General features: G+C 35.6%; 3 protein-coding genes and 1 long non-coding RNA gene across 4 annotated transcripts; 1 reads left to right on the top strand and 3 right to left on the bottom strand.

Annotated features, from left to right (window-relative positions):
* Positions 1-80,339: 80,339 nt before the first annotated feature.
* On the top strand, positions 80,340-101,873 carry LOC131165295 (peptidyl-prolyl cis-trans isomerase FKBP20-1). The gene is made up of 6 exons (XM_058122950.1): positions 80,340-80,541; positions 99,503-99,632; positions 100,394-100,527; positions 100,609-100,688; positions 101,305-101,397; positions 101,481-101,873. The coding sequence occupies exons 2-6, from the start codon at positions 99,524-99,526 to the stop codon at positions 101,629-101,631; spliced, it is 567 nt and encodes a 188-aa protein (XP_057978933.1). The 5' UTR covers positions 80,340-80,541; positions 99,503-99,523; the 3' UTR covers positions 101,632-101,873.
* Positions 87,493-91,465, bottom strand: LOC131165998 (uncharacterized). Its single transcript, XM_058124205.1, has 3 exons — positions 91,187-91,465; positions 90,117-90,235; positions 87,493-87,709 (listed from the first exon to the last, which is right to left on the bottom strand). Exons 1-3 carry the CDS (start codon positions 91,463-91,465, stop codon positions 87,493-87,495), a joined length of 615 nt encoding a protein of 204 aa, XP_057980188.1.
* Positions 101,874-103,230: 1,357 nt separating the features above from the next.
* Positions 103,231-139,438, bottom strand: LOC131165293 (E3 ubiquitin-protein ligase SDIR1-like). Its single transcript, XM_058122949.1, has 9 exons — positions 139,212-139,438; positions 138,509-138,655; positions 138,354-138,405; positions 138,190-138,242; positions 137,851-138,079; positions 137,569-137,683; positions 109,139-109,184; positions 107,577-107,705; positions 103,231-103,858 (listed from the first exon to the last, which is right to left on the bottom strand). Exons 2-9 carry the CDS (start codon positions 138,584-138,586, stop codon positions 103,721-103,723), a joined length of 840 nt encoding a protein of 279 aa, XP_057978932.1. The 5' UTR covers positions 138,587-138,655; positions 139,212-139,438; the 3' UTR covers positions 103,231-103,720.
* Positions 104,050-105,134, bottom strand: LOC131165294 (uncharacterized). Its single transcript, XR_009139530.1, has 2 exons — positions 105,089-105,134; positions 104,050-104,985 (listed from the first exon to the last, which is right to left on the bottom strand). It is a non-coding gene; the product is annotated as an uncharacterized LOC131165294 (long non-coding RNA).
* Positions 139,439-144,179: the final 4,741 nt, after the last annotated feature.

Below are 144,179 nucleotides of genomic sequence, written 5' to 3'. Positions count from 1 at the left end.
ATTTACTCTACTTACATCTATTCAAACTGGGAGTAGCTAACATCTACTCTCCATCTTGCGCCGGGGGGGGGGGGGGGGTTATCAGAGCAGTCCCATGTCCAACTCAGCTCCATCCTACATTAGCCGGGTACACCTCATGTGATTATAGTTTAGGAAATTTACAAAATAGCCCCATTTACAACTGAGGTGTCTTTGTATCATTATGTAATTGCACAGTTTGTTTAGCCAGTTGTTAGAATATTTTTTGGTTGTTACAATCTGTTTTTTACTTTTCCCTGTATAAATAAATAGTATCGTGTACAGTTCCCATACACAGAAAATTAATACAGTTCAGAGCATTTCTGCAACAGCTTCTCTCCCTTTTCTTTCTCTATTATTCTTACATAACTTGATGCATTAAATATAGCTACAAATAAAATCATAATTTAAGGTTTTTGCATTGTATTGTTGCTTGCAAAATAGTTCTTAATGAAACACAAACTTACGATATTGTCATATTATATTTCTTATTAATTAAATATATCAAATTACAAATATATATATTAAAGCTTCTTCCTTATAAGGTGGTCACAAGAAATATCTTACTAAAATTCCTTGTACTAATCACATTTCTTTAATATTTTATCATGGGCGGCTGAAAAAAAAATCAAGATTCATTGCAAATTTAGTTTACTTTAGTCTCCTGGTATGGTTGGGATAATAGCTTAATTAGTTGATATTTAAATCTAACTATCTCAAAATTGTTAGTATAGGGAAGACACTGGGTTCTTGGGATATTCTTAGGAAGACAAGTTTAAGATAATAAACTAAATTCTTTTACTTAAGTATGTTAAATAAATTTAGAATTATGTAAAATAAATTTAAGTTTTATCTATTACTACTTGCCTCTTGACCTATTTTAGTTCTCCTTGAACAAATGCCTAATATAATATTTTGGGGCCATAAAATTTCTATAAATTTTAATCCCAAAGAGAACAAGGTAAAATTACACTTCGTGAATCAAATTCATTATAATTACAGACTTTCTATGTTTCAACACATCAATAAAATAAAACAAACATATTCTTTTAGAATATTAAATTAAATTTCAAATAAATTTTTGTTAGATTTGGAAATAAAATCAAACATTTAAGAAAGTTTATCCAAGTTTGCCTAAACTTGGATATTTTTAAAGTTTGTTTAGTTGTGGAATTTCTTTATTTTAATTTTATATAATTCTCTCTTTATTTCATTTACAACACGTTATTAGTACGATCAAGTCTCTCATGGTATAGCTGAATCTTTTAAGTTTCGTTGGTATTATTCTAAGGTAAGAATTTTTTTTTTTTTTTAACATTTGTTATCTATATAACTTTAGTTTTTTTTTTTTTTTTGTCAAACTATATTTATGTGTTAATTATATCTCTTATCTTGAATACATGTCCTTAAATATTTTTATGTTGAAATATATGTGAGAATAACATTTTCATTTTAATATCTACCTAACTTTGAATTTTTATTTGTTTTTCAAAGTGACTTTATGATGTCAAACCTCACAAAATTTGAATTCGTTGCCCTTAACATTTATGAAAGAAATTATTTACCATTGGTACTTGATGTTGAGATTCACCTTAATGCTATGAATCTTGATAGTACAATTAAAGAAGGAAATCAAGCATCCCTAAAGGATTGGGCAAAGGTAATGATTTTCCTTCGACTAGACCTAGCAAAGCGGATCGGGTCGGATAATTTGTGACGGATAAAGCAGATTATCGGGTGAAGAAATCATAATCCATATTCGACTCGTTTAAATAGCGGATTAGGCGGTTTCGGGTCAGATAATTCATGGCGGATGGGCGGATAATCCACCATTCTCAAATATAATTTTATTAAAAATTTATTTTGTATCATAATAATTTAAGTTGTATATGATAACTTGTAATTAGTTTGTGTATTAACTTTTCTAGTAATTATATCATTCATTCAATCGTTTATACCAATTAACAATTCGTGATTCATGTAATATTTTCTTTTATGATATTTTGTCCATTGCTTAAACTATGCCTATTTCACTATATGAGGATTCCATGATATTTTATTTTCCTTTTTGTAATATTTTTTTTATGGTAGTTCCTAGGATTATAAAAATGTTAAAGTTTAATCCTTTCAATAGAGCGAACACATGCACAATCTTGGATCAAGAGTTGATCAACAACCACACACTAAAAATATCAAGTTCATTTTTTTTTTAATGTGAAAAACTCATGTTTAAACAGTTAAGAAATCATATAAAAAACACATGGAAAATTTTTCTTGCCTATTTTACTTTAATCATAGAGACACAATTTTACTTATAGACTATTTTTTATAATAATAATAATAATAACATCTAAGCAATCAAATTAATGCATACCATGCTAAATCGTCTTCAATGGCCTCAAACGAACTTTTAAGATGACGTTGGAAGTAACTAAATTAATACATACCAACAAAACCCCATGTGGGAAAAACTCAAAAAAAAAATAGGGTAAAATATAAGCCAAAAATCAATCGATTGATCATAAATCAATTTTTTAATTATATTTAATTTATTAAGAATATATATATATATATATATATGTGTGTGTGTGTGTGTGTGTGTGTGTGTGTGTGTGTATTTATGTATGTATAATACCTAATAGTCTCAAAAGATTCGAGTTGACTCAAATATGTGGGATGGGTAACTATAGTGCCCTCTAACTTCATGTTGGTTTTGTCGAATGTAATGGGAGTAGAAAGATACGGAATGAAAATTTGAATATAAAGAAGGATAAAATTAGATAATAAATTCAATTATATTCACCATCCCTAATATTTCATTCTATTTATATGTACCAAACATATAAACAAAAGTCTGTTGTTGTCTCCATGATCTTCTCAAGTCAAGCCCTTCTAAAAATTTGAGCACGAGTATTGCATCACAATTTAAATTATAAAAAATCAAATTAAATTACAATTTTTATTTTAAAAAAAATTAGGACTTTAATGATAATTTAGTTTCATTACTCTGAGGAACCAAACCTAGCAAACAAATAAATAAAATTTCTCCCAAAATTAAGAGCAAAGCCCATTGCCCCATAATTTGGTAAAAGAGGAGAGTGGTTTTAATAAAATACAATAATGTGATTATGTGTGTCAAAAATCAGTGTGCACAGCTATGGCGCTTCTCCTATCCCTTTATTTCCGATAGCATCTCCCGCGGCTACCCAAAAACCTACACCCCTCACTCTCACTCTCTCTCTCATTAATCTCCATCCCCTCCCCATTTCAACACCTTCACATTCCTCAAAAGCAGAAGGATTTGGGCTAACTGATTCGTCATCAACGCCATCAAAGGAGGAGGTCGCCAAGATAACAAGAAGGAGGAGGAGTCTTCCGAAACCACAACCACGCAACAACAAAATCCCCCAGAAGAAACTGAATCGCCTTTGGAGTTGGGATCGTAGATCAGAAAAGCCATGAGGGAGAGAGAAGAGAGCAAAGACAGAGATGGGCGTCCGACGAGGGCCGACTGGGCGAGTGACTGAGCAAGGGAATCGTGGCTCGTGGATAGTAGATGGCAACGACAGTGGGAGTGGGACTTTGAGATTTGGGATTGGGCTGGCCTGGGAGTGCGACTGACGGATTGTTGGCTGTGTAGGCTGTTTGTGTGGCGTGTGAGCCGTGTGGGCACTGCCGCATTGGGCTCTGAGCAGGGTAGTTGGGCTTTTATGGGTTAATTAGTAATAGGCTTTTAAGCAGGTTGGCGGACATCCGTCGGATAAACCTGACCCAACCGACTAAGGAAGCGGATATAGAAATGAAAAACCATATTCGACTTATTTAGCAAGCGGTTGATTATAAGTCGGTTAAAACAAGTCAGATGCGGGTCGGTTTAACGGTTTTTTATCCATTTTGCTAGGTCTACCTTCGACACTGTAAAGACTCAAACCCGAGTAGGTTCCTACATATAAATTTTTCAGCGGATGCAAATAAATCTAATTTTTTTTTATTTACTAGAGCATGAATTAGCTTTTACAAATATATGTCTCAACTATTAAAATACAAATTTCTAAAATTCTAAAATATACAAATATATTCTAAATTGTATTATGCTAAATTTTTATTCTACTTTACTCTTTCTATTCCCGCTAATGCACTTACTACATCAGATTTCTGGTACACTCTTCAAAATGATCTGAAATGTAAAATAATGATTGAGGGTGAGACGACGCTCAATAAGTAAATAAGATTATTATTAGTGTGTGGTCAAAATGAGCTTTCATAATATTTTAATTTCATAAAATAATATTTAATATTATAACTTTAAAACTGCTTCTAAAATAAATATAAATTTAAAATTTTCTGTATAAAACTTTTACTATCATTTATAGTAGTAAAATTTTTATAATCATATACTATAACTGTTAAACTAAATTTTTTAACTTTTAAAACTATAACTATAATAATCAATCATATATATATATACTTTTCTTATTGAATCATTATCTAGGCACAAAAATGTCCACATTCACATAAACATATACTTTTCCTTCAATTCATTAATAATTTTGTATACGTAATTAAATATGTATATACATGTACTGTAAAAATCAACCTTAGGTCTGTTAATCGTAAGTCATGTTTACCCCCATGATTGGGTTGTGCGGTCCGAAAACTAAACTTTGTTGGCTGATCGGTCAAACTAAATCAACGTACATCATCATTAAGTGAGATTTGCCTTATTAAGTTCAGATTCGGAACTAGGTGTGCACTTAGGAGAAATTCACTACCATACATAATCACTCTATAAACAGTGTGAGTGCATTCTGATCCGTTTAAACTTTAAGTTACAGTATCGAGCATTTGTAATTTCTGTATCGTTTGAGCCATAAGGGGTTTTGAAAATATTTTATTATGTAATTTATACAATTAAAATAATATCATGAAAGTCTCATTTTTATTCATATTTTTTGTGAAATACGCAACGTAAAAATAAACTCATGTCATCTTTACTCATATTTTCATAAAATATGCAACATAAAAATAAACTCATGCTACACGATTGTAGTGTTTAAAATATTTTTTTAAATAAAAATTAATGTTGTAAAATACCTAAGAGTTTAGAACATTTCTTAACTCAAAAATAAATACAAGTATATTAAAGATAAAACTGGTATAATTAAATATGCATAAAAATAAACTCAATAGAATTTTATGAAACTAACATAATCGAAATTTATTTACAAATAAACTTAGGTATAAATTTTAAATAAAAGTTTAATATAATGAAATTTATTTACAAATAAATTCGAGTAAAAACTTTAAATAAAAATTTAACATAATCAAATTTACTTACCTCTTACTTAGTCTTGTGCTAAAATCACAACGAATATCTTTAAAAAATGAGATCGAAAAGAGTGGGTGAGTGAGAATTTTAATTATAAAAAAAATTCTCCCTCTACTACTAATTCTTTCACTCACTAATCCTTCTGTTCCTTTGAAAAAAATTTTTTGTGAAAAGTGAATGTTGAAAGCTTCCTATTTATAGGAAAATTTTGGGAAAGAAAATTGAATTTGTAAAAGTGTTAGGAGAAATGTGAAATTATAATTTTTTAAAATTAAGAAATGGACATGGATGAGTTAGGTATGGGATAGAGGTGGGGATCATGTGGGAGAAATGAAAGTGCTAGCCGATACTCCCATTTGATTAATTTTTAATTAATTTACTTAATTAATTAAATTTTTTAAATCATTATTATTATCATTGTTATTATTTTTAAGTTATGTTTTAGCTTTTTTTTTTTTTATAAAAAATAATTAAATTTGAATTTCGAAAACACATGTGGACCCCATATGGTCTTGTGGGTTCCACACAAATTCGAGACTTAAGTGGGTTCTACGTAACTCCAATAATCTTCACACGATTTTTTGAGTCCTACATTGTTTTGAGACTCATGTGGACCCCACACAGTCTCGGGACTCATGTGGGCCCCACACGGTTTTGTGGCCCCACATAGAATACCTATATTATTATTATTATTTTATTATATATTTCTACAAATTATGTCAATCAAAAATATTATTTTATGTATATGCACTTATTTACGTGTACAAACCGTGTCTATTCAGTTTATTTTATAAAATTTCATTTTGATCAGGCTGACCTCCAGAGAGCGACTGAGCCACAATGGTCTCTGAGCACTCGCTAAGACAAGATATTTCTTAGACATCAAACATGGAATCAAGAATCCTACAGAAAAGCATTTCTTTATTGATATTAACTTAATGACAATTTTTATTATTATTATTCTTATGCTTTAATCGTATATATATTTTTGGATCATCATAAACACCATTTACACGAAGAACTAAAAATTAAGTACCTTACTATTAAAGACTCATTAGTCTTTTGGAACAACTTGAAGGAGAGACATGAATACCAAAAAATGGTAATTCTTTTAAAAGCTCGATATGGTTGGATACACTTGCGACTGTAAGATTTTAAAACTGTAAGTGAATATAATTCAACCTTGTTTAAAATTAGCTCTCAATTGAAGTTAGGTGGAAAAAAAAAATTACTGATGATGATATGTTAGATAAAACATATTCGACTTTTCGTGCCTCGAATGTGCTCCTACAACAGCAATATCGAAAGCGTAGATTTGTAAAATACTCTGAGCTAATTTTTTGTTTACTCATGGTTGAACAAAATAATGAGTTATTTTTGGAAAATTATCAATCTTGTCCAACTAGCTCAACACCATTCCCTGAAGTGAATGTGATTTTTTCTCAAGGTTGTGGACGAAGTCATGGTGGTAAAAGGCTTCGTGGTAGGAAAAATTATTGGACCCGTGATGATCATCCTTCAAAGTTTTAAAGCAAAGGTGCTAAAAAGATTCGAAGGAAATGGGTAAAGAATAAAGAAAGTTCTGAATAAAATAACAAAGTACAAAATAATGACAATATTTGCAATAAGTGTGGAACAAAAGGTCATTGGTCTTGAATATGTCGCACTCCTAAACACCTAATTGATCTTTACAAGGTATTGTTAAAAGGAAAAGAGAAAAATGCTAAAGTGAATTTGTCTGAACCCATTGATCCTAAGTATGAGTCTCCTTTGGATGTTAATTTTGATGTTTATAATTTTTTTGAGGATCCTAGTAGCAAAATTGATCATTTGATTGATGATGGAAATGTCTACTATTAAATTATCTTCATGTTTATGTTATTTTGAAAAAATTAATTTATGTAATTTTTAAAAGGTTTATATATGATATGCTTGGTAATATTTTGTTATCTTTCTTAATTCTTAAATTTTATTTTTCATTTACTAGATCATATGAAATAAACTTGATAAATGGAGGATGACATGTGTTTGGTGGATGGTGGCACGACTCACACAATTTGATTGTTCCTGAAGAACACCCAATGAGAATAGCATCTAAGGAATCTAAAATGCTCCAGAAGCATGGTAGACCAATTGGTGTAAAGGATACTATTCCTCGAAATAAAATGGAAATGAATAAAAGTGACACTCCAAAAGAGGTCATTAAACACTCGAGAAGAGGTTAAAAGAAATATAGATCAATAATCTTATATTTCCACAGAAGTAACACCAGAAGTGTTTTTGGTACTGGAAAATTATGAGATCTCATTAAAATTTGGAAATATGCGGAGAAGAAATAAAGTTGTTGTTGACAACGTGTTTGCATATGCGATTGTTTCAGAAATTATTAATGATAATGAGCCTAAACCTCAAACTATAGAAGAGTGCTGATATCAAAATGATTGGCCAAAATGGAAAGAAGCAATACAGGCTGAGTTAGACTCATTAGCGATACGTAAGGTATTTGGACTAGTAGTCTAAACACCTGAGAATGTCAAATTTGTTGGGTATAAATGAGTTTTTGTACGTAAAAGAAATGAAATGAATGAAATTGTGAGATAGAAGGCGCGTCTTGTAGCATAAGGTTTCTTACAAATGTCTGGTATAGATTATAATGAGACATATTCTCATGTTATGGATGCAGTTACTTTCAGATTTCTAATTAGTTTAACGGTTTCTGAAGGACTTGACATTCGCCTCATGGACGTAGTAACAACTTACTTGTATGTCTCATTGGATAATGACATATATATGAAAATCCCTAAAGGATTTAAAATGCCTGAAGCATATAATCCAAAACAACGACAAATATATTCTGTTAAATTACAAAGATCCTTGTATGGACTGAAGCAATCTAGATGAATGTGGTACAATCATCTAAGTAAATATTTGTTGAAAATTGGATATGAAAATAATTTTATCTGTCCTTGTGTTTTTATCAAGAAGATAAATCCTAGATTTGCTATAGTCGAAGTTTGTGTTGATGACATAAACATAGTAGGAACTCCAGAAGGGATCTCAACGACTGCTGACTACTTAATGAAAGAATTTGAAATGAAAGATCTTGGAAAGACAAATTTTTGTCTTGGTTTTCAAGTTGAACATTTAAAAAGTGAAATTTTTATTCATCAATCATCTTATGTAGAAAAAATCTTGAAATAATTTTATATGGATAAATCTTATCCATTAAACTCCCCAATGGTTGTTCATTCACTTGATGTAAAAAAAAATCTTTTTCGTCCTCGAGAATATGATAAAGAAATCCTTGGTCTTGAAGTACCCTATCTTAGTGCAATTGGAGCACTCTTGTATCTTGCAAATTGCACTAGACTAGATATAGCTTTTGCCGTAAATTTGCAGGCAAAGTTTAATTCTACACCAACTCAAAGACATTAGAATCGAGTAAAACATATTCTTTGTTATCTCCATGGCACATCTGATATGGGTTTGTTTTACCTAAAGGGAGTAAAGTCTGTGTTGAAAGGATATGCTGATGCTGGATATCTTTCTGATCCTCATAAAGTTCGATCATAAACAGGCTATATTTTTACATGTGATGATACTGCTATCTCATGGCGATCTGTAAAGCAAACGATCACTGCTATCTCTTCAAACCATTTAGAATATTGTCAATTCACGAAACAAGTCGTGAATGTGTATAGTTAAGAATTATAATCCAACACATTAAAAGGATAAGTGAATTATCACTGGAAAATGATAAGTCAACAATATTGTACGAAGACAATGCAGATGTATTACACAAATCAAAGGTGGGTATATAAAAGGTGATAGAACTAGACGTATTTCACAAAAGTTTTTTTACACTCGTGAACTTCTAAAAAAAGGAGATGTTGACATTTGTAAAATTCATTTAAGTGACAACTCAACGGATCTATTCACAAAAGCATTGCCAACTTCAATTTTCAAAAAACATGTACATAACCTTGGAATGCAACAATTTCAGGACATTTCTTAATTGATTGTATTTTTTAGGGGAAGTATGAATACTGTACTCTTTTTCCTTCGTTAAGGTTTTATCCCACAGGGTTTTCCTTAGCGAAGGTTTTAAGGAGACATATTCATAGTGTATAGTCATCCAAGAGGAAGTGTTGTAAAAGGTGTATATTATACATGTGGATGATTATCTTGAGAATAAGTTATAACTTTTGATATGCTCACATAATGGTTCATTATATAATTGATTTTTGGGATGTCAATATAATCTTTGCATATATAAGAACATGTTTTACAACCAAAATGAATATAAAAAAAATTATTGGCAACATCTAATTCCTGAAGAACTAGACTGCTGAATTTTTATAACTCTAAATTTCTTTACTTTAATTTTTCTATAGTTCTCTCTTTACTTCATTTACAACATTTTTAAATTTAAAAGTAATCATAAAAATGACATGTTTGTAATTTCTAAATTTTACGTAAGGTAATGTATTCAATCATAGATTTTGGAGTTATGCTGCGTTTCCAATTTCCAAATTTTAGGTAAGGTAATGTATTCAATCATAAATTTTGGAGTTTAAATTTGGAATTGGTCAATTTAGAATAAATTCTATGCATAATACATATAAATTAAAATTCAAGATTCGAATTTCATGCTTGCATATATAAAGTAAGAGTTAGAAATTTAGAAAAAATAAAATATTTTTTTTCAACTTTTCTATATAAATTTTAAAAATTGAAAAATAAAATGACATTTTTATTATTATTAAAAATTTAAAAATATTATTTTCACAAGAAAATAATATCAAAAGTATTTAATTGTTTATTTGTTTTAAATGAATGTTGAAAAAAAAATTAGCTAATTTTTTTATAGTTTTTCAAAAAATTTAAATAGAAAAGCATTTTCTAAAATTGCACGGATGGTTACTTTTTCTCTAAGATTGCTTTTTAAAAAAATTAATTATATTTTTAAAATTTTATAAAAATATAAAAATCGAAGATTTAAAATCAACATTCTTGAGCAACAAGTATAATTTACTCATCTAAAAAGAAGATTTTCTCATTACTTAATGCAAACTAGGCCGCCAACTCATATTCAAAAAATCCTAAATTTTTTTATAAACGACAACAATTTGTCAAAAACTAAACCGCTTTTACAAAATCTAATACCAAACTCTTTCTTTTATTTAAAGTAGAATGGCAAATGAACTAAACTATTCAAGAGCTCGACTCAATAAAGACTTTTTTAGGCTCATGTATTATCTAGATGAGCAAGTCTTGAGTCTAATTTTTAGGCTCAATTTACGAACAAGTCGAGTGTGAGCACAATCGGGTTAGACTCGTTTCGACTTTTGTGCAGTTTAATAACTTATTCGAATAGATTCATTTATTAAATTTATCAAGGAGCTCGATAATGAACTCATCAATAGGCTGGTTAAATTGATCTAATCCAAAAGTCTAATGCTAGCTCAATTGCCTGCAAAGGAAGATACAAATTTTGGCAAAGTAAAATAAAGAGATGAAACTATTTTTATTAGATCATTTATAAAATTTCAACCAGGTCCGAACCCGAGCCCATGCCCATGCCCAAATCCAAGCTTCCAAATAAGTTGAACCCAAACTCAAGTCTGAGTCAATATTTTTAATCTTGAGTCAAGATCGAGTCAAACTTTCTGAATTCAAACAGACATATGTCCAAGTCAAGCTCAAAATCTAATAAGTCGAGTTTAAGCATGCTGAAACTCAACTTGAATAATCTCGTTTATGATCCTTATTAAAAGGTTCATTCATTGAATTTAAATTACGCTACAAAGAAACCTCATTCATTTCCACTCTTATACTTCTATTTATCAAATCTTAAAATTATAATAGAAAAGGTTAATAGGTTTACCCTTAAAAAAAAAAAACAAAAAACATGGAAATAAAAAGTTTTGAAAAAAAAAAATAGAAAAATGAAATAAGGAGCTTTTAGGTCTGGATTGGTGGACGGTCACATCTAGGATACCCTAGCCTGCCCTATCTTACCCTACGCCGGGAATTGTACGGCGGTTTTTGGTCTTCCAGCGTGAGCCCGTATATAAACACAATACCACGTGGCAGTTTTTCATTTGGGAATCCCAAGCGACATTATCCGCGTCCTCCCATGGGGCCCACTATCACGCGGTTTTTCTCAATGTGGGCCCTGGGTCATCACCTTCTGATAATCACTCTGGATTTACTTTCAAATTTTTTTCGTTTGACCTATTGTAAATATTTAACCCCTAGATCGCTTTATGCTTTCTAGTATTATTTTTATGTTTTAATATATATATATATATATATATATATATATATATATATATCTATTTAATAAGAAAAATATTGATATTAAACTTAGTATATATAAACTTGGAAGAGATAATTACTCAAACTAGTGTCGCTTTAACGGTTTAACCCCTCCATGTAATTTTGTGCTTTTTTTTTTTTTTTAACTGTGTCTTAATTTATTATCGTGGAGAAATTTGTATGTCACATGTGACAACATGCAATATAATTAGAATATTATTATAATTAATGGTAAGGGTGCAGGTTTACAAAATTACTACTCAAGACGGTTATGCAAGACATCGATAGTAACTCTTGTAACCGCATCGGGAGTTATGGATAATCTGAGACAGTTATGCAAGACATCAAATGCTGTCAAATGTTTGTCTTACAACTATCCACCCCTATGGACATATCTATCAATTTTAGGTGTACTAATTTTGGGTGTATTAGTTCTCCCTCCCCCCCCTCCCCCTCTGAATACTCTCAAATATTTGAAAAAATTTCTCTTATTCACGAGTAGTAATTCGTCGGTCCCCAAGTGACTTAGAGAGTCGGCTATAGGGCTTCCTACCTAAGCCATGTTGGTTTGGAACTACTTGGTTGTCCAATTTATTAAACTTTAACTGAGCCAAATGCTATGCCATCCAACCCAATCTGAGGTGCCGTTCACATCGTTCATCTCAGCATGAGCCAACTTCTTCTTTCTTTGGCCTAATCTAAGCGAACAGGCCATGTGATGACCCAAAAATATATATATATATATATATATATATATATATATGATTAAAGTACAATAATAATAAAATAATAAAAATAGTCATTAAGTTAATATCAATACGGAAGTGTTTTTCTGTAGGATCCTTGATTCCATGTTTGATGCCTAAGAAAGACCTTGTCTTAGCGAGTGCTCAGAGACCATTGCGGCTCAGTCGCTCCCTGGAGGTCGGCCTGGTCAAAATGGAATTTCATAGGATAAACAGGATAGATACTGTTTGTATACGTAATAAGTATATATACATAAAATAGTGTTTGATAGACATAATTTGTAGAAATACATAATATGATTATAATAATTTAGGTATCATATGTGGGCCCACAAGACTATGTGGGGTCCACATGAGTCCCGGAGCCACAAGACACTGTTTATATACGTAAATGAGTACATAAAATAATGTTTTAACTGATATAATTTGAAGAAATATATGATAAAATAATAATAATATAGGTATCCTATGCGGGGCCTACAAGACTGTGTGGGGCCCACATGAGTCCCGAAACCGTATGAAGGTTTTCACAAGTCTCAAAACTATGCAGGATGCATAAAATCGTATAAGAGTTATTAGAATTACGTACGATCCATTTGGGTCTCGAAATTGTGTGGGGCCCACAAGACTACATGGGGCCCACAAGACCATGTGGGGCCCACATGAGTTTTTAAAATTTAAATTTAATTCTTGTTCAAAAATAAAATAAAATAAAATAAATACTAAATATAGTTTAAAAATAATAACAATGATAATAATAATGATAATAATGATTAAGAAAAATAATAAAATAATAAAATAATTAGTTAGGTAATGGATTAATTAATTAGGTAAGTAATTAATTAAAAATTTATTTAGTGGGAATGGTGGCAAGCACTCCCAAATAGCCTCCACTCAACCCATACCTTGCCCATCCCTTGCCCATTCTTTAATTTTTAAAATTATAATTTCACCCATCTCCCCACACTTTTATAAATTCTATTTCTTCCCCAAAATTTTCCTATAAATAGGGAGCTCTCAACCTTCATTTTTCACAACAAATTTTCAAGGAAGAGAAGAATTAGTGAGTGAAAGAATTTGTGGTGGAGAGAGAATTTTTGAATAAATTCTTAATCACCCACTTTTTCCGATTTCATTTCTTAAAGATAATTATTGTGTTCGTAGCACACGGTAAAAGAAGAAGGTAAGTAAATTTGATTATGTTAGTATTTTTATTCAAAATTTATACCCGAGTTATTTGTAAGTAAATTTTGATTATGTTAGTTTCTTTTTATTTTAAATTCATACCCGAGCTTATTTTGTACGTAAATTTTAATTATGTCAATTAGTTCCACAAAATTTTCATGAGTTTATTTTCACGCATATTTAATTATACCAGTTCTATCTTTAATATACTTGCATATATTTTTGGGTTAAGAAATGTTCTAATCCCCTCGGGTAAATTTTCAGCATTTCTTTCTATTCAAAAATAAAATTATATATATATTTTTAACACAAAAATTGTGTGGCATGAGTTTATTTCTACGTTACATTTTTATGTAAATATGAGTAAAGATAAGATTTTCACGATATTATTTTAAATTGCATAAATGATAATAAGATGATTTTCAAACCCCTTATGGCAACGAAAGTTCAAAGTTACAGATGCTCGGTACCGCAGCTTAAGTTTATACGGATCAGAGTGCACCCACACTGTTTACAGAGTGGTTATTTATGTTAGTGGATTTCTCCTGAGTGCACACCTGGTTTAAGTCCAGGACTTAATAAGGAAAATCTCACTTAAAGTTTACGTACGTTGATTTAGTTTGGTCGGCCAGCCAGCTAAGTCCAGTCTTCGGACCGCACAACCCAGTCATGGGGGTAAACATGACTTACGGCAAACAGGCCTAAGGGTGGTTTTTACAATATATGTTTATACATATTTAATTACGTGTACAAAGTTACTGATAATTTGAAGGAAAAGTGTAAGTTTACGTGAAAAGGATCATTTTGGTGCTTATATGACGATCTAAGGAAAACGTATAAGGAAAAGTATATGTATGTTTATCATTAAATATTTTTACAGTTTTAAAGTTAAAAGTTTAATTTAGCAGTTATAGTATATGATTTAAAAATTTACTGTTGAAATTGATGACAAAAGTTTTATGCAGAAATTGTTAAATTTATGTTTATTCTAAAAGCAATCTTGAAGATATATTATTCATTATTGTTTTACGAAATTCTTTAAAAACTCATTTTGGCCACACACTAATAATAATCTTATTTACTTACTGAGCGTCGTCTCACCCCAATCATATTTTATTTCAGATAACTCTGAAGGACATGTCAGAAATCAGGCTTAACAAGCATGCGGGTGGGGATTAGAAAAATAAAGATTGATTAGAAATATTAGTATGGTTTCAGATATTTATGTTTGTGTAATTTTCCTTCTTTTGAAATAAATGATTGTAATATGGAATATTAGTGCTCTGGTTTAATAAAAATTGAGTTTATTTGCTTCCGCTGTAAATCAGTAGTAAAAAGTTAATATCCCAGGCCCCTCGGGGTCGGGGTGTTACATTTGGTATCAGAGCAATAGGTTATAGGTTCTGTAGACTTTAAAGAAATAATTTTACCAAAGCATAGGATATAGGTTCTGCATAATCTAATATATAAATTTTATCAGAGCATAGGTATAAAATATGATTTGGGTAGGATTGGGTAGTTTAGAATATTTATTTTAGTTTGTTATATTATTATACGTTAATAATAGATTTATGATTTTAAAATAACATTTGATCATTATTTAAGAATGGATCCTCAAGATAGTAGCATTGGAGGAAATGAGATTTACGTGAAGGCTCCCAAGGACAAGTATAATTATAAATTCTCTAAGAAAAATAGTAGTATTATTGAAGACACGTTAATTAATTTAAATATGTTATTTATGTTTATAGAAACACGTACCCATATTGATGATTCATAATTAATTGTCAAATGCATTAATAATTTAAAATTTTTATATATATAAATATAATAATAATATCTGAGATTTAATTATTTTTACTGTTGTTATTTTCACTAAATATATAAGAAATAACTCATTAGATCTTACTGAATTTAGAAGTGCTACACATACAAATAGATATGAGCAAACGGTTTATTATGAAATCTGAATTTACCCAAAATTTCTTTGCATGTATAAGTTGGATATGAATATGTATTTTTTTTTTTACATCGCATATTCAGTTATCAATAGAACATTCAAGCTTAATTTAGGAAAATATATTTTTACAAAATCTTTAATTTTAATTTTGTATTAATTTATAAGGAATTAAATATAATTTAAATATTATATATATTTAAATTCAATATATATATAATCCCTTAGCATGTGCAGGTTAAATATATCTATTTTTTTTTTTTTTCATTACATATTCAATTTCCATCAAGTATCCAAGTTTAATTTAGGAGTACAAATTTTGATGAAACCTTTAATTTTGTATAAATTTATAAAAGTTAATACAACTTAAAATTTTCTATATAAATATATATATATATATATATTTTAATGAAAGCAATATAAAAATTTACTAATTTCTTTCAAATAACTAACCAATGTCAAATCATCAATTGGCTAAACATGCCCAACATATATTTGATCTAATAATAATAATAATAATACTAAATATTAATGGAATATATATATTTAAAAGGGGTACTCTTGTGGTTAAAAAAAAAAAAATGGGCCTCATGGGTGGAAATCATCGGCTATAGCTCACTTACCCCCGAAGCAAGGTCAGGGCATGAGACCACTTGGGCGTAGTGGGGATTCGAACCCGTGATCACATGGATGCACGGCCGGTTCCTTACCACTAGGCCACCCACCCAAGTAGTGACATAAGGATGAAATTAATTATAGTTAACACATTAATAAAGATGTAGAAATATAAAAAGAACCTTGAGTCCGCAAATTTTGCAATACATGTCGCTTGCTCGATTTCCGCGACACATATCGCTCTCCCTCGATTTTTGAAAAATGCATCACTCGAGGCACGCGTCGCACCCTCTCTCGGTTCTCGCGACACGGGTCGTTCTCCCTCAATTTGTGCAAAAAGCGTTAATTGATATCTGTGACACGTGTCACCCTCTCTCGGTTCTCACGACACACATCGTTTTCCCCTCGACTTATGCAAAACACGTTGCTCGATATCCGTGACTGTGATGACCCAAAAAAATATATATATATATATATATATATGATTAAAGTACAATAATAATAAAATAATAAAAATGGTCATTTAGTTAATATCAATATATAAGTATTTTTCTGTAGGATCCTTGATTCCATATTTGATGCCTAAGAAAGACCTTGTCTTAGCGAGTGCTCAGAGACCATTGCGGCTCAGTCGCTCCCTGGAGGTCGGCCTGGTCAAAATGGAATTTCATAGGATAAACAGGATAGACACTATTTGTACACGTAAATAAGTATATATACATAAAATAGTGTTTTGACAGACATAATTTGTCGAAATACATAATAAGATAATAATAATATAGGTATCATATGTGGGGCCCACAATACTATGTGGGGTCCACATGAGTCCCGGAGCCACAAGACACTGTTTATATAAGTAAATAAGTACATAAAATAATGTTTTAACTGATATAATTTGTAGAGATATATGATAAAATAATAATAATATAGGTATCCTATGCGGGGCCCACAAGACCATGTGGGGCCCACATGAGTCCCGAAGCCGTATGGAGGTTTACACGAGTCTCAAAGCTATGTAGGATGCATAAAATCGTATAAGAGTTATTCGAGTTACGTAGGATCCATTCGGGTTTCGAAGTTGTGTGGGGCCCACAAGACCATGTGGGGCCCACATGAGTTTTTAAAATTTAAATTTAATTCTTGTTCAAAAATAAATAATAAAATAAATAAATACTAAAAATAGTTTAAAAGTAATAACAATGATAATAATGATTAAGAAAAATAATAAAATAATAAAATAATTAATTAACTAATTGATTAATTAATTAGGTAAGTAATTAATTAAGAATTTATTTAATGGGAATGGTGGCAAGCACTCCCACATGGCCTCCATCCCCATCCCATACTCAACCCATACCTTGCCCATCCTTTGCCCATTCTTTAATTTTTAAAATTATAATTTCACCCATCTCCCCACACTTTTACAAATTCCATTTCTTCCCCAAAATTTTCCTATAAATAGGGAGCTCTCAACCTTCATTTTTCACAACAATTTCTAAGGAAGAGAAGGATTAGTGAGTGAAAGGATTTGTGGTGGAGTGAGAATTTTGAGTAAGTTCTCACTCACCCACTCTTTCCGATCTCATATCGTAAAGATAGTTATTGTGTTCGTAGCACACGGTAAAAGAAGAAGGTAAGTAAATTTTGATTATGTTAGTTTCTTTTTATTTTAAATTCATACCCGAGTTTATTTTGTACGTAAATTTTAATTATGTTACTTAGTTCCACAAAATTTCTATGAGTTTATTTTTACGCATATTTAATTATACCAGTTCTATCTTTAATATACTTGCATCTATTTTTGGGTTAAGAAATGTTCCAATCCCCTCGGGTAAATTTTCAGCATTTCGTTCTATTCAAAAATAAAATTATATATATTTTTAACACAAAAATTGTGTGGCATGAGTTTATTTTTACGTTGCATTTTTATGAAAATATGAGTAAAGATGAGATTTTCACGATATTATTTTAAATTGCATAAATGATAATAAGATGATTTTCAAACCCCTTATGGCAACGAAAGTTCAAAGTTACAGATGCTCGGTACCGCAGCTTAAAGTTTATACGGATCAGAGTGCACCCACACTGTTTACAGAGTGGTTATTTATGTTAGTGGATTTCTCCTGAGTGCACACCTGATTTAAGTCCAGGACTTAATAAGGAAAATCTCACTTAAAGTTTACGTACGTTGATTTAGTTTGGTCGGCCAGCCAGCTAAGTCCAGTCTTCGGACCGCACAACCCAGTTATGGGGGTAAACATGACTTACGGCAAACAGGCCTAAGGGTGGGTTTTTATAATATATGTTTATACACATTTAATTACGTGTACAAAGTTACTGATGATTTGAAGGAAAAGTGTAAGTTTACGTGAAAAGGATCATTTTGGTACTTAAATGACGATCTAAGGAACACGTATAAGGAAAAGTATATGTTTATCATTAAATATTTTTACAGTTTTAAAGTTAAAAGTTTAATTTAGCAGTTATAGTATATGATTGTAAAAATTTACTGTTGAAATTGATGACAAAAGTTTTATGCAGAAATCTTTAAAGTTATGTTTATTCTAAAAGCAGTCTTGAAATTATAGTATTAAATATTATTTTACGAAATTCTTTAAAAGCTCATTTTGACCACACACTAATAATAATCTTATTTACTTACTGAGCGTCGTCTCACCCCAATCATATTTTATTTCAGATAACTCTGAAGGACATGTCGGAAATCAGGCTTAGCAAGCAGGCTTAGCAAGCATGCGGGTGGGGATTAGAAAAAAATAAAGATTAATTAGAAATATAGTATGATTTCAGATATTTACGTTTGTGTAATTTTCTTCTTTTGAAATAAATGATTGTAACATGAATAATTAGCGCTCTGGTTTGAATAAAATTGAGTTTATTTTGCTTCCGCTGTAAATCAGTAGTAAAAAGTTAATATCCCAGGCCCCTCGGGGTCGGGGTGTTACATTTGGTATCAGAGCAATAGGTTATAGGTTCTGTAGACTTTAAAGAAATAATTTTACCAGAGCATAGGATATAGGTTCTGTATAATCTAATATATAAATTTTATCAGAGCATAGGTATAAAATATGATTTGGGTAGGATTGGGTAGTTTAGAATATTTATTGTAGTTTGTTATATTATTATACGTTAATAATAGATTTATGATTTTAAAATAACATTTGATTATTATTTAAGAATTGATCCTAAAGATAGTAGCATTGGAGGAAATGAGATTTACGTGAAGGCTCCCAAGGATAAGTAATAATTATAAATTCTCTGAGAAAAATAGTAGTATTATTGAAGACACGTTAATTAATTTAAATATATTATTTATGTTTGTAGAAACACGTACCCATATTGATAATTCATAATTAATTGTCAAATGCAATTAATAATTTAAAATTTTTTTTTTTATATAAATATAATAATAATATCTGAGATTTAATTATTTTTACTGTTGTTATTTTCACTAAATTTATAAGAAATAACCTATTAGACCCTACTGAATTTAGAAGTGCTACACATACAAATAGATATGAACAAACGGTTTATTATGAAATCTGAATTTACCCAAAATTTCTTTGCATGTATAAGTTGGATATGAATATGTATTTTTACATTACATATTCAGTTATCAACAAAACATTCAAGCTTAATTTAGGAATATATATTTTGACAAAATCTTTAATTTTTATTTTGTATTAGTATATAAGGAATTAAATATCATTTAAATATTACTTATTATATTTAAATTCAATATATATATAATCCCTTAGCATGTGCAAGTTAAATATGTATATCTATTTTTTTTTCCCGTTACATATTCAATTTCCATCAAGTATCCAAGTTTAATTTAGGAGTACAAATTTTGATGAAATTTTTAATTTTGTATAACTTTATAAAAGTTAATACAACTTAAAATTTTCTATATAAAAAAAATATATATATATATATTTTTAATGAAAGCAATATAAAAATTTACTAATTTCCTTCAAATAACTAACCAATGTCAAATCATCAATCGGCTAAACATGCCCAACATTTATTTGATCTAATAATAATAATAATAATAATACTAATGTTAATGGAATATATATATATATATATATATATATATAAGGGGTACTCTTGTAGTTATATAAAAAAAAAAAAAAAGGGGGCCTCATGGGTGGAAATCATCGGCTATAGCTCACTTACCCCCGAAGCAAAGTCAGGGCATGAGACCACTTGGGCGTAGTGGGGACTCGAACCCGCGATCACATGGATGCACGGCCGGTTCCTTACCACTAGGCCACCCACCCAAGTGGTGATCTAAGGATGAAATTAATTATAGTTAAAGCATTAATAAAGATGTAAAAACATAAAAAGAACCTAGAGTTTGCAAATTTTGCAATACGTGTCACTCGCTCAATTTCTGCGACACATGTCGCTATCTCTCGATTTGTGCAAAACGCGTTGCTCAATATCTGTGACACGCGTCGCTCTCTCTCGATTCTTGTGACACACGTCGTTCTCCCTCGATTTGTGCAAAACGCGTTAATCGATATCTGTGACACGCGTCACCCCCTCTCGGTTCTCACGACACACATCGTTATCCCTCGATTTGTGCAAAATGCGTTGATTGATATCCATGACACTTGTCGCCCTCTCTTGATTCTCGTGACACATATCGTTCTCTCTCGATTTGTGCAAAATGCGTTGCTCGATATCCGTGACACACGTCGCTCTCTCTCGATTTCCACAACACGCGGTCATCCCCTTATAAAAAGGGTACGCCCTCCTTGAACTCTAAGCATCACAGTTTTCTATCATCTTGAACAATCACATTTCGGTTTGTAGTGATTAGCTCTTCCCAACTTGTCTCTTAGTTGTCTCATTACTCGAAAATGTTGCCAAATCACCCAACTCCCGAAGTTGCTGAGAGCAGCACTAGATCGTTGATTCAAAGATGGAAACCCGGTAAGGCACAGCTGGAGATTCTAGAGGAGGTCTTCCACAACAGTCAAGGGGAACTCCCTTCAGTGGAGCAGACTATCTTGCTTGCAGCACAACTCCGACAGTATGGTCCAATCGAGCCGAAAAATATACGCTTTTGGTTTGAGAACCGTAGGCGTAGGCGGGGATCAGTTGGAGAAGCCACTATCTCAACTACTGCCCCAACAATTCTCCATATTACCTCTTCCGCCACTACCGACCCAAGTAGTGCCCCTGCCATTCTTCCAACCCTCTTCCCTATCGAGAATATTCCGGCTGTGAAACTTACAACTAATATCTCACCAATGAGCCATATCCCTTATAATGGCAATATCGCAGTCACCACACTAAGGGTTTCGGATAATGCTGGCCTACTTCACCATTTCAAGCAAACCCGATTCGCAATGAGACTCATATATGGGCCACCAATAACTCGGGAAGAGAGCAGCTCTTCCTCCTTCGCCGAACAAATGGGCGTCCTCTCCCTTTTTCCGACCCAAGCCGGCGACATTATAAGAGGTCAATTCTACCAAGAAAGAACCCAGGCGGTTAGCAGTGACACCACTAGTACTGCGATAGATGTTGACGTTGATCTAAGGCTCTAAAGGCCAGATCTCGTATATTATTATTATTTTTATTTATTTATAGGACATGTATGATATATATACATATATATAATTATCTTTTTCCACATCTTCTGAATTTCTTTTCCATTTCAACCTCTATTAGACCAACGATTCACATTTCAATTCCCAAAATAAAATACTTCATTAAATTGACCCTCAATCTATTCTAAGATTTAGTTAAATCGTTAATCAATTTACTCTTTCTAATAGTGTAACCCAATTATACAGTACTCATTTTAAATTAGCAAATTTCGAGGACGAAATTTTTATAAGGAGGGGAGATTGTGATGACCCAAAAAAATATATATATATATATATATATATATGATTAAAGTACAATAATAATAAAATAATAAAAATGGTCATTTAGTTAATATCAATATATAAGTATTTTTCTGTAGGATCCTTGATTCCATATTTGATGCCTAAGAAAGACCTTGTCTTAGCGAGTGCTCAGAGACCATTGCGGCTCAGTCGCTCCCTGGAGGTCGGCCTGGTCAAAATGGAATTTCATAGGATAAACAGGATAGACACTATTTGTACACGTAAATAAGTATATATACATAAAATAGTGTTGACAGACATAATTTGTCGAAATACATAATAAGATAATAATAATATAGGTATCATATGTGGGGCCCACAATACTATGTGGGGTCCACATGAGTCCCGGAGCCACAAGACACTGTTTATATAAGTAAATAAGTACATAAAATAATGTTTTAACTGATATAATTTGTAGAGATATATGATAAAATAATAATAATATAGGTATCCTATGCGGGGCCCACAAGACCATGTGGGGCCCACATGAGTCCCGAAGCCGTATGGAGGTTTACACGAGTCTCAAAGCTATGTAGGATGCATAAAATCGTATAAGAGTTATTCGAGTTACGTAGGATCCATTCGGGTTTCGAAGTTGTGTGGGCCCCACAAGACCATGTGGGGCCCACATGAGTTTTAAAATTTAAATTTAATTCTTGTTCAAAAATAAATAATAAAATAAATAAATACTAAAAATAGTTTTAAAAGTAATAACAATGATAATAATGATTAAGAAAAATAATAAAATAATAAAATAATTAATTAACTAATTGATTAATTAATTAGGTAAGTAATTAATTAAGAATTTATTTAATGGGAATGGTGGCAAGCACTCCCACATGGCCTCCATCCCCATCCCATACTCAACCCATACCTTGCCCATCCTTTGCCCATTCTTTAATTTTTAAAATTATAATTTCACCCATCTCCCCACACTTTTACAAATTCCATTTCTTCCCCAAAATTTTCCTATAAATAGGGAGCTCTCAACCTTCATTTTTCACAACAATTTTCTAAGGAAGAGAAGGATTAGTGAGTGAAAGGATTTGTGGTGGAGTGAGAATTTTGAGTAAGTTCTCACTCACCCACTCTTTCCGATCTCATATCGTAAGATAGTTATTGTGTTCGTAGCACACGGTAAAGAAGAAGGTAAGTAAATTTTGATTATGTTAGTTTCTTTTTATTTTAAATTCATACCCGAGTTTATTTTGTACGTAAATTTTAATTATGTTACTTAGTTCCACAAAATTTCTATGAGTTTATTTTTACTCATATTTAATTATCTCAGTTATATCTTTAATATACTTGCATCTATTTTGGGTTAAGAAATGTTCCAATCCCCTCGGGTAAATTTTCAGCATTTCGTTCTATTCAAAAATAAAATTATATATATTTTTAACACAAAAATTGTGTGGCATGAGTTTATTTTTACGTTGCATTTTTATGAAAATATGAGTAAAGATGAGATTTTCACGATATTATTTAAATTGCATAAATGATAATAAGATGATTTTCAAACCCCTTATGGCAACGAAAGTTCAAAGTTACAGATGCTCGGTACCGCAGCTTAAAGTTTATACGGATCAGAGTGCAACCCACACTGTTACAGAGTAGTTATTTATGTTAGTGGATTTCTCCTGAGTGCACACCTGGTTTAAGTCCAGGACTTAATAAGGAAAATCTCACTTAAAGTTTACGTACGTTGATTTAGTTTGGTCGGCCAGCCAGCTAAGTCCAGTCTTCGGACCGCACAACCCAGTTATGGGGGTAAACATGACTTACGGCAAACAGGCCTAAGGGTGGGTTTTTATAATATATGTTTATACACATTTAATTACGTGTACAAAGTTACTGATGATTTGAAGGAAAAGTGTAAGTTTACGTGAAAAGGATCATTTTGGTACTTAAATGACGATCTAAGGAACACGTATAAGGAAAAGTATATGTTTATCATTAAATATTTTTACAGTTTTAAAGTTAAAAGTTTAATTTAGCAGTTATAGTATATGATTGTAAAATTTACTGTTGAAATTGATGACAAAAGTTTTATGCAGAAATCTTTAAAGTTATGTTTATTCTAAAAGCAGTCTTGAAATTATAGTATTAAATATTATTTTAAGAAATTCTTTAAAAGCTCATTGACCACACATAAGAATATCTTATTACTTAATGAGGTGTTCTCACCCCAATATATTTATTTCAGATAACTCTGAAGGACATGGTCGGAAATCAGGCTTAGCAAGCCCGGCCTTAGAAGCATGCGGTGGGGATTAGAAAACATAAAGATTAATTAGAAATATAGTATGATTTCAGATATTTACGTTTGTGTTAATTTTCTTCTTTTGAAATAAATGATTGACATGAATAATTAGCGCTCGTGGTTTGAACTAAAAATTGAGTTTATTTGCTTCCGCTGTTGTAAGCCGTAGTAGTAAAAAGTTACCTACCAGGGCCCCCGGGGGTCGGGGTGTTACATTTTGGTTCTCAGAGCAATAGTGATACGGGTTCTGGAGACTTTAAAGAAATAATTTTACCAGAGCATAGGATATAGGTTCTGTATAATCTAATATATAACTTTTATCAGAGCATAGGTATACAAATATGATTTGGGTAGGCTTGGGTAGCTTTAGAATATTTATTGTAGTTTGTTATATGATTATACGTTTAATAATAGATTATGATTTTTTTAAAATAACATTTGATTATGATTTAAGAAATTGATCCTAAAGATAGTAGCATTGGAGGAAATGAGATTACGTGAAGGCTACCAAGGCTAAAGTAATAATATTAAATTCTCTGAGAAAAATGAGTAGTATTATTGAAGACACGTTAATTATTTAAATATATTATTTATGTTTGTAGAAGAAAACCACGTACCCATATTGATAATTCCATAATAATTGTCAAATGCAATTAATAATTTCAAGATTTTTGTTTTATATAATATTAATATAATATCTGAGATTTAATTATTTTTATGTTGTTTATTTTCACTAAATTTATAAGAAATAACTATTAGAACCCTACTGAATTTGAAGTGTACACCATACAAATAGCTATGAACAAAACGGCTTTATTATGAAATTGAATGAACCCCAAAAATTCTTTGCATGTATAAGTTGGATATGAATACGTATTTTACATTACATATTCAGTTTCAACAAACATTCAAGCTTAATTAGGAATATATATTGTGACAAAATCTTTAATTTTTATTTTGTATTAGTATATAAGGAATTAAAAATTCATTTAAATATACTTTATTTATTTAAATTAATATATATATAATCCTTAGCTGTGCAAGTTAAAATATGATATCTATTTTTTTTCGCCGTTAAATATTCAATGTTCCATCAAGTATCAAGTTTAATTTAGGAGTAACAAATTTTGATGTGAAATTTTTAATTTTGTATAACTTCATAAAAGTTATACAACTTCAAAATTTTCTATATAAAAAAAAAAACAAATATATATAATATTTTTAATGAAAGCAATATTAAAAATTTACTAAATTTCCTTCAAATAACTAACCAATGTCAGATCATCAATCGGCTTTATAAACATGCCCAACATTTATTTGATCTAATAATAATAATAATAATAATACTAATGTTAATGGAATATCTCTATATATATCTATAATATATATATAAGGGGTAATCTGGTAGTTATATAAAAAAAAAAAAAAAGGGGGGCCTCATGGGTGGAAATCATTCGGCTATTAGACCTTACCCACGAAAGCAAAGTCAGGCATGAGACCACTTGGGGTAGTGGGGACTCGAACCGCGATCACATGGATGCAGGCCGGTTCCTTACCACTAGGCCACCACCCAAGTGGGTATCAAGGATGAAATTAATTATAGTGAAAGCATTAATAAAGATGAAAAAACATAAAAAAGAACCTCGAGTTTGCAAATTTGCAATACGTTCACTCGAATCAATTTCTTGCGACACATGTCGCTATCTCCATTTGTTGCAAAAACGCCGTTGGCTCAATATCTGTGCCAGCGTCGCCTCTTTTTTTTTCCTCGATTCTTGTGGACACAACGTGTTCTCCTCGATTGTGCAAAACGCGTTAATCGATATATGTGACCACGCGTTCACCCCCTTCGGTTCTAGAATCAATCCAAGCCAGTGCCTATGGTTATTAGTTTTAATAACTAACTCCATCCAAGCTGATATCTACCGTAATAGGCTCCCTTTGAGTCGTTATCTATCGTTGTCGACTCAATCCAAGCCGATATGTTCACCATTCAACTCAATCGGAGCCGACCTCTTTATTACTCGGCTCAATCAAAGCCGACTAGTATGCAATTGATCGCCCCTCCTTGTTGACTCATAAGTTGGGCTCATCAAATGGTCCTCGTGGCCTCATAAGCTATGCACATCAAACAGGCCATTCAGGTGAGCCGTGCTCACTCCTCTACGCCTCATAAGTCGTGCTCATCAAGTGGGTAGGTCTACGGGGCCTCACAAGCTCTTCTCATCAGATGAGCCAATACAGGTGAGTCATGCTCACTCCTCTATCCCTCATGAGTTGTGCTTATCAAGTTGGTAAGTTTTCAGGGTCTATTGAGTTGTGATCATTAGATGGACCATTATGGGTTAGTCGTGCCCACTCATTTGTGCCTCATGAGTTGTGCTCATCACATGGGCCATTATGGCTATGTCGTGCTCACTCCTTTGTTGCCTCTTGAGCTATGCTCATTATATGAGCCATTATAGGTGAGTTGTGCTCACTCCTTTGTTGCCTCAAAAGCAGTGTTCATCAAGTGGGCAAGTCTTTAGCGCCTTATAAGCTGTGCTCATTAGATGGGCCATTATAGGTATAGGCATATTGACCAGCATTGTTCGAATTCACAGTGTTGGGATTTGCATCACTGGGATTCACGCCATTAGGGTTTGCGCCACTAGGGTTCGCATGTCGTGAGTTTATAAGTTACTTCTTATCCTTCCTTAGCTACTTCATGTAGGTCCCTCAAACTCATCCTTTTCAGATCACTCCTTCTTGTAATCATGACTTCTTCTAGATTGATGTATTTATAGGCTTATGTGACTAGTTCCCCCATATTGGTTGGGGATTTTTTCCCTCGAGAGTTTAAGCAGTCCCCCGGTTAAAAAGTTGTTGTCAGAGCTGCTACCGCTACTCCATGATCCAGGTTTCGAATCTATAAAATGGCATTGACAAAGTGGCGCATAAACTCCTTAAGTGTCTCCCCCCCCCCCCCCTCGACAAAACTCATCAAATGAGCTAAGGTTTTTGCCATTTTTTGGCTACTAACAAAGTGCCCAACAAACTACTACTCCATTTCATAAAAGGATCCAATTGAGCTAGACTTTAAGGTTCGATACCATGCCATAGCATTCCCCTTTAGGGTGGCTGCAAATGATCGACACATAATTACATTGGGCGTGCCTTGCAATTGCATCAACACCCTAAAGGTATCCAGGTGGCCCAAAGGATTGGTCAAACCATCATACCTTTCAACACTTGGCATTTTGAAATTACTTGGCAGAGGGATCTCCATTATCTCTTTAGTAAAAGAAGGGTTCGAATATTTAGTTAATGATTCCCCCACGGAGGGGAAGTTGCGTGCTTCCTTCACCAACTTTTCCATTTGGTCAATTTTTTCCTCTAGCTTGCGAGACCGTTGTTCATAGATGCCCACATAATTTGCATCTTCTAACTTCTTTATTGGGTTTGAGGCCTTCACAACAACTTCTTGTGGGGCAGCTACCTTCCCGTCAGACAATGCTTCTATCCAATTAGCCTGCGAACCATGCTCCCCATGACTTTTTTTTTTTTTTTAATGCAAGATCATAGTGAACATGTCTTCTACCCTTTTTTGAAAGGCTAGAGAGTCATTTAGTGGCACACTTGAGTTATCTATTGGAGTGGAATGAATTGAATGGGGTGATTGGTTTCCCTAGCGGGTTTTGGCTTGGAGCTATGTGATGTGGTCATGGTCAAGGATAAAAAGCCTCCCAAGGGTTCCCACAAAAGGTGTCAACTGTTGATGCCAAGAATTGAACTGTTTTTGCTATTCTGTCATTTAACTACGACCACCTGAGAAGAATCAAATAAGAATGATTTGGAGGACTTAAGGTATACTCCGAGGGATCACTCTGATGTCTAAGTTAGGGAATGAGATGTTCAGACTGCAACTGTAAGTGAAAAGTGAGTGAGAATGAGATGCTTACCTCCCCCTGAGATCCCTTTTTTATAGTGGTGAAGGCAAACTCCCCTTTAACTTGGCATTTATGAGCGTACCATAATGCTTAGGGGGTTATGGGTGACTTAAGGCGATTATGTACGACATCAATTGTAGCTTTTGTAACTGCATCGGGTGTTATAGATAGCCTGAACTATGGGCATATCTTTCAATTTTGGGTGTACCAAACTTATTATTTCACTCTCTCACTATATACATAGAGAATTAAATTAATTTAATATATATATATATATATATACATAGCAAGATTATATAAAATTGAGATCACATGCATTGTTACAACTCTTTTCAAACGTTTCATCTTTTCATCCAAACTAAAAATTTTAGAAGTTCAATCTAAAAATCTAACTTTAATGATAGGTATGATGTTTTCTAACAAATTTTTTAATTATTATTTTGTGTAAAAATAGACAAGTTAAAACTACTTTAAATCAACTTCTTAAGTTACACAACAACAACAAACCTTAAGTCCCACTAGCTAAGGTCGATTATATGAACTATTTTTCGTTAGCTCACTTGATCTAGAGCATTTTCCTCTATTAGATTAAGGATTATTAAATCCTTCCTCCATAACTAACTCACTTCTCCTCACAAGTGCTCTACTAGGCCTATGTTTCAAATGTTTTAACCATTTAAGTCGCCCTCCTTTATCTTATTTTCAACAGGTGCTATGCCTAAATTATTACATAAATGTTCATCTCTTACTTTATATTTTAAAGTTAAACTGTTCATCGACCTTAACATATGCATCTTAACAACTTTCATTTTCTATATATGTTGTTACATAGTTGCCGAGCATTCTTGTAACGACCTGAAATTTTTTTTTTTTTTTCCTTCTATATTAATATATAATTTCTGATACCTTGCATGAGCATAGTTGACATCATCACGGCTCGAAGTGGGACCGTGGTATCCTATACATTTCATATAACACCTAGGCAGCAGAAGTACATATATATCCAATATATTCCAAAATATAATACTAGAGTATTATATACCTACCTGTACACATACGCAAATATACATAACATTTTACAAAAAGTCCCAAAAACACTGTGGGCTCCGCGAATCAGCCTAAAACTCACCCCAAAAACTATGCCGACTCTACACCACCTCTACCTCTGAGTTGGCCCTGCTCGCCTCTTTGGATTACCTGAAATGTTTAATAATGTTGGGGTGAGACACCTCTCAGTAAGGAGAAATGTGTTATTACCAGTGTGTGACATATGAGTTAGTTGGAAACAAATCGTTTAATTAATATTGTATACAGTATACATTTAGAAAAACATTTGTATATTAATACATGCTTATGTCATATAGAATATGAAAATTTTTGAATTATCTATTCAAAAGTACTTCTATCTATAATACGTAATATTTGCTTCTTGTGTGTACTATACATAACCATATATATGTAAACTTCCCCTTGGATGACTATATGTCACGACTTACCCCCTCATGACCGGGTTGTGCGGTCTGTCGGCAGGGCTAAACACTAGTTGGCCCTCTAATGCTAGCCTAACTATATGCATATCTAGATGCCTATAGCATGAAAGGCCCACTCCACCTGGTCCGGACGCCATGGAGCTCACAACTCTACCTGAGGGCACAATCGGTTGTACCATACTCTATTTGAGACGTACAGTTGCATTGTCTATACTGTATCGCAATAGTACCGTACTCTGTAAACTGCGGTATTCCATTGGGGTCTAATACTGTATAATAATATTTCTATATAAGTCTAGATGTTTTACCATGATTATGTATTTCTGTAATAACCATGATCCTGTATAAACTGTATAGCCATGACGCTGTAATATCTGTATATTCTATAGCTGTAATTATGTATTCTATATGTCATGACTCTATGCTCTATATAAATTGTATTTCAATATATCATGGTTCTATAAAATTCTGTATAATCATGGTTCTATATATTTCTATATAATCATGGTAATAAAACACTGTATAATCAACTCTGTAAAACACTGTACAATCTTGTTCTGAAATATACTACGTAATCATAATTCTGTAATATACTATATAAGCATGATTTGTGAAATATTGTATATCATATAAATTGTATTTCTGTATAATTTTGTATAGTCATAGCTCTGTATATAAAATTATATAAGTTATGTTTCATAACTCTCTAGGCTATATAATCATGCTTCTATAAAACTGTATAATATATTCTATAATATTCCAATATTTCTTATGCCACACAATTCAATAAAATTCTATAAATATGTTTTCTAAAACTGTATAATTTTCATGCTCTAATTAAATACTATTTTATACTGAGAAAATGTCTAGTAAGGCTGGCATAACATGTATTCCCCTTACCTGACTATCTGGCTCTAAATACTACTCATAATTTCACGTTTGCGGTGTTTATAATTTTCAATACCTGAAATAACACACTAATCCTGAAAACATAATACCCTAATTTTACTCCACAAAACACCAGTATATTCCCACACAACACAGAATCTAAACTCAAATAAGCCCGGTAATACTGAAAATACCCAATTAATCAACTTACCCTGATTTTGGGATGGTGCTCAAGTTGGCCTAACCAACAATCTAATCCAGCAAACTTGAAGTTAATCTTCCCAGGAGTGGCGTGGCGGCTTCTGATCATCAAAATAGGGAGAAATGGAGCCAAAAATCTAGAGAGAAGGAGAGAGGGACGGGTTTTAGAGAAAGAGAGGAATCTTGCATGAATTTCTCGCTGGAAAACCTGAGTTAAGCATATTTATAAAATATGGATTCATCGACGAGACATGTCACCACGTCAACGAGTCCATGAAGGGAGTTCGTCAACAAACTCATAACCTTTGTCAACAAACTTCAAGCTCGGCTAAACCCCTTTCGGTAAGTTCTCGTCGACGAGACACGTGTCCAAGTCGATGTGCCCAAGAAGGATGCTCATCGACGAGCGCCCTACATTCGTCGACGAGACCCTGTGAGTCCCTTTTGAAATTTTATTTTTTCTCTCTTTTCTTTTATTATTTAATTACTATAATTCTTCAGGTCTCAACAATTCTGAACCATAAAGCATAGCTGACCTCATAACCGTCTTATAAAACTTTCCTTTTAATTTTAAGGGTATTCTATGATCACACGACACACCTGACATACTCCTTCATTTTTCCTAACTTGTCTTAATTCTATATACTACATCTTCTTTAATTTTCCCTACACCTTACATAATAGATCTAAGATATCTAAAAATATCAGTGTTATTAATCTATTGATTATCCAATTTAATCTTCTCTTTGTTACTACTCCTTTCATTATCAAAATTATATTTTAGATATTCTGTTGTATTCCTACTTATCCTAAACCCTTTAGACTCTAATGTAACTCTCCAAAGTTCTAGTTTAGATTCCACTTCACTCCTACTTTCATCAATCAACATGATATTATATGCAAACAACATACACCAAGGGGTCTCATTTTAGATATTCCTAGTGATTTCATCAATTACTAAAATAAAAAGATGGTGACTCAAAGCATAACCTTGATGTACACCTCTTGTGATTGGAAAGTCTATATAATCTCCTTCTATAGCTCTAACTTAATAATTGAATTATTTAGTAATCTATTATGTTGTAATAATGTCACAGAGAAGGGTCTAGAATGGTAAGGAATTATAATATTATAAGTTCGATGGAGTTGCCACTAACTTGTTATTTTCCTATGTTGTGATACCCCATGGATGAAAGACTTAAAAGATTAGATATTACTACCCATATCAACAAGGTGCACATTTCTTTTCGGGAGCTTTCTCATAAGAACTCCATGGTTAAGCGTGCTTGGCTTGGAGGAATCTTGGGATGGGTGACCACCTGGGAAGTTTTCTCAGGAAGTGTGTGAGTGAGGACAAAACACACTGAAAAGGACATGTATTGGTTTGTGGGGCTAGTCATTAGTCTGATAAGGTCCGTCCCTTGTTGTCTGGTCTAGGTGGAGGAGGAGAGACACAGTGCTCCCTGGCAGACCCAGGTTGGGGTGTTACAAATGGTATCAGAGCCAACACCCAACTGGAAGTGTAATGAGATTCACATCGCCCGGGTTTAGAAATGTGGGTTCGCAATGAGGACGTTGCGTTCTATAAGTGGGGGAGAATGTGATACCCCAGGGATGAAAAACTTAAAAGATTAGACGTTACTACCCATATCAATAAGGTGCACCTTTCTTTTCGGGAGCTTTCCCATAAGAACTCCACGGTTAAGCGTGCTTCGCTTGGAGGAATCTTGGGATGGATGACCATCTAGGAAGTTTTCTCAGGAAGTGTGTGAGTGAGGACAAAACACACTGAAAAGGACATGTGTTGGTTTGTGGGGCCAGTCATTAGTTTGATAAGGCCCGCCCCCTGTTGTCTGGTCCAAGTGGAGGAAGAGAGACGTAGTGCTCCCTGACAGACCCAGGTTGGGGCGTTACATATGTGCAGTAAGTTAACCTAATTTCTACTCGTTGATTGGTCTCTAGACTAATCTAAAGGCCAAGGAACCAGTAGTCTCTATCTGTATTTACCAGAGTTGGGATCAGAAGTTCAGTTATACGAGGGAAAGGTACTAGCACCCCCTACACACCCGTTCTACAAATGGTATCTAATTAACCATGAACTATCCCTAAATTGAATCTAATGGTCTTAATGTCACGCCTCGAACCCCGAAATGGGACCCAGGGGTGAAAATGTAACCTAACATGTCCCTGTATCATACAAATCATCCATAGATACAGTACAAAGGATGAGGGTTCAACCCCGTGGGGTTCCCAAGCATCTTAAACACATCCAAACACAATCATATACGCAGCGGAAAAAGGTCATTCTATATATACATATGCAATACCATACCAGAATCTATACAAGAGCAAAGACAGGATCTATCATACAATAAACAACTGGGTGCCCAACACATCCTAAAATGGCAACCCATCAAAACACAGTCCTAACACTTACCTAAGCGCTAACTGCAGTACACCGGCCACTACGCTCCCTACACTAGGACACTAGTTCCGGTTACTCGAAGGACTTGTAAAAATGTACGTACAGCAGGGGTGAGACACCTCTCAGTAAGGAAGAACACAAGTTATATCGGTGTATGACATTTGAGTGTTATCATGATACAACATACTCGCAGTTAAATGCAGTCAAGTACTAATTTACACAGTGTATACACGCACACATGCACATGATCAGCAATCCCGGTGTCGTCACACCCATCAGCCCTAAGCCGGCCCGTGACATACGGCGTTGGCCCGTAGCCAACCCGCGAACACTGCGCCATCGACACATGGCAAGTACCCGGCTCCCATGGCATCGTACCGGCCCTAACTAGTGGATCCACACCCTTTGGCCTGATCTGCCGGAATAGGCTCCCGGACCTCTGCCAATCTATGGCCAACGATTTTATACACCCTCGGATATAGAGCCGGACACTCTCAGTACATGAAACAATTTCGGAACCGTGTTCCTACTAGCATTTCAACATATCACACACACATGCATGCTCATATAACCAAACAACCCACACCCATTTGGTAATCTAAAATCATGGTTTTCCAAACACATACAGTTTAAACAAGTCAAAGCACGACCATCCCCATAACACAGTATAAATCAACATATACGCTCGGTTTCCAACAAAACTAGGGATGCAACCCGTTGCCCCCTTTTTTCCAAAACTGTAATCATGAAAAACCCATAGTTTTCCCCATTAGATCCCCCCAAATGAGTAGCCAAAACACAGACAGGACCATGGACCATAATTCCACAAAGTCTGATTTCGAAAATAACCGATATAAACACAATTCCCCTTACCTTTTCCCCGAATAGCAAATCCTAAACTTTAAAGCCCCTAAACAACGAACCAAGTTCCAAAACCTACAAATCACAGTACAGAATATACTCACAATACTATTCTCTACTAAACTATCAGATCAGAATTGAAAACCGAGCCTTACCTCGTTTTTTCGCCAAAACCCAAAAATCTCCGAAACGGGATTCCAATTCGTAGAACTTGTAGAGAATCCTTCCACAATCCTCGTGGTAACTTCAGATTCACGATTCTAACGATGATCGACGAAGAAAACTAGAGAGATAGAGAGTAGGGAGAGTTCTTGAGAGAGAAAGAGAGAGATATATTTGAAGTTTCCTAATGGTTAAGCAATGAAATTTCTATTTATAGTCCCTTTGACCCGGACAAACTCGTCGACGAGATGGTGTCCTCGTCGACGAGGCTCTATAGTCCTCTCGTCGACGAGACAGCGGATTCGTCGACGAATCCTAATATCCCTAGTTTCCCGAGACTCCTCGGCTTCTCTTCGTTGATGAGTCTCTGAATTTCGTCAACGAGACTTACATGGACTTCGTCGACGAAATCTGCCAAATTCCTAATTTGCCCCTCTCTTATTTATTTAAATCCATTTATCACGGTTCGGGTTCTTACACTTAAATTAACTCTTTAAAAAAGTAAATAAATATTTAAAATTTAAAAAATATGAAATAAAATGTGAGTTAGAAATATTTAATAAGACCTCCAAATAGGGGGATCTTATTAGACAAACCCCCCTTAAAACTAATATTGGTGAAGTCTGAAATACCTATTTGCCATTTGCTTAATCATCAAGATGCACACACACAAAAATAAAATATATACAAATAATAAATTTATCAAATTTGATTTAGAAAAAGTGTCTTAAAAAAATTCCCATATTTTTCCTTTTTTTTTTTTAGAATTTTATGAAAGTTTTCCAACATTTTCTCTAGTTTTTAGGGATTTTTAAAGACTTTTTTCCTTCATTTTTGACATTTTTATTTTCCATTTTTTTATCCAAGTCAAAATAGCTCAAATTGTTCCTAATTGGGAAAAATGGTAGGCCATAGCTCTTATTTTTAAATATTTCCTGTTTTTTTTAGTACTTTTTCCAATTTTAAAAAATTAAAAATACATTTTAAAATTAAATAAATCAATTTGTGGCTTGGAAAAGTTATACCGGTCCAACCATTCTGAGCCAAGTCAACGCCCAGTTGGGGAAAGATGGTCGACCATGTGTCAACCAATAATGGTGACATGTGACACTATTTTCATTTTTTTTTTAAATATTCTGCAATAAGGTGACGTTAGCATGACCATTGACCATGCACCTAGCCTGTAGCCCAACTAAGTCAGAGATAGTCTAAACAATTTATCCAACCCCATGGGCTCCATTGATTTCCAACCCCTTTTTAGCCTATTGGGTTCGGTCCAATTGGCTAAAGCCCATTTAATTTGGGGAAAAAAAAACACAATCCAATTGGCCAAAACCCATTTGGATCAAGCCCATTCAATTTAGATAGGCAAAGCCCAATTAAGCCCAGCTCATTTAAGCCCAACCAACTAGTTAGCTTACCTTGGGCTAGCTTTGTTTGGCTCATAAGAAAACTCGAGAGATTTTCTTAAGAAAATTTAGGCAAATAAAACAAAACAAAAATTAGAGAAAACTTATCTGATTCAGTTTTGGATCTGGAGCAAGAAAACTCAAAGTTCTTTGCTTATATTTCTTTTTCCTGGTTTAGATTTTCAAAATAAAAGGAGGAAATGGAATGAGTTGTAAGAAAAAAAATAAAGAGAAATATGAATGAGAGAATGAGAGAAAGAGAGAGTGTGAGATCTAAAATAAAATGAGGAAAAAATAGAAAGAGAAAAAAAGGGAGTAGAAAGATATTTGAGAGAAAGTGAGAGAGAGATCTACAAGAGGAGAAAAGAAAGAGAAAGAAAGAGAGAGAAACATAATCGATAAGAGAGAAAGAAGAACAGAGAAAAAGGAGGAGAAGGAAATCGAGAGAGAGGGAGTGAGGAGGAGATTCTGCGAGAGAACGCAGGGAGTAGGAGGAAGAAAAGTAAAGAGAGAAGAATAAAGAAGAAAGAGAAATGAAACGGAAGAAAGAAATATGAGAGAGGAAAAATGAGTTTATATATGGGTGTTAGTGGGACATGTGTCACCATCCGTACGGTGACACGTGGCACAAACAGGATTGTGCCTTCGGAAGGTGGCATGGCTTAATCCTAGCCATCCGGAATTGTTTTCTTTGGACAGTCGGATTTCTGCGATGTTAGCAATCCATGTCAAACATTCAGAGTGACGTCACCCCTGCTGCAGAAAATTAAAAAATAAATAAAATATAGATAGGTAGCCACATGGCGGGTGGTGTCATGATGATGTCACTCTACTATAGTAAATTCAAAAAAAAAGTAAAAATAGCCACATTTCTCCACTGTGGGCAAACATGTGGCCAACTTATCCCAACTGGGTTTGACCCAGTTCAGATTGGTTAAATCGGTTTGGTTTTTGAATTGCCGGTTTATTTGTTTTTTTAATTTAATTTTTAATTAATTTTTAAGATTAGAAAAATCAAAGAAAAATTAGAAAAAATAAATTAAAAAATTTCTGTTGTTTTGACTTGAATAAAAAAATTGAAAAAAAATGAAAATACCAACAAACTGAACAAAAATTTTTAAAAATCCCAAAAATTTTTGGAAAAACGTCTTAAATTTTTGAAAAATCAAGGAATATTTTAGGGACTTTTTATTTTATCAAATTTGATAAATTTTAATGTTTGTATTATTTGTATATGTTATTTTTGTGTGTGTGCGTCCCAATGATTTAACAATAGGTAAAAAGGTATTTCAGACCTCACCTATATTAGTTTTGAGGAGGGTTTATGTAACGCCCCGTAAATTCTACTATGAATTTTTTTTTCTTTCCACATAATAAAAATAATAATTCTGATACCATAAAACGTAAACAAAGTCAAGCCAGATTCAAAGGGATACTAGGGATATAACTGTCCATACATACACGTCAACTATGCAGTGGAAACCATGATATACCCAACCTTATGAACAATTCTAGAGTTTTACTGTATTCGTAAATTCACAACTACAACACCAAAAAGGACCATAAATATCCTAGGGATTACACAAAATCCATCGTGGTCTCAACTCAACCACTTACCCTGCAGCTAGGATAGTACTAAAACCTCCTCTATTTCAGAACTTACTCCGCTCGTCTGTTTAGGTTTCCTGAAATGTTTAAATTCTGGGGTGAGACACCTCTCAGTAAGCGGAATAAGTTAACATTAGTGTATGGTCATATGAGTGTTATTGTGTTATAACATATACTGTACATAATTAACTGCATTTGTCAAATCAGGTAAATTTGTTCTGTGTAAGTCTGAACAAGTCATATTTTGAACAAATCATATTTCAACATAACATATTGTATCATACTAAATTTCTGTATACATATAAATTGTAATGAACCGGCCCTTTACACGGACTCAGGTGGCTACCGAACATACGGAATACCTGTATCTGATAAACATGCACGAACAACCCGCCCTAAACAAGGACAAACGGGTGTAACACATACATAACTGAGATATAAATGTTGCGGAAAAACATAAACGTCCCTTGGGATTTATATCAGTCTTATACCAGAGTTTACTAATACATCCACAATTACATAAAACCGGATACAGAATAAATCTTATTATTACAACCCTCCAAAAAGGACTTTCATCTAGGTTTAATACAAGGTTCAAATGTTTACGTAAGCTAACCAAAAATAATCTTCCCAGTCCCTTTAGCTACTAGGACCGACGTACTGATGGACCTAAAAACAAAGGTTGTATGATAGGGTGAGACACCTCTCAGTAAGGAAGAAAGAGTTACAATAGTGTGTGACTGCATATATGCACATTTTCATAAGAACTCATACATTTGAAACATTTGTTTATAATATTGTATCATATAACTTTTATTTGCACATCAATATTTAAATCATGCAAATGATTATTAGAACAACTACCAGCTTGTCATACATGTATTGCCTATTTACCCCGTGGCACGGGTTGTGCACTGATATCTCCAACAATGCTCTGTTTGTGCAGGCATATGCCAAGTATCTACATATAGTCCGACTATCCCCATCTGGTTTATTATTTCACCAGTGATTTCATTACACCTGCTAGCCGACCATCTATGTACCCACACTGATTTTAAACATGAGTGGTTGCACTGTACCCTTCCAGCTGAGGAATATTCCCTGCCATTGGGGGTTATCTTTCAACCCCATAACTGAAGCTTTTTCAACTTCTAACTGGAGTATCTTTCAACTCTTATTACTAGAGTATCTTTCAACTCCTTTAGTAGCAAGCTGTGGTTCCATTTATCATATATACAATTTATAACAAAATATAGTAACTTGTGCAATTCCAATATTTTCACAAATTCAAATAATCACATCGGGTTCAAACCGGCGCCTATCCACTCGGTTTACCCCTTTTCAAAAATACAGCTTGGTGTATCACCGGCCTCTGTTTTTCACATACTCAGTATAACAAATTGGAACTCCGTTCTTATAATCTATATCAATAGTATAGAAAATTCATACATTTCCATTTCAACATATATCACACGAGTTTAGTCCAAAAATCCGCTAAATGATATAAATCCGGTAAACATCATTTGAAAGGAAAAGTAAAGGATTCAAGCATCTCCTATTACAATATAAACGCAAATAAGTGATTTTGATAAGATTTGGAGATCATACGCCAAAATCCTCGTTTTTATCAAAAATCGTAAAATATTAAAATCGACATTTCTACTCGGTAGAATTTAACAACTAAGCAGTTAAATCATACATATAAGTATAAACTAGTTTTTTAGCGGTTTAGTTTTTCCAAAAATTCTGTTGTAATCAAATTCCCCTTACCTTAAACTCGGAAATGAAGACACGAATGGTATGGTCCAAAACAACGACCTTGGATCCTCGAAACCTAAAAATCACAGAATATTACCTCACTGCAATCCCGACTACTATACAAATACCTAATTGAAATCAGAATCTGATCCTTACCTTGATTTTTGGGGAAAACCCGAAAATCTCCAAAATGATGATCCGATCCGCTAAAATTGTAGAGTTTCCTCTTTTGATCCACGTAGTACCCTCCGTTTTTGGAAATGGACGACGAACGACGAAGGATCTTAGAGAGAATGAGAGAATTTATAGAATAAAACCTAACTTATCCTTTAAGTAATCTAAATAAATATCTCCTCCAAGATATTTATATACAAATATCTCAAAATATCTAATTTAAAATATCTCCCCCAAAATATCTCTTCCAAAATATCTCTTTATTTATTTATTTATTTATTATTCATTAATTATTTATTATTATTATTATTATTATTATTATTTTGGTCAGGTTACTACATGAATCGTCTACTATATCTATATAATACTGAAATCACATCCTGGATGGATAGCTAACTGATGTCATCTATTACCCCCACATGACTAGGTTGTGGGGCCCGTAGGCTAGATCTAGCAATTGTTGGCTTACCACGCTAAGTCAAAACAAAATAGTTTGTTAGTACGATTGGCCTGCTCAGCCTAGTCCAGACTGTCAAGGGGCACACTACTTCACTAGCTCAATCGACTATCTGCTCCCACACTCTATCTGAGACGTGTGGTAGCACTATCTGACCTAATAGCTACAGTACCGTGCTCTGAAACTAAACTAGGCCATTAGGGTTCTACTATCATATAGTATATTTCATAAATGACTATAATATAATTGTTTTATGATTCTGTGTAAAATTTGTCATAATAATATTTCTAAATAAAATGTTATAAATATATCTAGTCACGACATCTAGGCCGACTGAAATATCACAGCATTTGGGCCGACTAAATAATCACTGCATGTGGGCCGACTAAATAATCACGACTTTTGGGCCAGCTGAATAATCATGGCATCTGGGCCGACTAAATTATCATGATATACTAAAAATATAATAATTTTCAATACTTTTTATGGCTTTCTAAAAATTTGTTATCAAATCATACTTGTTCTGTTTGACCATAAAATATTTTGACATGTTAAAATCTGCAATAAAATTATTTATACTCATGTCATACAAGTGAACGCTACATTATATTATTCTATTAGTCTGAAAAAGCGTATTTTTGTTGAAAAATAATATTAAATCTCTTTCTACGGTTTTCTCAAATCAACATCAGTATTCCAAAAAAAAAAAAAAATACATTAATTCATTTATATATATATATATATATATATAATTTCTAAATCAAATACTATATTTAAAACGGTACACTTTCTAAAAATATCTGACTTAACTTATCCCCTTACCTGTTTCTTAAGAGGTGTGCTAAAAATCCTAAATCCACACCCGCGGCGTTTGGAGCTCCAAACCTTGAAATCACATTTTCCCCAGTTTAATTAACTCAACCCCATAATATTTATCATTTAATACATTTCCTAGGCCCACATAATCCAAATAACTAGTTAAACCCTAAAATATCTTATTTACCCTGATTTTATAGTGGTACTCAGGACCCCAAATCAACAATCCGTTCCGATTAACTTGCAGAAAATCATCCAAAAATCTTTATGGTGGAGTCTGATCGTCGATTTGGGTTGAAATCGAGTTGAAATCAAAGAGAGAAGGGTGAGGGGCCGAACCCTAGAGAGAGAAAGCGAGGGAGTGATGAGTTTTTCTGAAATAAAATGACTTTCAACATATTTATAGGCTGTTGGTCCACGTGGACTCGTTGACGAGAACAGAAGATTCATCGAAGAAGACAATGGGTTCGTTGAGGAGTCATCAAACTTGAGATTTCCTAACTCTCAGGATCTCCTCGTCGATGAGCACAGGGCGCTCGTCGACGAGGCCCTGCTGTGTTCCCCCTTTACATTTTCCTCCTTCTACTTTTCTTTCTTTTTCTTTTCTTTTTCCTTTTCCTTTATTATTTTTATTGTTATTATTTTTTCGGGTCTCTACAGTTTATCTAACAAAAACTCCTCATTTGGAGGCCTTATTAGACATTCCTAAATTGCACTATAGTTTTTATTTTCCATTTAAATTTTTATTTATTTGTATTATGTATTTATTTATTTGTTTATTTTAAAGGAGTTAATTAAAGATCATTACATTCAATTTAGGGATAATTCATGATTAATTAGGTATCGTTCGTAGAACGGGTGTGTAGGTGGTGCTGATATCTTCCCCTCACATAACTAAACTCTCAATCCCAACTCTAGTAAAGGCAGACCGAGACTATTGGCTTCTTAGACTAAGTTTAATCTAGAAGACCAATCAACAAGTAGTAATTAGGTGATCTAACTGCACCTAGGTAAATAACAAGTTAGTGGCGAATCCTTTAAACTTTCAATATTATTATTTCTCATCATTCTAGACACTTCTTCGGGACGTTACGATAACTGCCACATATATTTGGGATAGCCAAAACAACTTGGATGCGATTACATGGATTTGGGAACTAATGCCACAAATATCTGAAGTAGATAAAACAACTTAGAAGTTACTACTCGCATTTGGAAACTAATGCCCCAAATATCCTAAGTAAAGTAAATAACTTAGAAGTGGCTACTTGGATTTGGGAACTAATGTCCCAAATATCCAAAGTAAACAAAACAACTTGGAAAAGGCTACTTAAAATTTAGGAACTAATGCCCAAAATGTCCGAAGTAGACAGAACAATTTGGAAATGACTACTCGTGTAACATCCCTCAATTTCTAAATATAAAATGTCACATTATAGAATAAAATGATCAACCTGAACCCATGGGTAGCGGGGATATCTGTCAAATACAGCGGAAAACCTAACAACATTAAACATAAATCTCAACCTCCAATTATAAAACATAATACCAGAGCTTTCTATTAACATCAATATACTGTTTATATGTACAATATCCAAAAAGTCAAAAACATCACTAGGACTATACAACAAAAATCTCCTAGTCCTAGTTCGACGCTTACCCTTCTAGTAGGGAAGCACCAATCACTCAACAGCGGCCCTAACCCGCCGGTCTCTCTGGGTTTCCTGAAAAGTTAATTAATGTTGGGGATGAGACACTTCTCAGTAAGGGAAAATAAACTAAATACAGCTGTGTGGCAACATGAACATTTAAAGTGCTTATACATATACAATACATATTATAACTCTGGAAATAATCATAATATCATACTGGATGATCATGTACTTTTATATTTGTTAATAAATCATAACATACATAAACATCTGTTATAACTCGTAATAACATACATAAAAACATCTGTTGTAACTGTAGTACTGAAAATATACCCAGGATGAATAGCTAGCTAATGTCATGTATTACCCCCCATGAGGGGTTGTGCAGCTCGAAGGCAGGACCCGACAATGGCTGGTTGACCACTGCCGAATCAAATATGCTTGCAAGTACGATGGGCCCGCCACACCCTGGTCCGGACTGCCAGGTGGACATCCACACTCTACTGAAAGCCACATCGACTATCCATCTCCCATCCCCTTGTGGGACGGTTAGTACTAATCTGAAGTAGATATCTGATCTACACATATAGCTATGGTATTGAGCCCTGAACTGAACTAAACTAACATCCTGGCTGTAATAACATATGATACATGAACATACATAATATCATCACGGCCTCGTGCCGAAAACATAGATATGGCCTCGTGCCGAAATAATACGTATGGCCTCGTGCCAAAATCATAATAAATACGGCCTCGCACCGATAACATAGTAAATACGGCCTCACGCCGATAACATAAATACATGGCCTCGCGCCAAAATCGTAAATACGGTCTCGTGCTGATAATATAAATATGGCCTTGCGCCAGATACGTTTCAGGTATTTACATTCTAAAAATAACTCATTTATCATATATTCGTCAAACTCAATATAGCATAACTCGTCTTACAAAATACCTGAAAATATGCTTTGATCGTAAAACCCTTCATATCATGATTCACTTCACATGAAAATAATGTTCATGCCACACATATGTCGTTTAAAGTTATGCTTCACATTCTAAAATCATTTTTTCTGGCATCTCATACATACATATACATTTTTCATCATAATAACAGTATTTTCCAAACATACATTTCATATGTAATATACAAAGATAGCATAGGCTTTTCTGAAAATAAATGTGCTCATAATTAATAATAACATGCGTGGAAAATTACTGCTTTAGTTTATTCCCTTACTTGGCTACTGAGAAAGTCCCTCAAATTTCCTAGCCCGACCCTCGTAGGATTTCCTATTCAATACCCTGAAACTCAAAACCCCCAGTACTAAACATCAGTATTTTCATGCGTACATCAATTTCTATAACTATCATAAAGTCTAATTTGGCTTAAAAAGCCTTACCTAAACTCTGGGATGATTTCCAACTTCGTTTCCCCAACGATCCGCTCCGGCAAACTTGTAGGGAACTTCACCAGGAGCATCATGGTAGCCTCAGATCTTCGATCCGGCGTAAAACCAGCCCAAAATCGAAGAGAGAGAGTGAGAGGGCCGAAGAGGAGAGAGAGAGTGAGAGAGAGGAAGCTTCATATGAAATAAAAATCGGATTTTTCATATATATAGACAGCGGAATTCATCGACGAGCCCAATCTTCGTCGATGAGTTCTTCATAAATTTCGTCGACGAGACCCTGTATTCGGTGACGAAATTCAGGCTGCCTCAGAACCCCTCTCGGTATTTTCTCATCAACAAAGCCCTGTGTTCGTCGACGAATTCAGGCAATATCTTAAAAAATTATTTTATTCCCCAGAATTGAGGCAATATCTTAAAAAATTATTTTATTCCCCAATTACAATGTCGTCGACGAACTCTTTATGTTTCTGTCTCTATTTTCCTCTCTCTTTATTACTCAAATTTCTATTTTAAATTCAGGTCGTTACAACTCGTATTTGGGAACTAATGCCTAAAACATCTGAAGTAGGAAGAGCAACTTGGAAGTGACTGCTCGAATGTGACATCCTGAAATTTTCATTCAATTTCCCTGATACCAACTATGACGCCTAGAACCCAAAGTTGGGGTCCAGAGTGTTATTCTCAACAAATATCTGATACCACATAAATACAAAGTGGAAGATATCCATAACAATTGCCAAAGTAACTAAAATATCTTAATATAACAATAAAACCATCCCAGTATCACAATGAAGTTCTTAACTTATCAAAACGTAAATAAAATATCAACAATATCTCCAACATCAATTTAATACATCCTCAGGAATTTCAAGATAAATCAGAATAACAATATCTCCCACCCACGCTTCCACTGCGCAACTTTGATTACTGTCATACTCCACAGGGCATCTGAAAAATGTTAGAATAATCATAGGGTGAGACACCTCCTAGTAAGACGAAATACATTATTATTAATATGTGGCATATGAGTTCTATTGTGACAATTATTTATATATGTCTCTTATATTACCCCTAAATATACTCAACATTAGTATAATCAATATGATGCAGTTATATTAGTTTACTAACGTAAATTTTACGACATTTCACACATAAGGTAAAACAGTTTATAATAAATCTATTAACGTAAGGTTTACGACATATCACAAACAATATAATTGGTTCAATTACATATACTAACGTAGGTTTTACAACACATCACAGATAATTAAATTTACACTTCTATAGCTCTTCCATATGCCACACAGGCCTTCTCCTTTGATTTATGCGCCACACAGGCCTTCGGCATCAGTATAAACTTCGCACAGAGTTTCTATACTGAGCATCACCACTTCAATTTATACGCCACACAGGCCTTTGACATCAGTATAGACTTCACATGTCACATAGTTTCTATACTGAGCATCACTACTTCAATTTATAAGCCACACAGGCCTTCGACATCAGTATAGATTTCACACAGAGTTTCTATACTAAGTATCACCACTTCATATTTATACACCACACAGGCCTTCGGCATTAGTATAGACTTCAGACAAAGTTTCTATACTGAGCATCACCACTTCAATTTATATGTCACACAGGCCTTCGACATTAGTATAGACTTCACATAGAGTTTCTATATTGAGCCTCACCACTTCATATTTATATGCCACATAGGCCTTCGGCATCAGTATAGACTTCACACAAAATTTCTATAACGCCCCAACCCCCTAGGTGGGCCCAGAGTGCTACTATACATACATAACTTACATATCTCTGATACCATACATATACAACCCGCCCAAATAAGGGAAATCGAGTGTTTACTGATCTTCATAATCATGCACAGTGGAAAAACATAAGCATACACCTTCTAATATTAACTTACCAGAGTTTCTAACTGTTTCCTCACATACATCCATACATACTAAAACATAATATGCTATTACAAACTCAAAAAGGTAACCTAGACAAAGCCCAGTACATATACAGGAACTTATATAAACTATCAAAACACCACACCCTAGAATCCCTCTAGCAATCTAGGACCGGTTTCCCGTAGGACCTGAAATAAGATTTGTATATTGGGGGTGAGACACTTCCCAGTAAGGTAGATAATATTACATCAGTATGTGACTTTATGAGTTTATTGCAGTAGAAAACAGTTATACATTTAAATCATTCTCAATCCTGTAATACAGAAGATATATATATAATTACTGCAAAATATAGTTCGGCGCATTAGAAGCGAGAGTTCCCCATACACTGTACAATCCCTCTGCTCGGTACTCATCACTGTGACTTTACCCATTTTAGTTTCTAAATTATGTATATGCATATTGAACTCATTCCAGCTGTGAAACATCATAACAACACCATTTACTTCCCCCATGGTAAGGGTTGTGCGGTCCGTAGACCCTGACTAGCCCTAGCGGTCATCACACTAGTCACATACTTTTTCTCCAATCCGACTTGGCCTTCACCATCCTGGTACGTAACCAGTGGTCCATCGCACCAATTGACTACACATAGATACCCACACACAAGAATAACGTGTGGTTGCATTGTATCTCTCTTTCTAGCAACGGTACCATGCTCTTTTAGTAACAAGCTTTCTAAGGCAGTTCATATATCATACATACAATTTATAACATAAGCAACGTAACTTGTTTTCATTCCATAAAGCATTTAAGAAATTCCAATATCTTTCACAATCTTATTTATTCATTCTTTCATTCTTTCATTTATTCATTCATTCTTTGGTATAAACCGGCACACATAGCTCTCGATTTAACCCTCTACATACATCTCTCTGTAATTAACGGACATCTCCTTTATACATTTCCTGATAGCAATTTGGAACTCCAGTTCCCATATCTCGTACTCATACTTCTCAGTTCAGTATACTTACATTTAATATCTCATGCTACACTCATTTGGTTTAATATGCAAATGTATAGTAAATGGTTCGTAAAATATTATTTAAATTGAAAATAAGGGTTTCAAGCATCTCCTACTTTAAGTTTAAAACAAATAAAGGAGTTTTTAAAAGATTGGAGACCATACCCCAAAATCCTAGTTTTTACCAAAACCGTAAAATCGAAAAAAAATTGGCAATTCCATCTAGTGAAATTTTCCAAATAAGCAGTCCTATCGTATATATAAACATAAACTATAGTTTTACCGATTTAGATTTCTAAAACAATTGATGTAAACAAATCCCATTACCTTTTTCCGTAAAAACGAACCCGAACGGCTTGAAACGACAAAATCTTAGAACTTTCAACTGGTGAAAAGTCGAGTACTTGCTAGATGATGGATGAGAGACACAACTGGGAAGCAAAGAGGAACTCGAAAAGGCTTTATGGTGAAAAAGTTTCAAAACCCTAGGAGAGAGAAAAGAGAGTTTTGAAATTCTCCAAAAAATAAGCTCAAACCTATTTATAGGAGAGCAGGCCGAGAGGAAAACCGGTGCCGATTTCCCTTGTATCCACAAAACCGTCATCGTTTTTGTGGTTGAATGGCCCGATTGACCCAAAACCGTGGCCGATTTTCTTCCAGCTCACAAAATCGTCATCAGTTTGGGTCCCTACTTTTCAAATTCCTTCTTCTTCTTTTTTTTTCCTTATTTCTCCCTTTTTATATTCATTTTCTTTTTTTTCCCCGGTCTAGGATCCTACAATCTCCCCTCCTTATAAGAATTTCGCTCTCGAAATTTGCTAACCGTTAATAAGCATACTCAAACCTTACGACTCAGCTCTACATAAGAGTCGGAAGCTACCCACATAGCAGCTCTGACCCAGGTTTATTATATACCATCACTTATGGCGGAGGAATACCATGGTTACAACGAAATGCTTTGAGAGATTATAATACACATACAAAACTCTCCCAAGACTGTACATACTTTAACCTGAACAACCTAGTCTACCATCGGTAACGCCCCAACCCTCTACGTGGGCCCGGGGTGCTACTATACAGACATACATACAAATCACTTACTTACCATTGTGTTTACCTGTCTAGCTCTAAGCATCTTTAAATAACTGAGGATGCTTCTGACGTATCTCCAACTCTAACTCCCATGAAGCTTCCTCCATTGTGTGGTTACGCCACAGTACTTTCACTAATGGTTTCTCCTTAGTACGTAATTTTTGTACCTTTTGATCCAAAATCTGAACCGATACTTCTTTGTATGCTAACACGTACTTCATCAGCACTGATACCTGAAACACATCAAGAACTCTGGATAGTGTTGGGGGTAATGCCACTCTATAAGCAATCGAACCTATCCTTTCCAGGATCTCAAATGGCCCAATATACCGAGGGCATAACTTCCCCTTCTTCCCAAACTTCATCACCCCTTTTCATCGAGGCGATCTTCAGGAATATCATATCTCCTACCTCGAACTCTAGTTCCCGTCGGTGAGTATCCGCATAACTTTTTTGTCGACTCTGTGCTGCTCTAATCCTCTCATTGACCAGCTAGACCTTTGCAGAGGTGTAGCGACCTCAATTTCTTAACATAAAATGTCACATAATAGATAAAATGATCAGTCCGAACTCGTGGGTAACGGGGACACTTGTCAATCATAGTGGAAACCTAAGCTGCAACAATCATAAAATTGAAACCATCCATTCATTAAGCATAATACCAAAGTTTACTACAACATCATAAAACTATATTTTTATACATCCTCGTAAACATAAAAATAACTCTAGGGTCAAATACAAAATAATTCTGACCCTAGTACAAAAAGCTTACCCTCATAATGGGGCAATATCCCTAACTCAACGGCGGCCACAACCCGCCGGTCACTCAGGGTCTCTTGAAAAATTAATTAATGTTGGGGGTGAGACACATCTCAGTAAGGGAAAATAAACTAAATACAGTTGTGTGGCAACATGGACATTTAATGCAATTATACATATATAGTACATTTCATATTTTCGTAAACGTTCATTATATCATACTGAATAATCACATGCTTCCATATTTTCTAGTAAGTTGTATCATACATAAAACATCTGTTATACTGATAATACTGAAAACATACCCAGGATGAATAGCTAGCTAATATCATGTATTACCCCCCATGACAGGTTGTACAGCCCAAAGGCGAGACCCGACAATGGCTGGTCGACCACTGTCGAGTCAAATATGTCTGTAAGTACGATGAGCCCGCCACACCCTGGTCAGGACTGCCAGGTGGACGTCCACACTCTACTAAAAGTCACATCGACTATCCATCTCCCATCCCCTCGTGGGGTGGTTAGCACTAATCTGAACATAGATATCTGATCTATATAGCTACGGTACTGAGCTCCTGAACTAAACTAACATTCGGGTTTTGATAACATATAGTACATGATTATATAACATCTTTCATAATTACGGACTCGTGCCAAACATATCATAATTACGGCCTCGTGCCGAACATATCATAATTACGGCCTCGTGCCGATCATATCGCAATTACGGCCTCACGCCAATCATATCATAATTACGGCCTCACGCCGATCATATCATAATTACGGCCTCGTGCCGATCATATCATAATTACGGCCTCGCGTCGATATCATACATAAATACGTCATTATGAAAATAATCATTTTATCATGCATATTTAAGAATCATAATGTACTGTATACCTTCATAACCTCTCAGATCATATTGCATTTACATCATTATCATATCAAAATATTTCTCCACGTAAAATAATATTCATGCCACACATTTGCTATATTAAAACTATTCATTTCATTTGAAAATCATGATTTATGGCATCTCATACGTATATACTCGTTCCATCATAATAACAGTATTTTTCCCAAAAGGGCATTAATTCCATAATATGTTGATATCATACATATTTTCAGGAAATCAATTTACTCATAAATAATAATAATTTGCGTGAAAAGTAACTATTTTAGTTTATTCCCTTACCTGGCTACAGAGAAAGCCCTTAAAATATCCTAACCTAATCCCCGTAGGATTTCCTGATCAATACCCTAAAACTAAAAACTTTTAGTATTAAACTTCAGTATTTCTACGTGTATATCACTTCCTATAACTGTCATAAGATCAAATTTGACTTAAAAAGTCTTACCTCAACTTAGGGATGATTTCCAACTTGCTTTCACCAGTGATCCGCTCCGGCAGATTTGGAGAGAACTTCCCCAGGAGTGTTGTGGTGACTTCGGAATGTCGATCCGGCATAAATCTGGCCCAAAATCGATGAGAGAGAGAGAGGGGGGGCAAAGAGGAGAGAGAGAGAGAAAAGCTTGCTTAACAATGAAGTTAAAAATTTGGATTTTTCATATTTATAGAACTAGATTCGTCGATGAGCCACGTTATTTGTCAAAGAATCCTTCAATAATTTCGTCGACGAAATTCAGTCGGCTCAAAACTCTCTCGGTATTTCTTCATCGACGAAATTCTGTCTTCGTCAATGAATTTTCTTAAGCCCTCGTCGATGAATCCCCTGTATTCGTCTCAAAGCCCTAATGATTCCTTTTGATTTTTCCTTCCAAAATGCAATGTTTCCATTTTCCTTCCTCTTTATTATTTAAATATTATTATTATTCAGGTCGTCACAAGAGGTCTGCTGAATCAGTTCTGGTCCAAAAATCAGCTGCTCGCCTACCTCATCCTAGTACAACAGAGATCGGCACCGGCGACTATACAAAGCCTCGTATGGTGCCATATCTATACTGGTCCGGTAACTGTTATTATACGTAAACTCCAAGAGCGGTAGTAACCAAATCCAACTATCCCCAAAATCCAGTACACACACCCACAACATATCCTCTAAATTCTTAATAGTCCTCTTAGATTGTCCATCCGTCTGCAGGTGAAACGAGGTACTGAATGTGAGCGGTGATCCCAAGGCATCCTGCAAACTCTTCCAAAAACTAGAGGTAAATCATGGGTCTCGATCCGAAACAATAGAAACAGAGATTTCGTAGAGTCGTATAATCTCCTACATATATAGCTCTGTCAGCCTATCCATGGAATAACTAACTTTCATCGGGATGAAATGGGTTGTCTTCGTCAATCGATCAACCACTACCCAAATAGCATTATGTTCGTGAAGTGTTGATGGAAATCCCATGACAAAATCTATGGAAATGTGCTCCCACTTCCTTTTAGGAATGAGAAGTGGTTGCAATGGTCCCACTGGCCTTTGGTACTCCACCTTCACCTGTTGACATGTCAAGTACTGCTCAATGAAACAACGATCTCTCTTTTCATCTTAGACCACCAGAAAGATTCCCATAGATCCTTGTACATCTTCGTACTTCCTGGAACTGTGTAGAGCGTACGATGTGCCTCCTATAGAATGACCCTTTTAGTCTCGGCTTCATTTGGTACGCAAATCCTAGTGTGGAATCTCAATATCCTATCATTTGAGATATTAAAATTCTGTGAGCACGGTACCATAGCTATTATGTTATATCAGTGCAACCACACTATAGCAAGAGTGTTGGTCATTGGATAGTCGATTGAGCCCAGAGGAGTATAGAGTACCCCCTGGTAGTCTGGACTAGGCTGGGCAGGCCAATTGTATAGACATGTATAGTTTGACTTAACTTGGTAGGCCAGCCTGTAACGACCTGCTATTTACCTGCTATTTATTTAACATTTTTTTTATATCTGCATATCATAAATGTCATCTATCTGAAATACTATTGGTAAACTATGGCTCAAGGGAGCACTGATAAAAACTCTATATGTCATACACACCTAGGTAGCGGTAACTGTAAAAAATGTAAACTGTCATATATACATGTACAATACCAGAAACTACAATATTCTGAAGTATATATTTACAACCCCAAAAATACCTAGTGACACCAACAAAACATGGAAACTATTCCCAAATCACTGGTACCCCAAAAACACACTTACCCTTCCTGCAAGGATAGCTCAAGACAATCTTTAACCTCGAGCCTAATTTGCTCGCCTAACCAGATCTCCTAAAAAATAATAAGTCACTGGGATAAGTCGACACTTAGTAAGAGGAAATATGCTATTACTAGTGTATGGCGGCTGAGTTACACATTTAAAACACTGAAATAATACTGATACTGTAATCTAAGTAAGCTGAGATAAACTGTACAAAATATATGTAATGTAGTTTAAAATACAACTGTGTATCTAAGTTTGCCATCTGTACATACTGCTAATATGATAATACAAACTGCTGCTGTGTGATATATCTGTACATAGGAACTTCTGATGTACCCTGGGATTTTGTATATCATGATATAACCCCTCATGATAGGGTTATGCGACCCGTAGGCTGGACTTACTCTGGTTGGCCTACCAGGAAAGTCAATCTGTCTCTAACATCCGCCAATCTAGCCCACTGCAATCTCTCCAGGAAATCTCCACATCTATCATCGTCTAACCGGCCACCTCAACCCAACTCGTTGGGGAGACTGCAATCTCTCCTGGCACAGTTAGACGGAATCCACATACTATATGAGTAATGTGATTGCACTCTATCTGTAATAACAATGGTACCATGCTCTGCTATATATATATATTTGTCTGTAATTTCCACCGAGATTTGATATCAAGTAATACAGTATACATATATAAATATATATTTATCTTGCTGTTTTTAACATAATTTCAAAACAACCATAACACTATAAATATGAAATATCTATAATGTCTGTCTGTGATATCTGTAATTTCTGTCTGTAATATCTGTAATATCTATAATTTCTGTCAGTAGTATTTGTAATGTCTATTTATAATAACTGTAATTTCTATCTATAATATTTGTAATATCTGTTTGTAATATCTGACTGAGTGTTATGGTTTAGAAATCATGTTATTCTGAGAAATATTATAAGTCTCATTTTCTGCTTATAAACTGTGTATCTGAATATCTGTAATATTGTATAATCAACATACTATACTGTAATAAACTCATGCCACACATTTGATTAATCAAAATCTCATGCTTCATATCTGTAATTTTACTGAAATAATATTACTCATGATATTCTGGAAAATAAACTGATCATTATGCTTGTGAATATATATACATAATCTGCTGATAAACATTCTAAAATTACCCTAGCATAGCATATTTTCCTTACCTAGATTCTGAAAAGTCCCTACTGTATCTTGACTTTATACCCACAGGGTTCCCCCCTCAACACCCTGAAAACAACATCCCTTAGAACCAAACATCAGTATTTATGTGCATACTATATTTCTTATAACTGTGGGAAAGACTAATATTAGATAAAATGTCTTACCCTTAGATTGGGATGAAATTCAAATCACTTCCACCAACGATCAGCTCCGACAGACTTGCAGAGAACTTTACCAGGAGCATTATGGTGGCCTCAGATCTTCGATCCGACGAGAAATAGAGTCAGGATGAAAGAGAGAAGGGGAGGGGAATGTTTAAGAGAGAGAGAAGGGTTTTCTTGCGCCAGAATTCTGCCAAAAATTTGTGTTTTAGCTACTTATAGCCCCAGATTCGTCAACGAGTCCTGTAGAAAGTTCATCGATGAACCTGCACCCCTCGTCGACGAGTTTCAGACTACGACGATCCTCTCTCGATATCTTCTCATCGACAAGACGTGCCCTTGTCAACGAGATCCTCATGTACCCTCGTCGACGAATCCCTTGTGTTCGTCGACGAGACCCTGATGATTTTCTTGGGTTATTACACAGCCAATTCTAAGTCCCGTCTTCAGGCCGCACTACCAGATCTAGGGATTATGTATATTATATTTCCGCTGTTTGGTTTATAGTCTATAATATGAACAGGGTACCCGGTATCCCACTTAGGGGACGAGTGGTTTTTTTTATGGTATCAGAGTATATTTATATAGTGAAAATTTTATGGGTCATTACAATTGTGGTATCAGAGCCTATGTTGCTAGGTTCTATAGACTTCAACGGATAATAATACCAGAGTATAGAAATGGATCTTGATGAGGTTAGGAAAAGGGTAGATCAGGATTCTAATAAGACATTATTGGAGGATAAGAAAGGAATTTGAGGTTTCGTCTTGCAGCCTGGAGGCAGGAATTCTGTGGTCATTTCTGTGATTTTCCTAAAATGACGATTTTAGGAAAGCCATGACAAACTATCATCATTTTTGTTTCTAAGCAATAAGACTAAATCTTAAATTGGGATCATGGATGTTAAGTTGGTTGGTTGTATAAGGATATTTTATGGTTTCTTAGTTAGATAAATGCTTCGATCGTGTTATGATGTTAGGATTTTGAGACTATTCTGTTTTATTTTTATGATGGACCCTAGGAATAACAATGTTAATGATGGTGGTAGTAGCAACGTGGGGCCTTCCAGCATGGGTGGCAGTGATTCTAATACAGTGCTGCGTAGTATAGCCTAGCAGGTTATGGCAGAGATCGCGAGAAACTCAGGAGAACAGAATTGCCCACCAGCTGACCAGGGATGTACCATAGAACAATTTACCCAGATGAATCCCCTAGCTTTCTCAAAGGGAGTCGACCCAACTATTGCATAGAATTAGGTACAAGAGATTGAGAAGATACTGGCAGTGCTGCACTGCACTGATGAGTAGAAAGTCCTCTATACCACATTTAAGTTGACGGGAGAGGCCGAGCGGTGGTGGCTAGCTGTGAAGCTACTTGAGGAGCAGAGGCCAGTACCCGCAACACTGACTTGGAAATGCTTCAAAGAGATCTTCTTCGATCGATACTTCCCCACCTCCACTAGGGATGCTAAGGTAGAAGAGTTTCTAAACCTAACCCAGGAGCACTTGACTGTGTAGCAATATGCAGGTAAGTTCATTGAGCTGTCTCACTTCGCCCCATATATGATTCTAGATGAGTCCAAAAAGGCATAGAGGTTTGAGAAGGGCCTGAGACAAGATATTTACAAGCAGGTGGTGGTTTTATAGGTGCGGTATTTCTCAGAGCTGGTGGATAAAACCACCGTAGTAGAGATGAGTCGGCAAAGAAGCGCAGGGTTGCAGAGCCAAAGGAAGAGGCCCATGCATCCTGGTTTTCAAGCAGGTACTAGTTAGGGTACATGGAAAAGGAACAGAAACATTGGGGGTTAGAGACAAGAGATGGGGAGCTGAGTATACAAGGGGAATCAATTAAACCCTACTTTCCCTAGATGTAACAAGAGGCATGAGGGAGAGTGTCGAGTTGGAATGAATGTCTATTATTGGTGCGGTAGACCTGACGACATCACACGAGACTGTCGTGCGTCGTCAAGTAATATGCCCGCTCCTAGACAATTTTGGGGAAACAACCAAGCACCCCGAGGCAACCAAAAGAGGATTACCGCCCAGGAGCGGGTTTATGCACTTACACCGCGAGATGCAGAGACTGCAGGTGACGTGGTGACAAGTATTATTGTTATGTTTTTAGTTGAAGTTGTTGTTTTGTTTGATTCAGGAGCAACACATTCTTTCATATCTTTGGGGTTTATCAAACTGTGTGGGGTAGAAACTCAGCTATTAGACGTCGAATTATTTGTGACCACACCGACAGGAACATTAGTGGTATGTAGGAAGGTGCTTAAGGGCTATCCAGTGAATATTCAGGAAAGAATCCTACCAGTTGATTTGGTAGTGTTTGACATGCACGAGTTTAATGTGATTTTGGGAATGGACTGGCTAGCCTCCAATTACGCAAGTATTGATTGTTACAGGAAGCAGGCTGTGTTCAGACCTTCGAAGGAGCAAGAGTAAAGGTTTGTTGGGTCGTGCGTGCATTCCCCACCATAAATATTGTAAGCTATTCAGGCAAGAATGCTACTTCTAGAGGGATGTTAGAGGTACCTAGCTTGTGTGAAGAAAGCACCCGAGGGGGAATTACAAGTCAAAGAAATTCCAATAGCGAGGGAATTCTCAGATGTTTTTTCAGAGGATTTACCTGGGTTGCCTCCCGACCATGAAATTGAATTTTCTATTGACTTATTTCCAGGGAGGACACCAATCTCTAAGACTCCCTACATAATGGCTCTGATAGAGTTGAAGAAATTGAAGGAGCAATCGTAGGAATTACTGGATAAGGGGTTCATCAGACCCAGTGTGTCACCCTGGGGTGCACCAGTTTTGTTTATTAAAAAGAAGGATGGGTCAATGAGGATGTGTATTGACTATCGAGAAATAAATAAAGTAACGATTAATAATAAATACCCACTACCCCGAATTGATGATATGTTTGACCAAGGGAACACAAGTTTATTCTAAGATCGATCGTCGAATCTATGTATCATCAAGTGAAAGTCAAATCAGAGGATGTTCCAAAGATTGTTTTCCGAACCAGGTATGACCATTATGATTTTTTGTTTATGCCATTCAGACCTACTAATGCTCTTACTGCATTTATGGACTTGGTGAACAGGGTCTTCCATGAATATCTGGATCAGTTTGTAGAGGTATTCATAAATGATATTCTAGTTTATTTAATGAGTCCCGAGGAGCACTAAAATCATTTGAGGTTGGTACTGCAGTTGCTAAGAGAAAAGAAGTTTTATGCTAAATTCAAGAAATGTGAATTCTGGCTGGAGAGAGTTGCATTCCTTGGACACGTGATATCCAGGGATGGTGTTTCTATTGACCTGAATAAGATAGAGGTGGTAGTGGGGTGGGCAAGACCGAAGACTGTTCAGGAGATTAGGAGTTTCTTGGGTTTGTCAGGGTACTATCGCTGGTTTGTGGAAGAATTTTCTAAACTATCGGGTCCTCTGACACGGTTGACTAGAAAGAATGTAAAGTTTGAGTGCACTGATAATTGTGAACAAAGTTTCCAGGAATTGAAGCAACAACTCGTCACTGCTCTGGTTTTGACTATTTCATCGAGGAATGATGATCTTGTGATTTATAGTGATGCGTCTTAGAAAGGGTTGAGGTGTGTTTTGATGCAATAGGGAAAAATGGTGGCTTATGCTTCTCGGCAACTCAAGGAGTACGAGAAGAACTACCCCACGCATGATTTGGAGTTGGCAGCAATGGTATACGCGTTAAAAATTTGGAGGCATTACTTGTATGGTGGAATGTGTGAAATTTTCACAGATCATAAAAGTCTGAAGTACTTTTTCACACAGAAGGAACTGAATATGAGGCAGAGGAGATGACTAAAATTGATAAAGAATTACGATTGTACTATTAGTTACCAACCAAGGAAAGCTAATGTGGTAACCGATGCCTTGAGCCGTAAGTCAAGGAGTACATCAGTATTAGCAAAGGTAACCCAACATCAGGTCATGATGGATCTAGAAAGGCAAAAGGCTTGGTGTGGAACTAGTAGAGGGAAGTCATCAAGCATTCATTGCGAGTCTGGTAATTCAGCCCACCTTACTGGGTAGGATTAAGACTGCTCAGATGAAAGACACCGAATTGGTAAAAATTATGGGTATGGTACAGAGTAGACTGAGGGCAAATTTTAATATCTCAAATGATGGAGTTTTGATATTCCGTACTAGATTATGTGTACCCAATGATGCTAAGATTAAAAGAACTTTTTTGAAAGAGGCACATCGCTCCCTTTACACAGTATATCCAAGTAGGACTAAAATGTATGTAGATCTGTGAGAATCCTTCTTGTGGAGTAATATGAAAAGAGAAATTTCCCTATACGTAGAGCAGTACTTGACATGTCAGTAGGTAAAGGCTAAACATTAGAGATCGACAAGATTATTGCAACCACTTCACATTCCTGAATGGAAGTGGGAGCATATTTCCATGGACTTCGTAATGAGATTATCACCAGCACTGCATGGGAAAAATTTCATTTGGGTAGTAGTAGACTGACTGACAAAGACTGCCCATTTTCTTCCAATTAAGGATAACTACTCCTTGAATAGGTTGGCAAAATTGTATATTCAGGAGATAGTTAGACTTCATGGTGTGCTAGTGTCCATCGTATCAGATCAAGACCCACAGTTCACATCTCAGTTCTGGAAGAGCTTATAAAGGACCTTGGGACAATTCACCCCCAGACTGATGGACAGTTAGAAAGGACAATTCAGATACTGAAGGATATGTTGTGGGCTTGTATGCTGGATTTTGGGAGAAATTGGATTCAGTATTTGTCACTGGTGGAATTTGCTTATAATAATAGCTATCATGCTAGTATTGAGATGGCACCGTATGAAGTATTATACGGTCAAAAGTGTTGAATTCCACTATATTGGGATGAAGTTGGTGAAAGGCAAATTCTGGTGCCAAAAATTGTACAGCAGACTTATAAGAAAATCAGACTTATTCATGAAAGAATTGAAACAACTCACAGTCAATAGAAAAGTTATGTAGATACTCGCAGAGGGAAGTTGGAGTTTGGTGTAGGAGATAATTTATTCTTGAGAATTGCACCAATGATGGGAGTTGTGAGATGTGGGAAGAAGGGTAAGTTAAGCCCTAGGTATATTGGGTTGTTCGAAATACTAAAAGAATTGGTCCAGTTGCCTACAAGTTAGCATTACCCCCAGCACTGTCTAGGATCCATAACGTGTTTCATGTATCCATGCTGAAGAAGTACATTTCAGATCTGTCGCATGTGATATAGTATGAGTCACTAGAACTTAGAGATACTTTATCATATGAAAAGGTGCCAGTTCAGATCCTAGACTAGAAAGAGTAGGAACTACGTACCAAGAAAATCACATTGGTGAAAGTACTTTGGCGCAATCATACAGTTGAGGAAGCTTCATGGGAACTAAAGGAGGATATACGCTAAAGGTACCCACACCTTTTCAGCGAGGCCCAGTATTAATCAGATAATTGTAATGGTTCAAGTAAATTTTTGGTTAGTGTAGGTTGTATAGTTAATTTGTTTAGTTGTAACCTTGCTATTTTTGGTTTTAAATCTTAGGTGGTTTGGGAGAGTTTTGATTTGGCTATTTGTAATCTCCTAGAGCCGTTCATGTAACCACGGTATTCCTTCGCCATAAGAGAGGGTTATTAATAAAAATTTGGACGGGACCGCCATGTGGGTGACCGTCGGCTCTTCTTAAAGTCGAGTAAAATTTTCAGTGATTCTTAGAGGAGGTTGTGATAAGTGTAAGTTAGCAAATTTCGAGGACGAAATTTTTATAAGGAGGGAAAGATGTAGTGACCCAAAAAAAATAAAAAATAAATAAAATAAGTAAGTAATATAATATAATATATTAATATATTAATATAATATTATAATATATATATACAAGGTTAACTTTCCTGAAGAATCAGGAAAGTTAACCTGCCCTCTCCTTACATTTCTTCTCTCTCTCTCTCTCTCTCTTCAATTTCTCTCCGTTTGTAAGCTAATAGAAAAACAAATACCATATCTGGATCCCAACTTCGCTCCTGAACATTTTAATCGGAGTGGATTCGTCATTGGGACTTCGTGGACACCACTCCAGGGCTAAGGTAAGGGAAATAGATTATGTCAGTTATTTTCAGAAAATTTAACTGATTAAATTGTAGTATTTGATTACAAGAATAATATATATATGATTTTCTAAGTATTCAGGCATATGAGAATGATAATTTTGAATTATTATATGTATGTTTTGGGAAAAAACCTAGAATTTTAGTTAGAGTAAACCCTAGAGATGATCATACCATTATTTACAGCAGAATAATATCATTTTTCCTATGCAGATTATTATATTATGAAATATTTACTCAAATTTTATGGCATGAGAAATGAATTTATTACTGTGTAAATAAACCTGGTAGTATATTTTATAAGGATATACAACATAGTATAGATTTATACAGAATCATGATATGACAGATTAATACAGATCATGATATGATAGATTTATATAGATCATGATACAATAATAATATTTAGAATTATGAATATGACAAGTTTTGTATGGATTATGAAAATGACCAGATTTATATGAAAATGTGAAAATGAAAACATGTTGTTGTTTATGTTCTAAATAGTACTATATGATATAAGAACCTTGATGGACCAATTATGTACAGAGTATGGTACCGTAGCTATTACGTTATATCAATGCAACCACACTATAGCAAGAGTGTTAGTCATTGGATAGTTGATTGAGCCCAGAGGAGTGTAGAGTACACCCCTGGCAGTTCGGACCAAGCCAGGTAGGCCAATCGTACTTACAGATGCTTATAGTTTGACTTAACTTGGAAGGGCAACCAATGCTAAGTCCCGTCTTCGGGCCGCACAATCCGATCATGTGGGGTTATTACATGATGTTATATGGTTATCCATTCAGGGAAATTCTCTTACCTATATATTTATATGATAATTTACGTACACATAGAAATTTATTACGACAGAGCATACTTTGAGAAAAGTATGTGTTTTCTAAATATATAGGTGTGAGTATAACTTTACATGATTTCTCAGTTAAAGTTGATAAATTGATGGATATGTACTACATCATGTTGCCACACACTGATAATAATCTATTCTGTCTTACTGAGAAGTGTCTCACTCCAATAACTTTAATATTTCAGGAAATCCAAGAAGTCAAGCTTAGCAAACTTTGAGAGAGAGAAGGCTTAGATACTGTAGTTCAGGGTAAGTATTTTGTGATACAGAGTTATGCTTTGTGTATCTTGGGATATATTATGGATTTTGGGGAAATATGTATGTATTTATGGTGATATTAGAACTCTGGTATTGTATTTGGGGATTATGTATATTATGTTTTCGCTGTTTGGTTTATAGTCTGGATTATGAACAGGGTACCCGGTATCCCAGTTGGGGGATGAGTGGTTTTTGTTTTGGTATCAGAGTATATTTATATAGTGAAAAATTTAAGGGTCGTTACAAAACCTTACTCATTGATTTCTCGAAAAAGGCACGCATGTCACCAAGCGAATTATGATAGAGTGTGATAGGTCGTCTCCATCTATATTAGCTAACAACAATGTTTCTCCTAATAAGACCCTTTATAATTTGAAATCCATTTCTTGTAAGAGTCCTTATAGATTGTCAAAATCTGCTTTTGGATTAGTTCATCTCCCTAAAACTATCAAGGACACATTATTGAAATGGGGTTCATACTAAGAACTAGTCTTGAGTTTTTTTTTTTTTCATTTTTTTTAAAATATATTTTTCACTTTTTTCCTATTTTTTTTCCCCATTAAATGGATTCTTAAAACCAATTATCCACTCTAGGTCTTTCGTACTGACAAAATCATTTCCTGTATTCCTACACAAAACACAAGCAAAACTAGACAAAATTTGGCAAAAGGTAACAGTCAAAAGACGATGTAATGAGATGAGACTGAAATGCATTTTATTTCATTTAAATGTAAAATAATCTGAACAAAAATAATTTATAGGGCATTGCTCTCTTACTAACAAAAGTGAAAGAATTCATAAACATTCCTAGGATTTTATTGATTTCATCACCACTAGGTACTCAAGCATATGTCATTTATCTAATCCACTTATGTATTGGGTTGATCCATTGCCAAAGTTGACAACCAATCATCTTCCAACCCAACATAGAATTCTATTAATTAAATGAGCATCCTTTCCTATCTGGCATTAGCTTCTCCATAAGGATGACCTTGCATTGCTTGCTCCTCTCCATCTTTGTTTTTGTCCATTCCTTCCTTCACAGTTCCCTACCCAATACTTGAGTTGCTCATCATTCCCATCTTAAACGCCCCTTCAATTCTTTCTCCAGTGGTTGCCAAATCTACAAAATCCTAGGGAGTGCTTCTAATAAGATGGCTAAAGTATGGATCTTTGAGGGTGTTGACAAATAAAGAAATTGCTTCCTTATCATCAGCTCTAGGATGAACTTGTGATGCCATTTCTCTCCATCGTTAGCATATTCTTTAAATGATTCACTTGTCTTCTTCTCAATATTCTACAAATTCAACCTGTTGGGAGCCATGTCAATCACATACCTATATTGGGTAATAAAAGCATAAGCTAGATCCTTCCTAGTATCTTTGTATGGTCCTATTGGATATACCATCTCATGGTTTTCTGAGTCAAACTATCCTGAAAACAGTAGATTAACAATTTATTATTATCGAAATACGTAGTAATTTTCTGACAATACATCTTTAGATGAGTTACTAGACACTTGAACCCACTAAACTTCTCGAAATCTTGAACCTTGAATTTTGGGGTCTAGATCACATTAGGCACTAAACATAAGTCAAACAAGTCTACCGATCCAAATACATTTGTACAGTCCATGACTCATAAGCACTCCTCTAATTACTTCATACCTACTGTTCACCTCCAAGCTAGGGTTTTGTTCTTTAATTGTTTTCCTGGCTATTCCCCTTTCTTCAGGAATTATGATTGGCGGTGCATGTGTATTCTCCATCGGTTAGAACCTCGAGACTAGTGTCATTGGAATGAATAGGTGTGAGCTTGAACCCGATCCTGTTGTCACATTCACTGGCAGTGATGAAGGATGTCCACTGACTGGTGTGAATCTTGATGTGAATAAAGGATCCTCTTCAATAGCATGGAAATTGCACAACTTTTCCATTGCTCATAATAGAAAGTATCTCTATCAACTTATTTATCTGATCCTTAATCCCATAAACATCCTGACTGATCTCCTCGTGGCTTTGCTCAAGTCCCCTCATGCGGTTTTCCAAATGCTCCCCCATGATTTTCACCTTTCTTCTGGTGTTATAAATATGTAAGGATATTGCATTATTTCACTCAATGTTGGAACCTCAAGCTTTTGTTATATTTCTAGCTCTGCCACTGTGATTTTGTAGGCAATCGAAATTTGAGAATGACCTATTGGTAAAGACAATGTATGCATAACTATGCATGAAATACATGAATGCTTATGCAATGCAACCTAAAACAACCACTTTGCCAAAATTCTTAGAAAACCCTATCACCTAATGAAAACGTCCAAACCAACCTAGCTCTTGATGTACATTATGTAGTTTCATAAACGAACTGTCCTCTATTGACCTTATAGGTCACGCTCGATTTTGATAATGACAAATACCTATTGTATTTAATGTCTGTCTGAGGTTATGTGCAGGTATTCAAATTGGCAGATCATGATGATAGCACAAAGAGAGAGTGAAGTTGAAGACCTAGTATACATGTGTTGTATTTTATTTTATTTTTATTCAAAGGGTCTGTAATAGTAAATAGGACTTGGTCTGTAATAATCACACACATCACCTGCATGATTCGATGAGTAAGCTCACAGCTAAAAAGGACCTAAAAATGACCCTAGGACACTCACTCATGCATACATACGATTGATCATTTGTTTAGGGTGATTTAATGCTTGAAACATGACCAAAATGCACAAATGGTGCACACTCGGTCGACCGAACTTACCTGTATAAAAATACCCAGTCGACCGAACAGGTGCTGGGTCAACAAGTTGACCATAGCTCGGTCGACCAAACTCACGCAGTTCATTTGACCCCGGTCAACACAACTCACCAGGGGTCAACTTTATTGACCTCCTGGTTGACCGAGAATAAATTACATTGCAACGCCCTGGTCGATCGAGTTCCCACGTGCGGGAACTCAGCAGTCTGGTCGACCGACCAGCTTAGTTCAAAATGGTCCTAAATGACCGAACCTTGCAAAATTGGAAAATCGCATTTGGACTTACAAATCCGGTCGACCAAACTCACAGGTCATTTAAATCCCAGTCGACCGAACCTCAAGAACTTTGGTCAACCGAACTTGTCCTGGTCGACCGGTGCTCTCGGGTTGTCCCAAATTTTTTACCGTGGTTAACTTTTTTAAATGGGATTAATTTGATTAAATATTATTAAAACTTTTATAATTATTTCAATTGTGTCCCTAATAGTTATAATTAGGGGGAAGTCTATATATACCCCTTCATTTGGAATAATTAGGAACTAGATTAGCAAACCCGATTAAGAAATTTTCTCTCAATTTCAAAATTCATACTACTCATTTCTAAGCTCCATACACTCATTCTTACCTTACCTTATTGCCGAAAATCCTTTGTAAGTTTGATTTAACTGTTGTTTGCTCGATAAGGTTGCTCTCCTATGGTGTATGATTGATTGATATGATTTTATTTAAGAGAAAAACCTTAAGTATTCTTAGGGGACTTTATAAATAAGTCATTCCTAAGAAGATTTCATTTGATCTTCTAAGTGTTGCATATTCATTGCAACATCTTGAAAAGCTCGCATTTGATTTTATTTGCAAAATCTTTTCAAAATCATTTTCAAATATCTAGTGTGTTTCATATTGAAAAATATTTGAAGAGATATTTGTTATGTGGTGAAAATCTTTGTTGCAATATTCATCAAGTTATATCATCTGTTGAACACAAAGATTGAATCACTTGTTGCAAACCAAATCTATACATTACTTGAGCTTTATACGATTAAGAAAATCTGCTGGTTGAAATATATGAAGTTTGACTGATATCTTTGTTTGAGCATTTAGATTGAATACATCTTGTGATACAAAGATCATGCTGATTTGCACTCTCACGCACTGATTACATCGATTGCAAATTTATTTGAGAGTAGATATATTAAACCACATTGAGCTTACTTATTATATCATTTGGTGGTATATATGATTGCACGTAACTTTGTACACATCTGCTTTCTATGAAAGCATAATCACTGTACCAATTTCATTGTTGTGAAATCTAAGTGTTTTCATGCGTGGCTTGAGGGGGCGGTAATCCAGCCCAGTAAGGATTGGTTGTAAAGATTGAGGTCAACCCTGTGCTAATTGACCTGGTTTATTTAGGTGCCGCTCCACCCGTTTAAGTGAGCACGTATAGTGGTAATCTTCTGAATAAGCATATTAATTGTAGATATTTTGAATAAGCATATTAATTATAGATATTTTGTATACTAATCGTAAATATTTTGTTTCCATATTTTTTTTTAAGTAAGCATATTAATTAAAAATATTTTGTTTCCAAATTTTTTGAATAAACATATTAATTGCATATATTGTGTTTCCTTATCTTTTGAATAAATATATTAATTGTAGATATCTTGTTTCCATATTTTTAATAGCATGTGAATAAATGTGGGGATAGCGGGATTAAGTTAAATTTAAATTCACACACTCTCACGCTCTATACCCGTGCTTTACTTGGTAAGATTAGAAAGGAGTGTAATACCGTTTGTCCCTACATGGCAGGGCTTGTGGGGACCCGCGAACCACTCCGCTCAATTTAAACTTTGTCCAAACCCCATTGGGTGAGGATAAAGGTTAGATTAAGAACCTTTTTATCAATAGGGATTAGAGCCTACCCACACATACTTGTCTATAGTCTTCCCTAACTAGGATAGAGCCATGAAGAACCCTGTATATACATACCTACCCTAGGTTGGGACAGGAGCCACATCCTAATTCACGTAAGGATGCGTGAATATATGTTGTGGATACTCCTTGTCTTAATTATCATTTCCTTGCTTGGCAGCGGTCCCATGTACGACGTTGCATTACTACGTAGCCAGTATTCTGAAAAAGAGCCCAATAATGATACGATCGGTCCCATGCCTTCTCTCGCTTCCAAAATGAAGGTGCCTATGAGTCAACGGGCCTACAATATTGATAATAAAAATTATGTGAAGGGGTCGTGCCCAACTCTTTCAAATAACTCGGGCCCATTTCTTTTAAAACTAACTTGGGCCCGACCTTGTCCCTAAGAAAAACTCGTTCCACCAAACCCCCATCCAGGCCTATTTGCTCAAAAGTGGGTCAAACCCAATGTCAAAAAGGGCTTCGGCCCTCTACTAAAATTCGTGCCAACATTTTTATAAGTAAATCGCAACCCAATTCCTTTTCAACTCTGGCCTTAACCCTCATAATAGCCCTCGCAACCCATATTTTAAAATACGTGAGGCCCAAGTTCAACGACTAAAAGTCAACAAGTCCCATTGAACGAATTCCCACGATTTTGACTCAGCCTAGGTCAACCCCAACCTCAGAACATCATCGAACCTTCTCCTGGAAACATGCGGTACATGAACCATCATCAAGGAAAGGAAGGGCCTAATGGGAGAAATTGACTTGGAAATCATAACCCTCCATGATGGTCGTTTATCTCTGTTGATTTTTCCTTAATGGAATGTTGTCTAGAAGCCTCTGGCTAAGTTAGTCCCCATTTTAGGTTACGTATCATGCAACTTTCATTGCCGACACTGCGTACATCGCCAACGATGGTTGCTGACGCTCATATCTGGGTTTGTATATATACGTGGCATTATTGCATCCATGCATAACAGACCCATTGCCTACCCTACTCTTGCATTTCCATGCTCAATTCATTTTTTACTATGCATCATATCTCTCCGATGAGCGGTAATCTATCCCAATTTCCGGTAAACCAATGTGCCAGAGGTGAAATCGAATTGCGTATGCAAAAGCCCGGCAAAATAGATTGTCCTTTGCACGCTCCTTTTTTATGTTTCTTGTGAAGGTTAGACGCAGCGGAAGGATCTTAGAATGTCAGATGGCTCTCCCGCACCAAATCCCTGAAGATGTCCATCAAGATGTGCGAAAGATTAAGAATCAAATTGAGGAGGGCCCCCCTCATGCTGGACCAACTACACGCCATCCAACAGTAGTTGAAAACAAGCCTTTGCTTCCAACCATGGGTTGAGATGAGTCATTAGCTAGCTATCTTAATCCACGCACATTTGTTCCCTCAATCAACCCAATATTTGATCCTCACCGTGAGAGATGTCCAAGTTCCGCCCTTCTCATCCTAATATTCTAGAAGGGGGAATAGCTAAAGAAATGTGCAAAGACAGATATCTCAAAGAATGGATCGATTAAAAATGAGTCTAGGAAGAACAGCTAGTCAGGGCTATATAAAAAGCAACATGTCTGGTTCATCGTGATGCCTTTCATTCCTGTCTACTATGTCGAATTTTGATCTTACCCCCCCTCCCCAAAGCTCACATTCCCAATTTGAGAGTTTAGTGGTCTAATAAGTTTCCACAGCTCACTTGGGTATGTATTTACAACAGAAGATGACCGCAGCTATTGTTGATGATGAATCGTACTGCTCGTTAACTCCTTGTTTCAAAAGATTTAACAGGGAAGCTCTATAATGGTTTCGCCGAGTAAAAATAACAACATTGAGGGATCTAGCTCTGCTTTTAATGATTCCAATATCCGTATATAGGCAGTTCTAATCGCGCACGAGTAGGAGGAGAAACAGTCGATTCGCTCTTATCAAAAGGGGGATGATTGCCCACGCAGTCCACCCTATATAAGAAAAAGGAAGTATTTACCTCCATTTCCAGGTTGTTCGTTTCCCTAAAAGCACCCCCAGAATGTTCTCCAATCGGGCAGTCTCAGAGCAAATTGCAGATGCAATCAATATAGGAAAGCAAAGTCTCGGATCAGAAACAATCCTTGTTAAATTGGGTTGATAGAAAGAAAGTAGAAGCCAAAATGACACAAGAGCAATGTTTGTTGATAGTCCCCGGCACTCGAATCTAGAAACACTCATTTTAAAACCAATGATAGCAGACTATACAGGGAATGCACCAATGCGCCTTTGGTCATACCCTCCCGCACCATTTCAAACACGAGATCGAGGTTGTCCAGAGGAAAGGTAGAAAGATAGACGTATCCCGAGTACCTGCAGATTATGGTCACAGTTGGTTGAAGACATCTATTGCGCCTACACCTGGACGTTGGTACAGTTCCCGTACCCGAAGTGGTACAACCCATGCTCACGGGAGTATCCAGCTGATCAATGCCATTCAATTTAAAATGCTGGGCCTTTTAGCATCAGGCAATCATTGAGAGAGGCCGTTGGCTAACCTTTGACGTCAAGCAATCGGGAGTCCAAAAGAATCCTTGCCCAAACACCGAGGAGGAATGTTACATATAGGGCGGGTTCCCAAATCAATGTGTCAATCAGGATCCTAAGGGCTAACGGTTGGAGTAACGATCTTTTGACTATCTTAATCCTTTTCAGTTGGTTCTTCTCTTTTGTTTTCCAGTGTTATTCTGCTTTTTGTAATCCGTGACGCCTGTGTCTCGGAATATTTTCTATATTCATAAAATGAATTATGCCTTTAGGTTATCTCACTCGCGCATGGTCCAGTGGCCAATATTGTTTGCTTATGTTTCTGCGGGAATAGGGCAAGTAATATTGCCAAGGATTCACCTTCTGAAAGCTGCCCGCTTGTTTAATTTAATTTGAAAAATTACTACGGCAAAGTAAGAAGGATAACCATCATCAACTCCTATGTTTAAGAAGTACTTACTTTCCAAGGAATTCATCAACGAAGGCGGCTGTGCTTATTCTGAATTCCTATCAATTCATCACTCATGTTTTGATCAAATGATGGATGACCCTCTTTGGCTGACTAGTTATCCCTAAAAAGAATCCAAACAATGATTTACCATTTGTTAACCAAGTTGAACCTGAATGTTAAACCAATTTTTTCTTAAAAGTCAGATTACTAGAAATCTAACCTGGGTTTGGGTCCCTTAGTGTTTGGCGAGTCATTTGAGACAATAATTATTACCAAAAGGATGGCAGGCCATTTTTTCTACTACCTAAAAGAGAGTCAAAGAAAAAATCCCTTGATAACCCTTTTGAGCCTGAAAAATTCATTCCTTGATTAACCTGTTGAAGAATCACACCGCACACTGGGGCAATTTTAAAAAGATTGGTCCCAATTAAAGTTCAAATGAGAATGAAGTGAAAGTTGCAGTAAAAGAATAAAAAGAAGATGGAGAATGAAAGAAAAAAAAAGGAAAGAGAAAGAAGAAGAAAAGGAAGAAGAAAGAAAAATAAGGGACATGACTCATATGTGATCTTTGGCAAGCAAATACCTGTGATAAGATTGATAAATTTTGAGCCTTATTCAAATCTTTCTTTCATTAACCCATACCCTTAGCCTACGTTACGGTCCAAATGAAAGTCCTGACCAGATTGGTATACATTGTTGTCTCAAATGATTTTTTAGACTCAATATTGAGTCTAAACTACGTAATGACCTGATCCTGAAAAGGTACGTAGGCAGCTTGTTTAAATAACAAGTTCGGTCAACATGTTGCAAAACGCCTCAACTCGAACTGGGGGCATAAAACATTATTTGGGGTGGTATTTTTTGAGCCTTAGTTTCCCTTTTATTCTGAAAGCCTACATCCCTAAGCCTACGTTTCGTCCCAAGTCTTAAAGACCATCTTGAGATCAAAGCATGGGTTGATGGGACTGGGGCAGTTGAAAAGAATGACAGTCGTCCAGGCTAGGAAATCAACGTTATACGACTCTTGAATACTGGTATGAATTTTCCCCTATGATAGCATTGAAACATGGTAAAACATTTATTTTGTGCAGATGTCCTTTTGATTTAGCAAGTTGATGTCATAGTTGCATAATCATTCCTCGTTCCTTAAAAAAAAAAAAACAAAGGATACTCTTTAGAGCGTTAAAAGAGGATGGATAGTCAAAGAGTTTCAAAATCACCAATACTTTCTATGAAAAAGATACCTATGGAGAAAGAGCAGCCTAACTGGGGTAAATGTTATGTCAGAATCTGCTTATTCAAAAGAATCCAACAATAGAGTCAAGATCAGTACCAGATGAATTTAACTGGGGAAAATTTCGAGTTGAGTCTCAGTAGGTCCCATTCAAGCGCCTTCTTATCAGATTGGAATATGAAATCAGAGTCAAGATCAGCTGTAGGTCCATTCAACTGGGGCAGATTTTGTGATTTTCATTTGAGTTGAGTCAATCACTTTCATGACTAGATGAATAAAGAAGATTAAGCCAAAATCAGTTACAGATCCATTCAAATATGGCGAGTTTCATGTAAAGACCAAAGATGGGGTCATTGATCATAAGCGCATTGGGAGAAAAGATTCATGTATTGCCATGCATTAAACCAAATTTCACGAATTGTTATACATTTCGTGCATTACCTAAATTTCATATATTGTCATGCATTACCATGCATCTTATGCATTGCCATGTATTTTATGCATCACCTAAATTTCATGCATTCCATGCATTACCATACATCTCATGCATTGTCATGCATTTCATGCATTACCTACATTTCATGCATTGTCATCCATTGCATGAATTACCTACATTTCATGTATTACCATACATCTTATGCATTGCCCTACATTTCACGCATTACCATACATCTTATGCATCGCCATGCATTGCATGCATTACCTACATTTCATGCATTACCATACATCTTATGCATTGTCATGCATTTCACGCATTACCATACATCTTATGCATCACCATACATTTCATGCATTACCCTATATTTCACACATTACCACACATCTCATGCATTGCCATACATTTCATGTATTACCATGCATCTCATGCATTTCACGCATTACCATACATCTCATACATCGCCATTGTGCGTTTCATACATTACACAAAAAATTAAAAATTAAAAAATTAAAAATGCATACATATAATCACAAGTTAGTAACATGCATATCAATAGCAACATATCACTGCATTATAAGTTAGCAACATGCATACATATAGCAACATATCATTGCATTCTAGCATCACAAGCAGCAATAGAGCACCCTTCACACTTGTCTTAAGCTTTCAAATGATTATTTGACATCCTTGATGGAGAGATTCCTGTTGTGTTTAATTCTGAGCTAGGGTAGCTTACCCCAAGCGCACATTGATTTACTTGGAAAACTGGGGCAAGTTGACCCCAGACACACATTGATTTATTTTGAAACTGGGGCAACAGATCCCAAAGACAAGGGGATTCATTCATTGACATTCGGATTTTACCCCAAGTGCATTTTCCAAATAAAGTAACAACTTTCCAAACTTTGTTTTCACACCTTGTTACTGGTTGAGGTGGCTCGGAGCATTATATCCGCTACGGCTCGGATTCTTACATTCGAAGCAAGCCATCATTGTGTCTCATGGCGGGATCATCGTATCCCTATAGCTCAGATTCTTACATTCGAAGCAAGCCATCATTGTGTCCCATGGCTAGATCATGGTATCCCTACGGCTTGGATTCTTACATTCGAAGCAAGCCATCATTGTGTCCCATGACTGGATCATCATATCCCTACGGCTCAGATTCTTACATTCGAAGCAAGCCATCATTGTGTCCCACGGCTGGATCATCGTATCCCTACGGCTCGAATTCTTACATTTGAAGTAAGCCATCATTGTGACCCATGGCTGGATCATCGTGTCCCTACGGCTCGGATTCTTACATTCGAAGCAAGCCATCATTGTGTCCCATGGCTGGATCATCATATCCCTACGACTCGGATTCTTACATTCGAAGCAAGCCATTATTGTGTCCCATGGCTGGATCATCGTATCCCTACGGCTCAGATTCTTACATTTGAAGCAAGCTATCATTGTGTCCCATGGCTGGATCATCGTGTCCCTACGGCTCGGATTCTTACATTCGAAGCAAGCCATCATTGTGTCCCATGGCTGGATCATCGTGTCCCTACGGCTCGAATTCTTACATTCGAAGCAAGTCATCATTGTGTCCTATGGCTGGATCATCGTGTCCCTACGGCTCGGATTCTTACATTCGAAGCAAGCCATCATTGTGTCCCATGGCTGGATCATGGTATCCTTACAGCTCGGATTCTTACATTCGAAGCAAGCCATCATTGTGTCCTATGGCTGGATCATCATATCCCTACGACTCGGATTCTTACATTCGAAGCAAGCCATCATTGTGTCCCATGGTTGGATCATCATGTCCCTACGACTCGTATTCTTACATTCGAAGCAAGTCATCATTGTGTCCTATGGCTGGATCATCGTGTCCCTACGGCTTGGATTCTTACATACGAAGTAAGCCATCATTATGTCCCATAGCTGGATCATTGTATCCCTACGGCTCGGATTTTTACATTCGAAGCAAGCCATCATTGTGTCCTATGGCTGGATCATGGTATCCCTATGGCTCGGATTCTTACATTCGAAGCAAGCCATCATTATGTCTCATGGCTGGATCATCGTATCCCTACGGCTCGGATTCTTACATTCAAAGCAAGCCATTATTGTGTCTCATGGCTCGGATCATCGTATCCCTACGGCTCGGATTCTTACATTTACAGCAAGCCATCCTTGTATACCTCAACATGGATTCTTACATTTAGTATGAATCGTCCTTGGTTGGCAGAAATAAACAACTCTTGATTAACTTAAAAAGCTATAGGGAGTTGAATGGCTTAGCTAAAATAAGTGTCTTTTATCTTTGCAAGCTTGTTGCTACAAAAAACGTAGGAGAATTCCTACTGTTACATTGAAGCAACCAAGCCTACAAAGAGGGGCAGCTGTAGACACCCTATTTTTGCCCTAACCAGATAGAACAAGGGGTATATTCTTATTTTCATTATTATTATTATTATTACCTTATTTTTATTATTATTATTTTATTATCACTATTTTATTATTATTATTATTATTACCTTATTGATTTTATTATTATTATTATTATAATTAGTATTATTATTACTATTTTCATTATTACCATAATAGTAAAAGCAGAAAAAGAAAAAGAAAATCAAAAAGGAAGTTTTTTTTAGGGTTTTCAGAATTTTTTTTATATAAGGGGGGCACAGGCAAGCAAAGGGGAGGCGCACAGCAGCGCAGAGCAGAGGCCAAAAGGAAGCCAAAAAAAACAAACTCTCCTTTCTTCTTCTTCTTCTTCTTCTTCTTCTTCTTCTTCTTCAGCTTCCCGAGTACTGCAGCTCCAGCCCACCTTCCCTCTCCCTTGTTCTCCTCTGTTGCCGATCACCCATAGCCACCATCACCACAGCCGCTGCCCAGCCACCATCACAACCCGTCACGGCCTCCAAGATTTCCAGCTAGCCTCCAGGATCTCCGATGACGACCACGACTCATCCAACAGAAGCAGCGTTCAGAGCCCCACGACCCCTCCACGGCCTCACCCGTTCTTCACGACCACAACCCCAGCACCGTCACCATCGTCTCCACCGTCGCCAACACCCCTTGTCGGCGACGCTCCAACGAGGAGCTTACACGCAGCCCTAGCCACGTTCCCCGCAAACAACCAGCTGCAACATAGACGCGCAAACTCCGGCCACCTGCTTCCTCTCCGTTAGCCCACGTTAAGTCTCTAGTAAATCTCCTGCTGCTCCCAGCTACCCACAACACACACTCACACACCCAGTAAATACACACACACTCACTCGCACACACACACACACACACACACATACAGTATATAATTATATCTATATGTATATTGGTTTTATTTTAATTCTTAAAGTTTTTGTTTTTTTTTTTTTTTTCATGTGTGTATACTAATATAATATTGGTTATGGTATGTATGTGTGTATATTAATACATTGTTTGTTGTAGCATTTAATTAATATTTGTATATAGGCTATGTATATATGTATATTAATATATTATTTGTTGTAATATTTAGGTAATATTTATATCTATGCTATGTATGTGTATATATTAATACATTGTTTGTTGTAGCATTTAATTAATAATTGTATCTATGTTATTGTTGTATATTATCGTGTGGTATGTTATTTATGTATTGTGTATTTAGGGTTTAAATTATTACATTTTGTATTTAGGGTTTTAATGGTATATTTTGGGTTTTATTCATTATATGTTTTATGTAGGGTTCGATTGGTCTCTCATATTGTCATGATATATTAATGGTAAAGTTTTAAATTATTTCCATAATTATTGTCGCGTGTTTTATTTGTTAACTTTAGGGTTTAAATTGCTTCCCATAATATTACTTGTGTTATAGTTTCCATTGTTGTATATATTGCACGTGTATTATAGGGTTTAATTTGTTTCCACATTGTTATTGTACATTAATTGTAAGGCTCTAATTATTTCCAAGCTCTTATTATTATTATTATACATATTGCCTATTATATTTAGGGTTTTGATTGGTTTCCATATTATTAATATTTTTAGGGTTTAATTGCCTCTATATAGATTGTTTATTAATTTTAGAGTTATGAGTGTTTCCATATAGTTATCACATTTCAACTTTAGGATTTCATATGTTTCCAAATTATCAGTACATATTTTTTAGGATTTTTGATTTATTTCCATATTATTGCATGTTTGATTATTTTCATATTATTGTATATTATTGCCGGTTTGATTGACATTGTATATTTATTTTATGGTTTGTCTAATTCCATAATTTCGTCTTATTTGTTTCAATGTTTGTTTATATTACCTTTAACTTTTAGGGTTTGATTTGTTGTCATATTCTTAAAATGTTTCCTTTATTGTTAACATTAGTGTTTTATTAGTGTTATGTTGATTATTTATAGTTAGGGTTTTTGCATGTATTTGTTAAGATATATTATTATCATGTTGTATAGTTAGTAAAATTATGATATATATGTATTATTAGTCTAGTAGTATTATTATGGTATAGTATTAATATTTATGTGTTATAATATATATATATATATATATATATATATATATTAAAGTGGTATTATAATATCGTATTGGTATTTATGTGTTATTAATATTATGAGATATATATGTGTTATTATTATAGTAGTATTATTATTACAGGCAATGTATTATCATTATAATATATTAGGGCTATTATTTTCACATATTTATGGAATTTTCAACTATATCCTATGTTTATATTTTGTATTGAGATATCCATTATTTCTAATATTTTGGTATTATTTTAGTAAGTATTTTTGTGTGAGTATATCCCTATGATTTTAATGCTAGGGTATTAGCTTTCGGACTTCACGTACCCTTAGTTATGAGGGAATATGTAAATATTTATATTTTATATGTATTTTTGTATTATTCATTTACTTATTTATTTATTTAGTTATCCACTTTGTACGTGTATTAGTAAATTTACTAGAGAAGTAATTTTAAAGACTTACTAGATTGACTTAGGGATAATTTTAAATTAATTAGGTACCGTTTATAAGAACGGGCGCGTAGGGGGTGCTCGTACCTTCCCCTCGCGTAACCGAACTCCTGAACCCAACTCTGGTAACATAGACCCATTCTACCCTTAACGGGGTAGTAATTATGTGTTCTAACCACACTAAAGGTTAGTGGTGACTCTGACATTCCATAATTTTTCCTTGAAAATATAAAATTGATCTTTATTTTGCCGCCCGGGGCACACGCGCTCCCGGGACGTCGCGACACTAACGATACTAAACTCCTATCTATTCCTAAAGCATAAAGCTCCGATATAGGGCTTGTGAAAGTGCGTGTACTTAGATAGAATTAAAAGTCTATTCCTTAATCCCAAAACATCACCACATCCTACACAAACTTATCCTTTCATTCACAACATACATAGGTAAAATATTCATAAGTAGACAACAATTATTCATATTTATAGGTAAAATAGCATGGAGTAATAAAAAAAACCCTTAAACTCATATTTGGGATAATTCATAATTAATTAATAGCTCGACATCATAAAATCAATATTGTAACGTCCCAAAAAAAGGTCTAGAATGGCGAGGAATAGTAATATTATAAGTTTGATAGAGTTGCCACTAACCTGTTATTTTATTTCGTGCAGTTAATTCACTTAATTTATACTCGTTGATTGGTATCTGGACTAATCCTAAGGCCAAGGAACTAGTAGTCTCAGTCTTTATTTACCAGAGTTGGAATCGGGGGTTCAATTTTGCGAAAGGAAGGTACTAGCACCCCCCTACATATCCATTTTACGAACGGTACCTAATTCACCATGAATTATCTATAAATTAAATCTAATGGTATTTAATTAACTCTTTTAAAAATAAAATAAATATTAAAAATTTAAAAAGAAAATATAAAATAAGGTGCAATTTAGGAATATCTAATAAGACTTCCAAAGGAGGGGATCTTATTAGATAAACCCTCATCAGAACTAATATAGGTAAGGTCTCAAATACCTATTTACCATTTGTTTAACCATTATGACACACACACACACACAAATAAAATATATACATATAATAAATTCATTAAATTTGATAAAAAGAATCTTCAAAACATTCTCAAATTTTTCTAATTTTTTTTTTAGAATCTTCTAAAAAATTTTCAACTTTTTTTCTACATTTTTTAGGGATTTTCAAAAACTATTTCCTTCATTTTTTATATTTTTATTTTCCACTTTTTTTTGGTTATCAGAGTCAAAATAGCTCAAATAATTTTTATTTATTTATTTGTTTGTTTTCTGATTTTTAAATAATTTTTCTAATTTTTTTTCTATTTTTTCAACTTTTAAAAATTAAAAATTAATTTAAAATTAAATAAATAAATCAACTATTCAGAAAAGCCAAACCAATCCAATTGGTTTGAATCGGATCAACGGCTAGTTGGGAAAAGTTGGTCGATCACGTGTCATCCAATAATGGCGACATGTGACATTTTTTTTTATTTCTTTTTTTTTTAAAAATTTTCTACAGTAGGGTGACATCAACATGATGTCAGCCATCATATGGCAGAACGTGGTTCAAATCCGAATTATTGCATACATATATGGGTATTTGGATTAAGGTAAACATTCAAGTTTAGGCATTCTAAATTCGGGTCAAATATCCGAATTTTATTTGATATATATTTTAAGGAAAGAAATTATTTTTTATTCTATTAAAACACTAGCTGTAGATTTGAAACTCAACGTCTGTTAAAAAAATTTAAAAGAAAGCAGTGCAAAATTAACTACTAACTTGCTTTGAATTCTTCACTTTGCAATTCTTCTTATTATCCGAGCCGTCTTGAACTCTTCCACTGCTGCTACTGCCCTTTGAATCACATTTTCGTTAACCTTTCTACTTCTCTCCTTTGAACCTCAAGCTCTCCGACTCTTCTTTATGATCCTCACAATTCATTCTCAAAATTCCTAACAAACAATTCTTTTCTTTACTCTTTTTGGATTTTAGTTTCTGACTCGATGTGTTTGTGTCCTTCTCCCTTTCTAAAATCCTCTATTTATAGGTTTGTTTCTAAATCTTAACTTAAGTTTGGTTGACTAATCAAATTTAGATCGATCAATCAAACTTAAAACTAACTTGTTAACTAATTTAATTATTCAATTTAAATTGTTCAACCAAACTTAAGTGACCAATTAATTTTCAATTCTGATTTCCTAATTGAAATTCTATTGTGTGTGTGTGTGTGTGTGTGTGCAGGTGCAAATATGGAGAATCTAGCCCATTTTTTTTATTTCATTTTTTTCCTTTCTGCTTTATATATATATATATATATATATATATATATTAATTTATTTATTTTCAATGTAAAATTTAATTTTCCATGTATTTTTATTTTCACTTTATTGCATTAATAAACATTATCTAATTTGTGTTATATAAGTCCCGGATAGAATGGGATGTCTACATATACATATCCTTAATGACGTTTGTATATCTACTGCAAACTCCCTTCTTTTTTAATGCCCATCAAAACACTTCCCTAAGTATTTTATCATAAGCTTTCTCTAGGTCAATAAAAATCATTGCAAGTCTTTCTTCTTATCCTTAAACTTTTTTATTAAACTTTTTAAAAGATGAATAACTTCTATTGTTGATCTCTCATGCATAAAACCGAATTGATTTTTTGAAATCTCCATTTCTAATTTTATTCTATGTTCAATTATCCTTTCCCATAATTTCATCGTATAACTCATAATCTTAATTCCATAATAGTTATTACAGTTTTGAGTATTACTTTTATTTTTATACAAAGGGTACTAACATACTTTTCCTTTAATCTTCTCGCATTTTCTTGGTTTTTATAATATTATTGTATAGATTAGTTAACCAAATAATTTTTTTATTCCCTAAACATTTCCAAATTTCAATTGGTATTTTATCTAGTCTTATAGTTTTCTCACTTTTCATCTTTTTTGATATTGTCTTAACTTCAAGGGCTCAAATTTTGAGAATAAATATCCTATTTTTAATCTTCTTTTTATTTTTCACTCCCAAGTTCAATATTTTATTTTGATTTTATTAAACAACTTATCAAAGTATCTCCGCCACCTCTCTTTTATGTCTCCTCTCTAAATATGGCATTATCATTCTTGTCTTTTATGTATTTTACATCACTTAAATCTTTACATTTTCTTTCTTTAACTCTAACGAATCTATAAATGCCCTTTTCTCTTTCTTTTGAATCTAATTTAATATATAAAGTATCCTAAGCTCTATGTTTAGCTTCTTTGATAGCTTTTTTTTTTTTTTTTTGCATTTTTTCTCATTTTTTTATTTTATTTTTCAAGATTTTATATGTTTCTATAATTTTTCCATATTCTATGCCAATTTTTATTTTATTTTTGTCTTAACAGCCTTTTGGACTTCTTGATCTCACCATTGACGTTCTTTACTACCCAAGTATCTTTTTAACAGCCTTTTGGACTTCTTGATCTCATCATTGTTCTTTACTACCCCAGTATTTTTCTTTGGACTCACCTAAAACCTTTCTTGCTATACTTATGATAAAATTTATCATTTTATTCCAAATAGTATTTGTATCAACCTTATCCCCTACTGTTGAATCACACTTCTTGTTCATTTTATCTTTGGATTTTACTATATTATCTCACTTGAAGTTTCACTTGGAATAACTTTACAATCCTTAAAAGATAGATGATCATTGTTCTTAGTTAAAAAGAAATCTATTTGACTTTTATTATATACACTCTTAAAAGTTATTAAATATTTTTCTTTTTTCTTTTTTATAAAACAAGTATTCAATGTAACTAAATCGTAAAACATGACAAAATCTAAGATTGAATCACCCGTCTTAATTTTATCTTCATATCCATGACCTTCATGTGTTCTCTCATATCCTATATTATTCTTGTCAATGTGACCATTCAAATCAGTTCCTATGAATGTCTTTTCAGACTTTAGCATCTCCTTGTAAAATACTATTCACATCTTCCCAAAATTATCTTTTTAGATTTTATGCTAAGCCTATTTGGGGAGCATATGCACTAATGACGTTCACTATCTCTAGGCCTAAAGCTATCTTGATTTTAATGAGGCTATCCCTTATTCTTTTAACATTTACTACATTATCTTTTAGATCTCTATTTATAATAATACTCACCACATTTTTATGTTTCTCTTTACCAGTATACCAAAGTTTAAATCCCGTTTTTTCAATTTCTCTAATTTTCTCTCTTACCCATTTCGTCGTCTCTTGAAGATAAATTAAGTTATTTTTCCCTTTCAACATTTTTTCCACTATTTCCATACTTTTTCTTGTAAAAGCCCTTATATTTCAAGTTGTTAATCTTATATTAGTTTATTGTGCTAGCTTATTAACACTCTTCCTTATATACTAACCCAATCTATTCTCTTGATCTAGATGAATTTGGTAAAAATCAATGATAATTAGATCTAACAAAGTTTTATATTGGTTATTAACTACCTAACACAACCTTACTCCTTTATCCGGACTTGGGATCGGTTGTGTGTACAAAGAATTTGTGTTACATAGACGAAGTACATGCTTGCTAATTTTATTTTATTTTATTGTTTTAGCACGACTTATTTCACATAGACAATTTTCTAAGAGACACCCTACAGCTAGTAGAAACCATATACACAATACAATGCATTTAAAAATAAAATAAAATTTAAACATACAATTTTGGGCGTGAATCCGAACTAGACTAAAATCCATGGAATAGTACTTTTGAAAAAATTGTTATATTCCAAGACCTGCAAATAAAACAAAAAAAAGAAACAAAAATGCATATATTAAGTCTACAAATCCTAAACACAAAATCACCGCAGCTAAGCAGCTATTGAAAAAAAGAATAGTAATAATAGTAATAAGAAAAGAAATGATAAGAGAGGAGAAAATCTTACCGATGGCTGGAACTAAAAACGGTAAAGACAACTACATGAAAAGTACCCTTTGACACAAGAAAATTAATGCTTAGAACGAGAAATTGAAGAATATTTAAGTAACAAGGGATTGCAAGAATTCTTTAATCTAAAAATTAAGATTCGAATCTAAAAACCTTTTTGTAGAATCTTTACTCTGTAGTGCCCTAAAACATCTTCTTTCTTGGCCTCATTGCAAGGTTCAGAATCTTCTGACCTTTCAAGAGATGCAAAAGAAATAATATACAAACTACAAAATTTTCGTATATAAGATTTTGCGGTAGTTCTTTTGTTGGGTAATATCAATATTTCTTTATTGATCAGGTTGCATCTTTGTCCTTTGATACAAAAGCATCAAAGATCTTCAAAACAAGATATCAAGAACCATCATGAGGTTCTCTCTCGATCAACCGAGTTCATCTTTGAGATTGCTAAACAAAACCTATGACTAAAATAGTGAATTGCACCACTACCCACATGCAGATCTCATAGCAATTAGAGAAAAAGAATGAGATTCATTGCCATGGGGGAGTCAAAACGAATTTAGAACATGGGCACTGCGAGGGCAAGTAACCAAACAAAACTTGACTTTTCTTAAGGAAAATTATAAAAGTAAAAAGGAAAAAAGAAAAGGAAAGAAATGGGTAAGAAAATAATGGAAACTCAAAAGAATAATGCAACAAGATAGAAACCCTAGAAAAACAGAAACAAGAAGCCCTAGAAACATTGTGCTATGAGGAAACAAAGAAAAAACTCAACTTATTAGATGTTTACAACTAACTGGAAAAAGGATATATAAGAAACAAAAAGAAAAAGAAAAAAAAAAGAGCTCTACAGTCTACACGTGGCAGCTCCATAGCCAGTTAGAGAGTCTACGCGCTCTGCTGGTTCCCAACGATCAGCACTAAACCTCCCAAGAACATAAAGAAGCAACTTTCTCAGGAGTCAAAAATAGGAATGGCAGTCGAAATCCACGGCGACTTGTCTCTATATATCGTTTTTTCAGAATTAACCTTACTCTTTTTCTTCTATTTCCTCTTCACTTCCCTCAATCACTTTCCAGCTTTGGGCGCGTCTTGATTTGGGTAAGTCAAATCAATTTCATCTCTGAAACCCTAGACCTTCATTTTCCCTCTTTACTAAAAAATTTACGATTATTGCTGTTTTATGGTTGCATGATTAATTGAATTGTCGTGCTCTATGCTTAGTTGGGATGATGAATTGTGCAAACTGTGATCAGTTTCCAGAGGACACCGTAAACCCCCGAATTTGATTTTGCTTGAACTTCGATTTGTTTTGACTGCGCTTTGTAATCGAAGTTGGTGATTGTGATATCTATATAGCATATAATAACAGTGTGTTTTCAGGAATATTTATTTCTGAGATACTCAAACACCTTAGGAGTGTTTGGATGATGTTAGTGACAAGAGAAACTCCTTTAAAAATGGATGCCTATTTGTGTTTCTATGAGCCTATGATGTAGTTTCTGTGCATACTGAGTTTTTAAGAAATTGCACTATTTTTGGAGCTTAAAGAAATGGGTGATGAGTAATATGAGTATGGTAGGGGTTGAGAGAAGAAATTTAATCAAGAAATAAGCATGTCGAATGTTGCATCATGCTCGGGTTGTTACAAAGAATGAATTTCTATGACTTTTGATCATTTGGCATTTGTTTGGTGTGACACGATAAAGGAGAAGGAGCATTCCTTTCTGCCTTGATACATAAGCCATGCCACTTTAGTTTGTGGAATGTAATGTGCTGGGAATTGAATGAATAATAATTTGAATTGAGAATATATATAGAAATTGAGTGATAAATTTGATTTCATTTCATTTTTATGTACCGAACATATAGTTAATTCCTAAGATACAAGCCCCTCGAGAACAACTGAATAATTTTAAAATTATTATTGAATTTAACTCAATTTTGCAATTGGGCAGCCTATTTACAGCTTTCCAGCTTGAATCCTAAGAAAACAAGGTTTATTGAATCACCAAGAATAAGAGAAACTAAAATTTTTAAAATTCCCAACCTGAAATTTAAATGACTGAACAATATCTTTGTAAATTTAATTGAAAAATGAGAATAAAAAAAAAGTTTTAAAAGATGCAAAGAAAGGGATGTCTCTAGGGCCTCATGAGTGCGTGTCCTTACTGAATCACAGATGAAATTTTCCTACTTCCTTGATTGATCTCCAAATGCCCTTAGACAAACATGCTATAAGCCTATAATGGAGTGCCAAAGAGCTCAATTTTGCCTGTTGCCTCACCTTTCTAATTTTGAATGGTAATCACTGTTCTCGGTCTCTTAATGTCTCAGCAATTCTTGAAGGAATATCTGTTGCTTTCAATGTATTTGTTCCTTGTTCTACCAAGTTGAGCTTCACGACAATATTGCCCTTCAATATGGGTAAGAAGTTGATCTGCCCTTCTGTTTTAAGTGTTATCAGCAATAAGATTCCTTCTAACTTATTAAAATTAAATACCTGAACCCTAGAGGCGCAAATATCTTGGATCATTTTTTAGATAAACTCAATGTTCATTTACTGTCCTATTTTTTTTTTGTTTTCCCATCTCATCTCCTGGATTTAAGATTCAGAACCCTAAAGCATCCAATCTTGGTGCTGCACTTTGTCTCATGACTAAAACAGAGCAGAATTTTCAGAAGTTTCCAAAGTAAATCACATTTGCCACTAGGTCTTTAAGATTTACTTTTTATTTGGTTATGACATCAAGTGTTATTCATTTCTTTTCTTGAGTTGTCCTGTAAACTGTTAGCTTAGAATTTCTTGGGAATTTTCACAATTGGCTGACCATTCATTTGCGTTGAAATTCAAAGTTCATTTACTGTCCTAATTTTTTTTTGTCCCCCATTTCATCTCCTGGATTTAAGATTCATGACCCTAAAGCATCCAACCTTGGTACTGCACTTTGTCTCATGTCTAAAACAGAGCAGAATTTTCAGAAGTGTCTGAATTAAATCATATTTTCCACTACAGGTCTTTAAGATTTACTTTTTTATTTGGTTATGACAAATATAATGTGGGGAAAAAAAAAAGAAAATAGATATACTTTGCAAACTACTTGTTGGCCATTCAGAAATTGCTAACTTGAATTCATGACATGAATCATGACAAGAGATGACTATACTATTACAAAGTTCAAACTATTTTCATGATCTCAGATACAACTCAATTATTTTGGAAAGGTTGAGATTCAAGAGTTTTAGAAATCAACTCATATTATGACATTCCTTTTTATACAAGCATGTAGTTAAAATTTTCTAACCAATTCTATCTTGAGATCAAACACCCAAAATGCATAAGCCTCGACTAGAAAGGCCAAAAGGCATGTCTTTTGTACAAATGCATAAGCCTCAGTATGTAATGCATTAGCTTTCTTAGAATTTGGTATTTTAGATTGAGCCTCAAGGCGTTTTAGGCATGCCTTGCCTTGAGGCTTACCTCAAGGCGAGCCTAGATTGAGCCTTTTAAAACACTGGTTCAGTCCATCAATATTTTCTCCTGTTTAACCATACAGCCTTGCTGAGCACTGGAAGTGGTAGCATGGGAATCCTCTGGCAATAAAAGCTGGAAGGTGGAGAGCTGTTTGTTCGTAGGATAGGGTAGACTTCCATTAGATTGTTCTTACATCAAAAAGGGGAGAAGGTACTTGTGGTGATGTTGGATTTGAAAACTCAGTAAAAATGCAGTTTGGGGAGAAATTGTAAGGTAAAGTGAACCTTCAACGGGAACTAGGGTTCATGAAAGAATGCCAATAGAGCCAGAATCCCCTGATAGAGTACAAATTGAGGATAAGTGAAAGGAAGCTAGTGAGCCTGTGCAACCCACCTAGTATTGGAGTTGGCAACTTGGGAAGCCACAGGTAGTGAAGGCTGCAAAATGCAGCCATGCAGAAGGCTGTGGCATGTCCCAGGTGTAGGGAGAAACTATGTCCATTCTAGAGCTAATAACCACAACCAAGCCTTAAGCCCTACTACATGAGGTCGGCTATATGAATTCTTCTTCATCATTCAAAACGATCTAGGTAAATATCTTTTGAAAGTTAGTGTAGTCAAAATCCTTACCATCTTAATCAACCCTTTATTCCTGGTTTTAAATAGTGTTAGTAAGTAGTGTAGCATAACAATAATGGGTGTTGAAGAATGGAATAGCGGGCATTTCATAGCGGGAAGCTATTGTAATGGCTGTGAATTTTTTCAAGGCTTCAAGCACATAAAACCCTTTTGATGGGGATCAGCAGGCCTTACCCCTTTCCTTAGCCGACATGGTGATACATGGACGGCCTCCAGATGTCCACTTTAGTTCATAACTATTTTGAAGGAACCCATGAGATTAATGGAAAATCATACTTGAAGACTTTCGGTACGAGAAGATCCAAATGCTGTATTAAAGCAGGAAGACCCATGTGGCCCCCACATGGTTTTGTGGGTCTCACACGGCTCCTTTGGGCCCCACACGGAATTGGGTCTCCCTTTGACTTTTGTTTTATATTTAATTTGTAATCTTACAAGACAACTTGCTTGCTTGCATGTGCATGTCTTAATAAGTTGTGTGTGTTGTAAGTGTGTTAGTATTTATTGTGTCTAGTAAGTTGGAGTGTTAGTAAGTTGTGTCATTAATGAGTCTTGTAAGTTGTTTTATTTATTGATATTGAAAGGATTTTCTCTTTGTTAAAGGTTTTTAGCTTTTTCCAATCTTTGTGATTGTGTAGTGAGAGGCTACATCGTTCTCTTTAGAGATCAGATGGTGAGAGACCACTAACCTATCCAACAACTCCATCTCCATATCCTCCCTCCCTCACTCTCACAGCCACCACCAAAGTTACATCCACACGGCCAGCACTTTCACATCACCACACGGACACTGTCAATCCTTTGCATTGCTGCGTTCAATTGGTATCTCACAAGCTTGCACAAGGGACTCTAGGTGTGATCCCATTGCGTGTTGAACAACATCAAGCATCCATAGATTCTCGTGGTAACTTCAATTTTTGTTTGAACCTATATTATATTTTACAGTCCCTCCTATTACTAAAACCTTAGTTTCAAATTCTACACTTTCTTATTTGATAAGCCCTTCGCTTGAAATTCTGAAATTCCAAAACTATAATAGCATATTTGAATCCATAGGCTTTTAGTATTACTGCTTTCTAGTCTAAATCAATTGTGGAATAATGTTGTGCTAAAATATAGAACTTATTTCTTGAAATATTGAAGTAACATCTTTACTGCAATTTCAACCTGTTTCCTTTGTGAAAGAAACAGTTGGGACTTATTTCAAAACAGCATCATACACCCTTTAAAAATCTCAAAACATGTGAAATGTCTTCTGGTTTATTGTGTTTATGTTTGGATAATTAAATTCTTAATTTAAAGTGTATTAAGTGTATGTGTTTGTGAGGGTTGAACCATAGGGGACTAGGCCACCCTTTCCCGTCCTACACCACCTTTTATATTGGTATATTTTTGCCTGTGTATTTTTTTATATTTTTGCTAATAGCTTGAATAGACCTTTTTGCTTATAGCTTGAACAAGAGAAAAATTAGGGAAAAAAAAATTTGAAGGTTGAAGTGGAACAATATAGGAAATAAATATCAAATTACCAAATAAATATTTTTTAACAAAACATTATTCATATATATTTATTTATTAACGCATATCATGTGAATATTATAAAAAATAAATAATTATGTATCGCTATATGCTCATTGTTATCTCATTCTTCTCTTTTCATGTAACCGATTAGGCTGATTTACTAAAGGAAATAAGAGAAAATGAGAAGAAAAATTATAAATATAATAATATGTTTTTTTTTGCCATAACAAACTTGCAATGGTTGTAGCTCATAATGGCCTCATGTAGTGGCCATAATGTTAAGGTATTGGTGCAGAATGACCATTACAGTTCTGAGAAGATGAATGGGCGGGTTAGGGGTATGATTTGATGGTTGTTGGATCTAGTTGGAGGTGCCTAATTGTAGGGGTGTGGGGTTAGGGCAACTTCATCTCTTTTTCTTTTGGGCTAACTAGGCTAGGCTAGGGGGTGGAATGGGGGATCCGCAAACACTAATCAGCCAAGGACCCCCTTCTTAGCCAATCTTATTCTTCTTGTATGGTAAATCAAACCTAGGTTGAGGGCCCATCCCAAACGCACAAGACAAGTGGTCATAAGCAAGCATAACGCCCTGAACAAGCTCGGCTCGTGACGCTCCCCCATTTATGCAGTCGACATCCTTGTAGACTTTGACGCTAGGTGCACTTAAACTTTGCCCACGAACGGTTGAATATCTTCCGCAGAAACCCAACTGAATCCTTCGTCATAAAGGTCTTTCCACTTCACTAAGAACTCCCGCCACTTCTTCCTTGAGGATGTGAACTCTCTATCTACAAGGATGTCTTCAACTTCACGTCTGTCAGGTTGCACTGTCTTCTTTGCTCTAGTTGATTGACTTCTGCTCGGATCTTTAGTGTCGGCATTAAACGACTTAAGGCAACTAACGTGAAACATAGGATGCACTTTCATCCAAGCCGGAGGGTCACTTCTGTAAGAGGTCTTCTCAACTTTGGCTAAGATGGGGACTAGTCCTTCATATTTACGAAGTAGTCTCCTATCTCGTCCTTGTAGTGATCCGATCTGTTCAGGATTAAGCTTAACTAGCACCAAGTCACCTATGCTAAAGTGCTGCGGTTTTTTCCCTTGATCTACCCACTTTTTCATCCACTTAGAAGCTTTCTCTAGGTAGGCTCGGGCAATCTCTGCATTCTATGTCCATTCTCTGGTGAAGATGTATGCCCTGGGACTCTTTCCTCTATACGACTCATCCACTGTGTGAGGTAACGGCGGTTGTTGGCTTGTAACAAGCTCAAAAAGGCTCTTGTTGGTTGCTGGGCTCCTTTGGGCATTGAAATAGAATTGAGCCACATCAAGTAGTTGCACCCAATTTTTTTGGTTGGCGTTGACGAAATGGCGCAAGTACTCCTCTAGTAGCCCATTGAATCTGTCCGTCTGTCCGTCTGTCTGTGGATGGTAACTTGAAGAGATGTCAAGCTATGAACCAAGGATTTTGAAAAGCTCTGTCCAGAAGTTGTCGGTGAATCTTGAGTCTTGGTTACTAACAATATCTTGGGGAACACCCCAATATTTCACAATATTCCTGAACAACAATTATGTTGTCTCCTCTACGAAACAGTACTTTGGTGTGGGTATTAACATACCATACTTCAAAAATCTCTCTATAACCACAAGTATAGACCCTGCATCTCCCACTCTAGGTAGGTTGGTGATGAAGTCTAGTGAGACACTTTCCCACTGTTTGGAAGGTACTGGTAGGGGCTCCAGCAGCCCTGCAATCTTCTTCCACTCCACCTTGTCTTGGTTGTAGATGAGACAAGTTCGGGTATAATCAACCACATCATCATGCATGCTTCAGTAAGGCCAAAGTGCGCTGCCATCCTAGATGTCTGGCCCACATGATATCATTACACTCTCTCAACAGTGTCTTCCTCAGATCAACAGCTCATGGCACAAAGAGTCGGCTACCATGGGTTATCAACAATTCGTCTTCCATCCAGAACTGACGGGCTTTCCCCTCTTCACTCAACTTCATAAGGTTCTAGGCAATTGGATCTTTGGCTATGCTCTCTTTGATGCGCTCTTGCATCGTTGTGGTAACAGTGCTCACAGTCACGTGTGTTACCATCTGCAAGGCCGCCAAGTCGTCTTTCCTACTCATGCATCAACAACTTGGTTCAAGCACTCCGCCTTGTGCTCAAATGAGAAATCCAATTCTGCCAAGAATTCTTGCCACCAGCCTTGCTTGGGTGTCAACTTTGGCTGTGTGAAGAAGTGGCTAACAACTGAGTTATCCGATTTCACTGCAAACCTTGTCCCAAGTAAGTAATGTTGTCACACGTGGAGACAAAGTATCACAACTAGCATCTCATTCTCTTGGATTGTGTACTTTCGTTCTGTTTCACTAAGCTTACGGCTCTCGTACGCAACAGGATGCCCCTCCTATAACAAGACTCCTCCAAGGGCATAGTCCGATGCATCTGTTTGTACCTTGAAGGGTTTCATGACATCCGGAAGAGACAGTACCGAATCTCTCATCATGACATCCTTCAAGTCATCAAAGGCTCCCTGGCACTTCTCTGGCCAGTTCCACCACTGACCCTTCTTCAATAGTTCTGTCATAGGAGCAGTTCTCCGTGAGTACTCCTCTACGAACTTCCTGTAATAGTTGGTAAGGCCAAAAAAGGAATGCAGTTTCTTCACTGTTGTTGGGATCTTCCATTTTTTTTATCAGTAAAGCGTAAATTGTATTGATCAAATGGAATATGTACAGAAATACCGAACATACACTGTACGAGGAACCAAAATTCCCCATCCAAAACACAAGCAATTTGAATTACATCCAAACCTGGGCATACTCAAGGGCACAAGGCCATTTCATACAATAATCATCAATATAACATTAGTACCAAAGGGGAAAACACAATCCCTATCAAGTGCCCTACATGTCACTCATGTGTAAGTCAAACTTGTCAAATACGACTCTATAAATGTGTCTTTGGATTACTTCAATCATTCCCTCCGGGCTAATATCCTTATTCTTAAACCTCTTCTTTTTCCTAAAGTGACCTAGGAAAAAAACTGTAGTAGCCAGGCCAACCCTTTTCCCCACCGCACATATACCATTACCTTTCACCCCTTTATGTAGCCACTTCATTGCAGCTTTTAGTGTGGACATGGCCCTTTGAATTCCCACCCAGCTCCTAATACCATCCCATACATGTGAAGAGAACCTCCTGCACTTAAAGAAAATATGATCAATAGTTTCAGTTTCCACTTTACAAAATACACAGATATGATCATCACTTCCCCAACATATTTTGTCACTCGTGACTAGCTTCCCTTTAATCCCCAACCATAATGTAAAAGAGTGTTTAGGGGTGCTCCCATTTTTCCAAACTTCTTTAACCCTGGGGACTTTGGTACCCTTTAGTCTCCAGAAGTCATAACATTGTGAGGTACTGCTGTGATCTAAATCCCACCTCTAGAAGGTGCATGGCGGTGGATTGAGTCCTCGGGGTTGATTTCGTTGTTCATCTTTTGAATCTCTTACAATCGGTTGTGATTGTGGTGGATTTGTTACTTGTTTTGGATTACCCGTAGGTATTGGAACGATTAAAATCTGTTTTGGCAGATTATGCTGCGTCCGAGAAAGTGGAATTAGACTATCCCTTCGTGAAGATTCGTGATTCAGCGACTTGCTGGGTTTGGTGTTTGATCTGTTCATATTTACTATTTTTGAAGCCTCTAGACTGATCGAAGAAGGATTTTATCGCCCAAATTGAATCTGGTTCTTTTGGGATCCATCTCTTTCATTTTCCCACCTATGAGGTATTTTGAAATTTGAATGGTTCTGGGAAACCATGGGGCATCGAAATGGTCCTAGGGTTGTAGGAAATTTATCTAGGGACGATGAGAGGATGGAGGAGAGGGAACTTGTGCTGAAGTTCATTGAAATCAAAGGTGGAAATAGAAATGAGTGGAGTAAGAGGAATCATGGGGAAATAATGATAAAGTTTGAAAGGTTGTCGAAATTGGCATCTCAGAGGGCCAAAGCATTACCTTTTCCATATCCATCCTAATATGACCTTGCTCAATCACGTGACTATTCCCCTTCGATGCTCCGCTGAGCGAAAGAGCACTTCTCTTTCTTCACATATAGACTGTTCCCCTTCAGCCTGTTGAACACCTTTCGTGGATGCTCTTTATGTTGCTCCAGAGTGGAACTGTAGACAACAATATCATCCAGGTACACCACGACAGGTACTCGGTACAAAATGTCGCAGGCGCAGTCGTCAACTTAAATGACATCACCAAGAATTCATATGCCTCATACCACGTCACACAAGTTGTCTTCGACTTATCCCCATCAGCAATTCTCACCTAATAGTAGTTTGACTTCAAGTCAAGTTTAGTGAAGTACTTGGCATGACTCAGCTGATCCAACTAATCGGCAATCAACGGAATAGGCTACTTATTGCGAACTGTCACCTTGTTGAGCACGCGGTAGTGTGCACACATTCCCATGCTCCCATCATGTTTCCTCTGAAACAATGCCGGTGCTCCAAACGGTTCTTTAGAAGGGCGAATATATCCCGCGTCAAACAACTGATCAAGTTATTTTCTCAACTTTGCTAGCTCTAGAGGCGCTATGGCCCCTTAGCAGGTGGTTTCACTCCTGGCAACAACTCGATCTCATGCTCCACACCTTGTCGTGGGGGCAAGTTATGAGGCAGCTTGTCCAACATCCCCTCCTTGTACTCATCCAACACAGCTTGAATGGTCGTAGGCTCAAGCTCTTAGTCTACTTCATCTACCACCACCATGGCTAGATATGTTTGCTCACCCTTTCTCAACCCCTTCTTGAGTTGCATGGCTAAAAGGAACTTCTTATCGTCTCCTTTCTTTGCAACGACTTGCACCATGCAAGAGTGATCTCCCATCAGACACAGGGAACCAGCAAAAGGCATCAACACTACCTTTAGTCTCCCTAAAAAATTCCATTCCCAAAATGACTTGGAAGTCATCCAATGGCCACCGTTGTGAAATTCGCATGACCTACCCACTGCTCAAGCTTCATAGTCACTTGCTTGGCTACTCCCATAGTAGAATGGGCTACAATATTTTCCGCTTTCATGCGTCCTGAATCCTTCTCCAAGGATAACTTGAGTCTCCTTGCTTTTGCCTATGAAACAAAATTATGGGTAGCCCCGGTATCCACCATAGCACGGGTACTCTTCCCGTTGATCCTCAAGTCCACAAACATTAGTGCTATCGCTTATGTAACTTTCGGTGCTTTCGTCTGCTTTTCTAGTGCGTTTACTAGCCGCATTGCACCCATCCTCGGGGAATCCTCCTATTCCCCATCACTTTCCTCTACTTGCTTCGCAGTGGAAGCTTGTAAGGCATTAAGTGCTACCCTATGAGGGCACTTAACAACTCTGTGAGGGCCTTGACACAAGTAACATGAGATTTTACTCTTTCAAGTGGGTGTGTTGAACTCTCGAGACGATGAAGCTTCTTTTGAAGTTGATACTTTATAGTCGGCTCCCCCACTTTTGGGTTTGCCTTTCTTGAAAGACTTTCCGCTATTTCCCCCTATGCCAAACTCTTTGGACGAAGTGGTAGTATCACCAGTGTAGTCAGTCAAGTGTTCCGCAACAGCTTGTGTGGTAAACAAGTCTTGAACTTTTTGTCTATGAAGTTTTGTTCTTGCCCACGATTTCAATCCCTCAAGAAAATAGAACAGCTTGTCCTTTTCCGACATGTCGTTGATGTCCAACATCAAAGTAGAAAACTAATTCAAGTATTCCTTGATTGACCCAATATGCTTGAGGTCTCTTAGGTTCTTCCTAGCATTGTACTCGACATTCTCAGGAAAGAATTGGGCCTTGAGCTCTCTCTTCAAGTCTGCCCAACAATCCACAACACAACGTCCATTTTCAATTTCATTGTACTTAGTACGCCACCATAGTTTGGCATCACCAACTAAGTACATAGTCCCAGTATCCACTTTCACATGTTATGAGTCCGTAGACTTTATACTCGAGGTGCTAAAGTACTCCTCCATATCAAACAAGAAGTTCTCCAACTCCTTGGCATCACGGGCACCCCCATACGTCTTGGGTTTTGGTACCTTGGTCTTGCTAAATCCCGGAGTGTTAGAGTTTACCATAGCAAGAACCACCAAATTCACCTTTGCAGTCAAATCAGCTATCTGAGCTTGCAAGGTTTCCACAATATGGTGAAAGTCTTCTAACATTTCACCTATCAAACTTTGTTGATGCTTTTGTGATCCCACCACTTCATCAACAAGTCTCGTCAGTCGGGCCATCTTTGTGGCCACATTGTTGGCTTCCGTCTTAGCTTGTGCTTCTAGCACACTAATTCTCTCAGCATTGGTTGGCATGGTCATTTACTAAAGCTTTACCAATCCCACAACGAAGGCAATTGGATTCACGTAGTAACTAACCAAGCTTTGATACCAAGTGTCACGGGCTGAATATCTCACACCTTTGTGAATGGGCCACGTGGTGCTAGCTAAAGCCCTCTTGTTTAACTAGCCAATCTATTGTTTTCCACAAATCATCCACAAAACACTTTAATTGTCATTCAATCAAACATAAGCGGAAGCAGTAAGCAAGTTATGGAAGCAATGGCATGTAAGCAGTAAACATTGTAGCAACGTAATTCATTAAAAACACCTCCGTTAACATTGTGTGTCTAGCGAGGGAGGCAAGTAGGCTAAACATGTTGACAATAGCTAGTGAGTTTTACAAGTTGATGAACACTCACCCTCCCCTAAAAAGCTTTCTATGTTATTCTCACTTTGGCACTAGGAAACATCAAAGTGACCGATGAGTCATACTACCTTTTTTAGCATAGGGGAAAACTACTACTAGAAAATAAACTTACACTAGTGTAGACACCCCATTTTTACCCAGGCCCAATATTATTATTTTTAATATTATTATTATTTTGCTATTATTATTATTATTTTTATTACTATTATTATTGTTATTATTATTATTATTATTTTAATAGTCTTATTATTATTATTATTATTATTATTTCACTATTATAATCATTATTAATTATTTATCATTATTATTTTTAGTATTTTTTATTATTATTTACATTATTATTTTTATTATGATAATTATCATTATTTTAGATATTACTTTATTATTATAGTATTATTTTTATTATTATTACTTTACTATTATTTTGCTTATTTTTATTTTTCTTGATTATTATTATTATTATTATTATTTATTATTTTTATCATTAATATTATTTATTTATTATTAGTATTAGTATTTTTATCTTTATTATTATTATTATTATTATTATTATTATTATTATTTTGTTATTATTATTATTATTATTATTATTATTATTATTATTTTGCTCATTATTATTACTATTTATTTATTATTATTATTATTATTATTTAGGGCTTGGTGTAGGGTTTTGGTTAGAAGCCTATATATAGGCTCTTATACACACAGCCGGATGGGGGGCGCTGCAGAGGCACAACATCGCGCAGAGGCACAGCAAGAAGAGCAAAAAAAAAACCCTGTTTTGCTGCACACACAGCCGAGAGCGCTGCGCACAACCAAGCCAGAGCACGGCCAGTCCTTCCTTTGCTTCTTCTTCTTCTTCTTCTTGAACCCCTCTACTTCCTGCCAGTCCAATCCTCGCCGTTACACAGTCACGCAACCCCACAGCTCCAGCCATTCCAGGACCCGCTGCGATTCTCCGACCACCCTCCTGTAGATGCCTTCCACCCTCATTCGCGGCGGCAACCGCAGACCAGCTCTGGCGTTCCATCTCACGGCCACGACACCCACACGCAGCAATCACCCAATCTCCCACGACCCAGTCACCATCTCAGGCGACTCCACGACAAGGGACCTCACCATCTGCCTCATTCACAGCAGCCCCACGATCCAGCTACCACTCCACTGAGCCCGTCACACCAACCTCCGGCCGCGCACGGCAACCCAGCAGCCGCCGTCGTCACCGTCAGTCCCACCACTCGCTGTTCCCGCCAGCACCGCCTCGTCGCCCATCCTCTGGCCACTAGCCTCCTCTCCGTCAGCCCACAGTAAGTCAGTGGTGAAGCTCCCTGCACCATTCTGTTGCACCCATAACTCGCCCTGTGCATTCAATTACCCCCATGTGTATATACATGTTATATATATACATATTTTTTGAGTATGTCATAAGTTAATATTTAAAAGCTTCAGTTCCTTTTTTTGAATATAATGTGAATAATAATTGATGTTGGGGCAGGTTGTTTAATTTTTTATGGGCAGGTTTTCAGGCTATTTATTATAAGGTGGTTCCTAACTAGAGTTTCCTATTATCGTATTTGGTATATATAAAGTTCTCAATATTGTCTATTGAACCTAACCAATATTGTGATATCATTCATTATTATTGTTTATTATTGAGGATTACGATTAGTTTATGTCTATATTTAGGTGTTAGGGTTTTTCTTATTTCATATTAACATTGGTCACATATTTTTAGGATTTTGTTTATTTCATGTTGTTATAATCTTGAATACTTCATATTACTTATTAATTTTAGGATTGTTGATTGAGTTCTATGTTATTGTTTTACATTATTTTAGGGTTTTTATTTATTTTCATGCCAGTATAGTATATATTGCTTATATGGGGTTCTTGATTGTATATTGCTTATAGGAAAGTTTGTGATCCTTGTATGTTTTAATTGGAGGTTTTATCTTTGCATGACATGATAGAACTTGCGTACTTAGGGTTTTGATTGTTATATGCTGTATTTAAGGTTTGACTTAACGCATGTCAATAGTAGGGTTAATCGGTTCCCATATTTGTGGTTTTATGTATAAAGTTTGATTTATTTCTATCGTATCATTATTGGTTTCCATTTTTTAATCTTAAGACTGATTTGTTTCCTTAAGTAATTGTTTATATATATGTGCATGTTCTTAACTGCGTGTTAATATTAAGGTAAGTATCATATTATCAAAATACGTATATTATCTTTGTTACTTCTTTTATTTATTACCATTATTATTATCATCTTTAATGTATTATCTATTCTTACTATTAATATTATTATTGTATTAATTATCTCTATTATTATTACTATCATTATTCTCACTTGAAGCATACGTATATTCAACTGATTTATTTTTAGTACTTGTATCAACTTGTAACTATTTTAGTATTATTACATTTTTGTTAGTAAATATTTTTGGTTTTTACTTCCCTATGATTTTATTGCGGGGGTATGAGCCTTTGGGCATCACGTACCCTAAGCTCTGAGGGAATATATGTATATATTTATTTATTTATTTATTTTCCCTATGTATTTATAAACTCATAAAAAGGAGTAATTTAAAGACTTATTAGATTAACTTAGGGATAATTTCTAATTAATTAGGTACCGTTCGTAAGAACGGGCGCGTAGGGGGTGCTCGTACCTTCCCCTCGCGTAACTGAACTCCCGACCTCATCTCTGGTAATGTAGACCGTTCTACCCCTAACGGGGTAGTAATCATGTGTTCTAACCGCACTAAAGGTTAGTGGCGACTCCTACACCATATTTTTCCTGAAAATATTAAATTGATTTTCATTTCACCGCTCGGGGCACACGCGCTCCCGGGACGCCGCGACAACTAGTATTTACATGATGGAAACTCATCCCAAACACACGAGACAAACGGTCACAGGCAAAGATAATGCCCTGAACAAGCTCGGCCGAAGGAATAAAAATAGAGTGCTCTAGCTTTCTGGCTGAGAGTGAGATCAGTCAATCAAGGCCATTTTGATGTTCAAAGCTTCCATTTATTGAATGCATTCTACCTTTGGTGATGGTTTCACACAGGTTTGACCTGTCATTATGGTGATGGTTGTTATTTCCTAATTCCTACTACGGTTTGTATTTACCATAGTTGTCAAATTGGATTTGAATTGTGAATTGAAATCTTAATTTTGTCAATCGAGAATCAAATTGAACCAAATTGTAAGATTTGGCACAAATTGTAAAAGTTTATTGAATGATAAATGTATAAATCTAAAACACAGTGCATTAAAAAATGAAATATATTGATGAAAACTATCATGTAATACATACACATTTGGAAAGATTTTATTTATGTTAAATGCCCTTGGAAAGGTTTTAAGGCTTTTTTGCATTGAAAGTAGTGAAATTTTGGATTTTTAAATAAAGGTTGTTAAAATTTAATCCTCCATGGGATCGCTCGAAGGGTTAGTAAGATTAGATTGTAGGATCAGAACTAGTATTGTATGATTCTACTGACAATTTAAAATAGATATGAAAAAATGCATTTATTTTTTTCATAAATTTAAATATATAAACCTAAAAAAATTAATTGTTCAAGACTAGGAAAATAACTACTTGATTTTGTGGTAGAGCCCCTCATGCAACAATAAGATCACGTATCTGTTGCATTTATAAATCTAACCATATTATAATGAAAAAAAAATAACATATTTATAAATCAAACACTATATAACATGAATATCTAAAATATATATAAAAAGCAAACAAATAATTGGATCTGAATTATCAAGCTAGCTCATGAACATTTGTGTTGCCAAGACTGTCATAGACGACTTCATCAAGCCCATCATTAAAATCATTTTTATCATTATCATTATTGTCATCAAATGTGTTAGTGCATTAAATATCATTTTATATCCTCAACTCATCTGCAATTCTATGTAGGATTAGGATCATTTTGGTATGATCCTACAACGCGATTTTATCAACCATGTTAGAAACTGATTGGATTTGTTGGATTGGGTCTGATGTGAATGCTTACTGAATCGCGAATCAAAAGATTCTAGTTGAGAATCTTTTCTTGCTTATTTTGATTTACCTACTATATTCGAATCAATAGGTTGGTGAATTGAATCAAATTGAATTAGTCTTTGTCTAAAGAAATGCATTGAGAAAAGGCAGGTATGATTCAAATCAAGAATCATCCGGTTTTGACAACTCTAGTATTAATAGTTTGAATGATGTTAGTAGGAAAAAAATTCCTGCCTTTCGACTATCAATCATTGAATGGATGAACTATTTGAATACATAAAAATGTTTCCGTTACTGTGTGCATAACGACCTCTGCTACTGGTTTTTTCACACACAATCGGTCCCAAGCCTGGGTAAAGGAGGAGGGCTGCATTAGGCTGACAACCAACGTAAAATTTGTCATATCACTATGATATGAATCCTTATCAAAAATTTGCTGGGGCGTCCCCTATGAGCGAGGCGTTGCACTTGTACAACCCGGGTGTAGCAAAAAGTGGGTGAGGGTGGGCTAGGTCGTCGCCCCGAAGCGATGCGCCGTGCCAGTGCCCCGGGTACGGTGTCAAATATACGAGGGTTCCTACATCATTCTGGACGTGGGCAGGTAAAGACGCTAGTTCAGGAAACTAGGATTAGATTAGCAACTTGAAATATAGGGACACTTACGGGTAAAAGTATGGAAATTGTGGATACAATGATTAGAAGAAGAATTAATATAATTTGCCTTCAAGAAACAAGTGGGTGGGGGAGAAAGCTAGAGAAATTGATAAATTAGGATTTAAACTTTGGTATACTGGAAAAGAAAAACATAAGAATGGAGTAGGAATTATTATAGACAAAAACTTAAAAGATAGTGTTGTTGATGTAAATAGAGTAGGGGATAGAATTATAAAAATCAAGATGGTATTAGGACAAGAGATAATAAATATCATTAGTGCTTATGCTTCTTAAGTCAGCTTAGTAGAAAATCTTAAGAGACAATTTTGGGAAGATATGGATAGTATTATACAAGGCATACTAGGGACTAAGAAAATATTTATGGGAGGAGATTTGAATGGACACGTTGAAAGGGATAATAAAAATTGTGAGAGGATACATAGAGGATATGGATATAGAGACAAAAATGAATCTGGGGAGATAATCTTAGACTTCGCTATGTCATATGATTTTAGTATAATGAATACTTGCTTTAAGAAGATAGAAGAACACTTAATAACCTTTAAAAGTAGACAAAAAAGAAGTCAAATAGATTTTTTTTTAACTAGGAGGGTAGATCGTTTATCATGCAAGGATTGTAAAGTTATCCCATGTGAAAGCCTATCCACACAACATAGAGTCTTAGTGTTAGATATATGTATTAAAAAATGGAAGAAAAATGATAAAATAAACTAGTATAAGAGAACTAGGTGGTGGAACCTAAAAGGAGAAAATATAATAAAATTTAAAAATAAAATGATCAAAATGGCGATTGGACTGTAGAGGATGGGATAGATACAAATACTCTTTGGAGTAGATTAGCTAGCTCTATTAAAAAGATAACAAAAGAGATTTTAGGTGAATCAAGGGGAAGATTCTCGAATAGCAAAGAAAGTTGGTGGTGAGATAAAGATGTACAAAAAGTCATAAAGACAAAAAAAATTTGGTATAAAACGTGACAAAAATGTAGAAACAGGGATAACTTTGAAAAATATAAAGAAACAAAAAAAGTTGCAAAAAGGCCATTAGTGAAGTTAAATACAGATCATTTAATAGTTTGTATGATAGATTAGATACAAAAGAAGGGGAAAAAGATATATTTAAACTTGCTAAAGCTAGAAAAAGGAAGAGTAAGGATTTTAGAAGATGTAAAATGTATAAAAAGTGAGGGTGATATTGTCTTGGTTAAGGACGAAGACATTAAAGAAAGATGGCGAAGTTACTTTAGTAAGTTCTTTAATGAAAACCAAATAGAAGGTTTGAACTTAGAATTGTCAAATAAGGAAAAAATTAAAAATATGAGATTTATTCGCAAAATTAGAGTTAATGAAGTTAAGTTTCCACTGAAAATGATGAAAAATGGGAAAGCTATGGAACCAAATAACATCCCAATTGAAGTTTGGAAATGCTTAGGTTATAACGGAGGAATGCCAAATGAATGGAGGAAAAGCACTTTAATACCTATATAAAAAAATAAAGGAGATATTCAAAATTGTAATAACTATCATGGAATTAAACTTACGAGTCATATGATGAAACTATAGGAAAGGGTAGTTAAACAAATATTAAGGTTAGAAATGAAGGTCTCAGAAAATCAATTTGGTTTTATGCCTGGAAGATCTACCAAAGAAGTTATATATCTTTTAAGAAGATTAATGGAAAAGTTTAGGAAAAAGAAAAGGGACTTGCATATTATATTTATTGATCTTGAGAAAGCATATGATAAGATACCTAGGGAAGTTCTATGGTGGGTTTTAGAAGAAAAAAAAAAAGATGTATGTAGTAGGTATACCGATGTCATTAAGGATATGTACGATGGAGTAATGACTAGTGTAAGGACTATAAATAGAGAATCTAGAGAATTTCGAATCACCATAGGTGTACATCTAGGATCTGCTTTAAGCCCTTATCTTTTTGCTTTAGTGTTGGACCAATTGACTAAGAGTATTCAAAAGGAGGTTCCATAGTGTATGTTGTTTACAGATGATATTGTATTAATTGATGAAATTAGGGACGAAATAGAGGCTAAGTTAGAATTATGGAGAGAAGCTTTGGAATCTAGAGGCTTTTGGATAAGTAGAAATGAGACAGAATATATGAAATGTAATTTTAGTAATGATAGGAGGAATATTGGAGACAAAGTTAATCTTGATGATGAAGAAATAAATAGCACTTGAAGATTTCGATACCTTGGATCTATTATGCAAGTTGAAGGAGAAATTGAAGATGATGTAATGCATAGAGTTAAAATAGGTTGGGTAAAATGGAGAAGTACTTCAAGTGTGCTTTGTGATCGTAGAATATCCTTAAAATTGAAAGGAAAGTTTTATAGGACAGCTATAAGACCAACTATGCTATATGGATCAAAATGCTGGGCGACGAAGAAATATAATATCTAAAAGGTAAAAGTTGTTGAGATGAAAATGCTTAGATAGATGAGTGGTATAACATTGAAAGATAAATTAAGGAATGAACATATTCGCAGTAAGTTAGGTGTAACTCTTATAGAAGATTAGGGAGGGACGACTCAAATGGTATGGACACTTGCAACGTAAGCCACATAGTGCACCAGTGAGGAAAAGTGAGTTAGTTACTGTGGGGGGCATTAGAAGTGGTAGGGGTAACCTAAAATAACTTGAGAGGAGATAGTGAGTAAGGATTTAATCTCCCCAAATCTGTCAAAAGAAATGGTCCATGATCGCATAAATTGGCGAAAAATGATTCATATAGCCGACCCCACCTAGTGGGACTTGAGGCTTGGTTTTTTTTTTCTTTCTTTTTTTGTTGTTGTTGTTGATAGCATTTTTACCAAAGAAAAGGCTTGAGCAGCTAGTACTCTATTGGTGTGATTTTCAACAGCAATTTTTTTTTCTATATAATCTTAATATTGGTTTATATCTTTTTTAATATTTATTGTACCAATCAGGATATTTGAACTTCATAAAACATGGGTGACATTATTGATTTAACGGGGGACAGTGGTGTAATCAAGCAAATCTTAAGGGGAGCCAAGCCTGATGCAGCTGGCCCAACTGAGAACCTTCCTCTTGTTGATGGTATGCTATATTGCCATCATTTATGTGATCCTGATATGATGTCAAAATCTTTTACATGCTTATGGGAATATATGCTTTGCAAGTGATACATGGTCTGGGCCTGGAAGAGATATCACCTGATCAGATGACTAGAAATTTTCTTTCCTTTTTTCGATCCTTCTCTTTTGGTTTTTTTTTTTGGTCTATCAGCTCTACCTACATGCCTTTTCTACAGAATGTAGTGTGTTAAGGATTTGACCATGCACTTTCTTTTAATGCGACATTCCAACAACACTGCATATCAAATGTGAAGGGTGCTATCATGATTCCATCTGTTAGTGTTTCAAGGTCGCTTCATGTGAGTAAAAGAATGAAATTTTGGCACGTCAAGAGTGCAGTTAAACATGGAAAGTAGTAAAGCCCTGGTTTGGTTATAGCAATGCCTTCTTGTTGACACAAATAAAAATGCCATTTATTATGTGAGACATCCTAATTATGGGATTTCTTGCAATCTGGATTGATGGATGAGTTGCGTTTAAACTTGTCTTTCAGTTTGCTTATCATTCAGGGTGCAATTCAAAACTTCGCGTCAGATTTTATCAATGCCTTCTGGTTATAGACGTGCCACTTCGTCCATTTCCACCCAAAAAATAAAAAAAAAATAAAAATAAAAATAAAAAATTTCCCAGTTGCAATGAGAAAAACACAATGGGACCCTTTGTAGTCCAATTACCTTTCCTTGATGGACCCATTATCATTGCCACATGGTTTCTACGGCGCAGTTCATTATGAAGGAACTCTTGCTGAAAGTGGTGAAGTTTTCGACAGTACACATGAGGATAATACGGTGTTCTCTTTTGAGCTTGGTAAGGGTAGTGTGATTAAGGCTTGGGACATTGCGCTCAGAACCATGAAGGTGAAAATACTGTCATCACTTTGCAACATTTTCTGACTACATTTCAAAACCTCACTGAACATTGTTCGTCGGTTCTTGCAGGTTGGGGAGGTTGCAAAAATCACTTGTAAGCCAGAGTATGCATATGGAAGTGCAGGTTCGCCTCCAGATATTCCCCCAGAGTAATGTTCTTGTCCTTTTCCTCAATTAATATTTGATGTTAAGAACTTGACCCAAGTAAACAACAAAAAAAAATATAATAACAAAAAACAAGCTCAAATACCTCCCCCTTAAAAAAACAAAAAAGAAAAAAAAAAAAAAAGGAGAGGCAGATTTGATGATTAAACAATCTGTGCCCGTGTTTTACTGTACTCTATTTGCTGTATTTTATCAGTTTGCGTGGCTGACATTCTTTTCCTGTTATGGTTAGGGATGAATGGCTTGTATATCAGTGATTTTCTACACTTAAATACCAAGGTTCTATTTGGTGTACAGAATGTCTATTCTTAGGAATGGTAGCGGAATGGTAGCTTACAAAAGAAACAATGTTTTGTCATTATGAATATGAAGTAATGACTGCAAATTTTTTTTTTATGAATAAACAATGGAATGTCTATTTTTATCCTCTTCCATGTTGGTTGGAATGACAAGTTTTTTGTGGGTGACTTTTTTGAAAAGAAAAATTATCATTTCTCTATAAAATTATTGTTATGTTCTCATCGAATTTCATTCTATTTCTAGTAATAGACATTCCATGAAACAATTGTAACCTAAGTCTGATATCTTCTTGCAATGCAGTGCTACCCTTGTTTTTGAGGTGGAGCTGGTGGCCTGCAGGCCACGGAAGGGGTCTAGCATTGGAAGCGTTTCAGAAGAGAGGGCAAGATTAGAGTAAGTCATCAATCTTTCAGAGAGAGAGAGAGAGAGAGAATTATCTGATGGTTTATGTTGCAAATTAAAAATCTTTGAAACAGAGAGCTTAAGAAGCAAAGGGAGATAGCCGCAGCAAGCAAAGAAGAGGAGAGGAAGAGGAGAGAAGAGGCGAAAGCCGCTGCCTCTGCCCGCATACAAGCCAAGTTGGACGCCAAGAAAGTTCAGGGAAAGGGGAAGGGCAGGGCAAAGTAAGGGCCATTTCACCACATTTCCCTTACCAGTGAAAATCGTTTTAAACAACTGAATATAGAACAGATGATTTCATCTCGTTTTAGGTAATATATTTACAGTTTATTGGGTTGTTTCAGACTTTCAGTAGAGCATTAAAAGCAACGAGAGCTCTCCTTTGATGTTGCATATGACACTTTATATGAGAATTTATATTTTATTAAATTAATGAATCAATACAGAAACTGGGTTTCTATTCTGTGGAACCATACTGCTTCTGGTGGTTTTACACTCAAGTCAGCATTGAATTTTATAACTAAAAGCCAACTTTGAATTGGCATAATGCCATCTGGTTTAATTAACGCCCCAAAACCTTTGCTAGCAACTTTTGAAAGGCTTGCTAAGATGGAAAGACTGCTTGCTTGAGGGAAATCTCAATCTTCCCACTGTTTGCTTTGTCATCACACTCCAGGGAACAGGAACAGCTTGTTTTTCAGCCATGAAATCCCCATAGAAATCTAAGCTACTTCCTTTATAAACTGCCCAAGGATCTTCTCTAGTTGGAATGAGGAGATTATGGTGCTAGGGATAATATTTATTGTAATTACTATGCCCAAGGATCTTCTCTGTTTGTTTAGTTTCTCCCACTAGAATCGTCTCCCTCTTTGAGCTAATATACATACACTATAATTACCTTCGTCCCCCAAGCACCCCCCGAGCAGCCAAAAAGAAAAAGAAAAACATTTTAGAATTATTATGATATTATTTATTACTTTATAATTTATTAAAGGATAAAATGGCATATGCAGAATTTGAAAGTTAAAAATGAGTGTTTTTTGGCAGAAAAATACTTGCGATTCCATTTCCATACATAACGTGTGGCATTTAGAATGGAATGAGAAGCTATGTAAAATTATGAATACGGATTCTATTTTATTTTATTGCATTTTTGCTTGCTAAATGAATCATTAATTTTGGTGAACCAAATGGTATACATTTAAAACAATAATAATTATTATGACAATACGTTGTACACATTCCAATGGATTTATTTTTCATCAAAATGTATTAGCAAATTTGATGTTTATTCTGTTTTCTGCCTGAATGAGCATGTCCAATGCGAGCAAACAGATGGTCAATTTTCTTCTCTCTTATTCAACAAGTAAATTATTAAAACTCCATTCAAGTTTAATTAATTTTTCAATTAAAAAAATTATAAATGGCCTTCTGAATGCTAAAGAAAACTTTAATTTACATGTAATAATCATTTTAAAAAAATATTAGGAAGGTGTAATGTGCAAAATGATAAATCTCTCGATTCACTTAGCAAGTGAAAAGACAGAAACAATGGTGATTGCATTATGGATATAATGCATAAATTTCAAACTCAAGAAAATAAATGATTAAAAAATTTTGCAGCACCAATTATATTCCCAAAATATTATTCATGTCTCAAAATCTTCTCCGCACATAATTTACATAATCTTTTTAAATTGGTGAACATTCACGTAAAGAAATAATTTATGATAAAATATGGCGAGTACAAAACACATAAGCTGGCAGAACCAACATGACAAATGACTAATATACATACATACATATATTAGAATATTAAGGAACAAATTAAGGTAAAACTTTCAGACTCTATTTTATAGGCAGGGAAAGAAATTTGTTAGTTTATAGTTCTTATTCCATTCCTTTCCAATCCCATTTTATTAAATAAAAAAAGGCGGTAAGAGTCGAATTGAAATTTCAGGTCCTCATCCACCACAGCCACGATGCCCATAGTTGTGGGCTCGCTGCTGCTTCCTGAGGTCTGCCCCTAAAATGGGCCTGCTGCTAAAATATAATCTCATTGCTTTCCACACTATTTGACACACTAAATTAGGCACCCAACAACCCGTTGTTAAGAGCAGATATTTCTTTTTCCTCTTCAAAAAAAAAGGTTCCAATTGGAGAAAGTTGAGGGAGGGATTACACATTTTTTGGTGGGTTAGTAGTGATGGTGTTCTAGACATTCTACTGCTAATGCCTACCTGTAATTACAACGCTGCTGTTGCAGATTCCCTTTGTTTCCCGCCTATGCAAATGTATAATATTTTAACCTGCTGAATTAAACCATGTAAGAAGCATCCACTCCTTCCTCCCCATTTTCATGCCACCCCGATCCTGATCCTGATCCTGCCCTATACTTGCAAACCGGGCAGGTCCCCTGTTGCCTCAGCCACGGATCAATGCAATTAGCATGGAACTGCAAAAATTACAACATCAACATACCTGCATTAGCTTACATCGTGTTATGCGAATAAAAATTATCATAATTCCCATCTTTTCTCTTCAGAGAACAGAGGCTTAATTTGATCAATCAATTTTAAATTCAGCTCTGTTCACTCAAAAAATATATTAAACGTCCTGGAACTTTTAAATTTGAACACATAGGATTAGCGATAAATTGATAATTAAATCTTTTGTTCGATACAGATTTCCCACTTGCCGTGGTGGTACAATTCACAGCTCAAGCCAAGACAAAATAAAACAGTAAGTGTCTATATATTATTATCTACACCTGTTTACCAGATTACTCTTGGGGTGGGAGATGGGGGTGGGGGTGGGGAAGAGTCACTGTTCTATACCTTTCCCTCCAATAATCTTCACCAACAAAATCAATACATTATCGTTTTCTCTCCCTGAATAACTTTTACTGTACCTTTCCCTCCCCTTCGGGGAAAAAAAAAAAAGTTTGCAGGATCAATCCACTAATCTTTGCCCCCTTCATGCAATTGTTCTTGTTCATGCCACTACAATCCCAAAACGAACCCAAAAGCACCCACACAACTCCCATGATGGAGCTGGCCAAAGTCCACAACTGTCTTCTCCGAAAACAATGCAATAACAAATGTCACTGTTACGTATCACTTTCACCACATGGAAACTAACCTAATCCCCACCACATTTTCCTCTTCACAGACCCAGTCAAATAACTTGACCATAATATATCCTTTCATATTCAGTCTCCCATCTAACTTACTCTCCCTCGCAAACTTTTGTTCCCAAGCCACACAACAAACTGAAAAAGCTTGAGAAAGTTTCAAGTTCCGAGTTCCATGCATTCCAAATGAATGTCACATTCCAAGCCAACCCTGCATTAGCCTGATGCACACAAGAACGTATCAAAGCATTTTTTATCCCTTGCAAGAAAGGTTGTGGGTAACAGTCCTTCAAAGAGAACCTACTACACTACTTGTCATGACACAAAACAGATCCGCTCACTGCTCCCCGCCTCAAACAACAATTCACTTCTGATCCACTTCCACAACCCCACCTGATAGAGAGTTTGTCACCGTTCTTTTTCATCTACCTGCTGCACCCCATACACCACTTGGCAACAACAACCAATCTCAAAATATGATTAGATTTTCCACTAAAGCTTCATATTCACTTACAAAGAATGCCTAGCTAAAATGAAAGAGAGATTTGATACCTACTTAACCAAACGGTCTTCGAACCACACTCCTGCTTTACCCTGCACACACCTATCGCATTCTTCAATCTACTCATCAAGAAGCAGGGTAAAGGAAAAAAAGAGGCATGAATAAACAGGCAACAGGCAAATCATAAAAGATAATTATAAGCATCACTCTTCTACCTTTGATGTTGTAATGCATTTTCAGTTTCCCTAAACGAGGACCTGTGTATGCACAAATTTTATCCACCGATGATCAGATTAGTATGATTTGGCTACTCAAGGAGCATCACATAAAAATTTAAATACAAAAAAAAACTCAATAAATTGATGCCCTCAGACCAGAATCTAAAGTTTCAAAGTAAAGATCTGATTTCTCAAGTGATTGTGAATAGGCAGGCCTTTTAAAGAGCAGTAGACCAAAGGGGTAGCTCTTTCAAGTGATACAGGGTGCCAAAATTTGAGTTCAGAAATTGGCAGTTCTTGTCCCATTCGATAAATTCATTATAATCTGGTACACTAACAAGCCTTATGATGCTGGAAGAGGTGCTTTCTACAATAGCTACCAGGGTTTTAAAAGGCATTATTGGGGCGCAGTGCTTTTTTGGCCCAAAACGCACCAAGATGTAATTAGAAAGGTGAAAATCCTCAAAGGCTCAAGCCTTCTCACACTAGGCGTATGCTTCAACCAAAAATGCACTCCTTTTATGCCTTAACCAAAGAAGCGTATGCATCATGGACTGTTTATGGGAGGAAAGTATTAGGGTTCTTCTCGTTTGTCCATCGACACTCTTCAAAGCACAAAACCCCTGCTGTTGACGAACACTCCTCTCTCGCAACCTTCAACAACGTTAGCTCCAAATCTTCCTACACCAGCAACTATCTTCTTGGTTGACAACAATCTGCTTCAATTTTTACGCCTTAACCAAAGAAGCATACGCATCATGGACTGTTTACAGGAGGAAAGTATTATGGTTCTTCCCATTCGTCCGCAGACACTCTTCGAAGCACAAAACCCCTGCTGTTGACAAACACTCCTCTCTCGCAACCTTCAACAACGTTAGCTCCAAATCTTCCTACACCAGCAACTATGTCTTCTCGCGTGACAACAATCTGCTTCCATGAGGAGCAACGACTGTAGAAAGAAGCACGAAGATCTGATTCAGACCCTCAACACTCAAAATACTTCAGATCTCTAAATCTTCAAGACTTTCTTCTCTCATCTCCACAACCTCTCTCATTCCACAAGCAGTGACAATTGTTCTTGGATCTATCATGACCTCCCATTGCATTTGAAGATTGTTCAGCAGAAAAAGTTAAGGGGATCTGACAGGCGAGCAAGGGGAGAGAGAGAGAGAGAGAGAGATGTTGACATGAGCAAGACAAGAAAGACAAGACAAACATACAGAAGAATCCTGCTATAGGATTTTTTTGGTATATATTTTTAGAGAAACATGGCTCTTTATAACCCACAACACATGTACGACGGGATCTGAAATTCCAACTTTAGGCCCACCTTAAGCTATTTAGGGTTAAAAATAATATAATAAATTTTACTGTAATTTTTTTAGTAAACTTTTTTTAAATTTCAGTATTTATAATTTATTTATATATATTTTGAATAAAACATTAAATTCCCAAAAAGGCTTATGCCTCACCTAGCCAAGGGTAAAATGCCTCATCTTACACTTTTGCTTTTTAAAAAAATTGATAACAGGACCATATTTGACGTATGCTACTAATGTTTTAAAACAAACATAAGAGGGAGATCAGTGTTTTAAAAGGCTCAATCAAGGCCCACCTCAAGGCAAGGCATGCCTAAACGCCTTGAGAATTACGCATTTTTGCAAAAGGCACATCTTTTGCACCTTTTAGTTGAGGCCTACACATTTTGGGCGTGTCATTCTCAAGTTGGAATTGGTAAAAAGTTTTAACTACATGTTTTCATAAAAGGAATGTAATAATATGAATGATTTCTAAAACTCTTGAATCTGAACCTTGCCAAAATAATTGAGAGTTGAATCTTAAATCATGAAATAGTTTGAACTTTGTAATAGTATATAGCTATCTTTTGTCATGATTTTTGTCATGTATTCAAGTTAGCAATTTTTCAATGGCCAACAAGTAGTTTGCAAAGAATATATAATTTTTATTTTTTACATTTTATTCATGATTTTCTTAATTTTTCCTTATTTTTAAAATAAATATAATTTATTTGCATATTTTTATCTTAAAAACAAATTCTCAAAAGGCTTACGCCTCACCTCTTAAGGGTTAAAATGCCTCGCCTTATGCCATTGCCTTTTAATACATTGAGGGAGATGAATGAGAGGTGCATAGTCACTTAGGCATATAGAAAACCATGATTTCCCAAAGTACTTTACAAATTATGTTTCAGTGTTTCTCAGCTTCAAACACAATAGTGTAGAACTCATTTTAGCAACAGTATATCATTAAACTGAAGTACTATTAAAGAGCTAATAATCACAGCAAGAACAGCGCAAACCTTATGCAAGCATGGCAAGCTGCGGATGAGTTCTCCCGCATTAACTTGTTCCAAGCAGACGCTGCAAGTCAGTTCATCTTCCAAGGCCTTTGCACTCCCAACTGTGTTGGAAACTTCTTGTTTCCTCCGCTGAAGATAAATATTAACTGATGAGACATCTAAAGATGAAAAGAAATTATGAAGGCAGATAGATGAATTGCAGAAAGAAGAAAAAGGAAAACACTCATGAGCTTTCACACTACAAATAGAGCAAAAAAATAACTATAGCCAGAGAGATGAGAGACTGTTGTTTACAGTCTATTGCAGCATGAAGGTAACATGACAAGTCTTGATCCAAAAACTAGCACCTGAACCTGAAAGCTCATCTTTTGACGAACTTTTACCTTTGCACCAAATAATGGCTGCTTCACAGGTTCTGTCACAATATATTCCTATATCTGCTTTCATCTACAGAGTTCTTAATACTATCATTTACTGTCAAATCTGCTGTACGCTTATACAAATGCAGAGTTTAAAAAATCAATTCAACCTTTCTCCACATTAATACTGTAGTTCAGAAATTGTTTTGCACTAGAATTGAAGCTTCTTTATGAATTTAACTTTGTTATACAATATTGTTTCAATATATTGTTATGTCAATGAATGCTATCTATCTTGGCTGTATCCAACATGCCATAGCTTCTTAGATTCAAATAATCAAACCCAACACTATGCAGCATAAATCATCCACAAGGATACCTTGGATTTACAGGGGAATTTCATGCAACGGATTTAAAATAACTTACAAATAGTTTCAACAGCGAACACAGCTCAATGATTTTTTTCCTAAGCCTCAGGAAAATCATAACCATACTCCTGGTGATTTCTGATGCTTGCTAGTGTATACACACTAGTTTGCCACTACCGAAACAGGCAAATTAGTTAATACCTAAGCTTCATCATACATCTATGATAAGGCATTGGGAAGGAAAACCCTTCACATCTGACCAAACCTTAATTACCAAAAGCAACACTTTAAGCATTCATCACACTAGCAATTGGAAAAAGTAAAGAATGACCTCACACACATAGGTTAAAGCACATAAAATCTAACCGAGCATACTTCAAAATATAACCAGTTGTCAGGAGCATTCTAGAAAATAAATCATTTTTACACATCAACCGACTAGTTTGAGGAATGGGAAAGAAATATCACACTTACTAGGAGATCAGGCTAAAACAAATAGAGGCTTCATACACAAGGCCAACATAAAGGATCCTCCATCAGAATATGGTAGTATGAGATCATCAGTTCATCAAATCATGTACCACACAGCACATTAAGCCCATTGAAAGCAAACACAGTTCTATTTGACACAGGATAAGAAAAAAGTAATACTGAGTAAACCAATCATGTCCTGGATTTTTTTTGGAAATTAATGTCATGCATACAATGATATAAGATATAAAAAAAGGTGTATGTTTGCTACTAGATGTGAAGGGGAAGATAGTAGCTTATCAACACAACTGATAATTGTATTAAGTTAAAATAACAAAGATATACAACAAACAGAAGATAATACCTCGGTCGAGGCTGAAGATGAAGCCTGTTGCATTGTTGAACCAACACTGCCAACAAAACCAGAATTGAGATCTACAAATACTAAACAATTCAACAAAACCTCATATGGACTCACTCTAAATATATTTCAAAAAATATAATGCATTACAAACAATAGAAAGTCGTCAAAGTCATGGAGGAATCCTTTAAAAAAAAATCAAGAGAGAACCTTATTTCACCCACAGATATCAATGGCATCCCTACTTCACCACAAATAAGACTGCCAATACAACAACACATGTGCACCTCACATCCATGAACACATGCGAACACATGCACTTGCACACAATGAATTCACACCCATCCTCTTTCTTTCTCTTGCCAGGACTAGTGGAGACGGTTTAAAGCATAGCACACTTTTAAAACAATAAAAGTTACAACTAAGTGTGAAATTAATTTGTGAGCAAAGATCACATAAGATCAGAACCCTGCTATTGAAGCAAATGGGACAAGTGCACTTTTTAATATATAGTGAAAACATAGCATATACTAGCATCTATAATTTTTTCACTTAAGAAATATCAAGCATTCTCAAATATACATAAATATATATAGTTTGTTACTGAGCAATAAGAGAGCTCCATTCCCCCATCCCCATCTCAATTTTTGGATTTTCCAATTTTTTTAAATAGACAAATTAGTTAAAAAATTACACATTTGGCTTGCACCATTACTTGGCAAGATCATGCTCTCTCTCTCTCTCTCTCAAACTCTCTCTCTCTCAACACCTACAAGACAGCAGGGATGATCATTTTCATATTTTGTTGTTTTAATGTCCATTGCCAGCTAAATCTGAATTGGCTTAGTGGGATTCAATTCTCCAAAACCTTCAACAGAAGCTCCTCCACCAATCATCACAGCCATGCATATTTCACCATGTACACTCCAAAACCTTCAATAGACCACCACTTTCTGCAAAGCAGATCCTCAACAAATCCTCAATTTATCAGCTTTGAAGCAGTCTCTGGACTGAAAGATAACTCTGAAAAGTGAAACTATTCCAATGGGATACAGCACAGCGGAGGGGAGTTCCTTGCGGCCATTCTGGGTTGCAAATTAGAGGCTTTTCCCATAACCTACCTTGGTCACCTTCTTGGAGATAAATTCAAAGGTAAAGGAGTTTGGGATCTATCATTGAAAGATTTGACAGAAGAAATTTGCTGGCTGTAGAAGGAAACATCCCGATCTATTGTATGTCCATTTTTCCCATCCCTTGTTCAGTTGCCAAAAGAATGGAACACATTTGGAAAAAAATACCATTTGAGCAACCTATTTAAAGTGGAGGCACTGGGCGAAAGTTCCCTCTCTACTTTAAACACAGCCCCCGCTTGGAAAATGGATTTAGAGGTTCATGAAGGAGAAAGACCATTTTGGAGAAAAAACGTAGCATCAAAATATGGTCTTCACCACAATGGTTGGGCCCTTCAAGATGTTGGAGTTTGGAGACTCATCAAGAGAGGCTAGGAAGATTTTTCCCCCTTATTAAATGTGAAAATGCTTCTCCCTTTAGCACAATGTTTCCTTCTATATTCAGCTTGGCCTATGACAAAGAAGCTCTAATTAGTACCACCTCCAAATTTCAGCAGAAGGGACTTCCACAAACAGTCCCTTGGTGAGGAATGCCTATGATGTAGAGATGATCACCATCTGGATTTCTTTGGCAGCTTGTACAAAGTTCCCTTTTGGAACATCATTATTAACCTAAGTGGACCCCAGACAAAAACAGCAGCTTTATAGCCAGATCCTACTACAGGAGTCTCACTTCTCCTGCAACAGCCAGTAGCAGGCTAGCAGCTTCCCCTGGAAGCATATTCGGAGAGCTACTGCCACCTCGAATGCAGCATTTTTTGCATGGGAGGCAACTCTTGGGAAGATTCTTATAATAGAAAACCTGCATGAATGAGAATTGTTTCTTGTCAACAGATATTTTTGTGCATGGAAAATGCCAAAGGAAATCTGATTTGAGTACTATAGATCAAATTTTTGGGAACCTCTGGAAGACACAAGAAATCTCTTGGCTGCAGTCTTGGTGAAGTTCAAAGATTACAAGTGAAGCAATTAGTTCCTGATGATTAACAGCTGCAAAGTCGGAAGGAAAAACATGGTGTAGTTTGTTTGAAAAGGATTCTTCTAAAAATTATGAGCTTCAGTTTTTTCAGCCTGTTAAATCTGATGGAAAGACAATGGTTTGCCTGCCAAACGAAATTTTTGGAATCTAGAAAAAGGAGAAATTCTCTGTTTGATCATTTTCTTGGCAACTCTCCAGCATATCCATAGGTAAAAATAATTGTAGAGAATATAAAAGTCATGTCCAATGGAGATCTACTCACTCTCAAATGGCTCATATATGTTTAAATTCAGGAGTGTCAGGATACAGTGTATCTTTGAAAATGGCCCCTGGTTCATAGGCAGTACAACGAAGTTCCTGGAAAATGGCATCCTATGGCTGAAGAAGAACAATTAAGTATGGATAAGGTACCTATTTGGGTAAAAAAATCTTTAATGATCCATTAGACTATTGGACCACAAAAGGTCTTAGCAATGCAGCGAATTCCCTTGGAGGTCCTCTTTACGTGGGTTCGCACACTAAACAGAGTGAAGAATCTGGCATGTGCCAGAGTATGTGTTGAAACTGACATTTATGAGCAGTTATCTGATTCTATTGAACCATTATATTGTTGTAGTTGACCTTGAATTTGCTGGGAAGCCCATAAAGCAAAAATGGACAGAAAAGAAGAATATCCATGTACATTTCTAATCCTTTTCAGCTTTGACTAAAGAGGATAGTAATAGTTCTGATGATGAGAATTATGACACAAATAATAAGTCTGCTAACACTAAAAATAGTTTGTCCAATACTAAGGTTGTTATGTTGTATCAGTGGTGGCTCCTGTCCTAAATTCATTGGATATTGATAAATTTTCTAAAAGAAAATTAAATAAAATGACGTTAAAGATCAAAGTGATACGTGAAAAGGTAGGAAGAATGGCTCAGTCAGGCTCTGGCCTTGATACCTCAGCTGCTGCAGTCTTTACTCCTTCAAATGGACACAGGCATAGTTTTGATTCTGGTTCTCAAGTAACAAATAACTTTGTTACTGGTTCTACTTCTAAGGCACCTAGCAAAGATATCACTAATGGACTTAAAGGTACCTGTACAATCATTATTGCTGGTTTTGCTGACCCAGAGAGAGTAAATATTTCAGAAACTACTCCTGTCAGTACAGTTCCTTCCTCTTCTAGCTTCGGTCCTAAACCTGTAGATGCAAAGTAAAACTGTAAAATGGTGACTCGGGCTTCTGCTATCTCTGAAGTGGAACGAAACCTTCAGAGCTTGGGGGCAAAAAAGCAAGAAAGAAAGGCAGGCATCCTAAAACCCAAGCTAAGCTTGGGAAAATAAATACCCAAATGTTATCACATAATCCATTGAATATTTGTTGAGGAAATATTCGGGGTCTAAATGACCCTTTAAAGAAAAAAAGAAGTCAATTTACTAATTAAAAAAAAGGCTCTCAGTATGCTTGGATTATGTGAAACTAAATTAAGCCTCCCAACTTTGCTAAAGTAAATTTTTTTATCCAAAGAAACTGGATTTTCCTGCATAACTACTGTTCTGGTTCTCCCTTTGGTAGATTGTGGGTCGGTTATGACCCCAAAGACTGATCATTATTGAAGTTATCTCAAAACTTGAATTCATCAGTTTGAAAGTCAAATCAGGTTCAAGTTGCTGTTTGATTACATTTATCTATGCCTCAAACTGTGTTCAAGAAAGAAAACAGCTCTCGAATTATATGATTAGATTTTCAAATGAGCCTGAGGAGACACTCCACACCCTCCCCCCCGCCCCCCCAAACTGTGAGATATATTTCTGAAAGCAACTGCTTAATTTCAGCTCCTAATCTAGTTGGTTTGGAAAATCTTAAATACTTTCTTATGCAAGCAAGCTTGGAAGATTTTCCTTTTAATGTCCTATATTCACTTGGTCCAATAAAAGGGAGGAGGGGCTCATTCCTAGGAAGCAGGACAGGGTCTAGATTTCTTCAGCTTTCAATCTGGCCCACCCCAATTTCGTGGTGGAACTCATGTTCCTGATTTTTCAGATTACTGCCCAGCTATTATTCATTAGGGTCTTCTCAAAGCTCAGATAAGGGTTCAAATTTTACCTTCAAAAATTTAAACTGTTGGGCTTCTCATCTTGATTTCATGGACTTTGTCAAGGCATCCTGTTCTTGTTCTTTTATGGGCACCCCCATATATGCTTTCTGGCAGAAGTTGAAGGTTTTTGTTGAACAATTGGGTAAAATGGATGACCTAACATCAATGGTAGGTCTCTCCCTCTATTTATAATATATGTCAAGTACAATGCCAATGACCATAATACCCTTACAAACATAACTCTGACACATAGTAATAATGCTAAATGACCAAATAACCATTAACACTCCCGCTTACGCTGGAGCATATATATATCATATGCTCCTAGCTTGTTACAAATGAATTTCACACAAGCACCTCCCAAGGCTTTAGTGAACAAGACAGCAAACAGAAAATCAGACTTCACATGAGCGGTTGTAATGAGCTATGTACAAGTTTCTCCCGAACAAAGTGGCGATCAACTTTAATATGCTTTGTTCACTCATGGAAGACCAAGTTAGAGGCAACATGAATAACATCTCAATTTACACACATCAACTCCATAGGCTGAGAATGTGGAAAACCAATTCTTCCAACATGCTATTCAACCAAACAAGTTCACATGTAGTGTGTCATAGTCCTATACTTTGACCTAACACTTGACTTGGCCATCACAATTTGTTTCTTACTCTTCCAAGAAACCAAATTACCACCAACAAAGATATAGTACCCCATTGTGGATCTCCAGTCAAAAGGCAACCCAACCCAATCTACACCTATATATCCCTAAATATGAGTATAACCTCAATCCCAATATAGGAGACCTCTCCCTAGTGCACCTTTGAGATATCTCACAATGCGAATTACTGCATCCCAATGACTTGTTCCAGTAGAATTGAGAAACTAACTCAACATTTGTTGTGAAAGATATATATGGTTGAGTGAGTGTAAGATAATTCAACTTTCTAACAAGTCTCTAGTACCATCATGGGTTAGACAACAAATCATCCATATCTTGCACTAACTTACTATTGTGATCCATGGGTGTATGAACAAGTTTGGACCTTAACAACTCAGTCTTATCTAAAAGATCAAGAACATACTTCCTTTGTGATAAGACGGTTCCCATATGAGATCTCGATACTTCTATACCCAAGAAGTACTTCAATGGTCCTAACTCCTAAGTCCTTGGTTTGAACTTACTCTGTAAGAAAAGTTTTAGGTCACGGATGCGAGATGCCTTGATCATCATCGCCAAAGATCACAGTGTCATCCACATACACAATAAGAAAAATCCTACCTGATGGAGTATGACGATAAAATACAAAGTGATCCACCACAAACTACAGAGGCCAAACTCTAGTACTACAACACTAAATCGGTCGAACCATGGTTTGAGAGACTGTTTTAATCTGTATAATGATTTCTTAAGCCAACACACTGAGCCTGACTACCCTGTGCAACAAATACAGATGGTTGCTCCATATAGACCTCCTCTTGAAGATCACCATGTAGATCATCATGTAGGAATGCATTCTTCACATCTAACTGATGTAAAGGACAATGACAAGTAGTGGCTAAGGAGATGAACAAACGTACTGAGGCAAGTTCAACAACCAGAGAGAATGTGTCTGAATAATCCAAACCGTACACCTGAGTATATCCCTTAACAACAAGGTGGGCCTTCAAATAAGCCACAAAACCATCAAGATTGACTTTCACATTGTACACCCAAGAAACCAACACAGCACCAGAACAATTGAAGCAACCACGAAAAAGGTGACCCACCACGTATGAGTCACAACTGAACTAGCATAAGGCTTCCACAGCCGTAAAAAAAATCTTACACAAAGCCTCAAGAAACCAGCACACAACTCTAATGGTACCAAACAATCATTAACACAGTGCTCTGAGTGAACAATCAAAGAAATTGAATTTTGTTGAACAAAATACATGATGAACAACTTGATGTTATGATATATGGAGGTATTTAGAACATTCTTGAAAAAATGGGAGCAAAAATCTTGCTCAAAAAACTCTCATGTGCCGAGCAGCACATGGGTCACTATTTGATTGTGAAATTTCACAAGGTAGCAAATCAGCAAGTTCTGAGGGTGGCTAGGTGGTTATTTTAGTAAAATATAAGGTGTTTCTTTGAGTTTCTGAAAGGACAGCAGCGTTTAGAATTTTTACGGAAACTAAAGTGTTTTTACGGCAGCCCCTAGACTTAGCTTTTGGTCTTTGGTGGCTTCTACAGCAGCAAGTTTGAGATTTAGGATTTGGTTTAGGGTTTGGTTTTTGCTTGAGCTTGGGGTTTAGGTCGGATCTTGCTCTGATACCATGTGGAATAATCAAGTAAAATGGAAGACCTAACATCAATGATAGCTTTCTCCCTCTATTTATAATATATGTCAAGTACAATACCAATGACTATAATACCCTTTACTAACTCACACTTACATAACTATAACACATACTAATAATGCTAAATACCAAATAACCATCGACAATTTTAAAAAAGAATGTTAGGAGCTTTTTCACAAGAATCACTTCTCCAAGATAGGTGATAGGATTCACTTGGCTAAATCAGATCTGGACATAGCTCATTTTGATCTTTTCCAATCTCAAAGTCAGGAAATAGTCTTGGCTGTTAATTATGCTCAACAAAAATACTTGGATTTTCTAAAAGCTGAGGAAGATCTCCTAAACCGTAGATCTAGGATCTCATGAGTCATGGCTGCAATTGGATGATCATAAGAAGTTTTTTTTTTAAAAAATAGTTAATGCTAGAACTATTCATGCACAAATCAGATTTTTGGTCAATGAAATAGAGTAAGCTCTTTTGAGGATGTCAAGGAAATTGAAAAATCTCTTTTGAAGGTATCATGGAAATTCTTCTTTCTTTCTACTCAAACTGGCTGGCTTCTCAAGATCCCAGTGTCATTCACTACAACCACTCTTTTTTAGAAGATCTCCTAGACTTTAAATGCTCTGAAGTGGGAATTTCTCTTCTTGGCAAAGGTGAAATTAAGAAGGCTGTCTTCTCCTCTCCTGACGATAAGGCCTCAGCCTGATAGCCTTACTGCCAAATTCTTTAAAATCTTGTGAGACTATAAAGAAGATCTAGTTGATGCAATCCATTCTTTTTTAGGTGATTCTAAATTGCTAAAGCAAGTCACTGCCACTCTTATTGCTCTAGTTCCTAAGTCAAGAACCCCTCCCATCCTTCCGATTTCAGAACCATCTTGCTGTAACCTTCCGTATAAATTCATCTCTAAGATTATGGCCAACAGCTTTATCATGCTTGCCTTCTTTTGTCAGTAATAAACCAGACTGCTTTTTTAAAAGGGAAGTCCATCCAAGATAATATCCTACTTGCTCAAGAGCTTTTGCATAGCTATCATTAAATTCTAGAACTCCCAAATTAGCTTTAAAAGTGGATCTATACTCTCTATAGAAAGCTTTTAATTCAGTGGACTGGGATTTTATTCTGGTTCTCTAAGCAACTGACACTCTTACAAACTTCATAGGCTAGGTTAGGGAATGTACAACCTCTCCTCACTTCTCCCTTCGTATAAATGGTTCCATGGAGGAGTTTTTTTTAAGGGAAGAAAGAGATTAGACCAGGCGACCCCATTTCCCCTTATTTGTTTGTCTTGACTATGGAATTTTTTACCAGGATTCTTCAAAGGGTAGCTTCAAAAAGGTGAACTTTTCACAGTTTGCTGATGACCTCCTCATCCTCTGTCATGGAGATTCTGTTTCTACAACAAGCATAAAAAATGCTTTAATTCCTTTACACTCCCTCTCTGTGCTCCAAGCAAACCTTTCAACCTCTGAGCTCTTCACATCTTTACCTCAGCCATTCAGGATTTTGAACAGAATATTGTCCAGATTCTTGGGGTTCAAGAAAATAGGCTTCCTGCAAAGTACCTTGGCATCCCCTTGGTCATAAAAAGGGTAAACAAAGTTGACTGTGCTGTCTTTCTTGTGAAAGTTTATTATATAATTAATTATTGGATTTGCAACTTGCAAGTACCTGTCTTATGCAGGAAAATTGCAATCAATCAAACCAGTCTTGTTGAGCATTCAGTCCCATTGGAGCTCATTTTGCTTCCTCCCAAAAATCTCTTATCAAAGAGCTCAACCAGAAGTCGAAAGCTTTTTTATGGCAAGGTCATGACTGGAAGACTAATGGTCATAAGGTCTGATGGCTCAATGTGCATAAGACTTATTCAGAAGAAGGTCAACATTTATTTTATTTCTAAATGGAGTGATGATAATGCTCTTAAGCTTCTCTGCCAGATTTTCTCTGACAAATCTTTACTTCAGGTTTCCTCATTACTCAGCAATAAGTACATTAATAGAAGAATTGGGACTGTTATCTCTCCTCCTCACTGTTTTTCAACATGGAAGTCTATTCTGAAAGCCAGAGACACCACAAATCCCTGTGTTAAACATACTACAGAAAATAGAACTAGAAAGTCCACCTTTATTTCATATGACTGGCATCCAAGAAATCTCTTGATGCATACTTGTTCTATTTTAGCAATTGATCTTGGCCTCCCATTGAATGCCACATTAAATGCAATAATCAACAATAGGGGTTGGAAATAGGCCAGCAGGCCATCCAGTAGAGTGGCTGTTTTAAAGAATTTGACGACTTTTTTCCAATTTCAGATACTGAGGATTCTATTCCATGGAACCATACTGCTTCTGGAAGATTCTCACTCAAGTCAGCATGGAATTGTATAAGACTAAAAAACCTACTGTGAGTTGGCATTTATTTTTATTTTTTTTATCAGAAAAAATAAAATATATTATCAAAGCATCAAGGAAATGTCAACCCATGGTACAAAACATCAACCACCTTGTAGAGTGTCACAAACGTCAAGGATTACAAAATGATCATTAACAAATTTCCCACTAAACCAGCTGGAGATAGCAGTAATCCATTGGGCTTTACAGGTTTTAAGTGAAGTAGATGAATCTTTGAAGGCTCTCTTATTTCTTTCCTTCCAAGCCCACCAAAAGATGGTGAGAGGATGAAGTTCAAAGCCTTTCGCTTCCCCTTGTGGTTCTGATGCCTTTCCACGCCCAAATCTCCCCTTCAACTGAATTTGTCGCAACCCACTGCTGCCCAGTCAAGGAAAGAGCCAAATTCCACATGTTCCTTGTCCAGGGGCAGTGGAGAAGAATGTGGTTTACTAATTCTGCATCCACTATGCAGAAAAGACACCAATTCATGACTGTAAGCCCTCTTTTCTGCAGATGACACAAGGGGTAAAATATTTCCATGTACGGACTCCTAAGAAAAAAGGCAACCTTTGAAAGGACTGCTGTCTTCCAAATGTGAACCCAAGGGGAGTTATTGCAAATTCTTCCCAACAGTGAGAGCTTCTTATAAAAAAAATTTAATAGAGAAAACGCCATTTTTGTCCAAAGCCCATTTTGGCTCATTGGGGATGTTTGGTGATGGAAATTATTTAAAAATCAGTAGAATTGAGTGTGTGTGAAGTTCCCAATCTCCCACATTCCTTGTAAAAGGGATATCCCAGAAAATTCACTGACCAGTAATTTGGAGGTATGACTGACAAGGGCATTTATGTCACAAGCCAAGCTGTATATGGAAAGAAATGCAGCTCTAAGATTATGATTCTCACACCACATATCATGCCAAAAGTAAACATTGGCCCCATTCACCACTTGAAATGTCACAAATTGAAAAAAAATCATCCCATCCTTTCCTGCTGAATTTCCATACACCCACTCCACAGGGGCCTCTTCTATCATGTGTTGTCCAATCATTGTGCTCTAGCTCATATTTAGAAACAATAATGCTCCACCAAAGGTGGTCTTTCTCCTTCATGAACCTCCATAACCACTTCCTGAGAAGGGCTTTACTGAAAGTGACAAGGGACTTCAACCCCAGATCTCCTAAACAAGTGGATTCTTTGACCACTCCCCATCTAACAAGGTGGTATTTAAACTCGTGTCGTAAGCTTCCCTAAAAAAAATCTACTCTAAATTCCCACCAATCTCCTAGCGACTAAGGCCAGTAAGAGAAGGAGAGACATGAAGTAAATTGGAAGATTTATCAAAGTGCTCTTGATAAGAGTGACTCTGCCTCCTTTTGATAAGAAATTTCTTTTCCATCCTACCAATCTCCTTTCAAACTTTTCAATAATAGGGCCCCAAAATCCTCTCTTTGAATTTGGCCCTCAGTGAGAGACCGAGGCAATTAATAGGAAATGTTCCCATCTTGCAACCCAAGAGACTAGCAAGGAAAGGTCCCCCCCCCCCCCCCCGGAGTGTGTTCTCCCCAATAAGAATAAGCTCACTTTTAAGCCTGACACGACCTCAAACCCTAACAAAATGCATCAGAGGTTGAGGATATGGAGTGGATCATCTTCACAAAAAGTAATAGTATCATCTGCAAAAAGAAGCTGAGAAACTTCTGTAAGCCTTCCCATCTGCCCACCCTAAGACCTCTAAAGATCCCTCCTTCAGTAGCTTTCATCTGCATATAAACAGAAAGGGGACAAAGGATCTCCTTGTCTCTAGCCTCTCAAGAAGCAAAAGAAATCAGAAGGGCATCCATTAATGAGCACAGAGAAGCTTGGGATTCTGATGCATTGAGCAGTCCAAGTACACCAAAGCCTATTTTCCTGAGGAGATAAAGAAGAAAGTTTTAGTTGGCATGATTGAATGCTTTCTCCATATCCAGTTTGCAAGCTATTCTCTTCTTCCCTTCTTCAGATAGGCATCCACCACTTCATTAGCAATAAGGGCAGGATCCATAATCTGTCTTCCAGCCAAAAAAGCATGTTGAAACTGACCAATGACTTCCAGTATCGCTTTTTTTAACTTTTCAGCGAGTACTCTAGCAATGATTTTATAAATGCTTCCCACCAAGCTAATGGGGCAAAAATCTTTGATGCTAGCATCCCCAACTTTCTTTGGAACAAGAACTATAACGGTGGTATTTATGCAACTGACAAATTATCCTAATCTATGGAACTCCTCGAACATGTTTAATAGTCATATTTGAGGAGGATCCAGTTAGCCTAAATGAAAGTCAAGGAGAAACCACCCAGCCCAGGAGCTTTATCCCCATTGCAATTTTTAATAACTTGGAGTACTTCTGCTTCTTCAAAAGATCTCTCAAGCCACTCTGCAATGGAAGAACTGAGGGATCTGAAATTGACGTCATCCACTGAGGTCTCCAAGCCTAGGGTTCAATGTAGAGATATTTATTAAAATCACAAATACCTATTCTACAATCATTTTCCCTAGTTAAGGTGACTTCCAAATTTCAATGTTGGATAGGGTGTTACTTCTATGGCAAGCATTTGTTGTCCAATGAAAGAATTTGTATTACAGTCCCCCTCTTTATGCCATTGAGTTCTGGGTTTCTGCCTCCAAGATATCTCTTCAAGATAATCACCTCATACAATTCCTTCTTAAGCATAGCTCTTTTGGCTAGCTGATCATCATTAAGACCCTCGATTAATTCTTGCTCATCAATCTCTTTGATGCCATTAAGGATAACAATCTTCTTCGCTTGAACATTCCCAAAGATGTTTCTACTCCAAATCTTAAGCTTATATTTTATTCCTTTCAACTTTGAGACAAGCACAAAATTAGCCTTCCCCATGACCAGATAGAAGACCACCAAGTTTTCACCCACTCCTCAAAACCATCACATTTTAACCACATATTTTCAAAGCGAAATGGGGTTGGCCCTCATTTAACTCCCCCCCATGTCAAGGGAGACGAGGAAATGATCTAAGATGGGCCTAGGAAGTAGACTATGAATCATGTGAGCAAAATAAAATTCCAATTCAACCAAAATTAGGAACCTCTCAATCCTTGAAAAGGAAGGCGGCTCCATGGAGTTAGACCAAATGAAGTTGCCACCAATGAGAGGGAGATCAATAAGGCCACTCACATTGATAAAGTCAAGGAATTCTCTCATGCTATTGGTTTCAATGCTACCCCCACTTCTTTCATACAGATACACAATCATATTGAAATTGCCTCTGTTGAGTAATTGGGTAAAATGGAAAACCTAAACTCAATGATAGGTCTCTCCCTCTATTTATAATATATGTAAGTACAATATGAATGACCATAATACCCTTACCAACTCACACTTATTACTACAAAGCTCTAACACATAATAACAATGTTAAAAAACTAAATAACTATTAACACTCCCCCTCAAGCTGGAGCATATATAACATATGCTCCTAGCTTGTTACAAATGAATTCCACACGAGCAACTCCTAAGGCTTTAGTGAACAAATCAGCAAGCTGAAACTCAGACTTCACATGAGTGGTCATAATGAGCTTTTGTACAAGTTTCTCTCGAATAAAGTGGCAATCAACTTCAAAATGCTTTGTCCGCTCATGGAAGACAAGGTTGGAGGCAACATGAATAGCAGCTCGATTATTACACATCAACTCCATAGGATGAGAATGTGGAAAACCTAGTTCTTTCAACATGATCCTCAACCAAACAAGTTCACACATAATGTGCGACATAGCCCTATACTCTGAATCGGCACTCAACTTGACAACCACAGTTTGTTTCTTACTTTTCCAAGGCGCCAAATTACCACCGCCAAAGATACAATACCCAGTTGTGGGTCTTCGTTCGAAAGGTGATCCGGCCCAATTTGCATCTGTATATTCCTAAATATGAGTGTGACCCCGATCCTGATATAAGAGACCTCTCCCTAGTGCACCTTTGAGATATCTCAAAATGCGAATTACTACATCCCAATGATTTGTTCTCGGAATCGAGAAACTAACTCACAACACTGGTTGCGAAGGATATATCTAATCAAGTGACTGTGAGATAATTCAACTTTCCAACAAGTCTTCGGTACCGACCTGGGTTAGGCAACAAATCACCCATATCTAGCACTTACTATTAGGATCCATGGGTGAATCTACAGGTTTGGAACCCAACAGCCCCGTCTCATCTAAAAGATCAAGAACATACTTCCTCTGTGACAAGAGAGTTCCCGTGCGAGATCTCGATACTTCTATACCTAAGAAGTACTTCAATGGTCCCAAGTCTTTGGTCTGAAACTTACTCTGTACAAAAAGCTTTAGGTCCTAGATGCCACAATCATCATCAACAGTGATCACAATGTCATCTACATATACAATCAGCAAAATACTGTCCGATGGAGTATGGTGATAAAATACAAAGTGATCTACTGCACACCAATGAGGGCAAAACTCAAGTACTACAATACTAAAACAACCAAACCATGCTCTTGGAGATAGTTTTAATCATATAATGATTTCTTGAGCTGACATACCAAGCTCGACTCCCTCTGAGCAACAAACCCAAGAGGTTCTATATATACCTCATCAAGATCACCATGTAGGAAAGCATTCTTCACATCTAACTGATGTAATGGCCAATGACAAGTGGTGGCTAAAAAAATGAACAAAAGTACCGACGCAAGTTTAGCAACCGAGGCGAATGTGTCTAAATAATCCAAGTCATATACCTGAGTATACCCATTAGCAACAAGGTGGGCCTTCAGACGAGCCACGGAACCATCAAGATTGACTTTCACATTGTACATCCAGCGACAACAAAGAGCAGACTTATCAAGAGGAAAAGGTACAAAATCCTAAGTAGCATTATCATGTAATGCACGCATCTCTTCTCCAACCATTGCCTGCACAATCGCAGCTACACCACTTCAAATCTATTATTGTCATCTTGGTCATCCATCCTTGGACAAGTTGAAATAGCTAGTTCCTACATTGAGTTACGTGTCTAATCTTGAGTGTGAGTCTAGTCAATTGGGCAAGCATCATCGTGTTCCCTTTGCGTCGACAAATGCATTCCTTGGGTTCCGCATTGCCACGGACAAGGTGAACAACTCATTGACAGATATAGCACTACCACTACCTCAAAACTAAACATATGAATGCTGCCACAGCTTCAAAAAACTCACAAAGAAGCATTCACAAGCCTTGAACAGACATTAACAGAATCCCTCGAGAGCATAATCGAAAAAGGTTGAATTTTTTTAGTAAAATACTAACCTAACAACTTGATAATATAGTCTAGGGGAGTCAAAGCATGGAGAGGAAAAAGAAAAAATAAAAAAGAAAATGGTGGTTGGACATTCACTCACGCGTTGGCGCGAGGGGTCGCACTACCAACATTTGACCGATGCGTGGGGGTGTTGGCCTAACAAGGCTTAATCTCGGTTTTGATAATGACAAACTAAGGAATTTAATTGTGCTTCAAGTGAATTTACAAGTATCATAACTCACAAGCACAATGGATCTTATTTAAAGCTTAAAAGCCATGAAGAATAAAAGCTAAATGAAGATTGGCTAAAGCTTGGATGAAGTTAAAGCTTCAAGACATGAGGACTTAGAATTTATTTCTTGTTAAATGTATTAGAAGTCTTATGTAAGTACTTCTCAATTTTAAGTTTGTTTATGAAGCTCATATGATAAATTGACTTAGAGACCTATTTCAATAACTCGGAAATTTTTTTTCGAAGTCTCAATATCTTTTCAAAAAGAATACAAAAGAGTTTTGAAATAAAGAACATTGAATTTCACAAGAATCTGAACAAACTGATCTGGACTCAGTGAGTTCAGGCGACTGGACCTTGTGATTCAGTCAACCAAATGCGTACTGCTATTGATAAAACCCCAAACAGTGTTGGTTTGGGCGACCAGACTAATAGTTCGGTCGACCGAACAGGTTCAAACGATCAAACCTGAAGTTCAATCGACCGAAGGGCTACTGCCTATTTGAAATTTAAGTTTTTAACTGGTTCTAGCGACCAAAGTGCGCGATTTAAATTATGAATAGCGTGATTTCTTTCTGTTTTAAAAAGATATTGCTTCCAAACTTTGGAAAAATGGTCAAATTTCAAAACCCGCAATTTAATGGGAACCCTAAACGTGTTAAAAAAACCCAATTGCACAAAATACAAATTGATTTCAACCTTCAATCACTACTGTGCGCCGTTCTTCACTGCTGAAAATCTTTTCTGGTTTTTGCTCTTGATTTTTCATATATTTCAATCCAGAAAACCTTGAAATCTCTTGAGCTTCATAGCATCTTATTGTTGAGAGTATATTAGTGATTTTAATCTGTACAAATCCACTCTTCTGAGAAAGTTTCATCTCGTATGAAAATCTGCTGCTGTAATTTGCTTTTTAAACAATCGATTCGGGGATGGAATCGGCCAAGCAAGAGGGTGTTCTTGCTTGAGAGGTGTCTCTACATCCTGGAAGGAGAGAGGTGCTCCACCTACTCAAAGAAGAGAGGTAACTCCACCTATTAACCGGAGAGAGTTAAGGAAATCCTCACAGCAGGTTGCTTGAGGCAAGGACATAGGCACATTGCCAAACCTTGTAAAAAAACTCGGAGTTCTTCTTTCCCTTTATCTCTTTAATTTCCCACACATATTTATTGATTTCTTCTGCTGTGAATGAATTAAATCTGACTTGGGAATGGTATGAATGTTGAGGTTGATTTGTGGATATCTTCAATGAGTTAAAATTCCATTGTAATCAAGCACTGTTGCAGTTGCAAATTCAGACGTGATTTAATCTGCTGGGATTGATTGATATTGATTGGTTAATTGTTCAAATACAAAGATAATATTTGTATGGTTAAATATCTTGTTGCCAATATTAATTTGGTGGAAAAATAATATACCTTGTGGTTTGATTTTATATTTAGGATTGTTCATTGGTATAGCTGTTCACTGATTAGATTTCCGTGTATATTGAAATAGTTAGAGCACGTGGTAAATAAGTTTTAAAATTAATCAAGTTTCCACATATTAAAATTTTAAAACACCCAATTCACCCCCCTCTTGGGATCACACCATCACTTTCAATTGGTATCAGAGTATAGGTTGCAATATATCCTAATAGGTAGTTGCACAAAGATCACAATGGCCAACCTAGGTGTGTCCCCATTTAGAAAAGGACAATCCTCAACTAGACCCCAATCTTTTGTGGTGTAAATTACACCTTTTGAAAACAAAGAATGAGGATATTTTTACAAACGATGAATTGGAGAGTTTGGAGAGTAGTAGTCCAAGGAACTATGTTCCTTCTAAAGTCATTGAAAACAAGGAAATTCCTAAGGAAGAAAACGAAATGAATGAGGCCGACATGAAACAAATGCAGATAAACTCTAGTGCAAGAATACCCTGTATTGTGCGTTAGACGCTAACGAGTTTAATAGAATAATGGGCTGCAAGACTGCCAAGGAAATATGAGACAAGCTGAAAATAACCTATGAGGGAACCGTAGATGTTAGGGATAGCTTAATAGACATGCTCACTAGTGAGTATGAAGCCTTCAGGATGACCCTAGAAGAATCTATATCGAGTATGTATACTAGGTTCACCCATATAATAAATTCACTAAATGCACTTGGGAAAAACTACCCAACATACGAAATGATTAGGAAAATCCTTAGAAGACTTCCGTCTGTTTGGGAACCCAAGGCCACAGCCATAGTTGAAGGTAGAAACCTAAAAGCCATGACCTTAGGCGAACTCATTGGGTCACTTCTCACGTATGAGATGGCCATTAATGAAATAACAACAAAAGTTGGCAAAGCCAAGAAATCCATTGCACTTACAGCTTCCAAAGAAAGCTCAAGTGACGAAGAAGATGAAGAGATGGATGATGAAGACGTAGCTTTAATCATGTTATAACTGCAAAAAGGTAGGTGACATTAAACTTGACTGTCCACAGCTTAATAAGGAATCTAAGAAAGAAATAGAAGAAAGCAATGAAGGCCACAACTTGGGATGACTCCAACTCAAGAAGCTCGGAAAGCGATACGAGTGATCAGGAGGTGGCAAACTTTTGTCTCATGGCGTTAAATGATGAGGTAAATTCTAATTCAAACTCCTCCATTGACTCTAGTGATGAATCTTGCAATGAATCGTGTGAAAGCATGTCATCACACACTAAATTAAAAATAGAGTTATTTAAACTGCATAAAAGCTTTGTTAGGGTGTCCAAAAGAAACACCACACTAAAAAGCGAGAATGACATGTTAACAAACAAATTAGAGTCAACTCACTTTGTTGAAAAAGAAAAGTATTCACATATTGCTGAACTAAAGAGTAAGATCAACAAGATGACCTCAACAAGATGTCTAAAGAACTAGAGAACTTGAAATTACAAGCCACTTGCGAGAATGAGAAAGATTTAAAGATAGCTAGTCAAGAAAGAAAGATAGAAGATCAGTCTAAAATAATATACAACTTCACAAGAAGAAAGGAAAATTTTGACAAACTAGTTGGGTCTCAAAAGATGTCTTTAGACAAAGAAGACATCGAATTTAATGAAATAGAAAATAGGAGGAAAAAGAATCTCTACATGGGCTATTTTCTAAGAGAATCTAAAAACTATGCAAGCACTTCCTCAACCAATGCATATGCACACACCACATGTTTCTTGTGTAAGAAAAAGGACCATATTAAATTTGAATGCCCATTTAAAAGAAAACATGGTAAAACCAAAAAGGCGTGGAGAGTCAAAGAAACCTCCAAAACTAACCTAAAGGGACCTAAGAAGGTTTGGATAGCTAAAGTAACAACTTGAATCCTTTTTGTAGGTATGTTTTATGTCCAATCCTTCAAAAGACAAGTGGTACTTGGACATTGGATGCTCAAGGCACATGACGGGAGATAAGTCCAAGTTCACATCATTAACCCTAAAGCAAGGTGGACACATCACTTTTGAAGACAATGCAAAAAGTAAAATAATCGGCATCGGCAAAGTCAATAAGGAACCTTCTTTAATAATTGAGAATGTCTTGTTAGTTGAGGGTTTAAAGCATAACCTGCTTAGCTTTAGTCAACTTAGTGATAAAGGATTTGACATAATCTTAAAAAAGGATAAGTACATAGTTGAAAATACGGAAAAACATGAAATACTCTTCATAGCAAATCGGGTTGAGAACGTGTATTGCATAAACTTTGAAAACCTAGTATCTCAAGATGTAAAATATTTTACGGCCTTAAATGAATCCACTTGGCTATGGCATAGGAGATTAGGACATGCTAGCATGGACCTCTTATCCAAATTAGCTAGGAAGAACTTAGTTAAAGGCTTACCCAATACAAAGTTCACAAAGACAAAGTTTGTGATGCTTGCCAACTTGGGAAGCAAATGAAGACAAGCTTTAAAAAGAAGCAACTGATATCCACTGGAATGCCATTGCAGTTGATTCATCTAGATTTGTTTGGCCCCATAAAAACACAAAGTCTAGGAGGAAAGCAATATGCATTAGTCATAGTTGATGACTACTCCAGGTTCACCTAGGTATTATTCTTATCCTCCAAAGACGAAGTGTGTAAAATGCTTACCAACCTGTATAAGAAACTTCAGAATGAAAAGAGGTATGGAATTTTACACATAAAAAGCGATAGAGGTGGTGAGTTCAAAAATAAAGGCGTTGAAAAATTCTGTGATGAAAATGGAATATCACATAATTTTTCAGCACCACAAACACCTCAACAAAATGGAGTTGTAGAAAGAAAGAATAGATCCCCACAAGAAATGGCTAGGACTATGCTAAATGAGCATAACCTACCCAAATATTTTTAGACTGAGCGGTAAATACCGCCTGTTATGTTATGAATAGAGTATCCATTAGTGCTAACCTAAATAAAACCCCTTACGAGCTTTGAAAAGGAAAGAGACCAAACATTTCATACTTTCATGTATTTGGATGTAAATGTTTTGTTCTAAATGATAAAGGGGACCTAGGAAAATACGATGCAAAATCAAATGAAGGGATTTTTCAAGGATATGCTCTGAATAGCAAAGCATTTAGAGTCTACAACAAAAGAACATTATCTGTTGTAGAATCCATCCATGTTGTATTTGATGAAGCCAACCTATTCTCATCTAAAACTACTGACAATGATGATCTAGACATAAGAAAGAGTTTAGAAGACCTAGCAATTCATGAAATCAAAGAAGAGAGCATTGAAACCAAAGAACCATCTAATGATGACTCTCTAGAACAAGCTGAATTGCCTAAAGAATGGAAATTCGTGAAGAACCACCTTAAAGACCAAATCATTGGTGAACCGTCACGAGGGGTGTCCACTAGATCTTCACTTAAGAACCTGTGTGATCATTGTGCATTCCTGTCTCAAGAGGAACATAAGAACATTAATGATGCCATCAACGATGATTCATGAGTATTAGTCATGCAAGAGGAATTAAATCAATTCAAAAGAAATAAAGTTTGTGAGTTAGTTCCTACACCCGATGATCATTCAGTAATAGGCACCAAATGGGTTTATATGAATAAAAAAGGATGAAAACGGCATTGTTGTCCATAACAAGGCTAGATTGGTAGCACAAGGTTACAATCAAGAAGAAAATATTATTTTTAAGGAAACCTATGCTCCTATAGCTAGAATGGAAGCAATTCGTATGCTACTAGCCTACGCATCCGATAAAAACTTCAACCTATATCAAATGGATGTGAAAAGTGCATTCTTAAATGGTTTCATAAATGAAGAAGTATATGTAGCACAACCCCCAGATTTTGAAGACTTCCATTTTCCAAACCATGTGTTTAGATTGACAAAAGCTTTATATGGATTAAAACAAGCTCCTAGAGCTTGGTATGAAAGATTGAGCGGCTTTTTATTAGAAAATGGTTTCTCAAGAGGAAAGATGGACAGTACTCTCTTCATCAAAACCCAAACCAATGATATGCCTATCATTCAAATCTATGTCAATGATATCATATTTGGTTCTACAAATGAGAATTTATGCAAAGAGTTTGCAACATGCACGCAAGATGAGTTTGAAATGAGCATGATGGGTGAACTAACATACTTTCTTGGTCTTCAAATCAAACAAGCCAAAAATGGAACTTTCATAAACCAATCTAAGTACATAAAAGACCTGCTCATAAAATTTGATATAGAAGGTGACAAGGCATTGGGAACTCCAATGAGCACTTCTATTAGTCTTGATAAAGATGAGCAAGGGAAACCGGTAGCTGTAAAATGCTACCAAGGTATGATTGGTAGTTTGCTCTACTTAACAGCTAGTAGACCAGACATTATGTTCAGCATTTGTATGTGTGCTAGATTTCAAGCATGACCTAAGGAATCACATCAAATTGTCGTTAAAAGGATTTTAAGGTATTTGATAGGTACTATAGACTTAGGTTTATGGCATCTTAAGGATACATCCTTTGAAATGATCAACTACTCTTATGTGGACTATGTTGAATGCAAATTTGACAGCAAGAGGGTACATGTCATTTTTTAGGACGCTCTCTAGTATCTTGGTTTTAAATAGAATTCTATGGCATTATCTACCGCTGAAGCTAAATATGTTATTGCAAGAAGTTGTTGTGCTCAAGCGTTGTATATGAAGCAACAACTTGAAGACTATAATTTGGAATATGAGGTTGTGCCTATAAAATGTGATAATACTAACGCCATCAACATATCCAAAAATCCTACATCTCACTCAAGGACAAAGCATATCGACATAAGACATCATTTCCTTAGAGATCATGCGCAAAAGGAAGATATCGTTCTTTGAATTTGTGAGCACGGATGAACAATGGGCTGATATATTCACGAAACCTCTTCAAGAGGACCGTTTCATTTCAATAAGACATGAATTAGGCCTATCGCATGCTAAGGATATAGTTTGAGGAAAAGATGTTCATTAATTTGAGTGTTCTGGACAAAATTTTGAGTTTTTTTTAAAAAAATCTCAAGACTTCAGGCGACCAAAGGGTATAGGTCAGTCGACCAAACCCTTAATTGGACCAGTCACTAGTATAAAGCAGTTCAGGCGACTGACAGCTGAAAAGGCATCAACCGAAGACTTCGGGGGATTGAACATTCTGTTCAGGCGACCGAATGCTTACTGTGTTCAGGCTTTTCAATATACAAGAAGTTCGGGCGACAAAACGTATAGTTCAGGCGACCGAACTGCGCAAATATAAATACTTATTTTCGAGAAAAATCCTAACTTTTAAGCACTTCAGCCACCCGAACCCTGTTTTTATCTCACCCGAAGGTGCGTCCTACCCCCTTCGAAGCTTCTAACCCTCATTTTTGCTAAAAAACTTCTAATCTAAGCCTAGATCTTGCTTCTCAAGCTCGTATTTTCAATTTTCTTTGCCCTTTACCTTCGAAATCATGCCAAAAACCAAGCAAGGGGCTCACAAACACAAGTCTTCAGGCCAAGACGACACGAAGCAAATCACCCATTGGCTCTTGACTCCGAGTGCAAAGAGGCTCTACAACGAGCATCTTCGATCCGTAGAACCCATTCTTGGTAAGGTTTTAGATATGCATTTTATGGAAGCAAATTTTCCCCATATTCTTCAGATGTTCGCTGTTTTAGGCTAGGATTGTTTCATTTCTTATCAACCCAAGGGCGTGTATCCAAACCTAGTTCGTATATTTTACGCAAACTTAGGAAGGGAAGGAAATATATACACAGCCCAAATCATGAACAAAGCAATGGCATTAACCCCACAAACGATAGCGGAGAGATTTAGAATTCCGTATGGGGAGTTTGAATGTCCAAACATACAAACCTAGTTAATGGAACAAGGGTTTACACCCCAAGAGTTTTTTTGCCCCTAATCTTATCTGAACAACCAGTTGCTTTTGGTCATCGGCCTTTGTATAGGCAGCTCACTCTTGACGCAAAGATCATTCACTTGCTTTTAACATATAACATTCTACCTAAGAGTGGTTAGAGAGACCATATTCCTATCTAGACTGTTTTGTTATGTGGTGTATTTATAAAGGCAAGCGTTTGGATCTTCCTACCCTTAAATGGATGATCACTAAAGACGAGACTAGATGGATCATACTCCCTTATGGAGGAATTCTGAACCTTATTTTTGAGAACCTAGGTCTAGCTAGTTCCTCAACTCTCTTTCTTAAAAGGAAAACCTCGGATCAATTCTCATCGACCACCATCAAGCTAATGAGATATGAGTATGTTGGAGCAATGGGTTGGATTCCCAAATATCGTCCACCTCTGAGAGATAATGTCAATGTACAAATGGAGACGGGACATGAACATGAACATAGGAATGATCCATCCCATGAAGTACCACCTACTCATTTTGGTGCTGCTACTGATCCTCCTATTTGGTTTTCTGATTATCATCGGGATATGGATGCACAATATAGTGCTATTCATGTAGATATAGATTCTAAATTTAATGCACTACAGCAGACCTTCCAATCCAATTTTAGTTCCTTTGACCAGCAACTCGCCTGAATTGAAAGCAACTCGGGTACTAATTCCTCATCCAGAGGGAAAGCTCCCATGCAAGCAAGTGTGAGTGACGAGGATGACGACGATGATGAGGAGGACAACAGTACATCCGGTGACGATGCTACTGTGGAAGATTAAATGAGAGTTGTTTGTTGTTAGAAAAGTTCTTTGAAACATTATAACTGTGGTTGTAATTTCTTCCTTCTTTTTTTTTTTTTTGTTTTGAAAACAGCTTCAACATATGATGTATGTATATATTGCTATATGTTTTATCTGAAATCATTATATATTGTGGTTGAGCAATACTGTATATGTGAACTGCATGCTGAATATTGAATGCTTGCTTATGACTTTCTGCTGATTGTCATCTTTGTGAACTGCATGCTGGAAGTTTGACGATTTTATGTTTGCTACGTATGTTTTATTGAGTATCCTTTTTGCTGATATCAAAAGGGGGAGAACAAGGCAAAATATATGTACTGATCTATATACCATGAACTGGGGGAGAACATTATGAATTTGGGAAAACAAGCAAAATGAATGGAACAATATGTATGGGGGAGAACAACATATTGAGAGAACTATATGTATGTGTACTTGCAGTGTATAATATGAGCTGAGAGAACAAGCTAAATGAATGAAAGCAAATTGCAAATATACTGCTTGAATTGAAAATATACTCTTACTGAAAATATATATGTATTGAAAACATACTTGTATTTTCCTAAGGGGGAGAATACTGAATTTTTTTAATTTGCATGATGATTATGCTTATTGTGAGGGGGAGCCTTATCAAGGCTACCTATTTTGCTCCTTATTTGTCATCATCAAAAAATGGAAGATTGTTGGCCTAACAAGGCTTAATCTCGATTTTGATAATGACAAACTAAGGAATTTAATTGTGCTTCAAGTGAGTTTACAGGTATCATAACTCACAAGCAAGATGGATCTCATTTAAAGCTTAAAAGCCATGAAGAATAAAAGCTAAATGAAGATTGGCTAAAGCTTGGATGAAGTTAAAGCTTCAAGACATGAGGACTAAGAATTTATTTCTTGTTAAATGTATTAGAAGTCTCATGTAAGTAATTCTCAATTTTAAGTTTGTTTATGAAGCTCAAAGGATAAATTGGACTTAAGAGACCTATTTCAACAACTCGGAAAAATCTTTTCAAAGTCTAAATATCTTTTCAAAAAGAATACAACAGAGTTTTGAAATAAAGAACATTGAATTTCACAAGAATCTGAACAAACTGATCTGGAATCAGTGAGTTCGGGGAATCGGACCTTGTGGTTCAGTCGACCGAATGCGTACTGCTATTGATAAAAGCCCAGACAGTGTTGGTTCCGGCAACCAGACTAATAGTTCAATCAATCGAACAGGTTCAGGCGACTGACCCTCAAGTTCAGTCGACCGAAGGGGCTACTGCCTGTTTGAAATTTAAGTTTTTAACTAGTTCGGGCAACCGAACTTCCAGTTCAGTCGACCGAAGTGCGCGATTTAAGTTACAAACAGCGCGATTTCTTTCTGTTTTAAAAAGATATTGTTTCCAAACTTCAGGAAAACGATCAGATTTCAAAACCCTCTATTTAAGGGGAACCCTAAACGTGTTAAAAAACCCAATCACACATAATACTCATTGATTTCAACCTTCAATCACTGTTGTGTGCCGTTCTTCACTGCTGAAAATCTTTTCTGGTTTTTGCTCTTGATTTTTCATATATTTCAATCCAGAAAACCTAGAAATCTCTTGAGCTTCATAGAATCTTATTGTTAAGAGTATATTAGTGATTTTAATTTGTACAAATCCGCTCTTTTGAGAGAGTTTCATCTTGTACGAAAATCTGCTGCTGTAATTTGTTTTGTAAACAATCGATTCAGGGATAGAAACGGCCAAGCAAGAGGGTGTTCTTGCTTGAGAGGTGTCTCTAACTACTGAAAGAAGAGAGGTGTTCCACCTACTGAAAGGAGAGAGGTAACTCCACCTTTTGAACGAAGAGAGGTAAGAAAATCCTCACAACGGGTTGCTTGAGGCAAGGACGTAGGCACATTGCCGAACCTTGTAAAAAAACTCGGTGTTCTTCTTTCCCTTTATCTCTTTAATTTCCCGCACATATTTATTGATTTTATCTGCTGTGAATGAATTAAATCTGACTTGGGAGTGGTATGAATGCTGAGGTTGATTTGTGGATATCTTGAATGATTTAAATTTCCATTGCAATCAAATGCGGTTGCAATTGCAAATTCAGACGTGATTTAATCTGCTGGGATTGATTGATATTGATTGGTTAATTGTTCAACTACAAAGATAATATTGTATGGTTAAATATCTTGTTGCCAATATTAATTTGCTGGAAAAATAATATACCTTGTCGTTTGATTTTATATTTAGGATTGTTCATTGGTATAGTTGTTCGCTAATTAGATTTCCATGTTGATTGAAATAGTTAGAGCACGTGATAAATAAGTTTTAAAATTAATCAAGTTTCTGCACGTTAAAATTTTAAAACACTCAATTCAACCCCCTCTTGGGATCACACCATCACTTTCAGTGGGGTCCTCCGGTGATAGGGTTTCGTGGGATGAGTCGTCAAAGGGTTTGTTTATGGGTGTATGGTTGGTTTTGAGAAATAAAAAGGGATGGAGGTGAATCTCGGAAGGACAGCCACATGAAATGGTGTTCTCCGACGACAGCTGAGGAGAGTAGAGTTTAGCTTGGATCACGCTTTGATATCATGTTGAGTAATTGGGTAAAATGGAAGACCTAGGTCTCTCCATCTATTTATAATATATGTGAGTGCAGTAGGAATGACCATAATACACTTACTAACTCACACTCTTTTTACTAACAAAACTTTTAACACATAATAATAATAATGCTAAAAACTAAATAACCATAACAGCCTCCAATAATACAAGTAGCATCTCATGTAGTCCTTATCTCAAAGAGCTCATTCCAAAAAAGAGACCTAGGGGGTCCTTCACCTGGACCATACAGCCTTGTGAAAATCCACTGAAAGTTATCAATCCTGATTTTGAACAAACAAGAGACTAAGTAGGAGTTTATGGAGTGTTCCAACAATTCCACCACACTAGGCTTCTACAAGACTAGTATACCCCTTGAGCTACCTACTACTCCAAGGGATATCCAATCACAAGCATCTCGACCCAAAGTTCATGATCAAGGGCTGCTCCACTGTCTCCACCTAAGTTTCTTGCAAGCACACCACATCACACCTCCAATCCTTAAGAAAGGACTTGATTACGCTCCTCTTAGCTTTGTCATTAAGACCCCTTGCATTCCAAGAAATGATTTTTCTTAATGTCATTTAACACAGAGGCTCCTGCTATTGCATGCCTCTTCCATTTCTAAGCATCCTCTTGTTTTCCCATAGTTCACTGTGCATTCTAAACGCTTTAATTCCCTATTAGTATCCAACTTCCTTATGCTTCCCGCAGGATTTTTGTGATTGCTTCCCATATCCTCTCTTCTCTTTCTTTCAATATCTTCAAACAACTTTAAGGCTCTCTCAAACCCTTCGAGAGACTCGCCTATGGTATAAGATTTCAACTTCGAAAGGACCCAAACAAATAGTTGCTTATGAATGTTGTCTGAGTTCAAGTCATTCAAAGTTTCAAAATTGGGCCTATCAACCAAATCCTCAAAGATGGGATTGGCACCCAATGTCATAATCAATACTAGGGGCTGGGACAAGGGCTAGCATTCCAATGTCATTTGGAGAATTAGGAGGTTCCTACTCCAAAACCATATCCTCTCGAGTCTTAGTTGCTTGTGGGGGGAGGGTGGTCCCGTAGGGGGGCATCCATCCCAAAGTGGACTAGCTTTCTGGCAGCTTCAAAAGGAGCATCATAAAGCTTAAAGGGAGAAAAAGAGTTGGGATTGGACATTGAGCAGTCAAGTGGGATTGCAAGGCCAGCTTATCTGTATCTCCAAGTTAAGGTCCACACCCTACATCCTCAAATGAGACAAAGGTTTTGATACTGCCTTTATCAAACTTGAGGAAATCCAAGAGTCACCTACATCACTGCTCTTCTCCCCCACAACACTCGCAAAGGATCGTAAGCGCTTACTCACCTTCCCCCCCAGCTGTGGGTCGTGTCAAGCCACCACTCAATAAAAGACTCAAAGGCTTGCCACAATAAGGGCAAGGGCACACTAAAGCTAAACTGATGAGAATCAATTCAAATCCATTAAGGAGGCCATCAACCATTTCTCCTCCCGCTGAAAGACTAAAGATATTGGGCCTCTCTTTGTAGGAGCAAAAACATGGCATCCCCAACTCGGCTACCGAGGAGGGGATCTTCATCCATCCCTTGGATTCAAACCCCTCCGGAAATGCAAGGGTTCTCGAACCACCACTGTTGGTCTCTATAAGGGCAAGGTAGTTCCCATACTTTGAGTTAAACTTCAAAGTGAAGGTTCTATCCTTGTTCCTTGTTTGAAAAAACCAATAATTCGACTAGGTTATGGATTTCTTCAAAGCCCAAAATTCTTTCCCAAGATTCAAGAAACTATTTGAATTCAACCAACTCTAGGAAGATGGAGATCCTTCTTCGCCTGTGGTATTCTGTGATTCAAAGCAAATCAAAACTTCCCCCTTCTAAGACAAAGTCGAAAGACTTCCTTTCAACCACCACAATGCGCTTCTCATCCCTCAGCATCATGACGAGATAGGCAACAAACAAAAACCAAGCCAAAGAAACCAACGGACCAGAAAAGAGTTGCAAGATTGAGGAACAGAGAGAGAAAGAACAAAGAGGAGGACCCAAGACTAGATGAACAAAGGACTGCTCAACTAGGTCTGGTGGGAGGAACACGCCTACTCAAGTGTGGGGGGAGTCATGGCTAAACGAGGATAAGGAGAGGACAAGGGCTTGAGGCAAGAGGAAAAGTAGAGGGCTGCTCGAGCGAGAGGGGAATTAGCATAATGCTATTTGGTTTAATTCTAACTTCCCAAAATATTCCTTTATCAGTTGTCTTGCAAATTTAGACGGGCTTCCTACCATGGATAGATTGTTTGATTGGGGGCAACCTCATTTTTCCCTCTATTTATGTCGCTATCACTCTCCAGGGAACAAGAACCACTTTTTTTTTTCATCTATGATATCTCCAAAGAAGTCTTCTACAAAGCTACATCATCTAAAAATGGCCCAAGGATCTTTCCAATTGGAATGAGGAGATTAATATGCTATCTTCATTGGATAATATTTATTGAAATGTCATTAAGTTGCTACAAAATGCTGCCATTTATAATGTGTGCAAGGCTCAAAATGCTCACTTATTTGAGAAAATCCTATTAAAGTATATTTGAGTGTTCATAACAATCTTCTTGATGTTAGATGTAGCCATGTAGGTACTATGCAGCAAGAATTTTATAGTTCTTGATGGTTGTTTTGTTTCTTTCACGTGTATTGTCTCTTTATCTTGTATTGTTTCTGCCTCTTTGAACTAATATATTATCCTTTTCTTCCCAAAAAAATATAGAATAATTTTATTACTTTATTAGTTATTGAAGGATATGTGCAGAATTTGGAAGTAAAATGAGGATATTTTTCGGTAGAAAAATATACCACCCAAATTCCAAAGCAATGAAACCACAATTCCAACGGGAGAATGGCCATTCTAAAGGAATAGCTATTCCACCTATATCTTGGGCACCTGGCGACTACACAACAGAATGAAAAGGGGACTGGACTTGTGATTCCATTCCACTAAATCTTGATGAATCAAATACCACATAAATGAAAGGCCTCCCAATTTAGGAATGATTCTTCTGCAAATTTAAATATGCACATCAAAAAAAGTATAATAAGTAAGAGGGGAAAAATGACATTTGGGATCAACGATTCTGCCTATAGTACTAGTACGAACACAAGCAATTTTGAAGAAGAGAACTAGATGAGTAAAACATTATGACTTACCTTTGAGGACCAGTGACTTTGTATTTATGAACAGGAAGAGCATTTATCTCTTCCTCACTCATTGAAGGAGCAGCAGAAACATTGTCAAGATCTAGTGCTCTTAAAGCTTCATAATCTGAAAATACGAATGTGTGTACATACATAGAAATATATAAATAAAAAACTCTTCCTTTGAACCATGCCAAGATGATAAAAAGAAGCCCAACAATCAACTTCTTATAGTTAACCAAGACAAGCCATGAAGCCTATACAGCTATCAAAAAATGCAATCTATCACCATACCAAGGTCATCAAATTCCCGGTCAAGAAGAGCAAGCTGGAGCCTGAGGCCTTGCAATGGTCCTCTTGTTGCAAGTGCTATAGAGGGTGGCATATGGAATCGCAATTCAGTATGACCAAGAAGGTTGCTAGCTGCCACAGACTGAGCCTGGGCCTGAGCTTGAAGTTGCTGACAAGTTGCATACATACGAAGGCTTGTTGCCATAAAAAAGACACCAAGAACCAGCCAAATCTACAAAAAAAGATTCATGAGAAGCCAATTAAACTGCTTAAGAAACAACATAACCTCCGACATGAGACCAGAGATTATGCTACAATTTCAAACTTGTCGGAAGAGAGTACCAGAAAGTTGGGTGACAACTGGTGCGAGTTTAATATCATGAATAGCAAGAGAACTGTTGCACCAGACAAGTACTATAGGGATTATAAGTTCCAAAGAAGAACACTCAAAATACTTAACAAAAATAACTCATAAGAACCAAAAAACTAACAAACAATTAAAGTACCTGTAACAAGAAATGCTAGTGAGTTGGTATTTGACCGAGCTGCATGAACACGCTGGGGCATAGAAAAAACAGTATCTTAGCATGTAAACTTATACGAACAATTCATATACGTCTAGCATTTGGTACCATAGCACAAATAAAGTAAAGAAAGATACAAATGCACGCCGCTCAGGAATAAATCCCGGAAACCCATTTTCGATATCAGCCCTAGTCCCTCGGAAAACAAAACTCATGATTGTAGTCGTTTGCAGGAGGTTTCTCAGAACTAAATCAGCCAAGCAATATATGTAATCTTCAATAATCTGCAGAAATTGTAAAGTGGGTGAGATACCGAGTACGCCCGACTTTAAGACAACTCAAATTACGCCATACATAATTCCAATCTCAAATCACAGAAGGCAAGACATAAGCCTACTCATGAATTACCGCTGACAAACAAGTAAAGAAAATCACATAATTAAAAAAATGAAAAACAAACAAACAAACATAATTTCCATGGCTCCGCCATTAAAAACATAAAGCAAAAACAAATGGTGTATTGAGCAGAACAATCAACAACCAGGCACAAAACAAACCCTAAAATTCACAATCCAATGCGAAAAAGAAAACAAAAGATTCGCTGCCTAGTTGCTCCAATCACATATAATATACTCCTTCAAATTGTCACAAAATTACAAAAAGAGTGACCTTAAGCCCTAGGCTGCAAAATTTTTTTAATGTACAAAAGTCACGTAATTTGCAATTTCAACATTGAACAATAAACTGATTTGATCTCACCAAAAAGACAAATCAAACGAACACGGACAAATAACTGTGCCAAACTTTAAAAGCGTGTATTAAAAAAGGAGAATGACTTACAAAATCGGAAGATTGATAAGCGCAGGAGAGAAAAGAAGGAAGAGAAAGATAGCGACTAGAGCTCCAGATCGATCAATCGAGAGAGAGAGAGAGAGAGAGCGGGTTGGAACCGCGGAGCTCTCTTTCTTCTTCCCCAGAAAGCCGACGCTTTCCCCGGAGCTTTGTCGCCTTGTCGGAAGCCCGGCACTGATTTTTTTCGCTATCCAATTTCCTGCCCAAATAAAGACGGGAAGTTTGGTTACTTAATTACTTTAATTACCCTTGTAAAATTACTTTAATTTTAAGTTTTAACTCCTGTAATGAATTTATTAAAAAATAAAATTGTAATATTTGATATTGGAGCATACATTTAAAATATTTAATGATAACTTTACATATGTACAGTAACATAATTATGATAATATTTTACTAGAACATTAAAATTGACAATAATCAATGAATAATACATTTATGATAATAATCATAATAAACAGGTCATAAAAATAATTTAAATATTTATTCTTATATTGGATAATAATGATTTTATATTAAAATATTAATTAATGATAACCATAATTTTTAATAATATTTCTTATTGTAATAATCATAGTAATGAAAATAGATAACAATAGTCATTGTTTAGATAATTTTATTATTAGTAATAATAATAGCATAAGAGAATTTTGTCTCGTGAAATTTGATTCGAGCCTAAAATTTACCTAAAAAAAAATGTGGGTTTTGAATCCCATATTTTAAAAGCATCTTATAATTTTTAAAAACTTCAAAATATCTTTCATGTAAAATTCACATGAGTTTCTAAACAAGAACATCTTTTTTATAATAAATATGGTATTCACGAAAATCTATATGACAGTTAAATCTTTGCATCTTTACTGTCTTCTTAAATGTTAAGTTTGTTTTTGAAAACGAATTTTGCCAATAACCATGACCCTACCTTATTTAAGAAATTAAGAGGTGTTGAAATGGTATAAGATGAAGGAAAATGACATAAAGATTTGTATAAATAATATTTTAATTTTTTTATTTTTTTGTTCACTATTTACACTAGACCATGCTTGTATAACGAAACGTGATCCATCTCCATTCAAGCTATACAATACTTCTTTCAGCCTCTCCCAATATTCAAGTCTTATATTTTCAGCATGAATGTTCTAAACTTTAATAATTAAGATGTTTCCTAAATGACATAGATAATAGTTTACTATTAACCATGCATATGCTTAAATGAGTTTTTTATGTGGTTGTAAAAAGTAGGTCATTTGAGTTAGTTTTACTGTGCTATGCATTACTTTTAACCTTCTTCGCTTAAATGAAGTGCATTATGCTTTTAACCATTGAGTTGATATTCTCAAAATTGGAGAGCATTGATTAATATAATTCATTGAGTTTATGCAAACTCTTAGGTTAAAAAAAAAAAGGTAATTTTGATGGTACTTGCCCAAATAAAACACCTAAAATAAAGTTACTTAGAATTGAGCATTTCTAATTTATCCCTAATTTTATGCCATGGAATATGGAAATTGGATCTCAAATAATTTGGATTTTAACTTCTATAATAAAATTATTATAAAATTCAATTTTGTAATATTTGAGATAAAATTTGTATTTTAATATGATTTTTTATGAAAATAGATAAAAAATAATTATTGTCATAATAATCTTATTATTAATAGTAGTAATGGCAAAGGAGAAGGGGAAAGCTATAGATATTTTTGCCCCCTGGATTCTAATAGGAACCTAAAATTTACCTTAAAAAAGTGAGTTTTGAATACTGCTGTTTTAAAAGCATCTTGTATTTTTTTGAAAATTCAATATCTCTTTGGTGCAAATTCACATGAATCCTCAAACATGAGCATCTTATAATAATGACCACATTCACAAAAATCACTTTTGTGAGATATGTCCAGATGATGTAAAATAAAGGAAAGTCATATAAAATTTATATAAATAATATTTTACTCATTTTTTATTGGTTCATTAATTTGACACTAACACTAAAATTGACTTATGTAAGAAGAGGTAGTTCATCTCCATCCAGGCTATATGATACCATTTGAACCTCTCCCTTGTCCTGTCAATGTGAAATTTTCGAACTTTAAGAGTTGGGTTGTTGCCCAAAGGGCTTAAAAAATATTTTACTAGTAACCATATGTATGTCTAGATGAGTTTCTTGTGATTGTGAAAAAATTTGGTTACCCAAGTCAATGTTACAATATTGCGGATTACTTTTATCATTCTTTAAAGAAGTGCATTGTGCTTTATAAATATTGAGTTGATATTCTCGACATTAGGCGACATTGATTAATATGTATCATTGAATTTAAACAAGATTTTGGGTAAACAAAAAGGTAGTAATGCTTTGCAAAACATGCTTATTGTCCCTATAATTACCTACCCAAATAAAACACCTAACATAAAGTCCTCAATTTTAATTTATCTCTAATTTTGTATTATAGAGTATGAAATTTGGATCTCGAATTTGTATTTGTATGTACTTAAACAAAATTCAATATAAAATTGTATTAAGTTTCTTTCAAATTTATATTAATTTAAATCTAAATCCCAAAATTCATGTTCCAAGACACTACCTAAATATTATTTTGTTGACTCATTATGTAAAAACCTGAACCGTGATATATGGGTTTAAATAAATAAGAGAGGGATAAAATGGGAATTTGGACAGGCTTCGTCGACGAAGCCAGAGTTCGTTGACGAATGCCTTGTATCTCTTGTCGATGAAGTTCAGAGGTTTGTCGACGAGGAGAAGCTGAGGAGTCTTGAAAAAATCGGAGATCCTAGACTCGTCGACGAGAAGACTATAGAGCCTCGTCGACGAGGACCTAATTCGTCGACCAGAAGTGGCCGGGTCAAAGGGCTATAAATAGAAGTTTTCATTACTTCTCAACTAAGAAAACTAAATCCTCTCTCTCTCTCTCTCTCTCTCTCTCTCTCTCTCTCTCTCTCTCTCTCTCTCTCTCTCTGTAACACCCCGACCCCGAGGGGCCTGGGATATTAACTTTTTACTACTGATTTACAGCGGAAGCAAAATAAACTCAATTTTATTCAAACCAGAGCGCTAATTATTCATGTTACAATCATTTATTTCAAAAGAAGAAAATTACACAAACGTAAATATCTGAAATCATACTATATTTCTAATTAATCTTTATTTTTTTCTAATCCCCACCCGCATGCTTGCTAAGCCTGCTTGCTAAGCCTGATTTCCGACATGTCCTTCAGAGTTATCTGAAATAAAATATGATTGGGGTGAGACGACGCTCAGTAAGTAAATAAGATTATTATTAGTGTGTGGTCAAAATGAGCTTTTAAAGAATTTCGTAAAATAATATTTAATACTATAATTTCAAGACTGCTTTTAGAATAAACATAACTTTAAAGATTTCTGCATAAAACTTTTGTCATCAATTTCAACAGTAAATTTTTACAATCATATACTATAACTGCTAAATTAAACTTTTAACTTTAAAACTGTAAAAATATTTAATGATAAACATATACTTTTCCTTATACGTGTTCCTTAGATCGTCATTTAAGTACCAAAATGATCCTTTTCACGTAAACTTACACTTTTCCTTCAAATCATCAGTAACTTTGTACACGTAATTAAATGTGTATAAACATATATTATAAAAACCCACCCTTAGGCCTGTTTGCCGTAAGTCATGTTTACCCCCATAACTGGGTTGTGCGGTCCGAAGACTGGACTTAGCTGGCTGGCCGACCAAACTAAATCAACGTACGTAAACTTTAAGTGAGATTTTCCTTATTAAGTCCTGGACTTAAACCAGGTGTGCACTCAGGAGAAATCCACTAACATAAATAACCACTCTGTAAACAGTGTGGGTGCACTCTGATCCATATAAACTTTAAGCTGCGGTACCGAGCATCTGTAACTTTGAACTTTCGTTGCCATAAGGGGTTTGAAAATCATCTTATTATCATTTATGCAATTTAAAATAATATCGTGAAAATCTCATCTTTACTCATATTTTCATAAAAATGCAACGTAAAAATAAACTCATGCCACACAATTTTTGTGTTAAAAATATATATAATTTTATTTTTGAATAGAACGAAATGCTGAAAATTTACCCGAGGGGATTGGAACATTTCTTAACCCAAAAATAGATGCAAGTATATTAAAGATAGAACTGGTATAATTAAATATGCGTAAAAATAAACTCATAGAAATTTTGTGGAACTAAGTAACATAATTAAAATTTACGTACAAAATAAACTCGGGTATGAATTTAAAATAAAAAGAAACTAACATAATCAAAATTTACTTACCTTCTTCTTTTACCGTGTGCTACGAACACAATAACTATCTTTACGATATGAGATCGGAAAGAGTGGGTGAGTGAGAACTTACTCAAAATTCTCACTCCACCACAAATCCTTTCACTCACTAATCCTTCTCTTCCTTAGAAAATTGTTGTGAAAAATGAAGGTTGAGAGCTCCCTATTTATAGGAAAATTTTGGGGAAGAAATGGAATTTGTAAAAGTGTGGGGAGATGGGTGAAATTATAATTTTAAAAATTAAAGAATGGGCAAAGGATGGGCAAGGTATGGGTTGAGTATGGGATGGGGATGGAGGCCATGTGGGAGTGCTTGCCACCATTCCCATTAAATAAATTCTTAATTAATTACTTACCTAATTAATTAATCAATTAGTTAATTAATTATTTTATTATTTTATTATTTTTCTTAATCATTATTATCATTGTTATTACTTTTAAACTATTTTTAGTATTTATTTATTTTATTATTTATTTTTGAACAAGAATTAAATTTAAATTTTAAAAACTCATGTGGGCCCCACATGGTCTTGTGGGCCCCACACAACTTCGAAACCCGAATGGATCCTACGTAACTCGAATAACTCTTATACGATTTTATGCATCCTACATAGCTTTGAGACTCGTGTAAACCTCCATACGGCTTCG

The sequence above is a fragment of the Malania oleifera genome, chromosome 10 (genome assembly GCF_029873635.1).
Source record: "Malania oleifera isolate guangnan ecotype guangnan chromosome 10, ASM2987363v1, whole genome shotgun sequence".
Classification (NCBI taxonomy): Eukaryota; Viridiplantae; Streptophyta; class Magnoliopsida; order Santalales; family Ximeniaceae; genus Malania; species Malania oleifera.
This window is presented reverse-complemented; position numbering and strand designations above follow the sequence as displayed.

Bases quoted from the DNA above. Each gene is read 5' to 3' on its own strand.
- LOC131165295 (XM_058122950.1), top strand. From the start codon at position 99,524: ATGGGTGACATTATTGATTTAACGGGGGACAGTGGTGTAATCAAGCAA. The intron at 100,528-100,608 runs GTGAAAATACTG...CGGTTCTTGCAG, and splicing joins TTGCGCTCAGAACCATGAAG to GTTGGGGAGGTTGCAAAAAT. The intron at 101,398-101,480 runs GTAAGTCATCAA...TCTTTGAAACAG, and splicing joins GAAGAGAGGGCAAGATTAGA to AGAGCTTAAGAAGCAAAGGG.
- LOC131165293 (XM_058122949.1), bottom strand. From the start codon at position 138,586: ATGAGTTTTGTTTTCCGAGGGACTAGGGCTGATATCGAAAATGGGTTT. The intron at 138,406-138,508 runs GTATCTTTCTTT...TCTATGCCCCAG, and splicing joins TTCCTGAGCGGCGTGCATTT to CGTGTTCATGCAGCTCGGTC. The intron at 107,706-109,138 runs GTATTATCTTCT...ATTTATCTTCAG, and splicing joins CATCTTCAGCCTCGACCGAG to CGGAGGAAACAAGAAGTTTC.
- LOC131165998 (XM_058124205.1), bottom strand. From the start codon at position 91,465: ATGACCATGCCAACCAATGCTGAGAGAATTAGTGTGCTAGAAGCACAA. The intron at 90,236-91,186 runs GTACCAAAACCC...TTTGTTTCATAG, and splicing joins CGGGATTTAGCAAGACCAAG to GCAAAAGCAAGGAGACTCAA. The intron at 87,710-90,116 runs GTGGGTAGGTCA...CAACTATTACAG, and splicing joins GTGACTATGAAGCTTGAGCA to GAAGTTCGTAGAGGAGTACT.